Source organism: Coturnix japonica, chromosome 1 (genome assembly GCF_001577835.2).
Source record: "Coturnix japonica isolate 7356 chromosome 1, Coturnix japonica 2.1, whole genome shotgun sequence".
NCBI lineage: Eukaryota > Metazoa > Chordata > Aves > Galliformes > Phasianidae > Coturnix > Coturnix japonica.
Window position 1 is genome coordinate 115,345,571 of NC_029516.1, and position 144,179 is coordinate 115,489,749.

The 144,179-nt window shown below is 37.1% G+C and overlaps 1 protein-coding gene and 1 long non-coding RNA gene across 2 annotated transcripts; one reads left to right on the top strand and one right to left on the bottom strand.

Moving 5' to 3' along the window:
* Positions 1–25,166: 25,166 nt before the first annotated feature.
* On the top strand, positions 25,167–78,137 carry PRKX (protein kinase X-linked). Its single transcript, XM_015848788.2, has 9 exons — positions 25,167–25,373; positions 51,781–51,949; positions 55,990–56,253; positions 61,367–61,486; positions 67,239–67,334; positions 69,990–70,047; positions 70,870–70,947; positions 73,748–73,896; positions 74,405–78,137. Exons 1-8 carry the CDS (start codon positions 25,187–25,189, stop codon positions 73,871–73,873), a joined length of 1,098 nt encoding a protein of 365 aa, XP_015704274.1. The 5' UTR covers positions 25,167–25,186; the 3' UTR covers positions 73,874–73,896; positions 74,405–78,137.
* A 24,339-nt stretch (positions 78,138–102,476) lies between these two features.
* LOC107306156 lies at positions 102,477–106,062 on the bottom strand. The gene is made up of 2 exons (XR_001552026.2): positions 105,933–106,062; positions 102,477–102,591 (listed from the first exon to the last, which is right to left on the bottom strand). It is a non-coding gene; the product is annotated as an uncharacterized LOC107306156 (long non-coding RNA).
* Positions 106,063–144,179: the final 38,117 nt, after the last annotated feature.

Sequence of the window (144,179 nt, forward strand, 5' to 3'; positions counted from 1 at the left end):
TCTTCCTTTTTGCTTTCACTTTTACTTTTCTTACATCAAAAAACCTGCAGTGATAGTAGTCCTCAGGATCAGAAAGAAGACAAGGGAGGTGTATTCTCAGTCATTTCCCGCTGGACAAAGAAGTGATCCAACTGACAAAAGGCATGCAGACAACTGGTTTGCAGTTTACTCAAGGCAAAGAATTAAAGAAACTAAGTCAAGTCCATCTGTCCTTCTTGTTTCTATAGCTCTTTCATTTAAAAGCAAAACAAACAAAAAAAAACCTTCTAGCCAAACGAGGTCGACAGACTACTGAGGCTGCCTATTATTTCCTCTTTCATCTTAATTATTTTACATTTGTTTAATTAATTTTGAGAATATTAACCTTAGCTTTAATGTTAAGGATACTAGTTCTTTGTAATCAGATTAAGTAATTCCAAGGTCTTTCATGTGCTTTCTGCTTCTCCTTTCAAGGGCTTTCATAACTACTTGCTTCTATTTATATTTCTCCTACCACAAAGCCAGTGTCACTGAAAGACTTCTGCTTTTGCTTGTAAGATCTGCTATTTTTGGAAAGGTGCTTGGCAGCATTTGTGCAGACTAATTACTTTCATTTCTTTCATCTTGTTTTCTGTTTTCCGTCTCTTTTATTTTGCATTAACCCCTGACTGCTAACACTGTCTGGGCAGCACTCTAGGGGAACCATGCTGCCATGGTGCTGACAGCTCCTTAACAGCAGGCAGAGACATGGGAGTATTCCAGTGTGACAGGCTGCAGAAAGCATCCCTACTTTCTTGATAGAGTCACATGCAGAGATAAGCCTTGATGGGTAACATGTTTTCCTTTTGCACTGTTTGTTTCAGCCCAGTTGAGCAATGGCAGCAGGGAGACATTTTTCTCCTAGTACTCATCAAGATGTAATAACAGGGTTCCTATTGTCAGAGAGACAAGCCTTGCTTTTGTTGGCACTGATAAGGGTTTTAATGTAAACACCAGCCTTGAAAGACAACATACTTGTAGTTAAGAGAATACAAAAATGCCTAATAATAACACAGCTTATTTCTGACTTCCGACACGTGGTTCTGAGATTGGCAGCCTTTCCTGTTTTGAATCACAAGCCTAACACCATACCCTAAGTTACAGCTACACAATAAAAGACATAGAGGTCAGAATACAAGATGTTTTTATCCTCATGAATCTTGTTTGAGGCCCAAACTGACAACAGCCAGAGCCTACTCACAAAGAAAAGGATGAGAAAACAAAGGTCAGGATCCTGGCTCTATCTGCCCCTTTCTTGGACAGAAGAACCTCAAAAAGCTTAGCAAGAGTGACACTGACATGTGGTATGCACCAAAACACAGTGCCTTCTGTTCTTTGGTATTAGCTATCAGAGTAGATTTTACTTTGCTCCAGGTCTACAGGTGCACAAAACACTTCAGGAGCAGCTGGTGCAAAATAACTCCTAGCCTAGGACATGCTGTCCTTATTCTGCTTGCAGACAACAGATCTCAAGACAAGATTTGGCACGCTGGAAGTATTTTCTAACTATTAAATATTGTTTAATATTCTAAGTCTACCTATTAAATCTTTCTACAAACTACGTAATTTCAGATGTAGTTAGAGTGAAAAGTATGGAAGGAATTAAAATGAAGCCACCTGGTATTTGGCCACTGCTATAGTTCTGACTCAGTGGAACAAGATTATATCATAGTAAAATGCAAACTTCAGAGAGAAAAAATAAACACCTTTAAAATTTCAAGCTTTTTACATCTAACACTAGTGATTTAAATCTCTGACAAGGTAACAAAGCCTAACACCCACCACTGAGGTCACAGGACCTACACCAAGCACTGGTTTTGCTGATTTGGTTCCAAAGCACAGTCCACGTGTAATGAGGTCTTTCAGGGCATTATGTAGTTTACTTTTAAAAGTCACTAGTTGCCTGAGAACAATTAGCCAGAAGATTCGTAATCTCATTTGAAACTAGGGAGACCTGTCATAGCGTCATTAATTTTTGCAGTGCCCACATAAAGCCAAGGGAAATAGATATAGCCCATACATTTTGCCTAAGTCTTATTGTCTGGGAATGTGAATAATATGATTGTGAATCTGGGCACTTTGCTGTATTATGTCAGATTTTTTTTTAATTTTTTTTTTAACTGTCATATAATTATCTTCCAAATTCATGATTTATTTTTTTTATATGCCTCTAGTCACAGTACTTTAAAACATAAAATGCATGGGTAATCAATGTAAGGACGTCTCTCTGAGTTTACAGACTGGAACATTGGCTTGAAATGGGATAAACTGCCTTGTACTTTCCAGCGGGATGCTATTGCTAAAGTCTAACAATAGCTTTATTCTCTTAACATCAGTTACTTTGCTACTGATTTTTGTGCTAGATCATTCACACTGAATGGACATAAGGCTTCTAGCAAATGGTAGATGGGCACAGTTAAAGACGTTCACATATTTTCTCTGCACATTTAAAGTCATTCTGTAACAGCACATTCAGGGAATGAAAAAATAAGTTCCTTCCAATACAAAACACTCCCTTGATACCAAAAACCAAACATCCTTTTATACTGTATAAGGTGCCTGAGGACCCAATTATTCCTTGTCTGACTTCCAACCTTCAGCTTTCTTTCAGCTTCTTGCATGCCTCGTGTTGCTGTGTTTCATATAAATTATATGTAATACGAATGTAATACTGGAAAAACAAATGTATATTCAATACAGCTGTGCACAGAATTGTAAATACAGAAGAAAGGACATCAAGTGATGCAGATGCACATTTTAATGCCCATCACTCATTTCAAATCTAATGTCTGTAAGTCACCATATGTACATTATATTAAAATCATCAGTGATACCCATGGACAGATACTGATCAAGATACAAGATCCAAGAAGTTATTGCTTGGTCTATAAAGACACATCTAAATTGCCTTCAACTATCTAGCAAATACCGCAACATGCCATGCATGTACGACTGTCACCTTTCTGTCTTCTGTCAATTTTATGAGCAAGCTTTTGTCAAGAATAGTTAATATTTTGCTGTACAATGTGCTACTGTACCTGTGGGAGAAACAAGCCAGAAATATTTTTATTTACTAAAAATATATGCTGCCTTTTTTCAGATCACTTGTTTTCATTTGGTTAGTATAACGGGAAGAGGGGAAAAAGGAGAGAGCTAGTAAATGTAGAATAAACCACATCATGCTCTCTCTGAAAGCAGATCACTACTAAGACATTCTTAGTAGTGATAATCAGCAAGTTAGCTTCTCTCTGCTTGTCTGTCTCCTGTTCAGCTGAGCTGTGTTTTGTTGACACAATAGTTCCAGCCAGCTTCTTTTTTATCTTTTTTCTATGAAGCATATCTACCAGCAGGAGAATTATTCTGTCACAATTTAATAATTCATTTTTTTGCAGTGTCCACAGTGTTTGCATGTACCTATTTTTATAACACGAGTGAAATTGCATTACACTCTGATTATTTCTGAACATTTGCCCTGACACATCTTTTGCAATTTTAATTTTTGTGGAGGATGAGGTGAACAAAGTAGTTCATGAGCTAGATATAGCCTCTCCTAAATGAAGGAGTAACTTGCGGTAGCAGCAAAATTCATTGAATTAGAATTACAGAATGGTTTGAGTTGGGAGGGACCATTAAGTGTCATCTAGTTCCAACCTTTGTCTCTGACATTCAGGTGAAAAAGGGGGAGCATGGGCCTTGGAGAGAATGACTTTACATGTCTTCTAGAGATTATAGAGACCAGTTAGTCCTTTTTTCTAAATGGCATTTCTCATGTACAGTGCTGCAAGCACATGTGTAATGACAGCTTATCCAACACTTATATAAAGGAAACATGTAGGAAAAGACAAGTGTGCACCTTGCTAATTTTGAGGCCTTCATACACTGAGGCAGAGTCTTTCAAACTATTTGCCCCTTTTTCTCTTCATGAGACACATTCATCTTTTACTAGGTTTCTTTCATTTTTCTTTACTCATCTATATTCTTGCATTCTACTTGATCTAACATTTTATAGAATTTTTCATTCTATTTCCACTAATTCTTCCTTCAGTTAACTTTTTATTTTTTCAAACCAGGGTGGAGGATAGGAGGGGGGTTGAAATCGTGATCAGTTATTTTCCCTAAATGTCAAAATAGTTTGCTTCACACTCCCATGATGTTTGAGGCAGAGATGATCAAAAATTCTATTTTGCTTTCATGAGCCATTTAAAAGATTTTTAAAATCTTACCACTATTCATCTAGATATAATCAAGACATACATCCCAAGTGTGGTTAGAAAAAACTATGATGAGAGCAATAAAGCTGCAAGATCAATAGTAAGCAGTCAGCAAGGCAAAATGGCTCTGCCAGACAAGTGTTTACAGCTTTCTTGAAAAGGCTGGTTTGGAATAATGAGAACAAACGTAGCTAAGAACATCTAAATACCTGGAAGAATTCAGTGGACAAAATAAAGCTCCCAGAAATCAGGAAGTGACTAAATTAGGGTCACCTATGACACCTCACTTCACACTCCCACTATGTCATCTGCATTAGCGTGGATGCTACTTATTACTTGTTCACGCTAACTGAAGTGCACAGAGTAGATGGTGTTTATTCAATAGGAAGTGAGACACTAATTTTTCAAAGCCTCCAGCTGCAGTGAAAATAGACTAAAGGTACTGTGATTATAATCGTCTTCATTATAAGAGTGGGCCTATAGAAATAGTTTCTGCATGTGATCATGCAAATAATGGTAATAATGTATCATAAGATATATGCCTCTTAATTTTGAGTGCTTGGAAACATGCTATTTCCTTAACAGGATCTTTCCTGTATATGTTTTCTAAAATGCAAAATGAAGTAAAATCGAATAGACCAGAAACCATTGTTTCATGCCAATGGTTTGGACAGGTCATCTGTATAATGGGGAGCTACAACAGTTTTGCTGACACTCAAAGAGTGCTTGCTTCAACTCTAATTCCTGAATAGGAACACATGACTGTGGTCCCAGAGCCTTTTGTAATCTTTACCTATTCTTTTCCATCTCCTCCAGTTTCTTCTGTAACAGGCTTTTCCCTATTATTTTTCCCATTGCACTTGACTGCGCAATAACTGTACTCCCTTGGCAAGCTTCCTACTCCTCCAGTTTTTTTCCATCTTGTCTCAATACTTATCACTCTTTAGTGACAAGTAGATTTGTTGCTGGTGATCCTAGCCTCTAGGCTCAGGCTCAACCCTTCCTTATCCATGTTCTCCTGAATTGTGCATCACAGCCTTCTCCTTCTCTTCCAACGGACAGTTCAGGACTTAGAACCTCTGTTTGAGGCAGGCACTCAGACATTTTCATCTCTCCTCCAACTCATGACATCATGCTTTGAAGCTAGATTCCTGAGGCTACCCATTTAATCAGTGCTGAGCAGGGAAAAATGATCCCCTGGTTTAGACAAGAGGTCTATTTTAGAAGCATATCTCTCTTCAAAGACTCCAGTAATTTGTAATTTTCAAGCATACTTCAGGTAGTACATACATAATCTGTAGTGCCTGGACACTCACAGCAATCATGGGACATAACAGAAGCTAATGGGAAACCTATTCTTAGATAGGTATTTAAATGTGATCATTCAAAACACCATAGTGTAAGAGTGCATAAATATACCTCTACTTGCAATAAAGGCAGTCTCAGTGTAAAACTATCATTTCTCTGTCTATTCAGAGTGAGCCAAGAATTTGTGTGGCTTTACACTTTGCAGTTTCAGTGATGTAATGCTTACTTGCTGTTATGGTATGTACTTTTCGTCATAGTAAGTGCTGTTATTAAAAATGTGTTTGGGTGATACTTATTTTTTCTAGTTATATCTCATAGTCAGACAACATCACTGCAGGCTGAATTTCAGAAGTGCAAAAACTGCTTGTAGAAAATTCCTCTGTAGCAGTTCTGACCCTCTCTAAAAATAGATGGTGATTTGAATGGGCTATTAAAACGTTGTATTAATTATAACACTGGTGGCCTCCATTATACAAGGCTAGTTCTTGAGTGATAGCTTCTGTATAATTCATGACTGACATTGCCTTGATAGGGAGACGTAAGTACAATTTTCTTCTTGCATTTTAAAAATTTAACTAAGGAAGGTTCTAGTGCTCAAATTTTCCTGTCATTTTCCGTAGAGTCGGTCTCTCTTCAATATTTAATGTGGGTAATTTTTTAATTTAGAACATTATCTGATAATGAAAAATACATTTTCATTTGAATTTATTCATTTATTTATGTTAATTTCTGCATTTATTCCAATTTAAGTAAGATTTAAGTAAGATTGATAATGTCACTCAAAAGAATAAGAGTTTATTGGAACGAGTCAGTTATAATGAAAATTTATAATTTTAATCAGAAAGAAAGCACTCGAGTGGGAACTATTTTTAAAAAAATTGTTAGCATTAAACTGAACTTCCATAATTTCTTATAACAATGAAAATTTTCAAATAAGATGATGCAGTTGAGCTATGTGATTGCACACTCAAGAGAACTTTCTGTCTAGTTTCAGGTAGTTGTACGCTAAATCCTGTGACCTAAGGATCCTGTATAAAGGCTGACCAGAGGTAAGGAGGCATACAGCTCACTCATGCATTCATTCCACCTTTATGTTTTCATGCACTGAACCAAATCCCAGTTCCCATTCCCTGATCTGCAGAATCTAAACTTTATATCAGTTTGTAGCTCCTCTTCTAGTCACATCCAGTTAATTCAGGAAGTAGGCTCTCCAGGGTCACAGGTGGAAATGTCAGACCAGCATTAGAACAGTTACCAAGTCTATCTTTCTCTACTGAGACAAACTCAACTATCCTTAATATATATTCACCTCATCTCTCTTTCAAATCTTCCAGTGACAGAAATACTATTTTTACCCTAGGCAGCTCATTCCAGTTATTAGCTATTCATGTATTTGGGACAGTATATTTTCAGTTTATCTTAAATCACTTTTGTTGCAAATTCAGCCAGTTTTGACCTCCATGGAAATTATTCATGTGGTTTCCATTGGACATGAAAAATAACTGATTTCTACATAACAGTCTTTGTACGCTGTGTGCATTAATATTTATATACTTGTCTGTTAGCAGTCTTATTAATCTAGACTAAGTTAACTTAGCTCTTTCAAACTGCACTCAGAGATCATTTTGGCAACATCTTTTAGCATTTTTAGCTCTATTCTGAACTTAGTCTTCCTTGTCTACATCTTTTACAGAGAGTAACTCCTAAAATTAGATGCATCACTTGAGCCAAGGCCTCAATAGACACGGAAAAAGCACAATAATTACTACCTGTGTAATGTATAACATAGATGCTAATATCCCCCTAGAATGAAATTTGCATTTTTTAACCACATCACACTGTTGATTTACATTTATTATTTAGCTGTATGCTAGATCCCCCAAATACTTTTCTATAGGTCTTCTGCTGAAGAACTGAATCCCCATTTTGTATTTGTGCAATATATATATTTTTGCACTATTTTTTTAATCTCCAAAAGCACATTTATGGGATTTCATTTTACTGATTTCAGATAATTTCTCTAATTTATTCTATTCACTCAATTCTCACTTTGTAAAAAATACAAATATTTTGCTGCTGTAGCTCTAATTTAATCTCTTTTGAGCTACAGCTTTCTACATTGCTTGTTATCCTTTCATTTTGTCTTCCCAAGAGACTCTAACAACTAGATCTTTGAATGTGTTGTCTCTTAATTTGCTAATTTATTTATTGAAATATACATCTGTCAGTCTTTTCCTACTTTTCCATCCATTCATTTTCTTCTCTTCCTAGAATCCCAGATATATTATGATCATTTACACGAACATGCCTCCTATGTTTTCAAGTGTCACTGTCTGAATAGTTTGAATCTCACTTAAAACAGATAGTACTATCCATTTCACAGAATCACAGATTATGATCATTATTCAAATAAAAATATTATGTGCATATGACAAGTTGCTATTTCTTTTTTGAAAAGCAAAATTCGTCTTCCAAAGACAAACTTCATTAAAACCACCTATTGCAGCTTTGCTATTTGGATACATTATATAGCTACATAAAAATAGCCTGATCCACCTACACCTTCTGTTTGGCAGTTTATAGTAAATCCCTAGCATTATATTAACCTTATTCTTTTCTCCTTTCATCTTCATCCAACTATCCAAGCACACTGCCTCCTTCTGAACTTCAGAGTAGGTATGTGTACATTCTTAATTCACAGAGACACTGCTCCCTGTATTTTTCGTTCAGCATGGGCAGGGTTTTACCCTATATTTAAACTAGACTTGAGCACTATAACTATTTCACATAAATGCTGACATATCCTGAAGCCTCAAAACTCACTTGGATACTTTTTGGAGTAAACAAAAGATGGGCCACTGTAGTGACCTGCTAATCTACCAGCTTAAGAACAATGTAGACTTGACGCACATGTAAGGAGAAATTGGATGCATAGGGATCAAAATGTATGAATGTAAAAAGGCAGTATTGTATTAATGGACAAAATGTCACACAACATAGCTACACAAGAAAACAAGACAAATCATCAGCAGTCCTATAATTGCAATGTAAATTAAGATGAATAATAGCAGAAATACTCATCCCATGCTCTTCTAATCAACAAATAGTAGATTACAGGGTAATTAGTAGAGATTTTCTATATGGTCATTATGCTCTAGATTATACAGTGACTAATTATAGTAGCAATCTGAAGGCATGTTAATAACAACAGAATCATCTGACAAAAAGCACTAAAGCTACTAAAGGTGTAGCATGTCCATGAATTGTATACGTGACCAAACATGTATAGAAATGCAATAAAATATTTTCATTAATTTATCAGTTTCTCCAAAATGATGAAAAATAAGACATCTAAGTAATATTTTTGAAAAATATAGATCATAATAGAAGAAGATAATACTAGCAAGTTATTGAATGACCATCTGCATAAGTTTCCACTTCATTTCCAAGATGATTGAGAAAAAAAAAAAAAAATTGAAACATTAAGCACTGAAACATTGGATATTCGTGATCCCTAATTAATTCCAGCGAGTAACGTATAGGACAATTTTTGTCTTTTCAAAAGAGAGCAGATCCCTAAGAATTTAAAAACAAAATGCTTTCTTCCTGAAAACGTAAACATAAAGTGTATGAGATTTACAACACCAAATAAAACTGGGTCTCTGTGTTAACACATGGACAACAGTAGTATGATTTTCTGAAGTGGAAGTTATGCAGAAAATGTCTCAGATGAAACTTTCAGATACTGAACATTAATGGAACTCAGCCCTTAGTTTAAGAGCCAAATGTGAGCTTACACTCTTCAATTTAGACAGCCATTAAAACAGTCTTCCAAAGAAATAACCATAAAGCACTATGGGATCATTATTGTAGTGGTTGTTGAAAAATGATAATTTATTTCCTGAGAAAAACAGAAGAATGGGTTATTTCCTGAGTAAGAGAAAACATGTGAACAGGCACTGCTACATCCACCATCTAGCAGTCTGCTTTCTACTGCTATCCAAAACAATAGCAATTATCTTTAAAATTGATACAGACAGTAAAATGGTCATGAAAAGAGAGAAGAGGAGGTTGTGGAACAGAGTATGTACTCAGCTAAATGTACTTAGAAGAATGGAAAAGTTAAATGCTACTAAAATGGAATAAAGCGTGGGAGAAAAAACATCTCATGAGAACTAATATGGAAAGATTGTGGACCATATTCCTGTAGCTGCCTAAACCAGCTTGACTTTTATGTTCTAGCTGTAAATGCTTCACAAACAGGATCAAAAGACTTGTTCTCAGGTGAACAATTTGACATAGCATGCTTCATTCTCATATTAATAAAGACCTGGGAATGTGCTAGAGAAAGCAAACCATCCACTTCTGCTTAGCCATATGGAAGATGCCTCAGGAGCTCTTTCTTCGAAAAAAAAGACACAATTCCATTTATCAATCAGCAATTCTCATAAACTGTGAAGAACATTTAGAGACATGCAACATTTGATCTATGAATCTTCCATTATTCAAGGGAACAACTGTTTCCAAAACCATAGAACTGACTGATTTCTTGAGGAGACTTGCAGAGAAGGACTTAGGGGTTGTGGTTAAGGAAAAACCAAATGTGAGCCAGCAGTGTGCACTTGCAGCCTGGAAGGCAAATGGTATCCTGGGCTACATCAAAAGAAGGGCAGGCAGCAGGGAGACTTCTTTACAGAGAGTGAGGTGCTGGAACAGGCTGCTCAGAGAGGCTGGGGATGCCCTGTTCCTGGAGGTGTTTAAGGCCAGGGTGGATGGGGTCCTGGGCAATCATATCTAGTACTAGATCCAGCAGCTGGCAGCCCTGCTTGTGGCACAGAGAATGGAACCTGATGATCCTTGAGGTTTCTTCCAACCCAAACTATTCTATGATTCTGTGATTTTATGATTCTATACAGTTCTTCCCCTACAGCAAAGAAGACTGACCTGGTTGCCCCTCTGGGGCATTCAGCATTCTTAAGCAGTTATAGGAATGTTGTGGACCTAGAATTCACAGAGAATAAGAAATGATTATTGAATAGCCCATTTTCTGGAGCTAGTGATACAGAGATAAAAAATAGAGGGTTGTCCTCAACCTCAAGAATATTGCCAAGCCTGAGGCTATTTCTTTTTATTTTGTGATAATATTTTACACCTCCTCCGTCAAGCTTTTCTCCAGGGCCTTTTGCCAGACAAAGCTTAGCTGTGAAATGATTTCAGAATTTCTGTGAAGAGCACAGCAAGGCCAGCAGTGGAAATGGGGAAATGAATACTCTGGATTGCAAGACTCAATTAAAGCAGCAGTCTCTATAATGACTTGTATGGCTTATACAGTTCTCAGTCAGCAAGTTTTTCCTCTTCAGCTGATTTTTTTTTCCCACATGTAATCTGCACTATTGTTATTAAAAAAAAGAAAAAGAAAAAGAAAAAGAAAAAGAAAAAGAAAAAGAAAAAGAAAAAGAAAAAGAAAAAGAAAAAGAAAAAGAAAAAGAAAAAGAAAAACCAGCACAACATTCCCATACTAAGGCCACAGTTAGAGTTAGTATATTCACCTGGCATAAACCAGAAGCAGCACTGCTGCATTAGCCATCTGTGCACCAGAGTTAAAAAAGCCCTAATCAGATGGGTACTTGCCTGACTGCACTATCTCTAGAATACAGATTGAAGATAAATACTGACTCTGATCTACCTTCCCTTTCTTCCACGATGAAATCAAATTATTTTCCCAAATTTTGCCAAGTTTTTGTTGTTGTTGTTGTTGTTGTTTTGTTTGTTTGTTTGTTTGTTTTTGAGGGAAAACCAGTTGCAAATATTTACTCTGTTCTTACGGGAAAGTTCTGCCAAATGGATTAAAAAACAAAACAAAACAAAAAAACATGAGTTCAGCTGGTAATATAAATATACATGAAATAATGACAAGGAAAAAGAAGAACAAGAACAATAGTAAAGGAAATCCAATAAATATTAATATTCCTACAAAAAAACAAAAAAACAAAAAAACAAAAAAAAAAAACACCAAAAAACCTTGAATCGTTGGGATCAATACATTTTTAAAGACACATACAAGATTGAACAGCTGCTATAGAAACTGAAATAAATCTAAAACTGCAAACACCGAAACAGTCATGAGGAAGAACGAGCAAAATATTCCAGAAACAGTTACATGTTCTACAGAAGTGAAAATTAATAGGATAGAGAACTGTTCATAGGCACCCAAACAACAAAAAGTAGACAGAGATTCAAAGAAGACTGTATTCCAGAACTATAAAGGGTATAAAATAGAAAGAGAATTCACAGAAATAAACATGCATTTCTGGGAAGAACAAAAGCTAACACAGGCAAATTTAGATGTATTTTAGAGAAGAGCAGGACTTAACCTTCAGACTTACAACCGTGCAAGACTGCACAAATTTTATAACATAAATGCTGAGATCCAGTTAGAGAAGAAAGGAAAAACAAAAACAAAAACAAAAAACAACTGTTAGGAAAAAAAGAGATGTGAAATAATGGAAACAGTATTAAAAAAAAAAAGGCAAAATTTAGAAAACATAGGAGCACTTTGATATTAACTGTTGATGCACTCTTATGGGGACCTGTCCAATATTTGTGGCAATATATCTCAGAGGAAGATAGTAAATAATTAGGAATGATAAAAGGAAGTCAAAATTGGCAGGATCTTGGGATGAACTTGGCTCTGATGAGTGATTGCCGTAATAAGGTCACAATAAAACAGACATAGGAATGTCAATTATTTTTTAACTATATGAAGATGGATCCTTCCCAAATTCTTGTGAGGATAAGGCCAAAAAATAAAAAAGAAAAAAGAAGAAGAAAGACAACAAGAGATATCTATGGACTGTGAATGCAGTCCAAAGTATTTTTAAAGTCACTTTAGACAGGCTTCACTATCTTTGTGTCTTTTCTGACTATTCTCATTAATACTGATGAATCAGATTATGTCTACAGTAAAATAAAAAATTACAAAAGTAAAGGTAGATAACCAAAAGTAACATCTTTTTCTAAGAATGACGGTCTCATAAAATCATTTTGATGATAGCTAGATTCACCACAAAATGTGTGTGAATCCATTCTTTAGTGAAGCACTGGGAAAATAGTTTGACAAAAACACATCAGCATTTTGCATGGTTTTCTTCAGCTGCAGCACCTTTATATATAGGGTCACACTCATCCCCTCTTCCTGACTGCCTTATTCATGTCATTGTTCTTTGGCATTACATTAATTTGTGAACAACTGTTTTCCAGGATAAAGTACCTGAGGAAGAAAATTTCACCCAAAATCTCTGATGAATCTTAAGAATTCACTGAGAATTTCAGCCACTTCATCAAACCAGCTTGATATATTAGTTTCAGAAAAACAAGGTCAAGTATCCCACTAGTTCTGTGTTTTTGTTGTTTTTTTTTCTTTTTAAAGAAAAAATATTGAAGATTAAAATAAATGTTATTACTTACATGCATGAACTTTATTAGATATTTTATGAGAGCTACTCTGAAAGTGAAGTGTGCTATTTTAAAGTGCTGTGTCAGAGGCAGATGGTGGTGGTACAGCAGTAGAGGTTGAACCTTCCCACCAATTTTCCATTTCATTTTGTTTCCATGCAACAGATGACAACAGAGGGGCACTGTGACAAAATGGTGTCTGACAGGGAAATGCATATGAAGCAAAGGTGTGAAACTGAATTTCCAGCATGTGGAAAATATGTCACCTGTTGATATTCTTTGACAATTACTGAACACTGACGCAGACTAAACAGTGGATGTTAGTACACTGATGCAGTGGGTGGTGTGTTTCAGTAGTATGCCCTGGTGCATATCTTTGCAAGCATGGCATGCAGGCTCTTTTTCATTGCTAGCAAAAATGCATACTTAATAGTGGTGATTTTGTTGGGAAATAGTGTTTTGTAGCTGAGATTTTGCTCTATAAAAAAGTGTTATCATGCTCTTTTTACCTCTTGTAGTTTCCATGGAAATAAATACAAAGCATTACTTTTGGAGTGACCTTTGTGTATGCAGCCCAAGACAATTCCTGTTCACTCAGTGCAGCCCAGGCAAGCCAAAAGGTTGGACATCCATGGACAAGAGGAATGGCTTTAAACACTAAAAGAGGGGAAAATTAGATCAGATGTCAAGAAGTAATTCTTTACAAAGAGTCCCTGGCACAGGCTGCAGAGAAAGACTGTGGAGCACCTGGAGGTGTTCAAAGCCAGGTTGGATGGGGCTCTGAGTAGCTTGATCTGGTAGGCAGCAGCCCTGCCCATGGCAGGAAGGGTTGGAACTAAATGGTCTTTGAGGTCTCTTTCAATCTAAGCCATTCTACAGTTTTGTAGCAGGAAGTTTCAAGAGGCTCTGGAGCTCATAACATTTGCCCCATTTTAAAATACTTTCCTTAAACCTTACCAGGCCCACTTCAGAGAAATTATTCTCCCTTCCTTGAATGATTGGCATTGCTTCCTCAGAAACGCTTTTCAAAACAGCAGACTTTCATACAAGGAGTAACCTTTTCAGGATATTTTTATAATTGCACTTTTATTTTCAGATAGTAAATGCATAATCATTTCTAATGATAACTCGTGTTTTTTCTTCAATACGGAGAATATATATATATGTACATATAGAATATGTTCTTTAGGTAGTAACAACATGCATAGATTATTAGCAAATTTCCTTTGCCTTAGCAATAGAGATTTAAATGAGTCAATGATGTATCATTATCTAGTCTTTTATCTGTGAAATACATTGTAGGTTTCAGATGACAAGAAATGACTATGTATTTTCAGCAGATGTATAAAAAGAAGAAAGAAAACTTCTAATCTTGTATTTCCTTTGAATAAGTAGTTACTCTTTAATATTTTTCCTTCTCTGTGAATTTAAAATTTAGTGTAAAGAAAAAAAATGGAACAGAAAAAAAATTGGGTAGTAAAGATACACTTGAATGTGACTTTTCCAGCAAAACTACGAGTGCACTTTTTCCCTCTATCAAATCATTATCCTGTCAGAAACCATCAGTGTGGTATTTTATAAAATGTGCTTTTCTGTGCGCTTATTTCATGCTTGTGGATTAGCAGAAAACAATTTCACACCCAGTGAAATTAGTGTTACATGTAATAAGAACATGTAGTTTCAAGCTTCGTTCTGCTGAATCAGCCTGATTTGTTAAAAACACTTCTTACAGAACTTTGCCTGTAATGTACTGGTTCAGTGAGATCAAAGGTAATTTTTTCTCATCTTCTTTCACTGTACTCACACATCAATGGGAAAAACTGTTCCAATTGTAAGAGTTTCAACATAATAAATCACTTACTGTTTAGTATATGCTCAGTTTTTTGTTAGTCAACAAAGTACTTAAATATTGATTTCATTCCTACAGATTTCAAATCATAAATAGGTTCAAACTTAAACATATACATATCTGCTTTCATGAAATAAAGCCCAACTGAGAAATATATTTTGTGTTAGATCTATCCAAAAAAATCCTTCAAACTGTAATCTGGTTGCATTAAAATTCATTAAAGATTCTATCCTGCTGAATATAGCTGAGTATAGCTGGAAACATTAAATTGTTTGCAACCTTCACAACCTTTCCTAAAGCTTCATGTCAAAAAACTTTAGGTATCAGATTCATCATATTATGTTCATCCTATCCTCACTGACTTTAAGAAATAAACTATGCTGAAATCAAGACTGATGTGAAGTATTTATAATAGTGCAAAATGGACACTAGTAATGCTTTTCATTGCTCCTCATTGAGCTGTCTCAGAATAACATCACTAATTATTCTCGTATCTCTTCTCAAATGCCCAAATCATCCTTCTGCTAACTTTATTTTTTCATCAAATATTAATAGCAAAATAATTTAGGTAGAACAGCAAACTATGTTGCTGAAGTTATTGAATATTTATAGGAAAAAGACCTATCAGTTGTCAGATAAAAGTTATTCTGTCTCTCAGAGTAGAATAGGACACTGAGTAACTCTGAAGGAATGTTTGATATCTCCATCTTCCACCGTTGCTTTTTAAATCTCTTATCTGAAAAACTTTCATAACATGATTTCCATACCTCAAACTTTTGATTTTCTAACTCCTGAAAACCTGCCTGCATTTATTTTGCTAAGATCAACATTCATCTTATCTGACATCGTTTGGGGGCATATGCTGGCACAGTCAGGTACTATCATCTATCACTGACAAAAAAAAACCCAAGATGGTCAGCAAACTGTCCAGCTGATTTGGGCTTTTCAGCATAAGGAGCATGTGCTCATTCAGAAACAGGTGACTGGAAAACATCTCATCAGGTATTAATGCTCTCAAACTCTTCTCTTTTAGGGAAGTACTTCACTCTTTTCATCAGTGTTTCTTCATGAAATCTCCATATCTCCTTACTGGCATTTTTTTTTCTGAATGATAGTAATTTTCTTCTTTTTGATATTCCCCAAGTTCTAGCTGTCAAATTCAGATTCTAAAACAACAACAACCCAACCTGTACTAATACTTGTGATTATTCCTTCCCAGGTGCAAGACTCTACACTTGCTTTTGTTAAACCTCATCTGGTTTCTTCCTGCTTAGCTCTCCAGTCTGTTCAGGTCTTGCTGAACAGCTTCACAGCCTTCTGGTGTGTCCGCCACTTCTCCCAGCTTTGTATCATCAGTGTACTTACTGAGGATGGACTCTGTCCCCTCATCTTTCTCAGCTTCGTTATCAGGATGTCATGAGAGACAGTATCAAAAGCTTTTCTGAACTCAAGGTAGTCAACACCCACTGCTCTCTCCTCATCAACCTAGCTGGTGATGCCATCATAGAAGGCTAGGAGGTTGGTCGAGTACAATTTTCCCTTGGCATATTGTTCATTTTCTAGTAATTACTTTTTCAGCTCTGTAACTCTCATTGGGAGATATGAACCTTGTTCTATGCAAAGAGACTGCCTGACTCTCTGTGAAAGGGTGTGTAAAAACAGAAGCAGGTAAGAAACCTGCAGTATATAAACATTAGGTGAACACCTTTTCATAATGTGAAAGCATCACCACTGATAAAATGGTTAAGACAGTAAAGTACCTGAGGAATAACAGTCACAAAAAAAAGGAGTAACCAAAGATCAAAACATTCTGCCTGTCCTACAGGATCTGTATGGCTTCCATGGAGCAAAGAGGGCTTCCATGGTACACAGAGAGAAGACAAAGAAGGAAAATAGAACAGTTCTAATGTCCATGAATGTCAAGAGCCATCTGTGGCATTTCAATCTGTTTCAAGAACTGCCTATGATAATGGTGAAGAATAGACTTGGTTTATTTCAGTGATAATGCTTCAAACTGAATTCCAAGTTACAACCACCAAAGTAACTTTAACACAAAGTTGTAATTTATAGGTAGATATCACAGTAAATACAATTAAACACATAAAACATTTCAGAAGTTTACTAAAAATAGAGAGACACTTCATAAATAAAGATCCTTTCTTGTCTTTTGTTGGTGAAACTAAAAAAATCACTTCTTATTTTACAAATTCATATTATCTACTCATCTTTGTCAACAAAAGCAAAAACAAACAAAAAATGCCAAATATGGATTATATTTGGTGCAAAGCCCCAGTCATTACAATTTCTCTGTGGCTTTGAGGGGGGGGGGGGGCAGGTGGATGAAGAAAAAAAGTCATGGCAAAAAAAGATAAATATGTTGAGAAACTTTCCAGAACACTAGGAATAAGTCTTGAAAAACTGAATTTCTTAACAATAATATGATGCTTCTCTGCCTCATGATGGAAATGGTCTGATTTCTAGACATACTAAACTCAAAGCTAGTAGAAAATACTAACACTTATTTTTAGCTGCCTTATAGCATGTTTTCTACCTAAATGATTTTTTCCTCTACTTCAAGCCATTGTGTCATTTATTCTTCTTGGACATGTAGAGAACTGCACTGACAGTGCACCAGTTGAATGTAGTTAACTATCTTCAGAAAGGTTGGTAGCTTCAATGCCAGATGACAGATTTTACGTTCAATTAAATAATCCTAATTTCATCTATCTAAAGTTTGTAAAATTGTATCATCTAAAACCTAGTAAGCAGAATGGCTGTGCGCATCTTGGCTTTCTTAAAGTCCATGACCTTAGCAGAGCTATGACCCAGCGATCCACTCCAGATGTCCAGACAAATGATCCATTGCTTTTCAACAATCACGAAGAGTGGAAAGAAGATCAGCTCAAAGGGCAGAAATCAGTTGCTAAAGATAGCATAGGAGTTAGGTAATTAGATATTTTGCAAGATTGATGAGCTACTGGTTGACTTTTATGCTGCTGAACTCATCTGTGTTACTGTTTTGCCTTGCACAATGTTCATTGTGTTATGCTTTTGCCATGTTGACTGTTTTGCAGATTTACTATGAAAAATGAGATACAGGTGAAAATTCACTATACAGTGAAAATGCACTATAAAGCCCTGGAGAGTAAATTATCTTTCTTCAGGAGTGAATATGTGTATGCTTGGAGATAGTCTAAGGTTTGCTCAAATCTGTAACAATCACATTAACTTAACTGTTCTAAAAAGCCACAATGTTATTATTTTATTTTTTTTTAAGTTCAGTGGGCAAGATGCCTGAGTAGAATGCATTTCTATTTTATATTTAAAAACAGATTCTCAGTTCCATTGCTTGCATAGTTCTATGTTTTTTGTTTTATGTTCCCATTCATAAAATCACCAAACTGTGAATGGAAACCCAGCTGTAGCCACTAAAACACTGCATCTTGTTGGTTAATTCCATTGGTTTTACTAGAATTTAGGCAACTGCTTAAAATGCATAGAGATTAGGTTGGCACTTAGAGTATTTTACTTAATGAATCTACAATGACTCATGCAGTGAACAGTTCATGAACTGGAATGTAAACAGAAGACTGAATCACAGTTATATCACTCTGTATTTGTTTGGTAATATATATATTTGACCAGCAGAAAAAGAGCTGGAAAATACCATATATGTTTTATTTCATACAAAAGATTACAACAATGAATTTTAAGTAATCTAAAATCTACTGCTTCACTTTCAGCGGTAATCAGTTTGTAAGAGTATAAGCAGAAATATTTCTGAAGGTCTTTCTATCTGTTTTAGCTCATGCTTCTGTAAGGAAAATAACTGATAATGAAGATAAATTTATAAATCAGACCGGTTTTGAATGTTAAAGCAGTGTGGCATTACAGAATGAATTTACAGAATTTACATTGTATTGTTTTTAATTAAATTAATGAATTACAGAATACGAGAGAACGGGTTGAGAAGAGAATATGTTACTTTGTGGCAGAAGAGAGCAGTTGTGGGCAATAAAGATTATGTTTAATGATTATTCCTGCTAGATTCAACTTGTCCTTTTCATAATTCCATTCCATTTTTAAAGATAACAGCTTTTATGCATGCAAGAATTTTGCTCTCAAAATAATAGCAAGATTTTTTTTTTACCATTCCATTAAAATATGGATATATATATATTTGTAGCATGTCTACATAGAATTTGTTAGATTGTAGCTGACTTTAATTTAACTTAAAAGACACAGTGCTAACCTATTGTCTGGGGCTGCCCTGGGTGAAATCTGACTCTGTTTCCTCATTCAGCTGGGCAGATGCATCCAGAACACAAGAACTTCTGCTAACCTAAATGAGGTGCCCATCTCTTTTCCCTGTTTTTTTGTTTTTTTTGTTGTTTTTTTTTTTTTTGGCAGCCTCAGTGGCACTGTGAAGTGAATAATTCACCCAAAAGACTGAGTGAAGATCTACCTAAATGCCATTCATGGGCAATGCTAACTTTAGCTGCAGCTGTGTACATCCACAGAGCATTCAAAGCGCTGAATTTCTTTTTTGAGGGGCAATGGAAGGGATACAAGGACATAAGCAGAAGAAAGCACGCCGCAATAAAACCCGAAGCAGCCTGATGGAAATGAAGCCCTTTTTAAATTCCCCAGAGCTCACCATGTGCCCTAACAGCCTGTGCATGGCAATAATCTGACTAAAACCCTAGCAACCTTGTAAGTAAATGCCCAAACTAATTCCTGAACTGGCTCACCAGGGAGCTGCTGGAATGCTAAGTGCACACACCAGGGTGTAGGTGGGGCTGATGATCTGAGAGAGGGAGGAGGACAAAATCCTGGCAGCCTGGATTAGATCAGCTCAGCAAGAACCACACCTTTACAAACCTGATGCCAGTGTAAATTGTGACAAGTGGAGAATCTGACAGTAAATCAAAGAAGATACAATGGATTCCCACACCTACTTGTCTTTCTCACTTTGATGCTTGTGATTAGAAGCAAATTCCTTTTCCTCACACAAGCCTTCGTAATCATGGATATGAGAGGACCAAACTGTTTTTTAAAAGAGCTGAATTGAAAGATTTAGTCTGTCCATGCACTAGTTGTATGCATGTGCCCTTAGAAGAGAAAATATTAGACTTTAGAAGTCCTCTAACTATTTTGTCTCATATAAAGATAAAAAAAGTCCTGGCTCAAAAAGTTTGCATCTATCTAATTGAGGACTCCTTGATGGCTTAGTTCCCTAAGGCAGGTACCAAAAGGTGCGTTTTATTGTTCTGCCTGACAACTAATGTGTTATAAAGTTCACGTAATGCTTGTCTTGCTATAAAATTTTGATAAAGCTCACTCTAGCCAATCATTTGTGGAACGTAATGATTCATACAGTAATCTTTGCAGGACCTTGTTGAAGTTTGTGAAAACACACCACAGTAATATACCATAAAATGTATAAATAAATGCAACTAGTACTACATTTCATTTCTAAGGCTTCAACAGCAATCTGAAAAGGAATGATTGTGAAGTAGAGGTGCAGAACATGTCCTGCAATTGCCTCTGTTAATTTGAGGGAAGGAGGGTGGAATAAGAACTCCTTTCATACCATTAAGATCAAAACTGCCACATAACTACTTACTTGGGGAAAAGAATGAAGAAAAAAAGACATCCTGGTACACTGCTGTTCTATTCTGCCTTCCATCTAAAGAAAATATCCCCTTCTGCTTTTGAGAGCTTATCCAGTGCCCTGGTATTTCAGTGTCACTTACAACATAAAACAGTATTCGTCCAACACCTTTGTTTCTGAAAAGGTGATCACAGCTTCATTTGGCGAGGGAAGCTGTTTTGCATGTACATGAGATATGCATTGAGAATATTTAGCATAAACAGTTCTTCAGCAAACACAGGCAAAGCAACATCTAGTTTCCAGATCTCAATCTGGTTTCAGCAGAAGATAGGCACAAACTTGCTCAGGCTGGGCATAAGTCTAGACACCCTAATAAGAACACTTCTGTCTTACAGCTGGAGAAGCTGAAGCATTCCCAAAGCCAGGAATCACTTCAGTGAGATGCTACAAAATCACAGTTTGGGATGTTGGCAGCTGCGTGGTGGGTTTTTAGTTTTTTGGTGGGGCTTTTTTGTGCTTCAATTCTCATTTGGATCAAGACATGATATTCATAACCTTTAAACACTTTAAAGAAAATTAAACGTAATCATATTAAAATACAGGTATGATAGCTGCCGTATGAATCCATAGATATATTTGCATAATATGTGATTGTTCATTATACAAATGCTCTTATTTCCATACATTGAAGGAACTTCTTCAGATGGGCAGTACAATTTCCCCCTTTCTTTGTCACAGGCAGGGATTTCTTGTATGAAATTCCTGCTTGTTTACTTCACAGAACTTGCCTGATCATGAGCTTCTTTAGCAAAACAAAACAAATGAAAAACACATAGCAGTACTAATTACCTTTACCAGCTATTCTTCTTCCTCAGATCAGTCCCACGCTTTTAGGCACTGTACATAATGTGACAAGAGAAGAAGATGCAGAACTATTTATTAATAATAGCAATCAGTGAAGAACTTATTCACTTCCTCCCTGCAGGTTTGGGCAGGTCTCTAACAAACTTGCTGTAGTTATTTCACTGTGATGGTGATGCTAAAGATATGCTTTAATAAGATTTGTAAGGAAAATTATGAATTTATGGGGAGGAAAAAGCATGCTTTCAGGTGGGCAAACACAAAGTCTCTCAAACCACAGGAGAGCCTCTTTTGTCTGCAGTCATGGAGACATTTAAATGACTGATTCTCTTCACAGAGAACCACAAGACCGAGAGTCCGGTGCTTAAATCACATCCATTTGTTTGATATGCATATCACAATGTCTTCTCTAAATGACAGTACAATGAGCTCTGTTATGAATTTTTATATCGTCAGGCAGAAAGCCTGGAATCCTTTCCATTAATTTCCTGGGATCCTTTCCAAAGGTTTCCCAAAAAGGAAAAAAATAAAAATAAAAAAGAAATGGGAAGTAGGTTTGTAGTTTATCACCCACAGAATCACTGTCTGGACAGCGTGGATCTGTGCGTAGAAAGCTGAAGTCTAACAAACGTATGTACGAGAAAGGGAACATGCATTTGTGTTCATGGAGGAACACAATTAACACCTGGAACTGCAACTTCCTTAACAGTTGTGAACTTAGTCTCCCCAAGATCCCGAACTTATAAAGGAATATAAGTAAATGAACACTTTGTACAATGGAAATGGAAGGAAAAAAGAAAAAAAGAAAAAAAAAAAAAAGAAAAAAAAAGACTATCACTCAAAATCACAAGTGTGGAATGGAAACATAAGACATGAAACTGAGCTTTACGCTAGAAGAACCTGGCTGAAGGCATCTACCACATGTGAGAGAAAAGTGGAAAAGATGAGTACTGTGCACTATCTATAAGGTAATTTTCCTATAAGGGAAAATTGAAGATTATTCAAGAAACACCTGTGAGCAAATGTTCACACATTAAGTTGAAACAGTAGCAAAAGTGAAAGACAAAAGGAGAACAGGGCTGCAGACCCTGCAGTCAAATTGGGCAAGAAACTAAGCTTAGTATCTGCTGCTGTTACCCAGTGAGCAGCTCTACTTCTACCTGTAATTCATGAAGTTATGAGTTTTGATTCTCAGTTTCTTTTAATTTAGAAAGAACAGCATTTTATTTCCCTGAAATACTGTACTAATTGGTAGCTGCAAGATAAATTCTAAGTAGGTTATACAGAGGTGGTAAAGCACAGTAATAATATGTTGACATTAAATATAAACATTGCAATTAGATTGCTACAACTACAGCTAGCAAATGCTTTGGATACCAGGCTAGCAAAGCAGCAAGCACAAGGCTGTTTCATCATAAGGAAATGGACACTGAATTCAATGGAGCTAACACCGTTCACAGACCTCACTGAATTCCAGCCTTTTTGAATGGGTCTCACCATATAAACTACACGACAAGCCACAGAACACTGAAGTATAGAAGGAAATTTTAAAAGAAGTTTTAAGTTCTTTAAGAAATTTAATCACTAAAGTTCATATCGTGAACAGGAACATGACTTCAAATTTACCCTCTACAAGGTATTTTCTGTCTTCCTTAACACCTGAGCAGTGAACAATTTCTCTGTTTTCAGGACAAAACTGGTTTCAGGCAGATCATCTCCAGCAGACTGAACTTACGGTAGCCTTTCTTGGTCATAATTTGCTCATACATTTTTCTATATTTATATGCACATTCAGATTTCTTCAGTGGATGAGTATTTATTTTTCAAGCAGTTATCAAGATGTTTCCATTCTTGTCAAGAGAGGCTTGTTGGCTTGTTCAGCTTTTGTCCAAACTAAATTTACCGTCCACCAGAACATTTATAATTTGCAGTTTAAGAAATCTTTCATGGAAATCACAGAATATCCCAACTTGGAGGGGATCCATGATGGCCATCAAGTCCAACTCCTGAAATACATCCATCCTGTTATTGAAATATTTTGTTCAAGGTATGAATCACGGTAATTTCTTGTATACAAAACTTATGATACATAATGCAAAATGAAATTAAATAAAACAGTAAATAGAAGAGTAACACATTTCAAAAAGCACAGTAAGGAAATCTGAAATTTTATAGCAAAAATTATGTCATCATCCTTGACTGATGATTCGTTTCACAGGCTGGCAGGAAGCAGGGATGACCTTGCATTTTTCCAAATTAGTCATAACCCCCACGTCAACAAGGCGAAAGATAAAAATAGATAATACATTCTGTGAGTGTCACAACTATGAACAAGACCACAGGGATCTTTTAAAATTCAAGAGCGATCCATAAGTTTGTAATTTAAATCATTGAACAGAACCTTACAATTGCTTAGGTTGGAGGGCCCTTAAAGACCATTGAGTTCCAACTACACTGACATGAGCAGGTTTGCCAGCCACCTCTTGTCTAGCATCTCAGCACCCTGTGAGTAAAAAACTTCTTGTTAACATCTAACCTCAAGCACCCCTCTTTTAGTTCAAAGCCATTCCCCCTTGTCCTATCACTATCAGACCGTGTAAAAATCCATCCCCTCCTGACTGCAAGGTCCTTTCAAGTAATGGAAGGCCACAATAAGGTCTCCCTGGAGTCTTCTCCAATAATAACAGTTTCTATTGTGACACTCATTTTTGTATGTGCACATATTTATTTCTCAGTATCATTGAATGTGCTCCACACCAAAGTCAGCAGAGCATGCACTTGCATGCAACACAAAGGAAGTGCAAAATGCCACTTCTGTAACCTTACACTCAGCTTTACACCCGCTCCACTCACTGGAGCAAAGGCTAGGAGCTTTAACTAGTATAGAATGGGGCCAGAACAAGACATGGAAAAAATTAGGAATTCCTCCCCCGTTTTGACATGAACTCTTCCCAGTGACTTGGCTCATACACCAGTTTTCCCCAGCTTTCAGTATAATCATCAGCAGCTCCTTGGCCAGAGCTACTCAGTGCTGCACAAAGGGCCCTTCCAACTAGCACAGTGTGGACATACCCCATCACCTCATCATGTACTGCAGCAGGGAACTCTAGGGCTGTCTTCAGCCATACCTCTACCCATTTGAAAACAGGCTACAATCATGCATAGCCTTCTGACATGCTTGGGTGGGGAGTGCTTGAGGTTCTCCAGCTCACTCGGGACTGACAAAGCCTTCCCGCAGCTCGAAGGCAGGTGGGCCAGGAAGCCTCCGTGCCACCCGCAGCGGGCACCGCCGCTCCTCTCAAACTTTTCGAGAGGACGAGGAGGGAAGAGAGGGGACAGCAGCTCTGAGGGGGCTCGTGGACGGCAGTAGCGCCACTCGGGTCTGGAAAGACGGAGCGCAGAGCGCCTGAGTTCCGCGACACGCAGCCGGGCGACGCCTCCCCAGGGCCGCGCCCGCGGCGAGGGCCGAGCTCCGCGCTCCCGCCGAGCACCGGGGCCGCGCTTGCCCCCGCCCCGCCACCCTGTGCGGGCCCGTGCCGCAGCGGTGGCGGGCAGACCCCGCCCCTCCGCCCGGCGTGTCGCTCGGCGCGGCACGGCACAGCACAGCGCAGCGCAGCCAGGCTCGGCCCGCCCGGGCTCTCTCTCTCTCCATTGTCTGCCTGCGCGGCTGTTCCTGCTGCGGGTCGCGGGCGTCGCGGCGGCTCGTGATGCTGAAGGGCTCCGCGTTCCCTCCGAGGCAGTGGCAGCGGGCTCAGGCTCGAGCTCCGGGGCGCAGCCACCCCGCCGCCTGCTGAAGACTGAAACTTTGCGTCCCCGCCGCTCCCTCTCGTCCGCCTCCGCCCCGCCGCCCTCCATGCGCTGAGCGGCTCCATGGACGCCTTCAGCGCCGCCAAGGCCAAAATGGGGGCGAAGAGCGGCGGCGAGGCGGCGGCGGCGGCGGGGTTGGCCGCTCCTCAGCCCGCCGCCACGGCCCCCAGCCCCTCCGGCCCCGGCTCGCCCTCGGCGCCCGAGCCCGCCGCCTACAAGCTGGAGGACCTGGAGACGCTGGCCACCGTGGGTGAGTACGGAGGCTGCGGGAGCGGGGAGGAACAAAGAGCCGCCCAGGTGCTCCCGGCGGGCGCGGCCCCCGCTCCGTCCCCTTCCCGTTGTCGCCGCGCTCCTCGTTTCTGCCCGCGGCCGTGCGGGGCGGGAGTTTGGGCCGTTAACGGGCGACAGGTGCCGCTGGGGCAGCCCCCTCCTCGCACACACACACACACATACACACACACACACACGTCCGCGGCGGGCGTTGTGCCGCCTGCCATGGTGCTACGGGCGCTGGGTGCGAGGTGCGGTTCGGCGCCGCAGCCGAGGAGCGCGCCGCACGGCTCGGCCGTCTGTGGGCAGCGCGGCCGCCCTCCGGTACAGAGCTGCTTCGGCTGGTTTAGCTGCATTCGGGTGCATCGGGACAGAAATTCACCATTTAAATGCAGTCGTAGGACCGGTGAGAGATCAAAAAAAAAAAGTTAGCTGAATGCGTTTAAGTGTATTTCAAAGCCCCAGCGTTCTGAATGCTGATGCGGAGGTGTTTTGCCCTAGAGCTGAATGTTGGTGAAAGGCAGTGTTACATCCCACATCTGCCACACTCAAAAAGGCTCCTGTGATCAACGGCACTGAGGTGTAAATGCACGCACTTAATAACCTGACACATCCACCAGCAGTGGTGATGTGCGCTGTGTTCATGTCAGTGTAACATCTGCCCTCTGTGCAACATACAGCTGGTTTTGTGTGTGGTTTGAACATCTCGAGGTTCAAGAGTACGGAAGTTGGATGTTTTTCATTAGAGATCTCTGGAGGGATTTTTGGATAGGTGTATTTGACTTTCACTTCATCTCTCTTCAGTCACTAAGGTGGATTGAAACCCTTTCTTAGTGCAATTCGTGGTTTGAAAAGGTCTTTAAGAGTGGAGTTGGAAAGGCCTAGGAGTGTGGTGCTTGGTGAAGACAACACTACCTTCTCTTGAAGTATGTTGTTTTATGAGATAATATTTCCACGTTGAAATGTCAACAGGGATTTTATTGAGACGTTAATTGAGATTCCTAAGAGTCTGCCAGAAAGGTTTGTGATGCTTTCCCTCTGCCAGGAGTGGTTCGTCTCGTTTTTTACATCACGGCTGGTTGCTGTGGATACAGTTGTCATCACCAAGTGTTATGACTTCATGTGGAGCACAGTCTGTGGGGAGACATTAATTTCTGAAGAATGCAGTAGTCACAGGAATGTTGCTGAGGCCTATGAAGAAATTGACGTTGGTTGCTCCAAAAGTAATGCCTCCTGTTTGTTTCCAAGGAAGCTACAACAGATATGAAGAGCACAGAAACACTGCTTAATAGAGCAAATTCTCAGCCACAAAACACTACTTTTTAACATGCTTGCCACCTTTAGCTGTGCATTTTTGCCAGCAGTGAGCAAGAGCCTGCGTGCTGATCTTGTAAAAATCTGCACCAGAAGAAGTAACCTACTGCCATCCCTGCTGAAATGCACCACCCATTGCCTCTCTGTGCTTGCATCTACTGTTTGGTTTCCCATAAACGTTCAGCAAGCATTGAGGAATGTCAGTGTGTGCCATATTTTTGACATGAAGGACTGCCCCTCTGCTGCCATCTGTTGTGTGACAGCAAGATGCAACAGGATCTAGGTAGGAAGGTTCAACCTCTGCTCCCCTACCACTAATACCCACCTCTGATGCTGTGGGCCAGCATAATAAAATAAGAGGCATTACTTTCAGAGCATAGAAATAATCCTGATGATGATGTTTTAAAGACAAAACACAAGATGTGATGTGTTATGTCACAGATATATGCATGAGAATTTACTTCAAACAAGCTGAGCCGGTCTATTTTCAGTTGCTTTTGAAGTAGACTTAAGAGATGTCTGCATTCCTCATTACAATGCTGTGAGCAGGGAAGGGATCTCGCTTCTGACCAGGAAGCAACTGGCAGCCTCAAAGTGATACTGAAAGTGAACACAACTGTACCAGCCTCCAAGTGGCAGAGTTTGTAACCTTGAAGATGTGGTTCCCTCCTGAAATGGCTGTGGTGCTGCTGAGGTGAGGGTCAGCAGTTCAGTGTGCTGCAAGTGATGAAAGGTGTATTGCAGCCTGAGAAGCACGTTTTTGCTTGGCTTATTTTGTTTTGTTTTGGGGTTGTTTTATTTTATTTTAGTTTAATAATTTAAATATAGTTTAAGTTTATGTCACATGTACTGAATGAGCACATCTAATCTTTTTGTTCGTGGTTGACCTAGTCTGTACTCCTTTTATTTGATCTCCTTGCAGAAGTACAGGAGATGAAGGTACTGTCATCGGTTGTACTGCAGCAGCCCAGAGCCTTGTGTGCAGCTTGACTGCTGTGAGAAGAACAGCCACTGTCTTTTGACTGTGTGCTCAAAAGCTGTGTGGTCTCTGTCTGAGATATTTGGAGATAGCTATGGCATGAAGGGGAACACCCAGAAATTACAGGAGGTGAAGTTCTGGTATCTTTTCTACAAGGATCACTGTTGCTTGTAGACATACGCAGGGTTAGAAGGGCAGCCTTGGAGACTATCTGCAGGAAAGCGATAATCTGGAGGTAAGCTCCATGCTCCTACCTCTGTGTGCGAGCAGGACATAAGCTAAAAAATTACTGTCTGTGAGAGCATGGTCATCCTTGGGATTGGGCACCTCCTCTTGGAGGATGAAATAAAGTTCTTAATAAAAGCAAGAAGTGTTTGGAAGCGGTACTTTGCTTTGAAGGTAACAGCTGCTGGCTTTAATATCCTCTGTAGGTTGAGAGGATTACTGTCTCTACTAATGTGACCACTCAGTGCAGGCTAGCTTAGAACTGCTACTCTCTGACTTCTCTTGGAAGTTAGATCTGGTTTAGCAGAGAACTGCTTATGAGAGAAGAAAGGGAGGAAAAAGACATTGTTTTACACGGTGATTGGTGAGGGGCATTTGTCTTCCTCTGAACATCCCAGGGCTTTGATATTTGTAGGCTCTCTGGTAAAACATGGAGAGCAGAGACTAGAGTATGCTTTCTGGGGCACTACACTGGAACTTGGCCTACAAGGTAGTTCTGAGTTTGGGGCAGGCACCAGGAGTGGGGTGCAGACTGGTTTCTGGCGCTAAGAACAGGAAGAACATTTCTTTAAGGTTACTTCCTGAGAGGTTGAAGTTGTGGCTTTAAGCTTTCAGGTACATTATTGTTTTGTTAGTTGATTGTTCTTTTTGTTTTACTACCCATCTTACCTAAGAAGGTACGTGCTCTGCCTCCGGAGCTAACGAAGGTGCCTTTTTTCCACTTTTGTTTTTTAATTGATTTTCTTTACAGTAGAGGTTAAGCCACATATGTTTGCTTAGTATGTTCAGAAACTGCCTCTCAGACTAGAATGAAATATTTGTGAATCAGTTGAGTTTAAATGATAAATACTCATCTGTGCCAAGGCTGTGGTAGTACTATGCTGCACAGAAGCAAAAATGTAGATGTCATAGCTACGTTCACTGAAACTTAACAGCTAAAAGTTCACGGCCCAGCCATGCCTAAGTTATCAGTTTCAAAACATTTGTAGGTCTGGGCTGTGAAAAAGAGACTGTGAACAGTGAGTGAATCATCCTGCTGGGCTGGGCTTTTAACAAGGGCACCCTTCTTGTTCCTGGTGTTGGTGTCTGCAGCTGGACACCTTACACGTACTGTGGTGATACTATATTTTTAGTTATGCCTTAGTGGATAAATAACATAGATAAACTAGAGGAATAAGTACAAGTGATAGAGGCTTACAAGCTATTTCTTTACTTTCAAGTAAGTGAAAGCAAGAGAAGAAATCTTACGTTCCCAAATTAAATGTAGGTTAGTGCAGGAGCAGCAGGCAGCTTTGGATGGAGGAGGGTGACAAACTTATTCTTGCCCTCTCCCCTGCGAGATAAGTTTCCTGCCCAATTTTGAAGTGCAGTGAATTCCAAGGCATGCATTTTAAATGCAAATCAGGTTTTGTAAATCTATTAAATTGATTGAAACATTTTAATACTAACATCTCCATTTTAAAAGATTCTTTTAAACGACTGTTCCCATGATGTGCTTTAAATGAAGCAAATGCAGAATAAAAAATTGGGCAAACCAGTATTGCAATTTTTCTGAGCATGGGAAAATTTTAAAAAGTACATGGGAAAAGTGAGACGCAACATATTTTTAAATACTTAATTTCAATGTGTTCACAGACAAAATATGTTAGCCAAATCTATTTTAAATGACTTTATACCGTAGGGACAGTAGGTACAGAACTGCAGTCTAATGCTGAGAGAAGGAAGGAACCTGCTCGTGTATAGGATGTTACAGGACTGTTTTCCTTCTGTGTAGTCTAAATGAAATCTTCTACACAAGGATAAGGTTTTTCTTATATCTCTTCTGTTTCTGACTAAGCCTTGCTAAGCCTTGGTTTTGGTTTTGCTGCTAAGAGCAGCTGTTTTGAATAGTGTTCAGGGAGGTGTGAGAGCATTTTTTTCCTGTTCTGTCACCTTTACTTGATATTGCGATGATAAACAATAATCACTTATTTTACTTGGCAGCATCCTTAAATACCACAAGTTTTGAAGGAAAACATGGTCTGAATGTTGTGACTGTAATGGTGACCTGAATTCACCATTGCATTTGTACATCCTTGAGACTTTAGTCATCTAGCTAAATTAGTTGGATTTTATTTTCACTCTTCTGTGGAATGTCTTGCTTCATTTTTCCCTTCCACAACATCATACTTGTCCAAAAATAAACCTTTAGTACCGTTTTAGCTGATCTAGGGCGAGAATGACCAGGTGTGACTCAGCTTTCTTCTCTTGCTTGTTTGAGCACTGCGGTACTTATTGTGGAATCAGCGGCAACGGGTCCTTCTGCATGAGGTTATTGTTCTTATTTTAGTCTGGAAAACATAATTTGAAACAAGTGCTGTCTTCTGTCTTTCAAAAAGGAAGGTCAGAAAAAGGAAAAGTATATGAAACAAGTCTGAGCACGTGAAATCTGAAAGTTCACATTTCTGCTTTTCTGTCGTTCAGTTTTAAAGTCAGTGTGGAGGTAAATGGCTTACTTAGTATTTGCCTATCACCTATTAAGTCTACAGCTACGTTTTCGTATGTAGTTAACTGCAGAAAGAAATTAGAGATTCTTTCTCTGATGCTGAGAACTTTGTACATTTTAGAATAGGCTTTGACTCTCAAATGTATTTCTTGAAGATAAATAAGTCCTCTGAGTAGCTCAGAGAGACACAGAAGTGCCTTCTGTGATGCAAATCATCTGGAATCAAACTAGTTCTGATATTTCAGAAATAAGAAGCATGCAAAACTCCTCTCCCACAAAATCATGAGCAACTAACACCACACCTTCTCCACAGAAAGTCTCTGCTTAAACAAAACCTAATGTCCCAAGTGAAGATATCATTGAAAAATTCTACCATCTAAAGTATCGTATACCAACCCAAGCTTGAACAGATAGAAAATGTGAACAGAAATAGATAATTATTTATTTACATACTTAGTTTTGAAATACATAATTTGTTAGGATCCTTACTGCTTGATTCAGCTTTCTGTGTTTAGATTCCAGAGTTTGCCTGTCTGAGCTTTTGGTAGTGGACAGCAATAGTAACTATTTGAATATTCAAGAGGTAAATATCAAAAGGAATAAAAGGGTGTTGGAGTTTATGTGCTCCTTCTGTTTGTTGTGAGGAGTGTAGACACACAAACAAATTCACGGAATGAGTTTTCCTGAAGTGGGAGATGAGAACTTCTTGTTTACCTTGCAAGGACTTGTCTGGGCATAAGCTGTACTTAACTAAATTAGTTTAGGTTAAACAGTACAACTCCTTTACTGTTGATACTTTCTAATGTAAAACATCTTTAGCATTAGCTTAAGGAGTAGTTTAAAATACATCGCCTTGGTAAAGTATAATATATATCCTTCCATTCTACAAAGTTTTGGTGCTGTTTCAACAACTTTGGTGAGTTGGTAAGTAAGATTTTGCTGAATGCTATGTTTTGCATGCATCTGGGATATTCTGGTGATAGGGAATGGCACATTTCTTTTCGAGCTTTTTTTTCATATAGGGACTTTAAATGTATGACTGCTGAGGAAATACCTGTAAGGCAGGTAAATTGTAAAAGTAGTTAATAAAGCAGTATATTGGAATGCGAGTGAAATGTTACAGGACAGAAAAATATTTTCAGAACACTTGGGTCATCCCACCACTCTCTTTGTTTGGATTTCTGTAGTCTTGCTTTGTTAAGTTTTGTAAAAGAAATGTTCAAATCTTTGCCCGTTGTTTTATGTTACTTGTTTTACTTTGGGTAGCTATAATATACTCGAAGGGATTTGAATTAATTTCAGTTGTGATGGTAAGTCTAAGTTGGCAAATTCAAGACTTGCTTCTTAAGAGATTTCAGGGGACAGTGCTTGAGAAGATGTTACTTCTGAAGCAGTGAATGGTGCCAGCCTGAAAGGAGCGGAGTGTAAGATAGAAACAGGATTTCTGTGAGCAGTTTTGCCTGACACCCACTGGTAATCTCAAAAGATAAAATTTCTTAGCCTAATACTGTTTTATCATTTTGGAAAGCTTATTTAAACAGGAATGAAACGTCTTGTTCTACTCTGAGGAACACTCTGAAAATGCTAAAAGAGCAGTCTCATGGGGATTAACTTAAGCTCCCTTCTTGTTTTTATGCAGTTTAAGGGCCCCAGTCTTAGTGAACTCTGAATAATTTGTGTTTACAGTTCAATTTAAGCTGGTTAACTATATCCATGTAAATACCTAAGCTCTTTCACTGAAAGGCAGAGAGATGGCTGAAGTTGGGGGAATACTGCTGAAGCCATAAGTCCTTACATACTCGTTTTATTCTGAATATGCTCATCATAACATACCTAAATTGTACATACAATATACTATTAGAGTTCTCTTTTATAGGCATCCCTAAGCTAGGCTTTAACTGTTTGTCTCTAGGTGACTCAACTGTGAGATAAAATGTATTTATGTTTGTTATAATGAAAACAAAATGTTACACTTGGCCCTGGGGTTGACTGCTCCTGTGATCATTGGAACTACTCTTTACATTCCTCTTTATGACCCTGTACTGCATTGGAAAGCACAGCAATGACAGCAGAGTGGCAGGATCCTAGGTATGTGAGGATCTGCTCAAATGCAACAGCTGTGGGCACAGAAACAAAGGAAAGAAACTGCTTACCTTCAGAAGGCCTCATGTAAAGAGGAATCTCTAGCAAGATACCCTTGACTCCACTGCCAGCCCTTCATTGAGGTCTTAGAGCAGATCTTGGCACCATCCCCATCAGTCACTCAGGGGCATTGCATGCACATGAGCAAGTGCTCATTGGGTTGGCCCTGCCTTCTCACCAGGTGCTCAATCACTGGTTCAGTCCATGACTTTGCATTTCTGCTCCAGACCCCCAACTTTATAGGTCTTTTGGGGAGCAGGGAAGTTCAACTACATCTCTGAACTAATTTGAATATGGTTTTCTAATTGTTAGACTCTGCTTACTGTTAACTGTTTGTTTAACATAAAAATAAAAGAAGAGAGGTTGTATGGTTTTATTTGGTTTGCAGTGTGTGTTGTAGCCCTAACCCCAATAGTTTGTAGGGTCTAGAAGTAAATATTTATATATATAAAACCTTTGTATTTTGTGTCTTTTCTGGATATTCAGTGTGAAGATCACCTGTAGCTTTATCGGCTTATAAAACTTAAAAATATATGTGTATATGTAGTTAAATTTATATAGAGTTATAAAACAAGCTCTTTAATCCTGTAGTTTGAGGTAGAAAGGATGAGAATATGAGAAAGTCTTTTGCTTGGTTTTTATCAGAGTGTAGTTACATAGGACTTCTACGTGGTTACCTTTTAACATTTTGAAATTCCTTATTTATACAGAGCATTAACATAGTATCTACAGCATGCTGTTGTGCTTACTTAATGTATCTTTAACTTGATTCAAGGATGCATTCTGATCTGATTTTTTCATAAAGATCACATTAACTTCTATTCAGCTCTACTGCGCAACTTGCAAGATTTCAGGAGGTATAATCTATGTATTCATTGACTACATTGGAAAGGCAACCCTAGGCAGAAGAGCTGTATCACTTTAGAAGTTACAGATTGTGATTTATACTTGTATTTGCTTTCCATGTGTATACCTCATGTTATTCTATTTGTGCATTTAAAAAAAAAAAACAAAAAAACAAAAAAACCAATAAAGCTATTAAAGCATTATATTTTTACTTGGAAAATGAAAGAGGAAAATGTGGTACTGCTAAGTTTTTTCCTTTGGTTTTCTATGATACTTTCAAAGGAGGCAAAGCTTTGTTACAGAATCATCAGAAGTGCCCATTTTGGGTTCCCACTATTGCAGTAATTGAGTTTTGGAGTGGTTGCTCATTATGACATGCCTTCTTATACAGAGTTCTTGACATTTGCTTAAATGTTGTTCTGATTGTACTGGGGACTGAGCAATCTGAAATGTTTAAGGTAATGACACAGCCATTACTAGAAAAGGTTCAGGGAGCTCCCTGGATTAAAGCAGAATATCTGGTTTGTATTTCATTTCATGTCTCTCATGTAGTACTCCAGTCAGTAAATTGAACGCTTCAGGATATTTTAGGGAGACAGACTCTTCAAAAACAGGCTAAACTGGGTGTAAGATTTTTACCTTGCTGATCTACTAATTAGGATGAACTGCAATAGTTATATGGGTGGCAAGTTTACAAATTAAGAGGTTGGATGCTGTCTGTATTTATGTAAAACTTGTCAGTACTGTAATAGCAGACTCTACCATCTCCCCCCAAATTGATGACAGACTTGTAGCCTCAACCCCTTCCCTCCAGCTTGGTAATGGCTCCTTGTAGCTCCTTGTGTGCAACAGATGATAGCCTGTACAGTTCTAATTCTGCAGAGCTTGCCAGAAATAACTTCGGAGTATGCATTTTAAAATTTTAGATTGTTTTCAGAACGATTAATGGGTAACTCCTTCTGTGTCCCTGGGGAATTTAACAAACAATGAGGACAGCTGCTGGTCAGCTGGGATTCTAAACTGGGATTCTTGTCATGTCTTTCATGAAAACGTGTCAAGTCGCATTTCAGCATCCTGAATTTGTGTCCTGTTGCCACTAAACTCTTTGTGATTTTTTGCGAATTTCGAAGGCTTCTGAAGACTTCTGCTGTATATTGTTGTCATACTCAGAAGTGGTAGATACAGAAGCTACACTGAATCAACAACACTGTTCTTTCTTCCTTTATTTTATTTTATTTTATTTTATTTTATTTTATTTTATTTTATTTTATTTTATTTAGTCTTACCAACATACTTTAAGCCACTTACAATAAATTAGCATTAGCAACTATAAAATTTTCTCATTCCTGAATCTCTTTTGAAATAATGGAATATAATCACTTTGAAAATATTCCATAAGTTTCCTAGAATTGCAGCTAATTTCTTATAGTTGCTTTTAAAAACTCCGTGCACCTCTTCTAACAATTTCACCATGAGTAGCAATGATTCCTTGGATCTCTTTCTTGAATTTTTTCCTCGTTTCCTGTTAGGTTTTGTTACTTCCTTGTTTAGAAATGCAGCTGGGAAGAAGCTTTGTGAGAGGCAGCATGTCCCACAAGACAGAGCCATTAGAGGCAAAGCAAAGTAATTGGAATTGTAAAGAAGTGGAGGGGAAAAAAAAACACAACATAAAAAGGAACAACTCCAAGGTTAATGCAAAATATTTTAAATGAAATGAAAATACATTTCTTCCGGGGGAGAAAATATATTTAAGTTTTTGAATGTGTGTTGTGAACATTCTGTCTTTCATCAGTGGAAGAGTAGAAAGAAACTGGGGCATATCCATTCTTGACACATTACAGCCAATGAAAACTTTCGCTTTTATGTTTTAAGCAATCAAACTAGGCAACACTGTCCATGACAGGAGGTTGGAGCTCCATGATCTTAAAGATCCCTTCCACTGTAAGCTACTCTATGATATTATTAAACTGTATCTTCATTCTAAATGTTGAAATCGAAAGAGTTCCTAGAATTGTTTTGACTCTTGTTGTCTGTAACACTTAATTTAAACTAGAAGATTCTTTTGTTGGAGATGGCGATGACTGCTTTCAGTGCTGCTTACTTGGTAGGCAGGCCTACAATTTTCAGTGCTTCTGCAACAGTCAATTGTGATTTAGGCAGTGTGCAGCATTGTTGCTTGATTTGAGGTACTCCTGGGAAAACAGCTCTCTGGAAATATGTGATAGGACAATTTGAGAGTATCATGTGCATTTTGTGGAGTAGCAGCATTGCAGCGTCTGAAATCTGAAAGCTATTTTGAAATGGTGTCTTCCCCTGCACCCCGAAGTAGTGTAGCGTGACATAATTTTGCAAGCAGGAGTTGATCATGAGATATGCGAGTGGCTGGGTTATAATTCCATAAATGCTCAACTTGACTGATATCCATGTTAAATTGAGAAACTTAGCAATTTTTGTTGTTGTTGTTATTTTAAATATTCTTTTAGTATGAAGTATGTATGAATTATATGCAGGTGATGTGACTTATTAGTGAATGCTTTACTTTTTGGGAGGAGACTGATTTATATGGTATTACTAAGTAGAGAAACGATATTGTGCAGTGGGAAACTTGGAAGCTGACTGGCTGTGTTTCTAATTAGCCAGTTCCTGAACAACCTTGTTTTTTTCTGATGTCTTCAACTAAACACATCCAGCTTTAAATCAGGAACTGGTTGCACAGTCCTTAATCTTAGAGTCTGCCTGTTTCACCTTGCTTTTATGATTTCCATAGGACACATTCCTTGGTGATAAAGCCTGCTATATAAATAATTTTCTCTTTGAGTCTTGATCTTAAATGTTTACTTGCAAATGAAGTGCTTTGAAATAATATGTGTGGAGACAATGATTCATTCCTCTATATAATTTTAAATAACTATTTCAAAATTTGTTGGCTTTTTTTTTTTTTTGCCTGGTTGTTATTTATATTTTAATAGAGGCTGCTTAGTGAAAAGAGAACTACTGAAGAGAATGGATTGTTGGAAAAGTCTGGCAGGCAGAAACAGTGGTGAATGCTAAGATAAAGCTATACCTTTGTTTGAGAATGTTGTAGTGGTGAATTCATTGATATCCTGAAGTTGGTCACTCCTACCTACAAGTATTGCCAGTTTATAAAATACATTGAAAAACTTCTCTTTAATCTTCACATGTTTCAGCATTTAAAGAATTTGTAGGAGGGATAAATGTTTTCGCTTGCAGTTGAATGTAACAGAAATCCAGATAATCCCAGGCTAATTGCATTTTCTTGCATAATTGTATTTCATTTTTGATAGAGAAACTCCGAGCAGTGTTATTTGAGAACAAACATTACTGTTACCTGACCTCCCTTGTTCCTACAAAATACAGTGCTTGAAATAAATTAAACAGTGATTTCAGTAATGGAAAAGGGAAAAAAAAACATAGAGGTACTGGAACATTTGAGGGGGATGTCAGAAGAGCAGAGGTATTGAAGAAACAACAGAAAAAGTTTTGTTTTCTTTTTAGTTTGTTTTCATTTGAGATCCTTCTGTAGCACAGTTGCTTAGTTGCATGAGCAAGTCAGATCCTTTCCTGTGAAAACTTCTGAATAATTTATCATGCAGGACTTATTTAATTTTAAATAGTAAGGAGCTGACTAAAAATAACAGTATAGAGAAAATAGGGACTTTTAAGCATTGGTGCTACTTAGTAGGATTACCACAGATACACAAACAACTGATAACATTTAATTTTTATATCATGATGATATTAGTAATTTGTGCAGCTTTCTTCTCATGCTTCATGAGTACTTCATTTCAGATTGTACAATGCCAGTTTTCCATCAGTGGTGCAGGAGGAACTCTTACTATGAAATAATAATTTCTTCAGTCTCTGTCCTGTCTTCTGAGACTGTTAATTGTTCCACAGCATTGTGAAATGGTGGTGACAGTCCTGAAGAAGAGTGTTATGTAGTGGAGAAACTGCTCTATCAAATAGTGCTACCGTGTTCTTTAGGTCTGTTGTAGTTTCCATGGAAAGAAATAGAAGACATTGATTCCAGAGTGACCTGTGAATAACTGGTGCTTGTGCACTCTTTCTTTTAAGTGTAGTTCCTGAATTATGTACTATATTAAAATGCTTATTCTTTAAAATGAAGAACTGAAAATACATTTCTATTGAGAAATGTGCTATTGTCAACTGTAATTGCAAATGAATGTCTTAGTAAACACCAGTGCTACAGTTCTTGAGAAGTAGTCTGCAAGGGTATGTCAAGTATTATTGCCTTGAGAACTACAACTCATGAATTTGATTAGCTGCAATTTAGTCTGTCCTATCAAAACAGTGCTGAATTTACTGCTTGCTCTCTCTACTGCAGACTGTGATGCTCCTTTTAGATTTGTCAATGTATGTTCAAGTAACTTATTAGTTTTTATAGGACAAGAGAATGAGGGTGAGAACTGAGAAGCAGACATGGCAGTAAACAACAAAATAAATTAACCTGTGCTTGGATTAATGAGTGTACATTAAAAAGTTTCATGTATGAAGATGATGTTCATAGGAAAACAGTGAGAAATAACTGAAAATCTTGAGGAAAAATTTCTTATGTCAATACAAAAGCTTTATTTCAAGTATTGGACTGTGAATGAATGTGACTGTTTTGGTGACTGGAAAGTGAGAGCAAGGAAAAAGGGTCTCTCTGTGGTGGCTAGATGATAAATGTAACTGATAGAACTGGAAACTGTGTTTCTATTAATATGATTTATCTAATAATAGTGTTCATATTACTACTATCAGATAATATGGTTGATATCCTTTCTGATCAGGCAGAACATTATGAGTTAAGTTCCTGGAAATAACTCTGTGGCCTGGGGCAGAGACTGACTGGAACATCTCAAATGTTGATAATTGGTTTCCATGCTGTACTTTAAGTGTTAGATTTTGTCTGGAGTGGAGATTTTTGAGAAAGGTACCACTAATCGTGAACTGCTTATGTGCAGATCTCAGCACTGTGACTTCAGTCATTTCTGCTTTTCTGATGCTTTTGTCTGTTACAGATAAGGAGAGGGGACTTCTGTTTTGGTTTGTTTTCCATTTGGGGCATGGTTTCAGATTAGCCAGTCCACTTAGGATAGTGAATTGTCCATGTGTATTAAGTCAATGTGTTTGTCCAAGCAGTTATCATAAACTGCAGTTTTTATCACCTCAATTTATTATTTCTTTTCCCTTATGTTTATGTATGCCACTATATTGCTTTGTACATAGTTGCCAGCAGGTTAGTGGCTGAATCCTGTCCATCACCAAGATGAGTTTCTGCAGATTGAGGTGGGTCATTACATGTCACTGAAAGATGTGAGGATGAAATTTCATCAGCTTAAACTCACTGCATGTGAAAGGAATTAAATGGTCTTTTCTTCTCAGTGCAGTGAAATACTGAATTTGTTTGGCAGAACTCAGAAGTGCTTCAGGTTTTATGTCCATTGGTCACTTTTAAAGAAGGGTTTGTGTCAAGGTACATGCTTTTGTGGGATTCCACTAGAGAGGGATTTTCTGATTCCCTTTTATTTCTGGTGTTGTTCAAAGTCTAAAATATGGACTTATTCTCTTTTATTTTTTATTTTTTTTAATGGAACCAGTCCTTGAACAGAGAGATGATATTTAAGAAAAGCCTAGTTCTTTGTAACATGGAAAACATAGACAAATTTGAACAAAACTGTAATTAGAAATTACACTTGATCTACATTATGAGAAATTATATGCAATTTAAAGAAGCAAGTACTGTGCTGTTAGTGGGATTTAGTAGTGTTCTGTAACAGCTGTAATAGAGGTAAATGGGAACATTCTCACACTGCACATGCTGTTATATATGGGGTAGGTTGGTCATTATATGCATAGATCACCCTAAAAGTAATGCCTCCTGTTTATTTCTGCAGAAACTACAACAGGTGGAAGGAATACAATAGAGTTGCTTGTTAGAGAAAATTGTCAGCTACAAAACACTCTTTTTCAACCCAGAAAAAATGTTGTCTCCAAAATGGTGTCACTACCATTACATGTGCATTTTTACCAGCGACAAACAAGAGCCAGTAGTAGGTTGTTGATTTGTGGGGTTACTTGATAGATACTCAGATGTCTATCATTAAAGCAAATTTGCATTGGAGAGAGACAAAAACAAAAAACAAATAACCCAAACAATAACAAAAACTGAAATCAGAGGGAAAGAAATACATGATAAGGCTGATGTAGGCAATTAGCTTCTAACTGTGGAAAGCTGGCACACTGGCTCTTTTTCCTATTTAGAAAATATATGGTAAAAACAAGGAAAAAAATCTCTCTACTTTGTGTGGCTGAACTGATGTCAGAAAGCAGAAACTTTAAATGAGGTTAGGTTTATGTCTTTGCATTATGTAGGAAATTACATAGTGGTCCATACAATCCCAAGTAAAAGGATAGATTTAAGCCAGCAGTCCTTTTCACTGTATTGAAGTATTTACAGTAAAGAAGACTGTTAAATTAACATTAGTGTGTCTTTAGTAGTGTTTTGCATTAATACTAAGAATATTTACACTTCATTTTTATCAATAATAATAGTTTCTAGAGCCTTCACAGATATTTTCTTCTGAAAATTTTAAATGCTTTGAGAATGGATTTCTGAGGTTGGGATTTTGAAACTTAATATTTGTATTAGTGCATTTGTTCCAGTTCTGTATCAGATAGAACTTCTTTTGGATATTCTAGATTTATTTCCTCTTTCTTGCATAATAGCTCTTTATATGGAGAATATTAAGTTCATTCTAGTGCCAAACAACAGTGATTTCATCTCCTTGCTTTGGACAATGTTACATTATTTTCTGTATGGTATAGTATGAGTGAATGTGGAAAGGTAATGACCATGTGAAGTAAACTCTAGACGCCTAATGCATCTTTCTGTAGTCTCTCAGGAGTATCAGTTGATACTGTCTTAGGAATATAAACAAAGCCTTCCCTTTGAGGAATACTTTGTTCCACTTGCAAATTGTTGGTTATCTTATTAACCCTTACCTCAAAATAAATCAGTGAGTATTCCAGACAGAATACTGAAATAGTCTTTTAGGACTTATTGACTCACTACTTGATTTATTGTGTAAAACTTAATTTACGGAAAATGAAATATGCAGTCCCACTCACCCAATGTACTGATGATAGCTTATGGATAATAGATCATTTTGGTCATCTCCAGAAGGGCATTTGTTCGCTGCAGTTACAACACTAAGTCCTTTGTGAGTATGATAGTATGAACATGTGATTGTATGAATATCTTCAGTATATCCTATTCAGAATAAAGATTGAGCTAAAGTTTTTTGAAAAGTGCTTAGTTGCATCAGAAATCCTTTTCTATTTTTCTCTGCATAAAAGCTGAAGTGGTACCTTTGGAGTCTTCCATGCTACCTAAGCTTCAATAGCTGATATAAAATTGTAGACTATCTGTAAATAAAGGTTTACAAATTACGCACAATTCTGAGGCATGACTTTGCTGTTATTAATTGTAAAAACTCTTTCTTGTGTTTAATGTCTACTTATTAACAACAGTCACAGAATCACAGAATGACCCAGGTTGGAAGGGACCTCAAGGATCATGTAGTTCCAACCCCCCTGCCTGGCAGGGCCACCAAACATACACATTTACTAGATCAGGTTGCCCAGGGCCCCGTCCAACCTGGTCTTGAACACCTCCAAGGACGGGGCATCCACAACCTCCCTGGGCAGCCTGTTCCAGGGCCTAACCACTCTCCTAGTGAAGAACTTCCCCCTAACATCCAACCTAAATCTTCCCTCTTTTAACTTAAAACCATCCTGCAATGTTATTTAACAAAAAAAAAGAAAAAAAAAAAAAAAAAAGGTAGATGAATGAATTGACATTTTTTCTTTTTAATAGCACATTCATGAAATCGTGGTGTTTGTTTTCCTTTTGATACTGCTGGAGGTTGTAGAATCAGAGAATGGTTTGGGTTGGAAGAGAACTTAAAGTCATCTAGTTTAATCCCATTGGCAGGGACACCTACTAGATCAGCACTCTGGTCATCTTTGTGGCCCTGCTATAGACCCACTTCCAAAGTTCCTTGTGTTTCTTGTGTGCTGTGGGTTCTAGAGCTGAACAGAGGCGGGATCGCATCAGAGCAGAGCAGAAGGGATACAATCACCTCCCTCAATTTGTTAGTTATGCTTTGTTTGAGGCAGCCCAAGGTAAGGTTGGCCTTTTAGGGCTACAAGTGCTCACTGCTTATTTATATTGAATTTCTCATTGCAGTCCTTCTTTGTGTGATTGTGTAGGCATCATTTGGCATAGTTTTGATGACAGATATGAAGAATTTAGTGGGCTGCTAATGTAACGTCTACAATGTGATTGTCAAACCCACATATGTAGAACCATTTCTGGGTCGGCAGAGAAAAAAAGGTACTTTGGGCTCACAGACTGGATACGTGTAACTGCTCAACTCAGTACAGAAGTGCCTTTTTTTGCCCTTTGGGAAGGAGGTTTACCTAGTTTGTCAAAGGCAAGCTTGCTCTGTAATGAGAATTGTTCTGGTAATTCCAGCTCTAGGTGTGAGGAGAATGTTGATCATATGTTTATAAGATGAAGAAAGTCTTATCAGTTTATGTTTATGGTGCAAATGGTCAGTTGCTTCTTCTGCAGGATTAGCCTGCAACTTTACTACTACTACTGTTCCTTTGCTTTGTGGAAAGTCTTTTAATAAGTTCTCACCACGCATAGCAGCAGGGCAAGAGGTGTGACAGCCTTTGAGGACACACTCTTCATACTCTGTGGTGTCCAGCCTCACAGAGATAATATGGGGCTCTGTGTTCCATTGTGGTAAACTCGTATTTTTGAAAGAAGGAAGAACTCCAGCCTTGAACAACTTGTCACTGTGTAGGCTTTGTCTTTAGTATTTTTTGGCATGGTGAATTATCTCTGAGTCAGTGAAATTTAAAAATAATAATAAAAAATAATAATAAAAGAAAAGGTTGATTGTTAATTATATTTTTAAGTGCCAAATGTGGGTACTGGCTGACAGTGAACTTTATTTTTGGTGCTGTTTTGTTACGGTTTTCTTTCTGAATATTAATGTGACTTGACTTCAAGCTGGCCTTTTTACTTAAGTCTCAGGTTCTCAGTCTTGCTTCTGTTTAAACAAATACACTTGCAAGTGTGTTTCTGCACAAAGATCTTCTATGCTTAATTCTGTGGTACCACACAACATAGCATATCCTATTGTATTTTCAACTGTGTATTTCACTATTTAGTTATTTCCAAATGTTTAATGAATTTTAAATAAAATAGACAAATCCGTCTACCGAATTTATTCCTCAATGTTATACTTTAAAAGTGTTCTAGAAATACCACAGTAAATAGTGGGTATTTTTTAAAGTCTTTTAAAATACAGATTTTGTGTACTATGTGAAATGATTTTCTTCTCCTTTAGAACTACTTTGCATGAAGATTGAAGTGAAATGTAATTGAAGTGTCTATTGTAAGAGGTAACAGTTCCTCAGAGGCTTCCGTCCTGTGTTGGTCAAGTACAAAGAATGTGGCTTTCATTACATTCATTTAGCAATAATAAACCTCTGTACTTCTGAAAGATTTTTTCCATTTGATTTTTAGAAGGACACAGTCAAGGATATTAACCCTGATACCTTCTTTGAATTGATGTGGGAATGACTTGCATCAAGTAGTTCTTCTGGGGAGAAAAGCAAAGCGAAAAAAGGAGAGAAAGTTACCTACAAGATCGATTGTGGGATAGACATAAATACACTGATTATGTTAAAAAAAAAAATTAAAAAAAAAAAAATTAAAAATAATAATAAAAATCCTAGAAATCCTAAAAAGGTTGTAGGGGCACATATTTAGAGGCTGAAAAGGAAAGTGGCTAAGCAGGTGTTTAGTACCAGTATTTGGCTTTTCATAATTTAGATGATACTACTGTAAAAATTTGGACATAGGGTGTAAGTCATGTAACTCTGATGTTTATCAGATGCCTTGCAACTTCACTTTCTGTAGAATGAAGTGACTCTTCAAGTCCTTCTTGGCTTACTGTATTCCTAAACCTTTTTTTTTTTCTCTTCTTTTCATCACCAAAATGTTGGTTTTTATGAGGCAAAAACATATTTTGGGGCACAGCTAATTTCTTTAGGTTGGTCAGCTTCAATGGTTTTCACTTTATTGTGGGTACTGTTATTTCTGTACATGAAGTAATTTACCATAAACATATAGAAGCTAATAGGTTCAACTACTGCAATTGACAGAACAAAAGCTACTGGAACAATGTATTAAGTGGCTGAACTGTGCTGTATCTTCTATATAGGTGCTATTTTAAATGTTCAAGACAATGACAGCTCCCATTAGTTAGAAGTGCTTGAAAAAGTCCGTGACCTAGTAAAGAATAAAACATTTCATGTTCATTTTCATGTAAAAACAGCTAAATATCTCCACGAAGAATGTTAGTAAAGCAACTGATCAATCATGTATGTGCTTACAGCTGAAAGAGAATGTGAAGAAGATAATGATGAGAAAACTTCAGTGTCATTTTAGATAAAGATTTGTGTGTGAGAATCTGCAACAAAGCTTTTGTGTGTGTGTGTGATTTTTGTGTGTTCTCATGCAAGCTCTACTCAACATCTCTGTTTTTGCCTTCACTGGGAGGGAAAAAATCACTGGAAAGCAATTCTAATTCATCAGAATAAGTGAAAAACTGAGTATTAATTATACAATAATTCATTCTTTATCATAGAATCATAGAATGGCCTGGCTTGAAAAGGACCACAATGATGATATGGCTTCAACCCCCTGCTATGTGCAGGGTCGCCAATCACCAGACCAGGCTGCCCAGAGCCACATCCAGCCTGGCCTTGAATGCCTCCAGGGATGGGGCATCCACAGCCTCCTTGGGCAACCTGTTCCAGTGCGTCACCACCCTCTGTGTGGAAAACTTCCTCCTCATATCTAACCTAAACCTCTCCTGTCTCTAAGACCATCCCCCCTTGTCTTGTCAGAGGTACATTTGAAGTATTCTTTCTTCACAGTAAAATAGGATTCAGTTCCTTTTGGCTTGAACTACTTCTGGGGCACAAAGTTATTATTAATTAATTAATTTATTTTTTAAATTTAGTACTAATCCCAGTTCAGGGGTAGGAGGTACAAGAGCAGATGCAAAATTTAATATCCAGAGAAAAATTAGGATTAATCATTTTGAGTTATAGTACAAATGTAGTTTGAAACAGTTTAGTAATATCATGAAATCAGAGAGGGCGTCCGGAGGAGGGCTGCAAAGATGGTGAAAGATGTAGAGGGCAAGACATACGAGGAGCGGCTGAGGTCTCTCGGTGTGCTCAGCACAGAGCAGGGGAGGTGAGGAGAGGCCTGATGGCGGCTGCAGCTCCTCACAGGGAGCAGAGGGGCAACCCTGAGCTTTGCTTTGTGTGACAGCGACAGGGCCCGAGGGAACGGCATGGAGCTGTCAGGGGAGGGGCAGCTGGGGGTCAGGGAAAGGGCAGAGGGCATAGAACAGGCTGCACAGGGCAGCGGGCACTGCCTCAAGCTTCCAGAGTTCAAAGGTATGTCTGGACAGTTCTCTCAGTCATAGGGTTTGAATTTGGAGTGGTTCTGAGTGTAGCCAGGAATTGGACTTCATGGTCTTTGTGGGTTCCTTCCAACTAAAAATATTCTTTAATTCTGTTGTGAAATAGCTGGGGCTTATTCACAATGAAGAGAAAGAAGAAATATCCAAAGATTCTGATAATTTAGTTTAAAATCACCCAGATATTTATAGTATTTTCATAGATACCCACCAGATTGTGTACCAATAAATAAATAAATAAACAAATAAGAATTATCTGGAAATAGAAATTAACTTTGGCTGTGGTTGTTCTGTTGAATTGTTCTTAAAATCAAGAATCTGGCTCAGAACTGTTTGGAAAAACAGGAAGCTTGTCTGGTATGTTTTAGTTTGCGTGGTGATTCCTGGTGATTCTTAGTTCAAACATAATTAAGTGGATGATTCATCACCAGGAGTTACAGACATAATTGCTTAATATTCTTCTCTGGCATATCACATTCGTAGGAAATTGAAAATAGGCTAAGCCAAGTTCTGTAATGTTATGTACAGTTTTAGTATTGTGTTGTTCTAGACTCTCTTTGTACATAGAAAGAAGTGACACGTATTCAGGACCTTTGGTATTTGGAAGTAGGAAAGAAGTGGACTGTTATTTTTTCTGGCAGGACCAGCAGGAGCTGTGAATCTTTTGAGTCAAGAGCAAGGCTGTGTTAAGAACATGCATTGGTTTATATTCTACTTGAGATAAAGAACTGATATTGAACTTTGAGTTGAAAGTGGCTTGACAAAGAGATGAATCCAAAATCCAGAGTAGAAAAAAGAAAAGATCGCACTGGAACACCACTTCCAGAGGTATCTCTCGGGCAAGTAGTACTGTATCCTGCAAAAAGTGGTAATTTCATTCGGAATCTAGAGGGCAGTTGTTTTTTTCTGTCTGCTGTCTTAGATTGTTGCTACGTAGAAAACATGCTCATCATCCAAGTAGTTCCTAGTGGAAACTGAGAAACAGTACAGTGAATGAATGAACAAAGTCATAAAACTCTGGCAAAATGCTGTATGAGGCAGTTCGGTCTTATTTTATATGCTATCAAGCTCTTACACCCTTGATAACTGAAGGATATACAAGAGCTATGCAAAATGTGTTGTTTAACAGTCACTTTTTTTTTTTTTAAAAAAAAATAATGTGACATAGAGCAATAGGCACCATACAAAACCTCTACATTTCTTTATTTCTCTGTTGTGTTTTTTAGGTGTAGATCCGAACTCTCTAGGAGGGTGTAGGTATAGAGGTGCTGGTTATGAAGAGCAGCCTTTAGTTGTTTTATGGTACAACATGAAGACTCTGGGCATGTTGAGTCTGCAAACCATTTTGACTTGGTACTGGTCTGTGTGTTGAGGAAACTTGTCTTACTTTGCTTATCTGCAGTAAAAGTCCCACAGCTGCTTGTGTTGTATGATTTTCCCTTCGTTCTCCAAAATATTTCTCTAAAATATTATCTTTGGGTTAGCTTGGGCAGGCTCCTCTTCTTTGCTACATCCCTTCTTCCCCTTCTTTGTCAGGAATAATGAAAGCCCTCTCTGCCTTTTAAGACATGTAATGCTAGGCTGTTAAAGTTCTATCAGAAGAGAAGACCGATTAAGGAGCAGACAGATTCGACACTGTGTATTAAGACTGTAATCTGATACAGTTTGCCTGCTTTATCTCTGAAATTCAGTAGAATTGTCTGCCTTGTTTGTAGCTGCCAACAAAGACTAATACATGGCATGGTATGAAGCGTTTATCGTAACTGTAATAACTGTAAACAACAAATGCATCTGATGGGTTCTGTAGGCATCTGTGGAAATCAGGACTAGCCCCTTTGGGACTCAGAAAACAGCCCTCAGGGCTGTGGAGCTCACTTGACCTAATTTATTCTTTGTTAAACAGATGGTATCTATCTGAGCAGGGCAAACTTATTTTTAAGAAAGAACCTGGGGATTGAAAAAGTGGGAAGTTGGAACAGTTGGGCCTAATTAATGGGGGCAAACAAAGAGGCAAACTGAGCATTAAATCAGTCATACACATCAATAGCAAAATAGTCAGTGCATGACTAGTCACTCTATTATATCAGTTGATCTAAAGTTTCAGGGTTGGTTTTCCAAGCATCAGAAGTACCTGATTGAATCAGAAAAATTCCTACCTTTACTATTGTTTTCTACCACATTTCAAAGAGAGCAAAATCCTGGATGTTCTTTTGGGCAATGTTAGGGAATCCAGCTTGATTTACGTGACTGAGAATGCTCGTTTTGTGTTTGATACCCAGGTCAAGCTGGTCCCCAGCAGTATTTGCCTTCCTCCCTTTTTGTGTGTTTAACAAGAGAAGGTTACTTAATTGAGAAGATTGCTGACATTCCTTCGAGTTCTGCTACCACATCAAATTTGCAAAGAGGACCCAAAAAATTTATTGTTCCTGTTGTAAACAGATTATATTGTGTTAGTGGTTTGCATTTTGTATGCTTGTTCTGTTTATTCCATTCAACCTGAAAATTTTGGAGCTGTGTTGCATAGTACAGATAACATGAGCACCCTACGCTGCTTTTGTTACTGGTTTTGTTACTCTGTTTGCTATGAACCTTCAAGGGGAGATGGGGTCTCATCTAGAATGGTACTATTCGTGAAATTCTCTTGTTTTGAACTTAACATTAAGTAAAAGTCAGTAGAATATTGTCCAAATATGTAAACGCTCTATTTCCTTTCGTAGCTATCACAGAATCACAGAATCACAGAATGACCCAGGTTGGAAGGGACCTCAAGGATCATGTAGTTCCAACCCCCCTGCCTGGCAGGGCCACCAAACATACACCTTTACTAGATCAGGTTGCCCAGGGCCCCGTCCAACCTGGCCTTGAACACCTCCAAGGACGGGGCATCCACAACCTCACTGGCTATATGTAAGGTGTTCAAGGACTGAATATTAAAATGTAATTCCAAGGTGTATTTTCTTACCTATCACAGAGGGTGAAATTTAGTCTGTTTAAATACATGAGCTTTGAGGAGATCAGGACAAAAAAAAAAAATTGCACAAGCATTAACAGAAGTTGTTCCATGACCTTAGTTGTCTCCTTCCTGGAGGGCAAGAGGCCAGTGGTCCTTTGACACAAGACAAGTAACCATGCCTTTTTCTGCTTCATAGAACTTTCTCTTGGTTTTACGGCTGCTGAGCCTCCATTTTACCCGTAGCTGCTTCACTGTTTCAGTTTGTTAGGCTTTTTGCCATGAATGTGCTAGTGGTAGTGTGTAAAAGCAGAAATGAAATTACTGTACATTTATACTGCTCTCATCTTTGGGTTTCTGCAAATTTTCCTGCTCTATGATTCTTATTAATGACACACAGTGGGGTTTTTTGCTTGAAAAAAAAAACAAATAAATATGTAGTTCTGTTTACCATTTTTTTTTTTCTCTTTCTAAGAAGAGGAGTTTGAATGAAAAGCTTAGTGTGTAAGCAGTCCTCAGTTTAAATTGCAGAACATCACTGTTGTTTTTGTTTTTCGTTTGGGTTTTGAGTATGTATATTGTTTGGTAAAAGCTCTGGAAGGATGCTGGTTGTGTCTGGATACTGTCGCTAACAACTGATGTAGGTGTAACATCTCAAAAGATCTGAATGGGAGGAGGTTCATATCTCAAGATATCTAAAAACAGATGTTGGAGGACTTATTGGTCTGTTGAGTTAGAGGGGTTCTGGATTGCCATCCTTATTTCTAAAGTCACATGGAGTCAGGCTAAAGCTGCTTGTAGGAAGTCTGTGTGCAGCCAGTCTAAGAGACTGGTTTGGGTAGTTGTAGGCTCTTGCTCACTTGTGTGGCCTTCTGGTTTACCCCCAGGCTCTTTGGATGAGGTTTTGCCACTCCTCTGTTATTGCATGCCAGGCTTTGCAGCTCCTGGCAGGAAGGCTTTTAGAGAGGCCATTTTTTCCAATGTTAAAGAAGTCTCTTGCAGATCCTGTTGTAAAAGTAGTTGAATGTAGTGTTGATATCAGATATATGACCAATAGTGGAGTGAAAATAAAACATTCTAAAATAAACATTTCTTGGACATACAAGAAGTCATGAAACAGGAGGGCATTAAAAACCTCTGGCTTTCCACCTGAATATGTTTGTGCAAGATGTCTATTGAAACAGGTACCAAAACATGTATGAAAACTGTGTTTTCTCATGCACTAGCTACTGTTGCTTTCATGAGACGGCATTTGGAGTCTTTAATTTTTAAGACAGTTTTTAGTTCTGATGTGTAATATAACTGTAGTTATTCTTGACAATCTTTTTCAAGGTACTTGAAATTGCATTTCAGCTCCTAATTCTGAAATAACCAAAGCTGTTTATTTTCAGGTACACGTCTATTAAAAATGTAAATAATAAGTATTTAAGTCTGGACAGATGGCTGGATGTTCTGTTAGGTTTTTTTTATGGTGTTATTTTTTTTGTTTTGTTTTGTTTCCTGTGTAAGCTCATCCACATGAAAATGAGATTGTTTACAGTTACAGTCATGCAGTGTGACTGCATTGCTAAGGGATTTAATTGCATGATAAATTTTCCAGGGTAACCTGGTGTCTTACTTTGATATAACAGCAAGCATTGTCTGAGACCTGTTTACAATTTCTGTGGTTAAAGAGCTGTAATTGAGGACAGGTGGGAATATGTGTTAGTTAGTTCTTTCTGTTTGGGGTGTTTGCTTTCTGTTTTTGTTTTTCTAAAGAAGCTTTGATTATAATCTTTTGGATGACTGTAATCCTTGGTGGGTTTGTGTAGTGAGAAATTTTATCTTGAGAGCTGTATTGGTAGTGGGATTGCATGCTTTGTGAAACTGAATTGCTGAAGTTGTTAGTTCCTGGTTTGTGACACAAGTATTTTGTTCTGGTTTTACTAAATGCTGTGCTCTTAAAAATACAAGTGACTGAAAATAAATAAATAAATAAATAAATAAATAAATAAATAAATAAATAATAAAGGCTTAAAGGAAGCACACATGATGAAAACAAACACTGGGGGTGGAGAGGAAACAAACCAAAAGTTTCCTGAATTTCCTATGGGCAAAAGCTCTCTCTTTTTTTTTTTATTTCTTTTTCCCCCCTCCCCCCCTTCTCCCCTCCCTTTTTCTTTTTTTACTCTGGTCTCTGTAATGCACATTGTTGGTTTTTTTCTCCCATTCTTACCCTTTCCACATACATATTCATCTTCTTCCCCCACTACACACCATAGGAAGTTTCCTTGTACGATAGGCTGATCATCAACCCACTCTGCAGTCAGATGACGTACCAGCTCATAACTCTGCAACAGGTCACTGGGCTGCCTTGCTACAGTGTGTGTGAGGCAGTAATTGTGAGCAGAAGTACACAATTCTGACAACCTTGGAAGGGACTTCTAAAGAAGGGAGTGGCCCTTTATAAATCGGGACAGTTAGCTTGAATGCCAAATGTCTCTCGTTATGTGGGAAGTACTTCTGTCAGAGAAAAGGATTCAGATGCACTGTTCTAGTGGAACTTCCATGGCACTGTTTAATGAAAATAAAACAATGAGCAACCAGCCACCCAGAGAGCTGAAATGGGAGTTCATCTTGAGATGTGCAACACTGTGCTGCTCACAAATAGAACTGTGGCTAAACAGAATATTTTTAACTCTGCTTTCTCTGAAATAATAAGATCAGTTCTGTATAATTATCTTGAGTGCAAAGCATTTAAAAGGAACTTTAATAATTGCTGTGTTGCCTGATGAGAAATGCATAGTACACTATTGAAAGCAGCATGTTTTCGACTAGCTTTTATTTGCCTTTTATATTTTTTAGAAGGAATTGAGAAGGGAATGCATGAACTATTATTACTTATTACTATTATTACTTATTACTTATTATTTTTTTTTTTTTTAAAAGAGAGGTGTCTGAAATCTGCTAACAGGTAATATAGCAGTGCAGCACTACAACAAGATCTTATTGGTATTTATAAGTGAGCAACTTTTAAGCCTTTTTTCCCATCATGTACTGAATCGTTTCACTGCTCTGTACATATTTAAGGGAATAATCTCCTTACCTGACTACTTGCCAACAGTTGTTTTCAGTCACTGAAGCCTTGGTAGATGAATATTTTTTATTGTTTGTTTTGTTATCTGTTTTGTATATTCTTCTGTGTTTTGAGTTCCTACATTTTAAACTCCAATTTAGTTCTCTGGCTTTAATAAATAAGCTGTGGAAAGTTAAATTGTTATTTTTGTTGAGTAAATGTTAAGTCTGTTACAATTCTTTCTCAGTGGTGATTTTTTCCCTTTATGCAGCATACCGTATATATATGTAATTGATGTTACCTTCCCCTTCCAATCTGAATTAAAATTGATCTCTGACATTTAAGAGAATGTTTCCCTGCCTTCCCTCTGTACATGAGAACAGTTTTGCATGTTTTGTTTCTTTTGGTTGCATTTGAATTTTCTTTATTGCATATCAGGTTTCTTTTTATAGATCTTCTTTTGTTTTTCTCAGGACCAGTTCTCTTATTGGCAAGAAATGCTTCTAGTATTTATCCAAGGAGTGGCAATATGCCAATACTGTTATCTTTATTAAAACATTATCAGTGAAATTTGACAAATCTTTCCCTTACTCTCTCCCCAGAAAATGATATGTGGGAACAGGTAATACAGTGTAATATTGAGAAAAAAAAAAAAAAAAAAAAAAAAAAAAACAATACAAAGAAAGAAAGAGAGATCCTGTGTTTTTAAACCCAGCAAACTGTCTAGGCTTATTTTTTTCTTTTTTTCCCTTCAAAAATTGATTTTTTTTTTTTTTTCTTCAATTTTTCAGGCACTGGTACGTTTGGGCGTGTTCACCTGGTGAAGGAAAAGATGGGAAAGCATTACTTCGCATTGAAAGTAATGAGCATTCCAGATGTCATTCGACTGAAGCAAGAGCAGCACGTGCACAATGAAAAGTCAGTTTTGAAAGAGGTCAATCACCCATTTTTGATCAGACTGTAAGTTGTATTGATTTTCTCACTTTGCAGTTAAGCTAATGCATTTTAAGTTAAGTGTTCCAGTATCTTCTTGCAAGCTCTTATATGTTTAACAAACACTAAATGTTTAATTTCTAAGTAATCTAAAGTAAGACTTCAAACTAAAATACCATGGAAGAATCATGAACATAAACTTGAAGATCACGGTTTTAAATGTTTAAGCAATAATTTATTAGAAGTTTTATTTTTATGCTGTCTCTGTAGTAGTTTCTTTTTTTCAAATTTCAGTAGATTTTCTTAAGGGAGGAAAAAAATATAATTGAAGAAAAAATTGAAGAAATCTTATCAAATTCAGAATTATAATAATTCTTCATGTTAGAATGGTGTGAAAACAACAATTTGTATGTATATATTTACTGTCAGTATATTGTTGAAGATACAGCTAGATTAAACTATAACTTTTGAAAACTTTTCTGAACCTTTTTTGTTGTTGAGGTTGCAGCAGCACTTCATATGTTTTGTTATTCTCTATTTGAGGTGTAATTATGGTACAAGTACAAATTAAACCGTTAATAGAGAGTACTTTTCTTTTTTTGTTAAGGTCTAATAATTTTATTGATCTCTTTTATTAATGAGAGAAAGGAGCACACTTCTCTATTTTAGTCTTTTTTAATTGGATAACTAAACATCTGTTTAATTGTACAGCTAATTTCCATTTCCATTTTCTCATTCGTGGATATAGGGCCATTGGCCAAGATTTATTTTGCATTTATCTGCCTTAAATGCTTTTACTAACATGAAACAACTTTAGGTTTCCTTAATCTCTAAGCAAAGGAAGCGCAGCCTCCTTCAGGGCTGCGAAGGTATGGGAGAGAAAAGGCCCAAAAGCAGGATAATCATGCTCTTGTTGTGTGGAAAAAGCCCTGCAGGAGGAGTCTTTTTTCCCTTGTGTGCTATTGCTTTTTCCAGAACAATGATGTTATTAGTTTCTAGCCAGTGTTCACAAATCCTGCATGTGCGCTAATATTAGGGAAATGAGTTCTAGGGTATGTAGCATTTGATATGCATGTAGGAAAGTGAGTTGGAGAGGCTGAGAATGCATCTGGTTAAACTGGTTAAAGTATGGACAGAACAGGACAAACAGGATGATTTTACATGTTGACTTAAGTACATGTATAAATTCTATTTAAGAAAGGGAGAGGGAAAAATGCTGCATGGCTCTAGCAGCACAGATTTACAAGTGTGGGAACAGGAAAACTTGTGTGAAAAGTCAGACAGGATCATTATGTCCCCACAGAAGCAGTGGTCAGAAATGCAACTGGACAGGATTTGTTGCCTTGTTTCCAAAATGTCAGGTTTTAAAGCTTCAAGAAAGGGATGCAAGTCAAATGAAAGTTTGTGTGCAAGGCAACTGTTTGTTATGCATTTCAGCTCTCTTTTTTTTTTTTTTCCTGTGGGCGTGCTGCGTGTGATGCTACATGAACTGTGCTTTTTTGTTTTGTTTTTTTTTTTGTCTGTGTCCCTTGGCAAAAGAGATTTAAAGCAACCAAGCTGAAATGAGTTAGTTAAAATTTAAGTTATGTTTAAATATTATATTTGTGTGCTTTATGTTAAACAAGCATTCATGGACAGTGAACACTAACTTTTTGACAAACAGGTCTTTTCCCAGCCTTCTGCTTTCTTTCTTGATACATATGTTTCTTCCATTATTTTTTCTTACTATTACTGATCAGAAAAAAGTATAACATTTTTGTATTTTTCTGTGTCAGATCCTTTAAACCATGTTATTTTCATCTATTTATTGTGTTCCCATTTAGTATCACTAACTTAAGTACAGGTAGTATCATCCTCTGGCTACAAATCAAGGTTTATATGCCAGAGCAGCTTTATTCTATATTTTGTAGCACTTTATGATGAGGAATTTTAAAGTAATGTTGTGCATCATCTATTTCTGGCGTTCGTCCTTCCTGTATCTTCTCCTATATAAAAACATCAAGATTTTTCTTTTCCTTTTCCTTTACATTTACAAAAGAACATAAACAGAGAATCTTTATGAGTTTTCCAACAGAGAGCTTAGTTATTTACTATATTCTTAAACTGTTGTTTTGTTATTGTTGTTGTTTTTTTAAAAAAATATTTATGTTCTTGGGAGAGCTGTTCACTGGAGACTCATAGGAAATTTTTACTGATACATTTGAGTGAATTATCATAATTCTGTGGGTTCAGCAGTTTATTTGGTGCTGTGATTTTAACATGAATCTTGACATTTCAAGCAAACTAGAATTAATAAGAATAATCTCTCAGCCCTATCACAGTCTCGTTTTGTTGGTTGCCCACAGTGTCAGTATCAAGAAAGAATATCTTATTGAGGAAAAATCAATCACTCTTTGATTTGGAAGCTTGATTTGCTGTTTGTCTTTCTTATCTTTCTTGCTTATCTGCCTTTGTAGACTTACCAGCTTGATAAGGAATCAACTAATAAAACAAAAAATTCTTGATCTTTAGGATTTTTTGATACTGCAGGAGGAGTTAATATAAGCTGAAGTATCTTTTGTTCTGCCACCAGAGTGCATGGAGATGGTGTTCTTTTTTTGACTGTAGCAGTAATAGGGATATTTGTTTAAGAATAGTAAAATATTCTTCCAGGCATTATCAGATACTGTTTTTCTTTTTAATTAGTGTGTTACAGTTGGATATATTAATCAGTAGGAAAAAAACAAAAAAAAAAACAAAAAAAAACAGCTCAAGGAAATGTGAGACAGAAGATTCCTGTTTTCTGTATGAAAGTATCTCTAAGCCATGTGGAGTTATTCTCTTTATCCTTGACTGTTCTTTACAGCACTTAATGAGTGAATGTATCATGCTATTTCTTAAATAATAAACAAAAATTCTTAAAGACAACTATCTGAGCAAAAAAGGAAGTAGTTCTGAAACATGAAAATGAAAGAATGCTGTATTTTTTTTTTCTATTATTTTTGTAAAAGAAGAGAAAGCATTGTGATCTGATGCTTATTTACTAACTTCATTTGAGGTTGTATGTTTCTATGTAGGAAGGAATAAGGAAAGGGAAGGGGAACACTCTGATGTCCTCAGTGTGAATATTTTGACAAATATGAATTTATGAAAGTAGCTTCTGCTCTTCCCCCCACATTGTTTTAGTGGTATTTGATTAAATAAAATACAACCATGAGAATTGTTGGGTCTTAGCAGACTAGCAGTAATGAGAAATACATTATTAGGTGCTTAGCAGATATCTGTTTTGTAAAAGGCAAAGGAATAAGTTTCCTTTTCTAAATGCTAGCTGAACACATTGTGAACTATCTTTTTTTGCTTTCCATGTTAAGTCTGCTACTTAAACAGCTGTTACATAGTCCTAGATTATTTGGGTTTTAATAGTTGCACAGAAGTAACCATAGGTTGATCTGAAAGTAATGCCACCTATGTATTTCCATGGAAACTGCAACAGATACAGAGAGCACAATAACACTACTTGATAGAGCAAATTCTGATCTACAAAACAGTACTTTTCAGCGTTGTCACTGCCATTAGCTATGCATTTTTGCTGGCGGTGAACAAGAGCCTGCATGTCATGTTCATACAAGTCTGTACTGGCAGAAGTGACCCACTGTTGCTACTGCTGGAATGTACCACCCGCCACCTCACCATGCTCACACAGTTTGGTCTCTATAAACATTCACCAAGCACCGAGGAATGTCAGAGGGTGCCATTTTTTCCACATGGAGGAATTCAGTTCCACACCTTTGCTCAGCTACACTCGCATGTGAGACACCATTTTGTCAGACTGCCTTCCTGCTGCCATCTTTCACACAGCAACAAACTGTAATGGGATATTGGTGGGAAGGTTCAGCCTTTACTGCCATACCAACAGCCACCTCTGATGCTGTAGGCCTACGTAATAAAACAGAAAGCATTACTTTCAGAGCAACCCTTCTATATTATCTACAAACTTTGGGTAATAGGATTCAGTTTACAGAAATTTAATTCTGAAGCAAATTACTGAGATAAACTGTTTATTCGATAAAATGATATTTTTATTACAGATTCTGGACCTACCACGATGAACGTTTTCTATACATGTTAATGGAATATGTACCAGGAGGAGAACTTTTTAGTTACCTGCGCAACATGGGGCGTTTCAACAACAGCACAGGACTGTTTTACTCTACAGAAATTATTTGTGCAATAGAATACCTGCACTCCAAAGAAATCGTTTACAGAGACTTAAAACCTGAAAATATATTACTAGACAAAGAAGGACATATCAAGCTGACTGATTTTGGATTTGCTAAAAAATTGGTGGATAGGTAAGTACATTCTTACTGTTTAACGTACAGAAATTACAATTGGAGAAGCTTGATTTCAGAGATCAGCATTTCACAAATGTGAAGTCACGTAGTATAAAGAAAGTGGGCTTTCTTGAAATCACTATAACACCTTAGGCATAATTAGGAGCACGTGAGCTACTATAGGAAAATATTCTTATATGCCTATGTTTGTTCATTTGGGTTTTCAGTAGTCCTTTTTTAAAAAGAGGCTTCAGTAATGTAAAATGAGGAGAGAGCGTATCTAACAATATGTGTGTCGATATGTTAAATAGGAGATAATCTTCCGAACAAGTTGAATTGCTAAATGCTTTGTAACTGCTGTTTCCTTCTGATTTCTTCTTAAAGAGATTTTTGGTGACGTAGTAATATTTTTAAGCTGGATGCTGTGTTTTCACTACCTTGTTGTTAAAATGAAACTAATATGTAGAGAGCCGGTTCAGCAAAAATAATTTAACTGATTTCTACAGTACTGTAGGCCTTAAATCTGTTTTACTAATGTTATGTAAACATTTTGGCAACACGTAGTTTTCTCCTTTATTTCTGTCTTCTCTCTGTTTGAAGTACTTTTCCAGAATTATGCATGTTCTAGAAGTGTCATTAGATTGAACAGAAGGGAAAAAAACAACTGTCAAGTTAGAAAAATGTATTTATAAGGTTTGATATCATGCCCTATCTCTTTAGAGACCATATCCAGTTGTTCTAGATGAGATAAATGGATGACTCTAGTTGGGTTAGATAGCTACTTGTCTTCTTCACTCACCTATTAGCTGCTACTTTTCCTACAGTTAATGTGGGGGAGCTTTTCCACAGCATATGGGGGAAGTCTAAAGGAATGTTTTGAAATGAAGGAACTGTGAGAGGTGTTAGGAGAAAATTCAGATGGGACAGATTAAATCATGTCACCGTGGTCCAGAAGGTTGCTTCTTGTGTGCTATGTGCTTACGGTGATGTGTTGCCTCAGCAGAGTACAATTCTAGGCAGAAATAAATACAGTTGTTCTGTTCACCCTTGGGATTGAAAGATCTGTTTTATTCAGTTCTTAGTGAGCAAACAGATTTATACATGTTGACATTTAAAAAAAGAAATTAAAAAAAATAAAATTAATGATTTAAATTGGAGGCTCTCTTTGTAAGACATCTTTGTACTAAATTTTATTCCCTCCGTTTTAGATGTAGATGCTGCCACTTAGTGGTTATTCTTAATTTGGATTTCTGTGGCTGGAAGACAGGGCATGAGTAACCATTCGTATAACGTGATAGTTCACTTGAAAGTGTATCTTTTGAACTGAAAAGTTAATCTATGAGTCAATTTATTGCAATACATTTTAGGATGTATTACTGTGCATGTAAATGTATGACAGCTAATAGAAAATACAGAAAACATTTGGAATGAATGCAAAAAAATAGGTAACTCAAGTCTTTGTTTTTTGGGTTTTTTTGGTAACTACATGCTATTCCTCCCACAAAATCATTTTCACAGTATTGTTTTTGTCACTGTAAAAATATGTATTGTTAAAAACAAGAGAAAAAAACAAAAACCAGACCCTAGCTATCCACTAGCTATCCACTAACACACTCCAGTTGGTTGTGGTTATTATGTCTAATAAACTTTTTGTTGCATAGACTATTGTGTGTACTAAACATCTAGACCAATACAAGTAAGTATGTCTATATGTGAAAACTGTGAGTCTGTATATGTATATATTTATCATGAAAATGAAGAGAATTTTTGTTTTTCAAGTACGAGAAGATGTTCCTAGAGGATGGAAGACATGATTTGTGAAATAAATTATAAAATGTCATGTGCACAAGGCCTGAATAGTTACATGTTCTTGATGTATATTACATAAATGATTCTATAATACTTAATTTGAGGTTTTCTGAACACATACTTCTCTCTTCCCACTATGGTGCATGAAGAAGCAAAGTTTTTTTTTTATCTACAGTTAAAAAACAAACAACTGTGAGGCAGAATAAATCACTGTTATTGATATTGTGATTGATATGGGAAAGATTTGAGTTTTATAGTTATTACAATTATAGACCTTTCTTCTTATGGAAAGGGCATACCACTGCTCAGGCATAATATAACAAGTAAACATATTTCTGATTTTTCCCACAATTATTTATGTGTTATATCAGTGAAATGTACAGAAGTTTACAATTTTACATTTTCGTGCACATATTTTACTTAGTTTTTGAAATTTTCAAGTAAAATAATAATTTCCATGTTTGTTTTTAATGGAGTGTTTTTCACTGTTAATTTTATTTTCCTCAGTGTAAATCCCATTTAAAAAAAAAAAATAAAATAGATAATAATAACTTAGGTGGTTAAGTTCAATACACTTCTTCACTCTTCCTTAAAGTGGTTTTGCCTCACAACAGTTCTTCAGAGTGGACTTGAATAGAGAAAACAAAAGGCAAGATGCAGCAAGTCATGTTCTTATGTAATTGTCTTGTGCGTCACTGTAAAACAAGAATATCCTGAAGAACAAACTTTTGAGGGCTGCAAACAAAGCCATCTCCATTGAATTTAACTGTGGAGGAACTTCCAGAAGACAACATGAAAAAGGACGTTACATATCTCTGGATCTCTGGATCCTGTGTGAGAAGCTTGGCAGGGACTGTAGAGATGGAGGCTAAAACACTACAACACTATAAAATAGTACCATCCAGACTTTTAGCTTCTTCAGATGACACTGTTAACAAGTCTGACAGATGCTATTTGATAGCTTATCTTTGTTACAAGCACATAGTGTGATTTCCTAACTTTAAAGTTACGTGTTCAGTATTATCAATTATTTCTTACCTGCATTTCAGCTCTTACCCTGGAAACCCATAGAAACGGAAATTCTGAAGCAACTGGAAGGATCTGGTCCATTCTTATTTTTATGCTCTATAGTTTTCATCCAAAAGGATGGCATCTAGAGTTTCAGATTAAATACTACAAGCAGTGCTCCGAAAGTAGTGCTTCCTGTTTTATTATGTTGACCCACAATGTCAGAGGTGGATGGTGGTGGTATGGCACTAGAGGTTGAACTTTCCCACTAACATTCTGTTACATTTCATTGTCACGTGACAGATGGCAGTTGATGCCAAATGTCATCTGACATTGGAATGTAGATGAAGTAAAGGTGTGGAACTGAATTCTTCCATGCAGGGGAAAACAATAGCACCCATTCATGTTCTTCAGCTTTTGCTGAATGTCAGTGGGGACCAAACAGTGGATGAAAGGACAGTGAGGCAGTGGGTAGTGCGTTCCAGTAGTGGCACTAAGAGTAGTGGGTCACCTCAACTGGTGAAGACTTAAATGAGTGAAACATGCAGGTTCTTGTTCATCACTAGCAAAAATGCAGAGAAAATGGTGGTGACTTCATTGAAAAGTAGTGTTTTGTAGCTTAGAATTTTCTCTGTCAAATAGCATTATTGTGCTTTTTGTATTGGTTGTAGTTCCCATGGAAATAAATAGGAGGCATTACTTTCAGAGCAGCCCACATAGTAATACAAATAATACTTCATACATTTTCCAAAATACAGAATAGTTTCTTACTTGACCAGCAATAGAGTACATTAAGTCATGATCATGTGGTACAAATACACAGCTTGACAAATACACCAATTACTGGCAGCTGTTTACTTGCAAGATAAGCTAAGTCAGCCTAAATAAAAGTTTGTACTCTGGATTGTAATACAGTTTCTTAAATCTTCGGAGAGTGGGTCATGATTTTGTTTTAAATGGTAGGCGTTATCTTGGCAACTGCTAGATGGCAGCAGTGTGTAAATAGTGCTGCACGTAGGAATTTTCTTGGATGTGATTGATTTGGAAATTCAGTTTATATTTTCCAGCAATTTATATTATGTCATCCATTTGTCATCAAAACTGAGGATTTACTCTTACAGAAATGAACATGGCTTCGATAGTATGCACAGTATATTAGTAACATGCTCAATTTAGCCGTGGATTAATTTGCATTTGCTGTTTTAAAAATAGGGCTGAAGAAATTCAACTCCTTGTATCTTGAATTTTTGAAAGTTATGTCTGGTTATACAGCTTGTCTAATCTTAATTCTTAATATTTTAGGAATAGTATATATATATTTTTAAAGCTCCAGTTAAAGTAGTTCTGCAATCTTAGAAAAGCGTTTTATTTAACCATCTAAAAATCAAAAGATAAAATAAAAACACTGATAGTCTGAGATGCCATTATACAATTTTTGAATGTTTCCTTATGGTTGTGAAGAAGGTTGTTAAGTAGAAAAATGGAAGGAAAGGAAAAATGGGAAGGTGAAAGATGTATATATTGCTTTTTAAAGGTGATTGCTAATCATATTAATGCATTCATTTCTGGTTTCATTGCTTTCCTTGGAGAAAACTCATACTGCATTCACAAAACCATCAGAAGTTTTTCTTTCTGTAGGTTGTGTTTCAAAATACGTTGTCATGTGAAACCAGGCAAATTCTGCACAAGTGTTTGTACAAATACAAGTGCGTACGTAGATTGCTCTGAAAGTAATGATTTTTATTTATTTCCATGGAATTTGCAACAACTACGAAGAGCACAGTAGCACTATTTGATAGAACAAATTCTCAGCTACAGAACAGTTTTTCACTGTAGTCACCACCATTAGCTATGCATTTTTGCCAGTGTTGAACAACAGCTTGTATGCCACGCTCGTAAAAATCTGCATGGCCATCTGGAATGTGAGTTGTCTTTCACACTGCTGCTGCCACTGCTGGGCCTGTCAAATGTGTGTAGCTTACAGGGTGAAAACTACTGTGAATGATTTCAAAGCAACACATAGTCTAATGGGTTTGGTACTGTGCTAGCAGCCAGAAGGCTGAGTGTACTGGTGTCTCCTGCAGTCAAGAAGTTTCTTAATATCTATATTTTTCTCTGTATACCTGGATTATGTTACAGCAGTCTTCTGAGATATGTAGAGGTCTTGCTTTTCTTTTATTCCTGTATATGATAAATAATGTAGACTCATCTTGAACATTTCCTGTTTTGTTGTTTGTTTGTTTTTTTCCATACTTTTAGTTCCAATTCAGTTTAATTTTATTATTGTATTTTATGTTTTCTGTTTTCCTCCCAGAACATGGACACTTTGTGGCACTCCTGAATACCTTGCACCAGAAGTCATACAAAGCAAAGGTCATGGGAGAGCTGTGGATTGGTGGGCCCTGGGAATTCTTATATTTGAGATGTTGTCAGGGTAAGTGTTAGTGGTTAATATACCACAGTAACATTACGTCAAATATAAGGTTATGATTCTTTGCTGATTCTGTTTGTGATACTCTGAAGATCAAATTTGGATAAAATTTGTTATTACCAGTTTTCATTTTTTGTCTTTAAAGAAAACAATTATGGTGCTATATTAAAAGCAAGCAAACAGAAAAGTACCGTTATTGGCAGGATACTTGGGGGGAGAAGCTAAAAAAGGTAATTTCCTTTTAGAAAGCTTAAGTACTTTTAATCAGTGGCTTTTTTTTTTTTTTTTTTTTTCCTAATCTCTCGTGGACAAGAGTTATGTTAAAATTGACATTTTTATATGCAAAACCATGTAAAGATGAAGATGATGAATACTGGTTTTCTTTGAAACTTCTGTAACCAGTTTCTAGCAAAGCAAAATAACAGTTGCAGTGAGAACTTCAGTTTGTTAATAGATAGGAAGCAGGAAGACGTGTCAGTGCAATTTGCGTTAGTACTGAGCTTTGGTTTTCTTTAAACCAAAGCAAATGGGGAAAAGGTTAAATAGTCTATTTTGATTATCAGTTTTCTCAAATGTTATTTCTGGTGTTTTGAAATTTGCTTGATAGCATTATTCACAGAAGACAAAAAATTTACATGAGATTTTTTTGGCATTAGTATAAGTAACTGTTTCTCACTCTTAAGTATTAGGTAGATAAAAGTAATTGCCTGACTTTGCTCTGATTTAAAAAAATATTCATTTATATTTTCAGTAAAATAAGTAACAGGGTTAGAAAGAAAGTGAAATTGTGCACGTGTGTCAAACAAAACATCCAAATGCTTTTTCTCACTCTAAATATATATGTATATTATATATATATATTTATTTTTTTTAAAATCACATTTGTCATTGTTACTGCCATAGAGTAAGTACAGATGAAAGCAATGTTTTCATAGCTTCCTAAGAAAGATTGTATTTCAATAAGTGTTTGCTAGTGTCAAGAGTATCAGTCCCAGTGTGCTCAGTGCCTTCTCACAGGTTGAGCTTACATCAGGTTGTCATTATGACTTTTTGTTCTGAATCTTTGACCCCATAGAGAAAAGTAAGAACAAAAACTTCCTTCCCTGAATTTGTTCTTCCTTTTCTGTGATGTGCCATCAGCACAGAGCTGTGGTGCTTGAACAAAAAAATTGACTGTGTGAGAGAACATCAGTGGCTCATCATTTCTTCATTGCTTCAGTATACAGCAAAAGCTTGGTGTGAGTGAGCCTACCTAACACTATCCAAACTGTGTCTGAGGACAGTGCTGCAGCTCACTGCTTGGTTTCTTAAAGTCCTGAAGATTCAAATATGCACTTGCTGTGAATCTTAAGGCAGAAAAAGCATAGAAATGTACTGTTTCCTACTGACACGGGCGAGTTCAGCTGACTCATCTAACAAAAAGTATTTTATATAAGTTGATCGGCATAGAGGCCAAGCTTCACCTTTCTTCCATGGATACCTGTATGGGTGGGATTCACTTCTTGTTTCTTAGAGGGATGAATGAAAGGAACAAGATTCCAAGCAGCCCTTTTGCTGCTAATCTTAGTCCTAGACAGCATGAGGATATAAGTGCCTGGGGCAATAACATTAGCTCAGATGTTACAATCTCTCAATGGTTGTATGAGTGATTCAACTTCCTGCCACAGGATTTGGTGGGGGACCCCTCAATATCAACTTTTCTGTGCTGCCTACTGAGTCCCACTGAAAGTGCAAATCTGGCAGTTCTCTCTCTCTCTCTTTTTTTTTTTTTTTTAACTCAGGTTGATAGGATTTTCTCTACTAGTATAGTAGCATAGTAGTGGGAATGGTTTCTAAAGTTAACATACTGAATGCAGTTGATATTCAAGGAAGATCTCATCTGTGGACTCAGTGAGATCTTGAGATTCAAGAACACTGAACTATGACTGCTGCATGTTCTGCTGAAATATAATGGGTGTATATTTAACATAATGGGAGCAGCTGCAGTCATTTCTAGCTGTAGGATTTTCTGTGACCTGATATTGTCTGATGAGATCTCAGTTCCCCCAAGCTTAATAGGAACATTTCAGCTATTGAGACTCTTAACTAATAGAGATAAATGATGCATTTTCTAAAAGACAACAGAGGTCTTGCATTGTCTGATTGACAGAGCAGCTGCCATCTGCAAGTGGTTTTGTAACGGTCTTTCTTTTACTACAGTATTTCTGATTTAATAAAAGTACTTGTGTTTATATGCTCTCCAGAATGATGTATATATGCATCATTTCTTTAGTGGTTGTTTGGGGTCTCAGTCCTCATCTGGTTGATTTAAAATTCTGATGTTTTGTGGGCAAGGGGTTGAGGGGAGCAGAGACTGTGTTGTCCATCTTTTCTTTAAGAGGAAATGTTATCACCGAATGCTTTAAGCATTTTATCAGCTTTTCACTATTGTTGGCCGTAGCAATGTTTTAAAGCACTTTCCCTCATCCACTCAAGAAATGGCTTGATACTTAGTATTAAGACTTTTAATGCAAAAACAGTCATGAGTAGTTTTGTTTTGTTTAACCCCTTAAAAATTCAAGGAAGAATTAAGAAGCAGGACAGTTATTTGAAAGTGAACAAAAATTGACTTCATGACCAAGTTACTATTTGCAAATAAATGGCTTGTGACATTTGGTAGTTATTTCCTGGAGTTACTCTCTGGACCCCAAAAGCAATTGAAAAGAATAGGGAGATGTGTGTGTTAGGAAATGATCTCTCTAAAAACAAACAAAATAAACCACACTTTCCTGTTCTTCAGTGTCTTATTTCACTAACTCAGTCCCTGGAGGCTCATGGAATTCAGGTTCTGCACACTCTAAGATTAGGGCAAAGTCCCGTTTAGGATTGTGATAATAAAATATGGGAAGGAGAAAGAAGAGGGTGAGGCGAAATCTTTACAAATCAGATTATTAACGTCAGAGGTTTTTTTAGTTAATCTGAACAATCTAAACAAAGTGTCGATAGAAGAAAATAGAAGTTAGGAGATTTATGTATGTTGAGTGATAGTGTTCTCTTAAAATCTACCACAAAGGAAAATATTCTTGTTATTTAATGTATTACTTGTATTAGATGATTGTAGTACTGTCATCAGAAATACAACTAACAGAATTTTCTCAATTAGTGAGAACTTTGGGGTTTGTTTGTTTTTTTATTGTTCTGTTTTGGTAGTCACGTGACATAAAATCATACAATCTTTTGAGTTGTAGCAGTCTTTAAAAGTCACCTAGTCCAAGTCCCCTGCAATGAGCAGGGACACCACAGCTAGACAAGGCTGCTCAAAACCTTGTTCAGCCTGACCTTGAATGTCTGCCGGGATGGAATGTCCACCACCACTCCGGACAACCTGTTCCTCTGCTTCACTACCATTATAATAAAAAACTATTCCTTATATCCAGTCTACATCTCCCCTCTTTTAGTTTTAAGCCATTTTCCTTTGCCCTATCACAACAGAACCTTTCATACTTGATCTATCTTTTATGGTTAGATAATGATTTCTGCCTACAGTTTCTTCTTTCAGACTTGTTTTTCCCTTGAGGTTTTGCAACACCCCTTCTTCAGTGTTAAAACGATCTGTTATTTTTGAGACCAGTGTCAATGCCATTGTTACGCATCAGTTAGCAAAAGGAATGGCTTGCAGCTGTTGTCCTCTTTACAGAGAATTTTTAGCTTTTTTTTCAGTAGGTGGAAAAAAGGCAGCTGTTTATATTTGCCTTCTGGTGTGAAGACGGTTTGAAGCTCAAGGGGTTTTCTGTTGATTTATAAGGTAGCTTCCAGCACAATACTTGTGCTGTTGTGTTAAAATTCCATGCTACGTGTTGCAGATTGACCAGTTGTGTGTAGTATCAAAGTCAAGTTATTTGGTTTTTGAGTAAGAAAAGTTTTCACCTCAAATCTCATACTGCAGTACAGTTCCAATACACTTTAGGCAATATTGCCCTTAATTTTTTATATAGCCAAATGTAATTTAAAAGAGTAATTGAAAGATAACATAGTAATTTAGAATTTTTTAATTAGGAAAGCACAAAGCAAACTTAACAGGCACAGATATATAGAAACATATACAAGGTCCTCCTTCTTTTTAGCACCTCAGCAGCATACAGAACATTTGGAGATGAAGGAAAAAAATATCCTGTATTACATATCAATCTGCTTACTGCAGCAGGCACCTTCATGCTAAGTAGTTCAAAGGTCAAATTCTGATTGCTTTTTATAATTCATTAACACACAATAACAGATAGAAAATAGTAAGTTGAATCTACTATTTGTTGCTTTGCTTTGGAGAATGTGAAGGACATTACACAAGTGAAAAAGTTTATATGATAGTGTCTGGTTTGCAGAAATGTTACATGTTTTAAATATGTCCATTTTTCTTCTTTTCTATCAAAGTAGTAATTCATAAAAATGTAAATATTCTTCCTGATATACATATGTTCATCGGTTTCAATAGTGAGAATGTTCAGTTTTTCATAATAAAAGCAAATAGTTTGTTCCTTCAAAGATCAGAAAATTATAACCTTTTTTCCCCATGGGGGGAGGGGAATAATTGTAGTCATATAGGGAAGAATTTGGTTGTGTACGTGACTGAATTTTACGTTATTGAAAAGGAAATGCTAACTCATTTCACTTTTAGCTAAATAATAAAACATTTAGTACTTCTGAAAATATATACACAGAGGAAATAAAGTGTGGTACTTGTTGAGGACTAATCTGCATTGAGTAATGTAAAATTAAAGAAAGCCTTGAGATTAAGAAATGTTTTTGCCCTTGTTTCTGCTACCGGTGACTTCTAAAACTATCAGCACTGTATTTGTATTGTGTACACGTGCATGCAGTTTAAGTCTGTTAGAAAGTAATTACAAAGTGTTAGAAAAATGTGAAAATGTTTTAAGAGTTGAGGCTGTTGTAACAACGTTTGGGATTTTGAATACCACCTGTATTAATTATATCCAGTTTCTGTTTTGTGAAGGTTTTGAGGTAGAAGCACAAGAAGGGGGTGTTGTGTTACAGAAGTCAAGGTAGAACAGATTAGTGAATGGTTATTCCATTCCCCTAAATATTTCCTGTGGTAGTTTCTAAAAAGATGACTCTGAAAACCTCTTGGCACTTGGTGAAAGCTGAATGTGCCTGTTGTATGGAAGTTACCTACATTCCGAGCCTCTTACACTAATTGGGGTCTGACATATCCTGGTAAGAAAAGCACAGCAGAAGATTTTCTCAAATCTCACCGTAGATGTAAGACTGGAAGCGGTCTCTCTGATAGCTCACAACTTTTTTGAGAATTCTGTAGAAAATGAGTGTATAATTTTAATATTATCTTGATTTTCTCATCATCCCAGGGAGATTAAATCAGTGCTTTATCTGTCCCAATGAAAAGACAGCTGCACTTCAAGAGACTTTTGGGTTCTGAACAGTCTGAACAACTTGTCTCCTTCAGACCTTCTCTAACAAAGCCTGTACTTACACTAAAGAAGTACAATAAACTGAACTGGACAACATGTTTATATGTAGGGCCTTTGACAGTTCGGATGGAAGCTAGTCAGTGGTTACAGGACAAAATTTTTTGGAATGGCAGTCTCAATATGGCTTGATAATTTATTTACCAAATTAGTATTCGATTGATGATGTCCTAACAAAACGAACCATGTAATCAGTTTGGGGAGATTACTATAAATTCATAATATTTGCACGATCCTTTTCTTTTCCTAACCTCCCTAAATTTTTTGTGTTAAAATAGGTTTCCTCCATTTTTTGATGACAATCCATTTGGTATATACCAGAAGATTCTTGCTGGCAAAATAGATTTCCCACGGCACTTGGATTTATATGTAAAGTAAGTCTGTGATTCTCAACCAAGTCTTTCATATTCTAATTTCCTTCTCAGCTTTCTTTCTGAAAAGATCTTCATAGAAGATTCTGATTTTCTGAAATACTAAGTTGGGAGGTATTTTAGATTACCTGTACTCTCACACTCAAAGTAAAATTTTATGTCTGATAGACTGTAGGCAGGAGATACAGTTGTTATATACTGTCTGCCTCTCATACTTTTCTGCATATATTGGAATATTGAATGCCTTCCTGCATTAAGTAAAGCTTATTGTTGCTAGCATTGTGTGAGAGAGGTAGAAAAGAGAACCATGAGGAGATACTTCAGCATGGATAAAAATTAGGAGGGCACCTGATGCTGTAAGTTTCCTAGTTATGTTATTAAGCATGTATGTGCAGGTTTTGCTCTTCAGTCTAGACATGAATTGCAGCATACATTAATCAGTGTACTTGCTGATACACCTTTTTGCCAGTTTTTGTTATCCAGATGTTCTTTCAGCTTGTGCTTGGCAGTTCATTCTCATTACATTCCTGCCTTTAAGGGGTCTTCTGGGATTCTGGTTTGGACTTTCTTCCTTTCACACTTTGGTTTTGAGTGATCTCATCCATTGACTTCACCTGCTTTCCTGCACCAAACTGTTAGCATAATTTATGTGTCTTGTTGCAGCAACTTCCCTTTTTTTAAAAAAATAATAATAATACGCAGAACAGGTAGACTCACATCTTTGCACTGTTTTTTTTTTTTTTTTAAACACACTTGCTAAAATTGTTTCATTCTAGTAAGACAGGCTGCTTTCTTACTTACATCCTTTTCACTTTCGTTATCTTCTTCTTCCTAGCAGCTGGTATCTCAGCAAGAATGAGGACTGTCTTGCATCCTATCTGACACATTCATGCTATACTCAAAGTATTGATGTTATACAGTGTTTGCAACAATTGTATTACAAGACTTTTCTCTTAGGCAGCAAAACTTTTCTTGCAACAACAATTTTGGAAAATGCCAAATGAAACATCAGTGCTACAGGAAATCTGGAAAGGCCTTGATGTAAAATCTCATTCTCTTTGTTCATACAGCAGCATATCAACTGATTCAAATTTTATCATTTCTAAATTGTTCTTGAGAAACGGTAAAGTAAAGAAACACTCAGCTGTCACTTGATTAAAATTAATAGGCACTTGTTCTATTGAATGCAGTATTTGTTTATTTTTTGTTACAATGCACATCACTAAGTTTAGCCATGTTATTCTAATACCAGTTTTTGAAGCTAACGAAGAATGATCCTTTGAATGTTTTCTAGTTATACTGGAAGAGCAATCTCCATGATTTCACTTTGGCCGTATATCCTGTGTCTCTTGTTTTATTTTTCTGGATTTCTTTTAAGTTCTACTCAGTTTATAGCCACTTTTGGAGCCTTCTCTGTGAAAAACTGGAAGGAAATATTTCACTGAAGGTCACTGTAAAAGGAGTCAGTTGCTTTATTTAATCTAATCCGAACAATGACTGTCTGAAACTATCATGAGAGTTTAAAAAAAAAAAAAAAAAAGATTTCTGCTTTGACTTCTTTATTCTCCTTTTATCTGGCAATTGAGTATTTTTCCAGTTTAGTTTCAGAAGTGTATCCTGCCAAATACAACAGCTCTTGAAACAGTTCAGCACATTCACTGTGAGTTCATGTATTCTTTCTGCATCCACTTTTGTGATTCCTAGGATACATGACACAATATTGTTTTTGTATTGGGACAGTAGGATTTTGAACCAAGGGCGGAAAGAGACAGGTATGCCACGTTTGCCTCTTCTTTTTTCCTTTTTCTTTTTTTTTCCTGTAAATCAGCTTGCTTAACCTTCTGCAAGGTTGAAGAGTCTAAATTGCCCGTATTCTCTAGATCTTCAGCATTCAGTTTAATATTGGAACTTTCAAGTCTGTTGAGGCTGTAGAAACAAGAGAGGTGGCTAAATTGTTCTTACCTTTGATTGGAAGTTTGTGAAAGCAGAATGGTATTGTGCTTTACTACGTAGCACAGTAATAATTGAGATACAAATTAACTGCTTCAAATATATGAAGCCAGATTTTCTCCCAGATCATAAGTAATCAAGTGAACTCAATGAATTATGCTCATTTAGTTTTATGTTGTTTGGCACTTAAAAAGCACTTTGCTCTTAAAACACAACTCTTTTGTGTCTCTATATATATTGTCATCTTTTAGAAGTTTGATGTAGCTTCATGGAGAGTTGCTCAGTGATCTTGACTCTCAGAGGAAGATTTTCAGTGAAATAAAAGCTTATAGATCTTACTAATTTTATAAAGATGAGTAGTTCTTCCATGTTTTCCCAGAATATTCAGCTGTCATAGAATTTAAATTTGAATGGATGAAGTTTGGGGTGTGACTTTATCTGTATTTTAAGTATAAATTAGGTTTGTGTTCTGCCAAATAGATTTGTGATCAATTTTGATATTCAGAATGCCCAGACAAGTACAGCAATGCAAAGAAAGATAGTAACACTTGGACTCTTTACTCTCCTGAAGTGCAAAATAAATGAATGGATAAATTATACACAGTATTAACTAGCCAAAGTGATGTATGCTTATATTCTACAGCACTTGTACGGCAGTCAAATATATATTGCTTCTGCTGAACAGAGAACACATATTCTTTATTGCAGAGACCTTATTAAGAAGCTACTTGTGGTTGACAGGACAAGGCGATTAGGAAATATGAAGGTCAGTATAAAATGATAGATGTAATGCACAAGGTAAAAGAATTCTACAGAAAAGACTTAAGAATAGTTTTGAGTTTTATAACCATGAGTTTGAGTTACATTTTTCCAAATGTGACTTTTGTTGTACTGTTCTAAATAAAAAGTTCAATTCTGTATTTCTGGAAGTTATACTCAAATTGCTATCCCCCTCTTCTGAAAAGTAAAAAAACAAAGAAAAAGACGGGTTTTTTTTCTTAATGTATATAATTGAAACCAAGCCAGCCAAGGGAAAGTAATCACTACAAAGTAATAATACCTTTAGCCCTACATCTGAAATGAAAAAATAAAGATAAGTGGTTTTATATATGTAAATATTTTATAACAGTATTTAGGACTTCTTGTTGTCAGTACTAATCATTTGTAACATTTGATAGAAGTAGTTCCTAGTACTTTTTTCTACTTTTTCTACTTTTCTAATTTTTTTATTAGTGTGAGAATTAGAATGCAGGTCTGAATAAGACTCATTCTTTAAAACTCCAGAGTAAACTGAAGTAAATAAAACTGCAGTGGATGGCATTGTGGAATATTTTAATTTTCATCTTCCTTGTGTAAGAAGAATGCTAAAAATAAATAAATTGGACCATCCTGCTGGAACTCAGGATCTGCTGGGGAAATAACACCTGTAAATTTATTCTGTAGAATCTTTTATTGATTATCTCCTGAAAAAACAATATAAGGTTAAATAGACCACTAGGTTTTTGTATGGCATAGTTCTTAGAATGAAATACGTGTCTTGGCATTCATATCATTTAGTAAATGTTTTGCTTTTCTTTGTTTTTTAAAGAATGGAGCAGATGATGTGAAGAGACATCGATGGTTCAGGTCTATAGAATGGGATGCTGTACCTCAAAGGAGACTAAAGGTACTTTCTGAAAAATACTGGATAGGACATGCCAGTGAGAAAATATTGTTCATTTGAAATGTTCTCTTCATTTCAAACTGTAGAATTTTTTTTTTTTTTTTTTTTTTTTTTGTGTGTGTGTTTTCATATGTGTATAAGTATGTGAGTATTTGTATTTATCAATAATTATACTTTCCCTTTTGCACTGCAAAGTTAATTTATTTGAATGTCTATTCACATTTTTTATGCAATACCCTTATGGATAGTCAATTTAAAAAAAGCCTACTTTGTTTTGCCCAAGTCAGGTGATTAGCATTACATACAGTAAGCTTCAGTTTTCATTTATAGGTCTTTGTAAGAAACTACTATTGTAGAATTGAAAGAGCATTGGTGTGGGGTTGTTTTTGTTTCCATTTTTTTCATCCCCTTGTCTTTGTGGGAATTTTCTCTCTGGGCTTTAGTTTTTTTCTGCCAAGTTCAACTCAGGTAAATGCTTTAATAAAATGTAAAGCATATGGGACTAGGAGGAAGAGGAAAGGTGAGAGAAGGATTTATGAATGTAATTCTAACACAAGTTTTAACAGCACTGAATTAGAATTCAGTATTATATAAGGGCAGATGTTTGCAAAAGCTATCAACAGCGTAAAATGCTTTTTAAAGAACTCTGGAAGTAAACCTTTTCTCAAAGTTCAAACTGGAACAGTTTCTCACAGAAGTGATTTTCGATAACATAGATTGCCATCTGCAGTTAGTCAAGTACTAATTAGATGTTTGGATTTACTTTTATTTGCATGCCTTTTTACAGTGAATTTCTAACTAGATAATTTGGGGAAAATACATAAGAAGTGAAAATGCTCATGAGGTATTTTTGCTAACAACATCCTAACGTAATGCTGTAGGCAGTTTTTTCCTCTATTTTATGTTGGAATTACAACACCCAATTGACAGTTTATCTAGAGGTGTTATAACAAAGGCACTGTAAATTCTTGTCATGCAAAAATCACAGATTGGAATATAACAATTCACCTCTGGTTTACAATGATCTGTATCACTGATTTACTAAATAAATAGCAAATAGTATTTAACAAGAGAATGTTAGTCTCAGATCCAACCACCCTTCAAGCAATATTTTTATTAATAAAAGCATTCAGGTGATGATTGCATTGAACTTTAGAAAATGAGAATGAGATGCTACTTAATTATTCTTCAGATCAAAGTCATAAATTGGGTCAGTAATTTGCTTTGTGACTTTGCTTCTAAAAATAACTATTTTTATAATGTTAGTCTTTTATATACTGATGAAGAGGTGGAAAACATGACATAATACATATGTTTTCCCTCTAAAAAGTATGAGTTATTCTGTTGTACAAGTGGAGCATTGAATCACACTCCTGAAATGATTTTAAATGTCAATGTTTTGCAAATAACATTAACTGCTGGAAGAGAGAACATACTTTTATTGCTGTTAATTCCTCTCTCTGCCTCTCTGTTACTTAACAAAACTTGTTTCCCTGGTAGTTTGCTTCCAGGGAAGCAGGACTATCAGGCATCCCCTCTCGTGGAGCAAATAGTTTGATTTTTCTTGATAGGCCTTGAGGCTCTTTCACCTTTTGAAAGCAAGATGAGAATAAAGTAGGTTTTGGGCCAGGCTGCATCTTCCCTTGACTTTAGCAGTAGCATTTTGTCAGTCTTCAGTCAGTTTGGGTAGCTGTCACTGCATAGGAGTTTTTGAAAGTACATTTTCAAATTGTTTTTGGGAACATTGGAGGATTGAGATTATGAAAGTCTATGACTTGGAGTGCTGTCCTATATACCTGTGTCCCCCACACACAGTTCTCCAAAACTGCATTAAACATTAAAGCACAGAAGCTGAGCATCTGGTACAAAGCAGACTGTGGCCATCTTAAGAATCTGTACAGTATTCTGTGACATATTGACAAAACAAGGCTTTATTTTTGATTGAAGTGTGGAGATACTGTCTATAAGAACTTTTCTTTCCAGCTGGAAACTTGCTAATGCCATTTTTCAAAGCCTAAAATTTCAGGTTAGATCTCAAAATCAATGGAAACCTTTATCAGGGAATGGAGAACAACATTGCGCTTTGTAGTTCTTCTTGTGCTGTAAGTTACTTTGGCCAGTTTGGTGTCCTTTAGGTTTTCTCAAACTAGAGCAGTATGTTTGGTATGCTGATAATTAAGGTCTCTATGTCACTGAGAAGGGGACAGAAATGAGTAAGGAAATTTTTTTTGTTGTTTTTTTTTTTTTACCTGTAACTGATTGTTTCAGAAAGATGGTTTGTCATATTCCTGTGCCCAGAAGGGCAGAATAATCTCAGCACTGAACAGAAAATAGGGGGGAAAAAAACTGTGAACTGGAAACCCAAAGGATCTTCTGAGAAAAGAGGTAGAAAACAAATATTTCTCATTGGACTTCCAATTTCCATAAGGCATAGTATGTAGTGTGAGGCACATACAAATTAGTCATTTCAGCATCTTTCAAGTGCAACCAATCTGTTCTGAAAGCAATTAAGGCTTTTTTTTTTTTTTTTTTTTTTTCCCCCCTTCAATTACAAAGCAATTATTTGCACTGCTATCATGGCTTTATCTTATTTGAGACGGACCTGATGGTGATTATGCAGCTGCTTGCCAGTTAGCCGAAGTGTGAAGGATGAGGAGAGTGGCAGAGTACTCTGTTACAGAACGTGCTTGGAAGTTTAACTGAAATAATCTTTTGAAATAATTAACTTCCATTTGCAAAGTAGCCGATGGAAAGAAGCAGGTTGATAAACCATACTACCTTTTTTTGTGTTTACTCTCACTAGCCTCCTATAGTGCCGAAAGTATCCAATGATGGAGATACTTCCAATTTTGAAGCTTATCCTGAAGATGACTGGAACAAAATGCCTCCAGTACCCCCTAAGGATCTAGAAATTTTCAAGAACTTCTGAATGCAACATCTACACTGGACAAGGTATGTTAACAGGCCAGGAATCCTCTTCAAAAAATTGCACGTCGGTAATTTAGAGCCTTGTGCAGAAACCACATTTTCCAGTTCATAATAGTGATTAATTCTTCCATGAAGCTCTTAGAACCAACATGAATTGACCACAGCAATATATGGTATAAAATAAAATTGAAATAATGTACTTTACAGCAGGCTTACTGAATGATAGAGATATGCCACAGTCTTCATTCTATAGTGATACTTACCCACATGTATTTTAATATTTCCATTTAACTTTTTAAATTGAGAGTGAAAAGCAAATATGTAGATTGATCTGACAAATAACAACATTCATTTCTTAATTCCAAGAATTTTGTATTAAGAGCAAATGCTTTAGTTTGAACAAGATTGTCAGTTTAATTCAAAGTATTCAAAGAATTATGTTTTAGAACTGTGAAAGACTGAAAACTGACATTGAAATAACATGTTCTGCATTGTGTTTTTTAATTCTTTTTTCATTGTTTTTTTGCCTTAGAAACTGGAAAGGAATTGAAGAGCAAGTCTGAAGAAAAATTAAATTAGTATATAAATGAAGACTTTCCTTGTGGATGAGAACTATAGTGCATTCAGATATGCAAATAAGAATATAATGAATATCTAAGGAGTTGGAGGCAGGCAAGAATCAGTTTTAGATGTAAACATTTGACATTGGTTTAGTAAGTTGTAATATTGAGTCTACTCCGAAGTAGACTTGAGTAAAGTGATATATTTTAGGATTTTTTTTTTAACTTATGGTTAGTTAAGTTCCCTGCTATTCCCAGATCCTTTTTGCATAATTAACTCATAGATTTAATTTTATAAGTTTATACTAAACTTGTGTAATTAAAAGCACAAATTAGTATATATGTATATAATGAATACAATACAACTAAAGCACAGGAACTGTGCAAAGATGTAAATTTTTGTACTTTGCAGAGTCTATGATTTTTATTTTTCAAATAATGTTTTTCAAGAAGTTCTCTAGGGATAAAAAAAGTTGAAAGGATAAATGAGTTTTTCATCATCTTATATACATTTTATAATTCTTTGTAAAAATAAAAAATAATTAAGTTTTAAATAAGATTTGTACCTAAAATTTCCAATGCCTCATACTTGCAACCATAGTACTTGAAAGCAGAAAGACAAGGGCATGTTTTATTGTTGATTAAGATGCATTTTAATTGTTAATTTATGAAATTCTGTTACACTTTTGTCTCTACAAACCAGGATATTGAGTGATGATGTGCTGTCTGAAATGTGATTCCTCTTGTGACAACTCTCTGTAAACACTCAGTTCAGTGCATACTGGTATAAGGGCTATAACTGGCTCTTACAGGAGTTGTTCTCTCTATTAAGCTTGCTATCTTCTCTAAATTTAAAGCATGAGCCACAACGGCCTTTTTTTCATTATTGGCATAGTTGTGGTGGAATATTTGGCACTTCTGAATATCAGAGGGAACACTAAATTTATGTTAGAACATTATTTTACTGCTCCTGCTTTTGGATGTAGCCTGAAGTCTCCACTGCCAGGAATTCTGTATGTACAGTGTTCGAGCCTTAGATGAGAGGAATTTCTTGTAAACTGTATAACAGCTTTCTGACATCTTAAATACACTGAATTTAGGAAGTATTTCCAGTACTGTTTCATTATAAGTAGCACCAAGTATCAGTACGTGCATATCTATTTATCTTCATATATGAGTACACTGTATACAATTCAGGATTGTTTTTAGTCTTTTCCATGTTTCATATTGTGATATTTGTTTTGATGTAGGGGAAATTAAGTGCTTTGATTTCAAAAAGTAAATACCTTTTGGTTTTAGATAACTTTTAGGGAAACCATGATAGAACTTGTTGAAGTTGTACCACTATGAAGGATGGCTCTATATAAAACGATCTCTGTAGATCTTATAGACTGTTTTCCCTATAAAGAATTCTCCACATTTTTGTTAATCTAAAATGCCATTTAAAAAAAAAAAAAAAAAAAAAAAGGAGGCCAATGATCATTTTTCTGAACTAAATTCTGTGTGCTTATTATACAGGCATTCCAGTAATTGCAAATTAAATTACTAATGTTGTAATTTTATGACAGATATACAGCTGGTCTCTCCTGGTGGAAAAATTACTTCAATTCTCTTTTGTTTAGCTCTAAATAATGCAGAGATGTAGTAAAATAGTAGATGTACTTTGAAAGCTTGCAACTTCTAGTTTATTAAATCTGTGTATTTATAAAACAGATTAATTCTTAGAGACTGTATAACTTTTTGCAGAAATACAGTATATAATAAAGTTACCCTTCTTCAAAGAGGTAGTTCTGGAATATTAGAAATATTGAAAAGTGCTTCAAGTTGATTACCCCAGCTGAAAATCAGTGAAAACGATATAGGAATATATAATAAGGAGTAAATCCAGGGAACATTATCCTTTTAACACAGTAAAAATACCGCATTCTCTTGAAAAATGAGTCTAGTCTTCTTCATTGTATCCATAGAGTTAGTTATTCCAAATCAGTTTGAGAAACTGAAGTACATAAAAGAGCTTACTTTGTCTAAGAGGAGAGGGAACAGTTTATTTTTTAATGTGAAAGTGTTTTTTGGTACCAGAAGTACTACAGAAAAAGCATGGTTTTGTGTTTTTTTTTCCTTTCAAATTTATAAAGATTTAAACAGTGCAGTTTTTAACTGAATAAATGGAGTTAGAAGTTGCATTTGACTGATTCGCTATATTCATGGTCAGAAGTTTTGAAAGGTTGAACAGAAAATTGTGGATTTTCTTTCTAACCCATTTTTACTCACATACCCATTGCTGGCAGTGGATGCACTGGCACTCAACTATGATAGAGACTAAAGAAGTGAATACAGCTTTCTTTATAGTGCTAACCCATGGACTTCACATTGTTTCCAGGGCCATGTGTACTTAAAACTAACTATTGACCTCGTCAACATGCTTTCTAGTACAAAGCTACCTTCAAAAATTTTTAAATTAAAATCCTTAATAAGACACCTTTTTGAAACATTATTATAAATGATCAGTTATTTTCTCTACAGTCTTCAACTTACCGAAATGTTATTTTACATACCCATTTTATTTATTTGAGCAAGTGAGTTGGTTTTATTTTAAGTCTTTGCTGGGACTTCATGGACCACTAACAAACACAGTTCTGTCTGAGTGCTCAAGCAGATGTTTCCAGATACACACTGCTCTAAGGACTCTGGATTTATTTTATTCTTCCTTAAGCAAGCTAGAAGACTTTTTTTTTTTTTTTTTTCCTCCTCCCTCTATTCTGAAGTTCATTTTATTATGGTTGCTTTTGTTAAGATATATTTTTGCATATAGACTGTTGCGTAAGGACTGTTTTCTTGCAAGAGCCCATAGGCCTTTCATATTCTGCTTTAGCAAACAAGAATGTTAAACATTAAAAAACAATCTTATTTTTGAGTTTTATATATATATATTTTTAATTGCCCAAATTAAGGTTTTAAAGTGATAAACATGCATTGTAAACTTGATTGCCTTGTAACCAAATAATAAAAATGCTTCATGACTTAAGTGGAGAACATGCTGTAGATTTTCCTGTAAATTAGCTTGATCAATGAATATGTGTGCTACTGAGCTTTAACTAATGTGATCTTCCACTGTAAAAAAAAAATAAAAATAAAAAAAAAATCATTGTTAATTGATCAAAATATAGGTACTGAACTATGTTTAAATAGATCAACAGGGATTTTGCAGGTTTGAAAGCAATTAAGATATGGCTGTTTCTCGGCCCATCTGCTTGCCATTCAGAAGAGTTGTGATGCAGTGCTTCCTATGCTATGGAGTTATTTTTCAGCTTTCAATGACTGTAGCATGATTCCTTTTGTACTGTACTGTGTACAGACTTCCCATGTTTTGCACTTTTCTATGGCAAACCTAACTAACTGCTTTATAAATACTCTGTTGTGTAGTAGGTAGTGATAGTAAAAGCAGGCATTTGTGTAGTACATAACCAGTTTGAACTGCTAGATTTGCGAGGTTAACTTGGACTAATGCTGTATGTTGCTGGTTGCTTGTTGTAGCTCACATGTATAAGTACTGTTCAAAGTTACAAAGTCAGCCCTCATTGCACAATGAAAATCACTGTGATCTGTACATAAACCCTAGTAAAATTTTATTGCTGCTTAATTTATGTAATATCTGTCAAATCTGGATTCATTTAATAAACCTTTATAACTTTTTGAATGTTTAAACCTAGTTTGCTTCTATTTATGGTGGGAGGTGGTACAGGTTTTCATCCAAAAAAATGATGAAGGAGAGAGGAATTGGAAAACAACCATTCCTTCTTCTCAGGAGTAAAGTCTTAACAGAATATGACAGAAGTGGTGGAAAATATTTCATGTGGCATGGAAGTAGTACCAAGGAGTGCATTTTCCAATTCATTTCAGGTAGTACTGATACTGAAAGCTGTTGACTTGAACTTTTCATTAAACTTTGATTATATGGCCCTAAATTATTTGACATTTTCACAATTTAATGACCTAAACACCATTTGGAACATTTATTTCAATCTTTGCTGTCATTTTGCTCAGCACCAAAGAATATTCTTAAAATGTCAAGCATACCTAACTGAACCTTTTCTTCATCTTCCATCGAGAACTTCAACCTTGCTTTTACTAGAAATCATTTAGCCATTGGTTGTAAATTACTTATCCAGTGTCAGTTGCATTTTATTTCTTACCCACATGTAAGTTAACCTTGCAGAGGTAATTATGTAGGCATAGGACTGACTGACTGGATATGATATGAAATACTGGAGGGTTTGTTTTTTAGCACAGTTCTGTGCTTTTTTTTTCATACCTGGCTTAAATCTAAACGCTGTACATTGACATTTTTCACTCAGAAAGCACTATGTTGTGCTTTAAAAAACAGCTAATCAAAAGTGAAGGAACACTGTAGTAAGCCCTGGCAAACTTTTAGTCATGTCTTTGACATGAATCAAAATAACTGCTCACTTAGAGCATACATGCTTGGTAACACTGAAGAATTTAGTGTTTGCGAAGAATTCAGTTTGGCACCTTGTTCTTACCTAAAGCTTTTTGTTATGTGACAGAGGTTTTTGTTCATTTTCACATACTTAAGTACTGAATATTTTTTGGCTTCACATGTAACTCAGAATCTTCTCCAACAAAGGTCATCTAAAATATGATTTTTCACTAATGCAGAGCAGATAGGTTTAACTGATCTGTAACTGTCTCTGTGGATCATACTCACATAAGTAATGGTCACGGCCCCTAAATGTGTCTCATGTACATGGTTCATTCAGCTTTCACTTTTTTTTTAAAAAAGAAATTGAAACAGTTTGACAAAAATCTGCCTTTCTGTGACCTCCTAAATAATAGTTGCACTACTAAATGCAATATAATATTATTGTATATTATTATAATATTAATAAGAAATGATTGTAAGCACTTGCCACTTTTGCAACTCTGAATATTGCCCTATGCTTTGTAAATCTGCATATATTCAGATACCAGACTGTTTCCTCTAGGAACTCTTTATTGGCTACAGCCTTCAGGCCACTTTTCACTGGGACAGTAAATGCATGTCCATTTGGAAGCTTAGCCTTCCTTTGGATTACTTCCATCTACCCTCCAAAGATGTGCCAGATGTGACTGTAAGTCAAGCTTTGAAATTACCTGTTAAACAAGGAATAGATAATAGAGTTTTATCAAGACGAGTTTTTTTTTTGTGTTTTCAGCCTATCCAGGAAAATTAGAAACTCTTGACAGCAAAAGAAGCCCACAATAAACCAGCAGCAACTACAGTGGAAAGTCAACTTGCAAGTTATTTAACAAAATTTATGTGATTGGACTGGGAATGCAGAATTCTATACTTAAAAGTTGCATTCATAGAATCACTAAGGTTGGAAAATACCTAAAAGATCATCTGGTCCAACCGTTCACCTATTACCAATAGTTCCCACTAAACCATGTCCCTCAACACAACATCCAGTTGTTCCTTGAATACCTGCAGGGTCGGTGACTCTACCACCCCCCTGGGCAGACTGGAATGTAGATGATATCTTTATTACAGCAATACACTACATGTACTTTACTGTTGTTTGACTGGAAAGATTGGGAATGAGTGCTACGATACAGGAGTTCTTTTCCCAATAAAAGAAATAGAACAATATTTGCATATTTTTTACTGTATTTTCTTTAATTTGTTTTAAAAGAAATAAAATCTTGAGCTAGTGCAACAACAGTTTTATCTGGCTGCTGAGAGAGTCAGGTAGATGGGTCCAGGTTGTCCTCAGTCCTTGCTCAACCCAGACATGCCCCTCCCCCAGCTGCAAATGCACCTCATCCTCACTCATCCTCACTCCTGGGGCATTTTGGGAGTCTCCCAGTCCCACAGGCTCCCTGCTAACCCTATAGCACACCCTGACATCCTTAAACCCCCTACTTCCCCTGTTTTATCCCTCCTCCCACACCTCCACCTGTGTTGTGGTCCAGCCCCAACACACTCTAGCCCTGGGTACCCAGCATGGAATGAAAGAAGTAAAAGAGAAGCAGCCTGGATCCCTCTCTATTACTTATTTGTAGCCATGCTAACACTGCCAGTAGATGTTAATATAACAGTGCTCCTACTATTACAGTGTACAATTAACAAACGTACAGTTAGCAGAGCAGTGTGATTAGGATGATACTTTAAAGGTTTATAGTTTGAGAGATTATCATGGTGGAATAAAAAGAAAACTTACCTGTGTCCTATGCTCACAGTAGAAAACTCCAGATGAAGCAAGCTCCAAAAAGAAATCATTCTCCATTTGCAGTCAGCCCTTAAATGGAGGCTCTAGGAGACGAGCTGCCAGGCTCCACCCCTTCCAGTCACACAGCTGAACTGCCTTCACCAGTGCTCCCATGGCTGACTCAGTGCTTACCTCAGGTGATCAGTGGTTCAGGCCGTGACTCAGCAGTTCCCATACACATGACAAATGTCAAAAAGAAAAGAAAAAAAAAACACCTCTCCCCGTCTTTACTCCTTTTTATAATACAATTCTTATCAGCTGCTCTCTTAAAAATATGATGTAAGTCACTTGAATTAAAAAACAGATTTCTCAAGTGTGCCATATATCAGGTTTGAGATCCCTGCTCTGCTCAGACTCTTATCGTAAGCCTTCTTGCTATGCAGGGTAGGGCCTGTTCTCTTTCAGCTGCTTTAAGTGTGTGATCAACAACTTAGCAAAGAGTAACACTGAACCTTAGAAAAACTCAGCTTTTCTAGGGCAACACTCTTAAAGTCCATTTTGTTTTTCTCCAGAAGTTGACTATTAGCTCAGTTTTTTATGTAGGATACTGAGAAAAGATTCTTAGCTATTCAGTGCTTAAGTGTTTCAAGTTGTGTGTAATACACAACACTTTCTCTGACTTAGAATTTATTTCTCAATAAAGAAGAAATTCATACTTAATTTAGGAACCTCTTCTAATATAGATGTTTGTTTAACCACTATAGGGTTATTTGATTGTGTTGATAGAGTAAGACCTTCACAAGTGGTGTACTTTTCATTTTTACTGATGTGAAGAGGGGTTTTTTTAGAGATTTATCAGCACTTCTCAACATTCTATTCTTGTTTTTTGGTCGATGTTTTACCCATTTTAGGATGTATTTTGAGGAAAAAACTTTAAAAAATGCTGATAAGTATTTACTCTTGAGTCAATAAAGAGAAGTATTAAATATTTTGTTTCCTTGTTGTAAGTTAAATGGTGGGGGAAAAGCTTTACATCTGCATAGCTGAGCTGAAGTTCCAACAACTGAGAGTAGCTGAAGAAGTCCTGTTCTCTCTTATGAGTACTTCCCCCTGGAAAGCATTACTATTGCTAAACAATGCAAAGCAACACAAAATTCAAAGAGCACTTTGAACCCATTTTAAAATCTAGAGAGGACTGTGCCTGGTTTAATTCACAGCAAAACCTTGCTTGATTCAAGAACGAAGTTTTGGTCATGGATCACTTATGTGAGCGTTGTTAGAGTGTGGGTCTGTTGTTTCATTGTCTGGCCGATGTGGAATCCTTTTAGACAAGAAACCAGTAGTGGAGTGACCATTACTCTTCAGACCAGTTTTCCTGTTAACCCCTGATTTTGAGATAACTGATTTTTGGGGTTCTGAATGTGCGTGTGCAAAATCTGTTTTAAGACCCTGCAGATTGTTCCAGTGATTAACTACTTAAGATTTTATTTATGCAGCTGGTGATGGTTAACATGAAAAATATGACATGCTTGAAATTAATGCATTAATTTGTTTAACACATTGTAATGCTTTAATACATTGACTTGGCAAGTGAATAAGGAAAATCTATGAATTCAAGAAGATATTAAAAAATACCAAGCCTTTTCATATAAAATATATTGTCTGAATAAACAGGTATCAGGAAGGTGGGCTGTTTAAAATGCTTCACTTTGGGGATTAAATCTGGCAACTAATGAATAAGAGGAATAAAAAGAGAGGAAGTTGGAAACTATTCCTCTCTCCCACCCGCATGTCAAAACTTATGAAACAGAAAAGCTCCAGCTACATCACCAGCTAAAATCTAACAGTGAAGCTGACATATCTATGGGACATTTCTCAAATCAGGTCATGGTGAATTGTTGTAGGTTGTCCTCTGCTCTGTATTAGGGGTGCTTTCAGTAAAATAGCATTGTGACATGCTGGGGGTTCCATTTTTCCCTTTCCTCAGGTTGAGGGTCACTTACCTCCTGAAATCAAACTGTGGATTGTTGTCATTCACCAGAACTCTAAATAGTCTGTGTATTGTATCAATATCCAAGTCTTTGAAAGAAGTGTAAAAGCCTCTTTTATTCCCCTTAAAAACATCCTGTTTACCTGGATGGAAAACAATAATAGTAATTGGTGCAATAAAAATGCATAGAAGAAGAAATATATCTTGTGGTATCCTTAGCTTCTATACAATGAGCAGAGGACACTTCATGGCACTCGAAATAACTTAGTCAATATATTCTAAATCTCTTTGGTTGATCTTAGATTGGCATAAGCTTAAGGGCTAAAAAAAGGAAAAGCTTCAGGAAGATAAAAACGGTCACTTTTAGAGTGTGTTATTAAGTGCCAGGTTTTTTTTCTCTGTACAGGGGTCCATAGCTTATGATGTATTGGAAGGAAAAATAAAACCTTGAAAATCAAGTTGGAGTTACAACGTTTCCATATATTGCCAAAAGTTGTCACATTTACTGGCTAATTCACTTTAAAGACATCCATAGCTGTATTTTCCTGTATTGTTTTGGAAGCATTTTCTTCATATTCACGTCTGTTTCCTTGCTGAGGGTGACATTCAGTGGAGTTCACCTCTATTTATTTTATGTGAGACATCTCTGATCCTGTTTTTTGTCAAGGTGTTATGGGGGATAGCAACAATAAATTACAGTCTGAAACAATGCATTCTTGTGACGCATAAAAACACTAAATCAGAAATAGACCAAAGTATTCTAAAAGAAAGAGAGAGAAAAAATCCTATCTTGCTAATGTCTTTAAAATAATTTTCACTAACATGTTTTAACTAAAACTCTTTAAAATAAAGTTTTAGGTTACAATACTAAAGTTCTAAAAGACAATTTCTTCTATTACTGTCCTTTGTTTCATTTCCCAGTCTCTCTTACTTTGCAGGTTTAAAATACCAGGAAGTCAGTAAGAGGATTTGGGAGTAATTGTGTGTGGGGGAGGGAGGGAGGCTGAGAAAGAAAAAAAGATCTCTGAGTAAGAGAATAATTGAAAAAAATACATGCTCCGAACTTGTCTAACAGAAATGTTTCACGCTATCACCATGGATTTCTTTTTCTCAAACTGAAAAAGGGACTTCAAAAAAATGTAAAATCTTCAGTGCCCCTTTCCTTTGACACTGTCTCCCCTATACAGAATAAAGAATAAAACCAAATCCAACTGAAAACACCGCCACCCATGAAGTAGTTGATGTGAGGCAGATGCAGTCTTCTATGGCTGGAGAGAGTCCTTGAAACTAAAGAATAGCAGTGTCTCGGGAATGGGAGAGGGAGTATTTCCTTGGTTTTGAAAGTTTTCTACACAGTTCTCATGCTTGGTATCTTATGTGACACCAGAGGGACTCAGAGTTTCAAAGATCCAATTAAGTTAATTAATTTGGGTGGGAAAAAAAAAAAACTTGGGAAAAGTTCTGCTTAAAAGTTTCAGAACAATGATTTGCATTCATCTCTAATGACATTTTTGGAACCATCTCTGGAAGTTAAGCAAATAAAATACGCAAAACTTTTGTTTTAGTTTAAAATCAAACTAATTAAAATCTAAAAATAAATTATTTATTGAATAAAGTTTTCCAAACAGCCAAGAAACTAATGTATTCCTTATTCTCTCAACTTTAACTTCAGAATTTCAGCAGAGTTAAACAACAGAGCTAAGGAACTTGCTCAGCTCCTCATCCTCTCAAAAGATGTGTTCAGCCTCTCTATACCTCATGGAGGCATGAAGCCATGCAGTGGACCATGCCGTAATACTAATTGCTGCATGTTGGTTTTGTATGTCACACAGCTTACTATAGGAGAAGTGTTACTTCATCCAGTTCCATGTGTCAAACCAAGTTTCCAGCAGCTCAGAAACCTTTTTTAAGCAGCCATGTTATTCAGCCTCCTTCTTTCAGGTCTGGAAAGGTGGCACAGCCCTTGGCTTTAGGGGGTGCTGACATCAGGGACCCAGCTCTGTGTGAACCAAGGGGCAGAAAATGGGTGTACACTGAGTACAAAGAATACCGACTGCTGCTTAGAGGACGTCTGCTAGTTAAAGAAGTTTCCCAAGAAACTTTCCACCTTTTTTTTTTTTTCTTTGATGGTAACATGACAGCCAGGCAGATAGTGAAGTTATATAATGTGGTGCTTGCATTTCTGCCAGCTGTGACTTCCTGGATGATTCATAAGTCCAAAGGAGCTTCTGTACAGTTAATTGGAGTGAAGACAGAGAGCACGTCACCACCAAAATGCCCTTCCAGGAACCATGAGTGCAAGCAGGACTGCTCTCAACACACCGGCCAACTCTTTCATCACAAGCACACGGGAATAGGAGCACAGTGGGACCTCTTGGAAAATAAAAGTTAACTCTGGCATAAGAGGCAATCAAAGGCAAAGGCTGCAGCAGCCATGCGGTCGTTGCTTGGGTTGTGTCACAGAGCTGTGCAATAGGGCTGAGGACATGCATATCTCCGCACCCACCCAGCTTTGTTCCAGCAGCCTATGGCTCATGCAAGGCTCCTCGTGTAAACAGCATAATTTGCTTTGATACTTCGGCTTTTACTAAAACAGAGAGTGCATCTTTCCTTTGCAACTGAAAACTGCGCCATGGGAATTGGTCTGGAATATATTTAATTGGAAACAGAGGAAGATTAATGCCCCTTCCAAGTAATGCCTTTCTTGTGATATGCTCTTTGTTTCTTTAACAACCTGTTTATGTACGTACAGTTACAACTCCATCTATTTATTTTTTAATCCCCCTCTTCTGAAATGCCATGTAAAGAAAAAGAAAAACATTCCAGACAGATTCGAGGAATGTGTGACCACCGTTAATTAACAGAACCTGAATTGTTCTTGGACTTTTGGTGACTGCAGAATAAAGGGAGAATTGTTCTCATACTAAAACAAATAAATTAATAAATAAAGTAAAATAACCACAGAAGTGCTATACAGAATATTCCAGAATGGTTGTGTTTATTTTCAAACAATGGAAAATAGTTCAATTGTTTCAGCCAGGCTTAGTTCCAAACCCTTCTAAATTTAGAGTATAAGAATTAATCTTGAAAAGAAGGACAGGAAAATGAAATGGTCTTCCTCACTCATTTCCTATTTTAATTGATGAGAATCTGCGTTCCTCCTTGAATAACTTGGCAAACATTAGTCCCCAATGAATAGACTTTTTAGTCAGGGATCACGGAATATCCTCTTCTCAGATGAAAGCCATGAATTTATAATCCACTGTGTGCTGTAAAAAAACAACCAAACAAACAAAAACTGCACCTCTTTAAAAATGAACTACACCTTTAAAAATGAACGACAGTGCTACTAAAAACACTTTAATGGCTTGGGGAAGATTGGCTGGAAAAATGACCATTAGAAAAGGACCTGAGGTGTTGATCAACAACCATCTGGATGGAAGCCAGCCACCAAGGAGCCTGATGGCATAGAATCACAGAATCATAGAACAGCTTGGGTTGGAAGGGACCTTGAGGATCACCAAGCTCCAAACCCCCACTCTGCTGCACATAGGGCCATCCAGGCCTGCATCTGAAATAGCCTGCAGAACTAGGCCAGCGGAACTAGGGAAGTGAATTTCCCTGTGTAATCACCACTAATGAGACTGCACCTTGGGTACTGTGTTCAGTTTTGGGCCCCTCACTATAAGAAGGTCATTGTGGCTTGAGCCTGTGCAGAGAAGAGCAATGAAGCTGGTGAAGGGACTAGAAAATAAAACTTCTGAGGAGCAGCTGAGGGAACTGAAGTTGTTTAGTCTGGAGAAGAGGCTGAGTGTAAACCTCATTGCTTTCTACAGCTGCCTGACAGGAGTTTGTAGTGCAGAGACTGTTGGTCTGTTTTCTCAGGTGACAGGACAATGATAGGACATGAAATGGTCCCAAGCTGTACCAGGGATGTAGCTTTTGGAGTCAACTTACTTCTTAAAATTCTGTAATAATTTTATCTCTGCCAGCACTAACAAAGCTTATCCTGCTTTCAGCATCCTTGGACATGGACAAGGACTGGAGGTGTGCCAGTGAAACGGGAATGGGGCAAAGCAGATCTCTTTCATACATCACAGTGCTGGGAGGAACACAGGGGGGTGTTGAACCTGTAGGTGGCACAGAGCAGTGCTTCTTTGCTAAGTACCTCCTAGCCACCTGCACACAGCCTGGAAACGTGGTTTAGGAGGTGTCTCTGGTGAAACACTGCTGCATGGCACTGTGTGGGTTGAGAACCAAACAGCTGCACAACTCTGCTGCCTCTCAGTGCAGTTTCTGTAACAGTAGCAGAAATCTGGGAGCCAAAGTAAGGAGTGGTCTTATTCCATTTTTCCATTTTTCTTTCAGTCTGTAAGCATGGTCCAAGGGAAAAAATATATATATATATTAAAAAAGAACTTGTGGGGTAGAGCTTGTGGTCTGGGGTTTGCACAGAGATGTTAAATAGCAGCTAGAGAGAGAATGCAGAGCTCTGACAGCTCGTGGGGGGAAGAGACCAGATCTGACAGAGCACCGGGGTAGGAATGGGAATCTGTCACCAAGCCAGAAAGAATTAAAAAGGAATGAGGCAAAAGGACTTGAATTGAGAGCTTTAGTTTGCCTCCTCTCAGATGGAACAGAAACCTCCTTAGGAAGGAAAATCTTTTAGAAAATATTTTTAGCATGTTGCACCCGAGACTAGGCCTGTCTGAATGGTGCAGGTATGTCTGCTGTGGTGCCCCTGTTCCTGGAGGGAGCTGGGGATGGGGGCAGGCACTGCTCACCTTGCATCTACAGGCAGCACTGCTCCCTGCCTTGCAGGAACTCTTCCTCTCAGAAGGGAGTTGCTGCTGAGCCTCCCAGTCCTCATGCAGCCGCAACACAGTTGTGTCTACTAAGCACCCATGTGAGTAACCTGTCCCCTGCACTTCCATGTTTACAGGTCCTTGGGGGAGGCCTCTATGTGCAGGATGTACCAGCATGAGTTTCTTTCCTTGCTCTCCCAACCTTTTTAGGCTTTTTCCAAACTACAGGCAAACAACTGTGAGCTGGGTGTGAACCCTTTACTCCAGGTAATTGGCTGCAAGGTCCCTAAGCTCTTTCATGACAGTGGTGATCTGTCAGCATTTACATGCAGTGCGGTCATGGTTCAGCTGCACAGCACAGCAGCGCTGCAAGTGATAGAAATGAGGCTGAGCCAAACTTCTATATTGTTGCGTTCTCCAGCTCTGGGGTTTGCACTTTGTGTTGTGCTACAAAGACTATGGCCAACCTCCCTTCCTTGCCAGGAAAGCTAAGCGCAACTCCCTTACCCATCACAAAATTCAAATCACATTTCTGGACCATGAGCTGGACTACTGGCCCCTGTCCCAACTGCTCTATGGGGAAGCATATCACAGCCTTGAAAACTGCCCTAAACGTGCCATAGGGTAAGAAAGAGAGCAAAATGGCTTTTGACTGTCCTCAGTGCTCACAATGGGGAAATGGAAGTGCCAGAGCAGTCCTGAGCTCCTGCTGGTGCCTGGGTGAAAGGCAGCACAACCCTCCTCCCACTCCTCAAATATCTGCTCAACTGATTTTGGGCTGATTTTCCTCTAGAAGGGGAAAATTAGGGGGTGGAAGCTGAGATCATTTTCTGATAAAGCAGAAACATCTGTTAACCTTGAGTGCTGTCATGTCTGCATCCAGCAGCCAAAAAAACTCAATTTCTGTTCCACATTATTACTGGGTGACACTTTGATCAGCAGGAAAAGTCTAAGGAAACCAGATTTATGGAGAGCAGAGCTTTGCTGGTGCGAATCAGAAGGGTGGCTGCTCTCACCCTGCCCTGAGGTCCCTAGGAAGGCAGCTCCACTGCTCTGACTGGTTGGTGAATTAGCTGTGCGTAGTGAATACTGCAAGAAGGGCTTCCTATTCAGAGGGACTGAAACAGAGCTAGTTAAGGACTAACAGTCTTAAAGCTTGCTCTGATATTTAATTTTTCATTTCTCTGTTCCTGAATCTTACCTCTGAATATGGTGAATACCACCATAGTATTCTTTTTTTCTGATATTTTTATTCTTCCCTGATTATCTCTTATCAGAAATGTTTGTAACTGCTAATTGTTTGTATAGCCTCAGGTTACCACAAAAACATTGAATAATTTATTTAGCTCAAATTCTCGATACCGTGTTCTGAATAGACAAGTTCACTTTGCAGTGCGATCTCTGATATCTAACAGATCAACGATGATGTCAGTAGGATTTTTTACCAAATATTACTATGGCCGTACAGTTGTTACTCCTTCAAGGTCCTTTAAATATATCTCAACAGCAAAGCGAACAGCTGTGGTTTTGGGAATGCAGAATGCAGTTATTCAAGAGGTTTACTGAATTTGGAAGCTTTCCTTGCGATTTACTGTAATTATATGGCTGCAAGAGGTGCTGTTAAACATTTTAAAGGTCAATGAGAGAGAATTTAATTATATCATGATGACAGTTCTTTGCTTTCATCGCATGAAATATTACGTGTTAAAATCCTTGGACTGATTACTAGAAAATCAAGATTAATGTCTTTGTACACTGCTAAGAGAGTGAAATGTGGGCACTGTTAGCAAAAAAAAAAAATAAATAAATGTGAACTCTGATAAAGTAGACGACTGTAATTCTTTTGTAGGATGGGCTATGATAACAGAGTAGACATTTTGGCTTTTTTAATGAAAAAAACCTTATGACATAAAACAATGCTCAGATGTTCAATCGCTCAAGGGTGACATCATGCAGGCACTAGCTGCCTCCATGCATCCCAGCCTTATATATGATATGCAGGACTCACTGTGGAGAGAGTAGCTGAAAACAGCTGTTTTGCCTCAAGTATTGCAGATATCAGCTTTTCAAAACAATCTGCTGGTGAGCAGGAAACGTGTTGTGACTAAGTCATTTTTAGTGAATGTTTCATCTATTTGACTCATTTTCAAAGCTCTGCTTTCTCCAGGATTTGCTAATGTAAGAGCCATGAAAGACAGCTAATATTAATGTTGTTTGCATTATGGATCGTTGTTGCTTCGTCTCTAACACATGATTTTACAGTCTGTATGTGTATGTTTATCTGTTTTGTACTGTGTTCAGTGCAGATGGGTTGACTCTGTGACAAAGACCCTTGGATATGTCATGCAAACAATTAATAACAGAGCCACCCACACAGAAATTTCGGTGTCACATATGTTACAAATGGCTGTCCGAAGGGAAAACTGATGAGCAGAGGATAAAACAACTTCCTGATTGTCACTCAAGTGAATGTTTAAATTAAATCCTGACCTCCAAAGCCTTTTTCTTCTCTTACTGATTTCTTGTTAAGACCATATGGCACAGGAGCATGGTAGGGAAAAAGGCACCATGTAGCTTATGTGTTAAAATGAAACACAGAAGATAGAGGTGAGTCACCAAAGACTTCACAGTTCACGGAATTCTCAACAATATTCCAGGAACACGTTTATGATGGTTTAGAACAACGCATTGTGACATTCTTTCACCTTTATCAAAGGCCATATTTGGAAACCAGATGTAGGGATATATTTCAGCTAGTTCTTCAGTAGTGAAGACAAATTCATTGCACGTACAGACTCTGAAAACATAGCATAATGGCACGAGGTAGACACCCTGGTCTCCCCTCTCACTTGCAAAAGAGCAAACAAAAACTTGTATTATTTTCTGATTTTCTCTCGACTGCGTAGAGATATTATCAAAAACATCATTGTCTGAATTTTATGCAAATATGAATGGGTTTTTTTAGCAATGAAGATGTTAGACAATTTTAGATCGCTTAGGATCATTTCCCAGATTTTTAGCATGCATTTGCCATTGTGTTTTAAATATATTGATTAGTGAGTACTTCCTCATCTCCCCACGGTATTTCACTCCTTACAATATTTTCTACAAGCCACATGGTGAAAATGTTTATCATTTTGGGGAAATAATGAAACTGACCTTCCTTGATTTCCTTGTGTACTGCTGCCAAAGACTATAAAAATAATGATGATAAATAAAAACTCAGAATTTCTTAGCCAAGATTCTATTGTGAAAATGGATCAAATTCCTTGGAGATTATGTTCAGCTGTGTAATTGCTTTACTAAACTATGAAACAGACCAGGTGGCTGGGAACAGAAATAGTTCCACTTGCCTCATTTGGGTGTGTGTTTATACAGTGAAATACTCTTGATTTGTATATAAAAATTGTACAAGAGGTGAAAGACAATCCAGAGTCAATGTATGAGAGTACGAAACTGCAGCACCATGAAGCAGAGTAAGAGAGGGACTTTTTAAAGAAATGTGAATCTCTAAAACACCCTCCAAGAATATCAAATTGCTGCAGTAGCTATCTCCATTTCCATGTTTGCCTCCTAAAAATTGCTATTCGGTCATTACAATCAATATACCAATTAATATACCTACACAGACCTCTCTCTTTTCTGGTATTTATGTGCCAAACCTAATTAGCTGCTCCCCTGGAAACTGCAGAGGAAGAAAATGGAAGCAACCCTTTAGTGACCTATCAGATTTCACTGAAACTGCTCTGCGGATTAAGCAGAGACTGCAAAAAAAAAAAAAAAAAAAAAAAAAAAAGACTGGAAAAATCTGAGGTAATATGGGCTACGTATGGGCTGTTGCACCAATAATTGGTATTTCACTGTCTAGCTGATTTGCTTAGCTTCTGAGAAGATGAAAGCATTTCTGATATTAACATCTGACTTGATAACACCAGCCTTGATGTGTTCTGCTATTGCCTTGGTTTCACAGTAAATATGTAGGTGGTGAGTGGGCATTTCCAGTCAGCAGAGTCTATGTGCTGTGTTTAGCAATATCCCTGTAAAAACAACCAAGCCAGACTTCCCAGCAGCTATCTTTCTCTTATGCTGAAAGCAAGAATGACAAAACACATTTCTGTACCCTGGGCATGATTTTAGGGACTTTATTTTTAAGTATTACACACCTTGGTTTCCTTTCAACCCACCTACTCCATTCAAAAAACACTATATTCATAATTAAATCATTAAACAAAGCCTCAGGTGGTGACCAGTCTTGAAATATATATCTATCATAGTCCCAGTAAGGCTCTATGTGGCCTTTGCTACTTCAAAAGCAGCCTAATCTCTCCTCTTTTTCCCCATCTTATTCATGACTTGTAGCTCTCCTTTCACTCACAGGAGGTGAGAACATAACTCACCTCCTGTTACTTTCTCTCTAAAGCTTTTACATGATTTTGATGAGTTATAGTTTTGAATCCAAACCAAATGTCTGTCTCAAGGGAATTATAGCTGCTCTTGAATAGATTTTGATTGTTAACCTCTGGATACACTCCTAGGTTTTGTTTGGCTTTGAAACAAGCAGAAATAAACAGCGCACACCCACCCCAAAACTCTCCATTGCTTTGGTGTAGCCAGTTAGGCTGGAAGGAGCCCAAGAAAACAGTCCACATTTACAACATCTGCAGCTTCAGTCTGCAACAGTGTACAGTAACAGGTAACAAAAATTAAGAAGATATTTTTTTTTACTGATGATAATATGAAAGATTATGTGAAGTCTGAAAATTGGGGGGAGGATCTGTTGTGATTGGAACTTTTTTTCAGTCAGTGAATGCTGGTTGAAAAGAGTATTATATATAGATGAGTCAGGACATCTCTTTACTTGTACAGTCATGCTGCACGCGACTCATTTTCTTGTGTTAAATCTAATTTAAAATGTGACAACCTCCCCTATTAGGACAGGCTGAGATAGTTGGGGCTCTTCAGTCTGAAGAAGAGAAAGCTCCAAGGAGACCTTACAGCGGTCTTCCAGTACCTGAAGGGGGCCTACAGGAAAGCTGGGGAGGGACTTTTTATAAGGGTAAATGGCAACAGGATGAGGGAAAATGGCATTAAACTGGAAGAGGGTAGATTTAGACTAGATGTTAGGGATAAATTCTTTACTGTGAGTCACTGGAACAAGTTGCTCAGATGTGCAATGCTGTGGGGGCTGTGGATGCCCCCTCCCTAGAGGCATTTAAAGCCAGGCTGGATGGGGCTTTGAGCAACCTGATCTAGTGGGACATGTCTCTGCCTATAGCAGGGGTGTAGAAATTAGGTGATCTTAAAGATCCCTTCAAACTCAAGTCATTATATGATTTTTGACATGTTTTTTTTTCTACTTTCTTACACTGCCTGTTCTTACTCAGAGTTGATGTTACTGTGAGGAGGTATTTTTTTTTTTATTTTCCAGTGTTTGCTTTCTTGATTCTATCCTATTACTCTGAATTGACTCCTTCATGTTTAAAAACTTCTCTTCTTCCTACTTCCAGCTGTATACAGGCAATCATGTTTCCCTGTAGTCAGGCCTTTATCAACTTGCACATACTGTAAACGTTACTGCCTTCCAGAGCTTGTGTGCAGGACAACTGGCCTCATGACCATGAGATGTTCTGTAAAAAGCCAGTCAGTCACACACATCAGTGACCTGGGAGCATACATCAGTGGTGCTGAAGGGTTCTCCAGTAGGGGGTTGGCCCAAAGACATTTGTCTGGCAGGAAGTGCAGCATAGGCATAGAGAAAGTGAGATTTCATTCCTATGTAGCACCCAGGAAAGAGACTGGGTAGGGGATACAGGGAACTGAGCCACAGCTTTTCATTTATCAGATGCCTATTTCTATCAATTCACGGGCTGTGTGCTGTTTGAGAATCTGCTCCAGGAGGCCCTCCTTCCTAACAGCAGAAAGTGGAACGAAGGTGATAAATTCTCAGCTCATTATTTCCCAACACACCTCCTCCTCTTCCTTCCCTGACCATTTTCCTCATCTTTTGACCAAGAGTCAGTGACAGTGTGTGACAATGACCTGTGGGACCAAGAAGTGATTCCCCCAACCAACAGGGAAGAAACAGGCAATATGGAAGGAAGGACTGAGAGGAAAGATGGTGTTTGGATAAGGTAATTATTATATCTACTAAATAAAATAATAAATGCATCCACTAAAACTTATAAGGATTCCTCATATGTAATCCAGAGGGAGGTAGAATATGCTTTACTACTTTATTCTTCTGAAGGGATTAAAAGAACAGATCTTTTTCATCTCATTAAGTGTAGTTCTTTTTAAGCCAACTTCCATCTCTATACCATGAAGGAATTTACGTCAGTATAATGTGCAACTTTCAAATCTCTCCTTCAGCTGCCACCTTAGCTCACAGGAATACAACTTCCTCTGCCAAACCAGAGTATGTGCGTCTAGTCTATAAATGATTCAACAGGAATCAGTATATTTCTAATAATTCCTTTCAAGGGACTGCTTCTATAAATCTGTTCTGAGTATTTAGACTGCATAAGTCTGTGCTTAAAGCAGTGGCTCCTAGCTTTCCTAATATTGCACTGATGAGAAAATTCATCCAAATCATGCAGTATCCTGTTTGATTTCTTTTTTGCCTGTCAAGATTTGAACCAACATCACCTCCTGTCCAGTGGGTATGCCACTGAGGAAAGTCTTTTTCTCAGTAATCAGTTTTACTTACAAAACATATAAAATACTTGAATACTGAAGCAAATAGGGAATGGAACCTATTGTCTGCTTTTATGGAAGAAGCCTGATCCTCAAGGTTGTCATTCCTTATTACTTCCCAAATAATGGGAACCACTAGGTTGTTAGATGTGATTAATATTATTTTTTTCATTTTGCCCCTAATGGTTTGTTTTAGGCAGCTAATTCCAAAAGAGCACTCCCAAAAATAGCTGGGACAAACACTGATGTTTTGAGACAACAGCATGCCCCACCAACATGGGTCAACTATTTAGTGTTGGGAATTACTACTAGGTCGCTCGGGAGCTGTACAGATCTCTTGCTTGGGTGGTGTGCATTTCATATGAACAACTGCAGACTTTGCCAATTTGATACTAAAAGTAAATGCACAACTGTTCTTATGCCTCCCAGTTGAATGTTCTAGACGTTATACTACATAGTCATGCTTTCACTGCCTCTCTCCATGCTCCTCTTGCAATGAGCTTTAAGTCATCTTTAACAATAGCTTGAGTGGGAAATGCGAGGAGAGTTTCCTTCCAAGTTTCATGGCCACTTTGGGTCTGAAACTCTGCAGGAGACTCTCAGTGCTCCCATACTGAGGGATTAATTCTGTCCAGACATGTATTCAGCAAAAAAACTTTGTCTTTATATCCTCCATGGGCTGTTTTTAATGAAAAATTACCTTGCATTCTCCTTTAACAAAGGCTTCTGGTTTTTAAGGAGTAAAAAATAATAAAAGTCATTTATGTATCAAAAAAACAGGACTAAAACCTTAGCATTTTCCTGTGAATGCCTTTCTACTGACAGGATTGGCGTTCTCCACTTATTTTGCTTGTGTTATGGAGGGAGGCCTCAGTGCTTTGCTCTCTGTTGTCACTTTGACTGGGATGCAAAGAACAGAAGTCTGTGTGAACACCAATATTGGACACTCCTGTCAAGGAGCTTTGTTCACATTGGAGAAAAATTTAATCTGATTTGTATCAACTCCAAGTTTGTACCTGGGAATATAAACAATTTAAGTTCTATATCTCTGTTTTTTATTTACTAATACAAATGTGTCAAGCATGAAAGTGACTAAGATAAAATACAACTTCAGAGTTTTCTTCATTTAAGTTTTGAGAGTTGTTTGTTTTATATATAAGCAATATAACTGTCCAGTTGTCCTATATTTGAGATCATCATGTCACTTGAGTGAGGATCATGCCTTCTTATTGTTTTCTGGCATGTGAGAAGATGGTAGCATATTTTGCATATTTTTAGGGAGTATTTATGGAAAAGGGATAAATTAAGAAACAAAGGAAAAGAAAAAATTAAAAACACAGGAGAAAAGGTCTATCTAGATGCCATTATGTCATTGTGTCATTGTGTTAAAAACTCTCCCATTCATGGCATCTTCCTCTATCTGACTGTTTTTCCACCATAACACTGACTAAAAGGAAAATAAATTGTAACCACTTGCATTGTTTTGAAACCTGGAATTTAAGTTAGAAAAATAGTGTGGGATCACAATGGAAATTACAAAAGAAACTGAAGTCTCAGTAGAACTGATCTATCACCTACTCCTCTACCAATAAAATTAAGCCTTGAATGTACTTACTGCTATAGGCTAAAGGCTTAAAATCCTCCTTTTTGATACAGAAAATTTCTTTTTGAATGGTTAGAAAAATATTGAGCTGGAATTAATTGGGGAGGTTTTGTTGTATTGGAGAGAATAATGGCAACCATATCCATTTCTATCCTAACGATAGGATTGAAATGCGCTGAGGGTGGAGGAAATGTCTGGAAACTGTTCAGTGTAGCCTGTACATTTTTTTTTAACTTTTTTTTTTTTTTTCATTTCAACTGAAGTCTGAGCTCTTCAGTCATGAATGAGAACAATAGTGGCTTTTAAAGAATGTAATTGGGAAGGTTGGCTTTTACTGGCAGTTTGTGCAAGGTCTGTGCTTCCAGCATGCTGTCAGATGCAAGCCTGGAGTGACTGAGGAGCTGGACCAGCTTTCTGGTGTTGCGTAAATGCAGATTTGGTCTTCCAGTGCGCAGACTGTGAGAGTGGCATCAGCCCAGCAATAATCAAAGACAGACAGGAAAGAAAGAGAAGGGAGTCTCCTCAAAAAAGAGCACCATAAAAACTGAATTATAAACCAGAATACACAGATTCCACTTGGTAACATGGAAAAGCCCAGTGTTTTTCTGTTGTTACATTAAGGTTTTAACTAAACATAAGTTCAGGCTGTAAACTGTAGGGCAACCACATCTGGATGGTTTCTTGACCCTTGATGATTAAAGGTGTGGCTTTCCCTAGGTTGCACAAGGAAAGTTTGGTATATTATTTTCTCTCAGCTGATTTGGAGCTTCTATAAAACAAAGGATTAAAAAGAAATCTCCAGCAATTCACTGACTATTGCTGAGCAAATACAAGGTTGTATCTATTATGTCGTTTAATGTCCTTCTTAATGGAAAATCACAAAGATGTAGGAACGAATAAATAGTTTCCATAATAGGGAAGAAAAAAGCATTGGCCCAGCCAAAGATTATTCAAGTCCACCATAGTAATGTTCTGAAGAAAGAAGCCTGGCAGGCAGAATTGGTAGCATTTCATTATTATTTTCATTCTCATCACCCCTCAATGAAACCCCATTGTGCTAGACTTGCCCGGGCAGTCCCAGAGTGCTCGTGACTTATTCTACACAAACTTCTTTTCCAAAGGCAGTGTTAAAAATGTGAAATGCAAATTAAGCACTACCAGACTTCTCTATGTCTGCTTCGTTTTTGTTGTTGTCATCGTTATTTTCATTTTGGTTTGTTTTGAAGGAAATCTCACTTGTGATGAATAGACAGTGTAATAGCAGGTATTGCGATTCTTTTGTTGTGGATATCTAGAATCCTAATATGCAGGAAAAAACTTGTCAGAGGAGAAACAAAACAGTAATATGTGATTATACTTCAACTGGTAAACAGTACAGCCTTGTAAATCTTTTCATTAATTCTTAAGATGGAAAAGCTCACAAAAGTTTAAATCCTGTTGCAAACCATGGTTTTTTTCCTTGCAGTGCAGCTACCAATACTGATGAGACCCTACTCTGCTATGCTCTATACAAAAAGTAGAAACAGCCTAGAGAGCTCACAGCATGCGTTCATAATGCACAGATGAGCAAGTCATGTAGAGGGAGTGCATAAATATGGAACAACTAATGGCGAAAACAAATGGATTACACAGAAAAAGCCAATTCTCTACAAGCATGATATTTGAGTCCTTGCCTGTCATTATCTATTACTGATAGACTCAGTCACGGGTTACAGAGCAGTGATTTGTTTTGACGTTTTTATAATTTGATTCCTGATGTTTGTCTGATCTTGGCTGAATGGTAGCCAAATACGTAATGCATAATATCTCTAAAAGCTTGGTCGAGATATTGGGAATAAGCTGCACACAGGGCACATAATTTACAGTAAGATGACTTTTATTATTGACTTCATTAGAACTCCTGCACCTGTGGTACAGTGACCAAGTAGGATTATTTAACTCATTCCACGTTGAAGCTGTGGAAGAGAAGCAAACTGCAGCAGAGTCCTTGGCTGCAGAGACTGCCTAGGTACTTGCACACCCTTCAGAAAATCTAGGTCTAGATCATACTTAGGGCTGCCAGTTGTAGTACGTGACAAAGTAGTAATTGTAGTTTAGTCAAACCTATGACAGTGCTACACCAATTACTTGTCACTCATAGTACTTCACCAGGTTTCTCTAAATTTGGCCACTAAATAGTCATGCAAAGGTGCAATATTCTTTTAGAGACTCTCCTCTCTTTTTAAACCCGCTGAATTAGAGAAAAATGTTCACAGATTTTTTGACCATTTGAATTTTAGAGCTCACAAAGCCATCTGCATCTCACAATCCCCAACCACTTCAAAATATCTGTTAATTGCAGTACTGTATACTTTTTTTCGACAAAACGTGTGCTGAGCAATCTTCATTTAGTTTCTATTTCTCTGTGTAAGTTGCTGACTATGATGATTTGCTTTACACGGTTACGGTTAGTACACATCTACACAAGTCCCACCTAATTCACAGAATAAAGATTTACCAAATGAAGATTTGGCAATACAGAAATACAGAAATAAGCACATGCTTATAAATAAATAAATAAATAAATAAATAAATAAATAAATAAATAGATAAATGAAACAGTTGTTGAGAAAATTTGAGAAAGAAAGAGATTATGGAATGCCAAAACAAACAAAAAATAAAGGATAAGGAGTGAGTAGCAAATCAGATGAAGTTTAAGTAGGCTTTATCTTTTGGTAATATTAACAATACGGACGTGACCTGATTTACTGTGTCTTTACTCAAGGACTGCTGAGGATACTGAAGAAAAAAAAAAATGAGCATCAATCCTTTTTGTTCAATTCCCTTCTGAATTGCTCTGAAAAAAAATTTTTTCTTTGTCTTGCCGTGCCCCCCCTCATCTCACCTCATCTCTGAGGCTGTGACCTCATTGCCATGCTTTGTAGTTGTTGTCCCCTGATGCCAGTGGTCTCATGGACATTTTTATGTACCTCTCTATATAAATCAAACTCTTTGAAAGTGGTGCGTACCTATATCTAGGATGAGGATAAGGTTCCTGCCTATACACAGGAACTGTGAAGAACTGTCTGATACCTATGTACTAATCAAGAAAGTAAAACTGTTTTTGTTCTTAAATGAGTCTTATGGTTTTTTTATTGCGTCTGAAAGATGTAAGCAGTTCAACATTTTTGCTTGTTTTAACAGAAATCAGAAAAACTCTCGTTGCATTTAAAAATATAAATAAATTCAAATAGCTTAAACTCTATCCTCTGTGTCTAGAGTTAAGAATGCTATGTAATGCATTAAAAATGAAAACCTTTTCCCAACAGAGATCAATATTTTATATGAACATTAAAATAGGTGTGGTTTTACTGCTTTCCACTTCTTTAGTAATACAATAGATTCACAAGCATCACAGAGAAGGGTAAGTCAGCATGATGTCTGCTTTACATCGCTGAATAGCTACCAAGAATAGTAGTGAATGTGATCTCAGTGGATTCATTATAAAGAACATTCTAATTAATTTTTCCTCTTGAATAGCTGGTTGGCTGATGAACATGGCTACATAAAGGGGAAAGCTAGGGAAATTAATGCGTAATGGTGTCTGTTGTTAGGATATTGTTGCTAACAATATATTATTCCTTTTTTATATGGGGCCTCCTGTAAAACTATATTACAGTTGAATGCAATGTACTACTTTACGTTCTGATGTCCCTTCCATGAAACTTGGGAATTGAGAGAGTAAAAGAGGCCTTCTAATAAATAACCAATGGAGTGAAAACATTTATATTCCTCAAAATCCATCTGCCCTGCTGCATTAATTCTCCTCTTTTACTTGTGGCCATCTTTCTTGGAAAGTATTTTTCATTTCCTAACTGTCTCAGCTGTCTTAGTTTCAAAGAAAAAAAACTAATAGCTTTCCTTCTTTTGAATCCAGTTAGGAAAGCAATTAAAATGTCTCAGAAATCAAATAGTTGTGCTGCATGAGTAAGAGATGGGGAAGAATGCTGCCTTACAAAAAAAAAATAAAAATTTTGAAGACTATTTTCAAATTGCCCAAGATCTGTTCATTGACTAAGTTGTTTGCTATTCTAAGTGTTTTGTACCTCACTGAAGACAGCAAAGTGCTCCCAGCTTAATTCACTCAAAATCAACCCTTGATGAAACCTACATTTCTAAAGATGGAAATAAAGAACTCAGACAAGGCTGACTGAACTTCAAAGTTTTCTTAGGCCTTCTGAGGAAGTCAGAAGGATTTTATCTTTAAGCCCATGTTTATTGGGAAGATCATATTCAAGTCTTCGTTATCTAAGTTTGATCAATATGGGTTTTGGATTATCCATTAAGACACTTTTTACTTCATTTGCTGATAGAAAGCTCTCCTGTGACATGGATTCCCCGACTGACACCATCTCCAGCTCAGAGCATATTCATGCAACCACTGATGCAACTATCCATCTCATAGAATAGTTTTCTAAACTAGTTTTCATTTGTTTTATGTTCTTTTTGGTTTTGTATTATTCAGGTTACCCGCAGCAACTGGATATTAGGACATTTGAGTGGACAGACCCTAGCAATCCTGTTTCTACCTTAGTTTCTCCTGAGAAAACAGTCTTCCTACGGTACAGGCAGAACAACATTCCTCCCAAATGTACTTGACCACTGCCAGATCTATAGGCATATATCAGGTATAATAAACATAGAGGAGATTTTCACACAAATACAGAAAGACTAGGGCTTTTCAATGCAAAGCTGCACCACAGTTTTAGCTGCTCTTATGTGTGTGGTGAGGGTCTAAAAGAATCTATACTGCATACACAGTTTACTGAATATACTGAATATATTGAGTATACAGTTTGTATACTTCAGGAAAAACTCGTTTTCTATTCCAGGTTCAGAAAAGTGTGTGGATAGACAGACTTCCTACAGACACACATCTACTGCTTGTTGGTTTCCATGCAATTGGTTTTCTCTGGTTGTTTTTTACGCCTTGAACAAATAAATCTTCCACTGAAAAATGATAGTATTAACCTCTTTTATTATGAAATTGTCTTCTTCTGTCTTAAATACGGACTGTCTTTTGTTCCTTTTCTCACACCCTGTAAATTCATGACTTTGTGAACTGTTTACACATCTTCGTTTCAGTGTTTTGTTGATTAGTAGGATTATATGGGCCAATTTACATAAGAAATAAATAAAAGCTCTTGGAGACAGAAAGACATTATTCTCAACAGGCTAATATTGTCAACTCACTGACATCTGTTAACTCCATAAAAGAAAACCTGCAGGAATTACAAGATGAAACATATTGACTGGCCTATGCCAATGGATAGCCAAGATTATCAAATGAGTATTATTATTATTTTTCAATGTAGGAAACTGCATTATCAGTTTATAGCTCATTTATGTGCTTTTGCACTCTTCTTGGATTAAGGAATTATAACTGCATGTTCCAACAACTCTTTGTTTTAGTACAATCAAGGCATTAAATACGCTTTAATAAAATAAAATAAAATAAAATAAAATAAAATAAAATAAAATAAAATAAAATAAAATAAAATAAAATAAAATAAAAGGGGGNGGGGGGGAAGAATACAAAGAATTAAAAGGGAAAAAGAAAGCTTTCATCCAGATGTGGAAGAATGTCCCCAGATGTGAGCTGCCAGACAGTTTATGGGGTGTTATTGTGGGTTAAGCTTTTTATGACAATGTTAGTGATTTCCAGGAAACCGGGACTATTGAAGAGATAACTATAAAAGGAAGCCTTTGACATATGAAAGCGGTCAAATGTGATATCAACCAAATAATCCTCTTTCTGTAGTCTTTTCATAGGAAATGTCACAAGTCATTTCACTAGGAAGGGCCTCAATCGGCTATCAGTGCAGCTGAAATGCTAATACACCAAAATTTTCTTTGCAAACGACATCTCTTTCAAGGAATAAGAATTCATGAAGACTGAAATTTTGTAATAGATGAATTAAATACCACAGAAATCTCCCCAGAAAACTGAGAGGTATCAAATTAACTACAGATGTTAATATATTTAACAGAAACCACAATAGTAGGAAACAGATTTTTAATTAGGTTTTCTGAGATTATTTCTAATTATTTTGTTACATATTTCTGAAAACTGTTGATAGAAGTCCGTGTAAGAACATAGTATGACCAAGTACCAGACAGAACCTGAGACCTGAGAGTAAATGGACGAAGAAAATGGATGTCATGAACTTATTTTGTGCTGTTTGGCAAGTGAGCCTTGGCTGTGTGGTCAGTGAATTGACAGATACAGATGGAGGCAGCCAATAAAAGAACAGAACATTTAAAACATCAAGGAACTTAGTTAAATTCAAGTACATAAACTGCAGATTTTCTACGTTTATTGAAACTGGTGAAGTTTCTTGACGAGCACAGTGAACGTAGTTAAAACGTATGTGTTGTCTTTTGAAAAGATGTTAAAAAACCAAACTGAAGCTTCTGGAAAAACAGTCAGCAGCTGGTTTGATCTTAAAGTGGACAGTATAAATTTTCCTGGAAACTCTAGGCATGTTGATAAATTATCTGTCTGGAAAAGATATCACCACTGATTCTTATAAAAAATCAATCACTCTTTTTGTTACACAGGTTTGGATATTTTCACATGAAATGGTTCTTATGTGCAGAAATGGCAACACCCACACAACCAAGTTTTGCCAAGTGGGTTGAGCCTCAGAAGTATGGGAACTCCTGTCCACATACATAGCTGATATATGAGAATCATATGCTTACACCTCTTACAAAAACATGGAGAATTTATTCAGGCCATTTTTCTTAGAGATTCTGTCTTGTTCCAGCAGTTCTCTGAGTCAGTAACATTCTGCTACACCTTCAGGGATCTGGAATTTGTCTGGAGAGAGAAAGCCAAGACAGAAATGATTGCCTTATTGCACCATGAGTACTGTGCCAAAATATTATCAGATGCATCACATCTTCTAACAGTTTTCATCCACAAATTCTAAATGACCAAAGGAACATTTTCTGTTACTTGTTTGCTTGTTTCCTTTACAGTTTAATATTTTTTATTTTATTTTTTTCCCTTTATTTCCTATCTTTCTAATAACTAATGATACTGGGCTGTTTACATATCTACTGAAAAGACAGAAAATTAACAAGTTTTCAAATTCCAAATTTATGCAATTGTACCAGTAATTTTAAAACGGTGATCTGCAAATGTAAGAAGATATAAAGTGGCGGCGTCTTCTTCCTACTTGGCTAGGATTCAAGCTTAGGATTCTTGAGTTCACCTGTAGTAAGTGAAGACATCACTAACACCCAAAACATGGCAAGGAGTTGAATGACTTAGACAGCTTTGTACTGAGAAGAAACCTCTGGAAATGTTTTCATATGGATTTGGCATCTATATGAAAACAAAAAGGATAAAACAAAAATCCAGCTAGAACTAAGCTTCAATATATTTTGATCTATAATTATGCTTTCAACTCAGGCTTATTTCCATGACAAAGTGATGCCATGAACTATACTTAAAATAAATAAATAAATAAAATTAAAAATTGATCTATTTAAAGATTTACTTTGAAAAAAAGAGAGGTCAGAATATAGAACTATGAGATTTTTTTTCTTTCTGGAATAAACTGTAGTTATAGTATTTTATTTTCTATATTACCAGGAAGGAAGGAAGGAAGGAAGGAAGGAAGGAAGGAAGGAAGGAAGGAAGGAAGGGAGGGAGGGAAGGAGCAATGGAAAGTGAGAAAGAGAGAAAGAGAAAAAAAAAGAAAGAAAGAAAGAAAAGAAAGAAAGAAAGAAAATGAAAGAAAGAAAGAAAGAAAGAAAGAAAGAAAGAAAGAAAGAAAGAAAGAAAGAAAGAAAGAAAGAAAGAAAGAAAGAAAGAAAGAAAGAAAGAAAGAAAGAAAGAGAAAGAGGGAAAAAAGTTCTTATACAAGAGAATGTATTTTTATGACAAATGCTGTCTTATTACTAAATTTCTGAATAGAATCTTTCTAGATATGAACGGGAGAAATATGGAAACTCAGAAACTCTTTGAGACCTTGCTACTGTAAGACACTGAAGAAAAGAAACAAATGCCAGACGCCAGCAGTCACATTGTTTTTTTCCAGTACTCCTCTCCTTCAGCTATGGGACCAAACCCAAATCTGTTAAAGAAATCATTCAGTAAACACCCTTCACAGTGAACAGCAGGGTTACTTTCAAGACTGCATCTTGTGTTAGAATTAAGCAGTTAAATAAATTTCTAAAAGTGGCATGAATCATGAATTGAAGGTATCTTCCTTCTCTGTTAATGACCAGTTGACTCACTGATTTATTGTTCAATCTGGATTCAGGTTTGGACTGAGTTGCAGCAGTGGTGGTTGTTCATTTATGTTGCTTTTTTGTTCCTCTTATTTTTCTGATCATGTCTTGTCCCTTCCTCTCCCTACTGTGGCCACAAGAAAGCAGTTAATTGGTTTGAAGAGATTACTTGACTTAATTGGTCCTTTGTTTGTTTGTTTGTATTTGTTCTAAGTCTTGCTTTATTTATGAGCTTTTTACTTTTTACCTTCTACTTCAGAATTCTTTTCACTTTACCTGCTGGAATTTGTTTACAATTACTTATTTCTTCATCACTTGGAATAAATACAATTACTGGCTTCTTACAAACTTCAGGTTTCTCTGAAGCCTGTTATTTAACTATGGTTTGGAACAAGAGAACCCAGCAGAGGTCTGCCTTGTTGGCAGGGACCTGACAGAACACTATTTTGTAAAATGATCTTCTGCATAAAACTACATGCTGTTCCAGCTGGCTTTTCTGACTGTGTCTATATGGAAAGGTGAAGGAGAGGGTCTTAGAACAGGCGTGCAGTTTCCAAGCCTTGCACATACTACTGGTGAGCATTTGGCTGTGCCTGCGTCTCAGTTTCCCTGCTACTCTTCCTATCTGCCAATGATTATTTTAGATCATTCCCATGTCTCTACAGAACTCATGAATTATACAGAGCGCATTTAAAGCACTGAGAGAAGCTGAGGAGTTGCTAGCTTTGAAGAAGCTGGGCAATATGAAATGGTTATATGCAGTAGGAGTACCTAATCTTGCTGAAGAAGGCAGAGGGCCCTCAGTATCACCTGAAGTTCTCTCCAGCACAGCATATTATTATTATTTCATGATATGTCTGGCTGTCTGGCGGCATGCTAAAAGTATTGGAGTCTGGCTTCTGGAAGGGGGACAAAGTGCTCTTTTAGTGCAGTCTGCAAATTCACAAAGTGGCTCTTGATGAACCTGGATTAAATTTGACACAAAACTGTAAACAGACTCAAGGAATTTTAGTTTCCTACAGATCAGGGTATCTGTCAGGAAAAGGCAGAGCTGTATGTTGTACAGACTCATGAGTTAGGCTGGAACATACCCAGGCAGCACCTGGGGGAGAATTAACCTAGAGAAAAATCAGAAAGATCATTTCACTTCATCAATATAACCGCCTATTTTCAAATGCCTGCTGTGCTGCTATAGGACCATATGACATATTTGGTACTTAGAGAACGTGCAATAACTGACTTAAGAGGAATAATGAGATTACCCTTTAAAAGCGTGGATGTGAAACATACATATTTTTAACAACAATAAAAAAATAATAAAAGTCTTTTTTTTTTTTTTTTAAGAATAAACTTATCTTAATTGTTCTCCATCTTCTCAGTGACAATAATAATAATAATAATAACTGTAAAAGGTTATAACTGCTGTGTGGAGTTGCTATGTTATAGAACCATAGAATCATAAAATGGCTTGGGTTGAAAGGGATTTCAAGGATCATAAAGTTCCAACACCCCTGCTGCAGGCAGACCAGTAATCTCCACATATAATACTAGACCATGCTGCCAAAGGCCCCATCCAACCTGGCCTTGAACACCTCCAGGGATGGGGCATCCACAGCCTCCCTGGGCAGCCTGTGCCAGCACCTCACCACTCTCTTGGTAAAGAAATGTCATCCAAAAAAAAAGCATATGGTGGCTAATTTGCATGACGATTAACATAGTATTAAAACTGATATGTTTTGAACAATCAAGCTCCATACTAAAGCAGGTGTACCTAATCTATCAGCATAACTGAAGCCCTAACTGTACATGTTCCGTATTGCAGAGGTAGACTCTGGATTATTGTAATTATATATGTTTACAAATATGCACACACATGCACATAAATATTTGCCTGTCTGAAAATGTAGTCTGTGTACTTACCAAATTGGATTCTGTGGATTTCACTGCCTTTAAACTGAGATCTTCAGCTGAGAAGTACTGCATACTAAGAATAGTTTGCTATAGACGTTTCTTGCCTTTGACAGCAGCTGCTGTCATGTCAACAACCAGATTGTTTTCATAGAATCATAGAATCATAGTATCATAGAACCGCCTGGGTTGAAAAGGACTACAATGATCATCCAGTTTAATCCCGTGCTATGTGCAGGGTCACCAACCATCAGACCAGACTGCCCAGAGCCACATACAGGCTGGCCTTGAATGCCTCAAGAGATAAGGCATCCACAACCTCCTTGGGGAGCCTGTTACAGCACATCACTGCACTCTATGTGAATTCAGAACCAGTGAAGATGACAAAGTGCAGCGTGAGTACATTTTGCTGCTTTGGTAAAGGCAGTATGTGTTGCACATATAGGAATGGGCTCTATGAGATTTTGCTTGCACTCTGACTTACACTGAATGATAGTGATTATAAATTTCTTCTCACTGTATTACAAATGAATTAACTCTGCAGATTCAGTGCTAGCTGGGTGGGCCATTACACACAGATACCTGAGGCAATGCACTTCTGTTAAAAGTAGTGGAAATTGCATTGTCTTAGAAATTTACCTGGCTCCAATTCTCTTAAAATGCCTGGTAAGGATTTATACCCATCTGCTGCACTGTAATACAGTACAGGTGTTAATGATACTTGGAGAAAATGACAAAGAATTAGCTAATAGAAAATCCCTCTAGAGATGTTTCAAATAAGCATTTTGGACAGCTATTCATTTGATTCTCCGTTAATGTACACCTGGAATAGCCATTACACTGCTTAGCAGGAAGTTCACTGTTCTCCTGTCATGATTTATTGGTGTCTGACACCTCCTGCTTGTTCATTTTATGTCATAGTTCCATAAAATGGAAAGCGGTGAAGGACAGGCCTTTGTGTTTTCATTTGCTAACACTGAAGACTTTACTGTATTTCGAAGGGGGAAAAAAAATCACATAACACAAAAGAAAAACCTCCAATTGAATAGATATAAGCCCTCTCAACCTGAGTTGAGATGGTTATTAAACACACACACACACACACACACACACACACACACATATATATATATGTATATGTATATATGTATATATATGTGTATATATATTTCCTGTTTTTAAACCACTGTTTCTGTATTTTTAGATGTGGGACAAACAATTTGTACAGAGGTCATATTGTGGAAGTCTGGTCTAATAAAAAAAGTAGTAATTTATCTTTCTAACATCTACACTTTTGAAACCTAAAACTGCAGTGGAAAATTATTTGCATGAAAGCCTCCAGATTCAAAGGTCTGTGTTACTGGTAACAGCAGACACTTTCTAGTGGACAACAACAGCCACACCCGGACACTTTGGAGCAAGCTATTTTTTCAGATTTAGCTCACTAAAAATGATTGAATTTCCATTCAGGGATGCCAGAAACACTTTCCATGTCTCCTAAATACTGTAAGAGAGCAGTTTTGAGTTATGTGTCTCAGTACACAGAAGAAACATGCTTACCCACAAAGTTTCTGAATCTTAGCTTTTACTATGTTAATTTGTCTTTTATTGGAAGGTACTTGGTTCTAAGCAATTCTCAGTGTGAGTTTCATGAAAGGTGTATTCAAGGCCTGTTTTGTTGCCTTCCTTAAATAAGTTTGGATGCCAGCTGTGGAACTGTTTCTGCAAATAGTTCTAAGTATCCACTGCAGGGTACATGGTGAGGTTTTTGAACAAATGGTGATTATCATTTCAAAATTGTTGCATAATTTTTGGACTTTCCTCTTGGTGAGGTGGAGAGTGACATAAATGGATGTGTACATCACAAAGCAGTTATGAACAGACTTCTGACATTTCTTTCCTCTATACAGTGGAGACGTTCACTTACTCATGTGGGTGGGGGGTGGGACAGAGTGCAAGCAGGATATGGCAGGAGGTGGGGGATAGGGGGATAAATGCCATGTGATGTTCAAGCCCACCATACAGCACTGGGACATCCCTTCTGCTCTTGGAACGTGGCACTGCCATGGCCACCAATAGGCTTCCAGGCACTGTCTGAGCATTCTTGAAGTAAAGCACTACAACAGATGTGCATCTGCTGTGAATGTCATGGCACTAACATATTTGGGATTGCCAGGAGCTCAGACTGCAGCAAAAATACAGTAAAGACGTGCCACTTAGAAAGCACCAACAAGTAACATTCCAACATCCTCTCTGCAAATGAGATTTGCAGTGGAATAAACTCATTTCCTTGTCTATTGTTGCACAATTATTTTTAAAGCATTAAATACCATTTCAATCCTTCTATTGCGAAATTAAATTTTTAGTAATTTCCATGTTGTCACTGTCAGTTGTGTTAACTATTACTGGAACTAGCAAGATAACCAAAGATGATTTTAATAGATAAACATTCAGTAAGAAAGAATTTCTGATGTCACAAAACCCTTTAAGATAGAGTCAGTATATAGACAAAACATGGAGCTTTCTTAATGTAGCAAATGGCTTGTAAAGTGTTACAACTGTCAGTTCAGGACATATCACAGTATCTTTACAGCAGCAACTGTTTTTTCTTCTAGCTGCAGGAATCAATAAGGAATCTCTTTTAAGGCCTAGGAAGCTAAACAATATTTTCAAGTTGTTATTTGCAATATTTTTCAACTGAAGGATTTATTTTGGACAAACAAATGCTCCCGTGGTTCAGCCAACTCCCTTTTTTTTTTTCACTGTCCCACTCTCCAAAATTATAATGATCATAGAATTCAGTTATGTTGTATATTATCTTCTTGGGAAACAGGAGCTGCTAAAACAAAAATAATTGTCACTCACCCTGAAGAAAAGACCTTGCAGGGCAACATGCTTGTGTATGTTCTTTCTGTGGGTACTGCTGATGCATGAAATATTCAGCACTGAGAAGCAGTGGAAATGAAGTTGGCCTTCTGCCACATCTTATATCTTTGTTGTTACTCTCCAGCAGGAGACCTCCACCTAACATCATGGTGCAAAGGGCTCTGCCAGGCATCTTTGATTCTGAAGTCCACATCTACCCAGCATGGACTTGGACAGAGCTATGCTGTGATATATGGAGATATATAGGTTAAGCCATGTGACAATAACCATGACAGATATCTATCTCAAAGTGCACAAAATGCAAAAGATGTTCCTCAGCCAGAGTCATGTAACTTTTGTGGTAATATGACTGCAAGAGAGAATCTGTCCTGAAATTTCCATAAGTATACAGTGCTGGGTACCAAAACAGCTAAGGGTTGAGAATACAAATTATTGTAGCCATTGTGTTTGAGACAGATACCTTCGTCTAAGTCAATGCTCTGTAACAAGTCTGAGGATGGTGTAAAATCTTATTGAGTCTGCCAAGAAAGATTAAAGAAAGCTTTTCATGATTCCATCTTATCAAATTAGAAAAGAAAGAATAACTTATACCCAGAAGAGAACAGAACAACTTCGTTTCAGATGAACTGTTTGTTTTTCATTAGCAAAAGAAAGATTCCACATTGACACATCAATAAAATATTAATAATTTCTTTTCAACCTACCAAGGTGTCAACTGCACAGAAGTGAAGATTTTTTTTGGAATTCATTAATATGTACATAGATTAACTGGCTCTGCAGTCTACTCCTGTAGGCTCAAATCATGTTTGCTGATGAATAATGAAAATTGCTGAAGAATAGTCAAAGTAACTGAATGCTTGCAGTGATGGACTGTCCAGCTTGTCCCCAAGAACAACTCTCTAGCTGATCGGGTGGATGCTTCCCTGTCACCCATTTTCCTCTGACGATGACTGATCATTCCTGGAGTGTCTGTCTTCACTACAAATCTCCTACAGCTGTCTTAGATTGGCCACTATCGGGAGGGTTATTTATATACAATCAACACTAAAAATGTTACTGGTGCTGTAATTCTGTGCACTTTCACCTAGTTGTGTTACAGAGCTGCTAGGGCTTTGGAAGTGCATGAATATCGTGCCCTAATTTCACAGTGGTCCACAGGAGCTATGGCAGTCAGTATTACTACGGCTTTGTTTCTGACACTAGTTCTGGCATTTGAAGTGAATTTCTGCAATAGGATGAGTAGCACTCCCACAGCACAAGAGATTAAAGGGATTTTGATCCATCATGGAGGCTGAGAGTTAGTAGTCCAAATCTTTTCAGGCAGAGAAGGAAGGTGATCCATTGGTCCTACCTTCTTCTGTGACTTCCTACGATTACCAAAGAGGTCACCTTGTCTCCACCTGCAATAAGATGTAAAAGAAGGAAATTATATGCAAAGAAAGAGATCCTGCTGGATTTTCTATAACATCCATTTAGGTGAATCTACTCTGTAAAGAAAACTCATTCTGTTTCATGCAAGCAAGGTAAAACAACACCTAGTCTATGTAACCTGGCACAATAAACAATACTCTTCTACTGTTCAATAGCATAGGACGCAGGGGACTATGTCCCTGTCCACAGGACTGTAATGAACCTTAAGAACTGCAAGGATGGAACTGATAGCTTTCACAGGCATTATGCAGGTGATGGAAGAGACCTCTGGGAAAAAAATCCCTGAGGATTTAAACTTTGGATCTGGGGGCACAGCACCCACCATCATTTTTTTCTATTCAACACTTATTATTTATATTGCAGTGATCTAAAATGAAGGAATATCACAAGGTCATTTGGAGTGCAGATGCTCTGGAGCTAACGTTGGATCAGAATCCTTATCTTTTTATAAGGATTGTTATGTACGGGAGTTGGATTCAAGCCTATCCCTGATTTATATGTACTTAACGTAGCTAAATCTCTATCTAGATAACCATATTTTTGGCATCTTTCCTTGGAGAAGATTAACAATGTCTGGCACTTAAGTGCAGTTACACATATACAGAGCTAATAAATATGTCATTTAACATAAAGTATTATTTTAGTGGGTTTTTTTGTTTTTTTGTTTGGTTTTTTTTTTAATATGGCTGCTGCTTTATTTTGTCTGAAGACAGGAGCCACTAGAGGCCACCATACACCTCAGGAAAGGGAGGTTTCCCATGGGAAAAGTTAAAACCCCTTGCACTTGAACATAAATGACATCACCTTTCTCATTAAATTTGTTTGTAAATTAGCAAAGAAATCTTTGCTTGCAGTTTGGTTTTCATTTCTATCTCATTTATCTCCAGTGACCCAGTTGTGCCTAAGTTCATGGTAAGGAGTTTCTAAAACACTTGCTATGGACCTCACTTCAGTAAAGCTGTATCCTCTGTGAGTTATTCCTGGATAAAATCAACTGTGCTCAACATTACTTTTTAAAATTGTGAAAACAGCAAAGTAGCCTGCTTTGTGTTTTCAAACAGCAGCTTCCTAAGGGAAGGACTTATAATTTTAATAAAAATTTTCTTATGGTAAAGCTATAATTGTAGTTATGGTGCTTTGCTATCGCTGCTTTCCTTGCAGCTCACGCTTCAAATCGTTAGGATTTTCATGGAAAATATTCTGTTCAGCCTCTCATACATACAACACACACAGTTTCTGCAGGAATTACAGTTAAAATAACATTTAGAAAAGTTATCTTCTTTCTCTGGCAGGGGCTACATATACATAATTTTCTACCTACACCACTTTTCCTTATCCACACATAAATCCCAAATGAATAGTAATTGAAAACACAGAGCATCCTGTATGATTGAGCCCTTTGTTAGAGTTAGAAACAAGAAAACCTTTAATCCTAAGTGGAAGGGATTTGTTTTAACCAGCAGGCCATTTAGATTTGTAAGACACATAAATATATCTAGTTGGATCCTTGGGCAGATGTTCAATCCCTAAGCATATTGATGATGCATTTTCAGTGAACCTAGCAAAACTCTTTCTATCAGTGCCCATTATCTAGCCAGTAAGAGTAATTTATGGTTATCTTTGGATTTACTGAAGGATTTTATGTGAGAATTTTAACACTAAATTTGATGAATTTCTAGTATTTAGCTACTGGAACTCAGATTCCAGCCTTTTCTTTTTTCTTTTTCTTTTTAACCCCATTTCCATTCTGGATACTCTGTATAGAACACTGGGTGTTTTCTTCATTAAAATGCTTAAACTTAGAGCAAATTTTTAGATGGATTATAGATATCAATACTTAACAGTTTATGTTTGGCATTTTTTGATGTCATAATGAAACTCCTATTAAAACATGAACAAATAATGCACATTTTTATTTATTCAGCATAAGAAAAAATAGTTCTGAAGCTGAAAGTATCCTTTATTCTTGTTATGTTTGGTTTGCTGTGTTTAACCAGATGAATAGTGCAACTTCACAGAACTGAACAGACTTCAGCTGCTATTGCCTTTCTGGAGCAGCTTTGATTCAAAGAGGAGCTTATTGAGGGGGTCTAATTGAGTTCCCGTTCTGCTATGACTCACACTTGCAGCTTCTATCTGTTTCAAACTGGGGCTGCCACTTTGACAGTGTGAGACAAATCATAGAATCTAAGAATCACAGAATTGTGGAATGGTTTGGGTTGGAAGGGACCTCAAGGATCATGAAGTTCCAACACCCCTGCCACATGCAGGGCCACCAACCTCCAGATCTGGTACTAGATCAGACTGCCCAGGGCCCCATCCAAACTGGGCTCAAACACCTCCAGGGACAGGGCATCCGCAGCTTCTCTGGGCAAAAAAGAGTGCTTTGGATTTTTTTTAATATTCATTGTCTTTTGTTCATTTATTGTCTTTGAGAATACTTTAAAGCACAAAGCTATTGGGAAATTTAAACTCTGATTGAGGAGTGAATCGAAGGGTGACTACCTCAGTCTTTGTTAAACCACAGATGGTTTTCTCTGCAATGCAGTCCCCTCATGACCATAATGGTACTTGCATGTAAAATTCAGTGCTCAAATGTATTCAAAACAGTCTGCATTTAGGACAAGTGGGTGAGTCTCAAGAGGGAGAGAGATCAGATGTTGTTCTTGCATGTTCTTTATTTTCTGAAAAGTCAGAACCTCAGTGTAAGACGATAGCATAAAAGTAGGAACTGTTAAACTGTTGCCAACTGTAATGCCTCCAGACAATTGCAGGCTGGTGAATTCCGGGACAAGATATTGGTCAAAACATAGATCTTAAAGGGAGTACCCAAGGCATCTGTGATTTGTTACAGAGGAAAGCCTGGTCTTTGCTGGGATAGTACCACCTATTAGAAAAGTTGCCCTGGATTTTTTAACGATCTCCTGGAAACACAGCATCAAATTATTGAGAATGTTCAGCAGTATTTAATGATTGTACACTTTTAGGAGCTAAAGTTTGCTTACATGTCAGAAAAAGAAAGAATATACATGAGGGAAAGGATAGGGGGAATGTCTGTTATTCCATTCATATATGGGGAGTGGTGTTCTCATTCCTCTCTCTCAAGCACACTGCATACTAGAAATGCTGCTGCCTGAGCTGAATGTTTCCCCCAATTACTAAACCATAAAAGATAAGCAGACATGCATTACTGTCACAATGGTGCCAAGTTTCAGGCTGAGTAGTATCTCACTGTTCTTTGGGGATACTGCCTTGAGCAACAATTATGACTCATTTTACACCTTCATCAGAAGAAAAATGCTATTAATGTATGGCCTACTGGGAGGCAAGTGCCAATGGAACCAAGACACAGCAGCCCCTTCTAAGGCTGGTTTTGACTGTTTGTTCAATTGCAGACGTTAATGTTTTCTGTGAAAATAACTTTTGTTATAAATCCATATCCAACTTTTATTTGACGAATGATGTAATGATGTGTTTTGAACTTCACCTTTTCAGGAGCAGGATTAACATCATTTTCCATTCTTGTGATTTAGATTTGGTAAATGCGGTTTTCATTCTTGTTTCATACAAGTGCTTACTCACCCAAATACGTCATTTTCTGAAGACTAAAATTACTACAGACTTTGGTGACTTTCCAGCAACAAGTTTTCTTCTGGGAATAAGTTAGGAAGACAGAAGACCTCATTTCTGACCTCTGACATTACTACAGCTCTGAATCTCTTACAATATTGTCGTACTTCATTCATAGTATTTGTATTTTAAAATAATGTATAAATTTGGAAAGTTTTGAAGAGTTATAAAATTAAACTTGAATCTGAAGTTAAGACAATGTTTTCTTATTGCTGTTTTAAATCATAGTATCATAGTATCATAGTCTCATGCGAGTTGGAAGGGACCTTAGAGATCATCGAGTCCAACCCCCTGGGATTTGAGCCTCTGTGCTGCAGAGTGGCACTTCTACCACTTGCGCCACAGGGGGGATTCAATATCTAAGGAACAAAAAGAAACATTAGTTGCATATGATTTTAAAGTTAAAGATCCCTGCCACTCCCTAGAAAAGGAAAAACCTGAAACTTTGCTTCCCCCTATATCTGTGGAGTTTTGTTGTTGTTGTTGTTGTTGTTTGCTGTTGCTGTGTTTTTCTTTCTTTGTTGTTGTTCTTCGTCATTGCAGACTGTTTTTTTCTTTTTTTTTTTTTTTAGAAGACCTTTCCATCTGGATATCCCATTCTCTTAACTGCCCTTTAAACATCCCTTTCTGCTTTTGTGTCTTCTTGTCTTTTGGAACTCTGTAACATCTTTTTTTTTTTCTTTTTTTTTTTTTTTTTTCCTACTCTTTCTCATTCCAAAAAATTGCATGTATTTGTTGTAATGATGGATGCAGTGTTTTACAACCATGTCCCTTGTGCCCAGTGCTCATAACTCAGTACAATGTTTCACCTCACACCAACTTCCCTCCCTCCTTTCCTTCCCTTCTGTCAGACTGTTCCTGATGGCCAAGATGACCCTCTGACCCACATGCAACAAGCTGTTACTCCATTTTTCACAGTCCTAGCAAAACATTCCATTTTTGTAATTCTCAGAGGAAGCAATGAGTTATAATAATGGAGGGAAGGGAGAAAAAGCTGCCATTTGTTTCCACCTCTGGATGTTTTGGTTGCACAGAGGATGGTTATGGTATTATTAGGAAAGGATGTTGTACTATTCTTAGATCTCAAAACAGGAGAAAACTAAACAATTTCCATTTTTGTTTCTGTGTCTACAGATACAGGAGACTATCTGTCTCATTCCTCTGGGCATGGAAACTGGTTAATAAGACACATTTTCATTTGAGGATTAAGGTGGAGCTTTGGATAAGAATAAAAATGCACACTAGTCTCTTCTGAGGCTCATTTACCTGTATCACTTGCAATTACATATTAAAGGGTCTCACAGTAAGCACAGCAGCCGGCTGGAGCCAGCAGACCCAGTGGGTGCACAGACCACTCAGCTGCTACCAAGAGACTAATGGGTGCTATGGTTGCTTGCACAGATCTGAGCTCCTCAGCTCCTTGGGATATCTCTGTATTTCACCGTTAATGAGCACAGAGGACCATAATGATTTGGTAATTCAGTTTTAGGCCAACGTGGGTATACCTTTATAGCAGTGAAAGCAAAGGGTAACTGAATAGCAGATGCAGCTACATGGTATGTGCTGCAGGTTAATGCCAACGTGATGCCCTGCAGTCACAGTTAGCCATAGCATTTCATCTCTAGCACACTAACATGGATGAACAACATTCTTCACGGTTTAATACTGGATCTATTTGAGGATGAGCCCCTGAAAGGTGACTATTTTGTTTTATACTAGTAGAGCAGATGTATCTGAAATGTAGATCAGTTCCTAATATTTTATAAGGTAAAAAGTTCAGACTTTTTCTCCCTTTTTCTGCCTCGCATAGATCAAAATTTAATTCATCAGTTACAAATCATCAAGGACAGACTTGAAGCCAGGTTTATTTGACTGCTGTCAAAGATATATGCTGTTACTTACACCTACTGTACTGCTAATGGCATACCCCATGCATAGGAATCTGCTGACAAAGGATCGGCAGCTGGGAACAATCAGATACCACTGTCACATCCAAGCAGCTGTAACACTACCTTTCCCTGGAGAAACAGGTACTGTGGTGTTATTTGATTCAGGAAGCCAACACTGCTTTGACTGGTTCTGCATAACAAAGAAATAAATTGTAAGGTTCTTTCAAACGTCTCTGAGAAAGAAGTTATCAGATAGACCAGAAAAGATAAAATATCTTAATACAAAAGGAAGGAAGTGAGACAAAGTAATGAAGCAAAGACCTTCCAAACTTTTTCTACTATACTTATCTACGTGTTTTTTCTCAATTCTAGACTATTTCCTAGAAAAAGTCACCTGCAAGTACATTTGGCCAGCCAAATTTAAAGTCATTGTGGTTATGGTGCTTGTTTGAAACATTTGCTTTACACTGATATGGTAGCTTATGCCATAAAGAACCATTTAAAATTAGTACTAAGATTTTATATATGAAGAAATCATTGTATAAATAAAATTACAAAGTATAGACTTAAGGAAATAGGTCTTGACGTCTCAAAATGAAAATGAATGCTGTTGCTTTGAAGCATGCTAAATTAACAAAATTCTGCTACTGAACACCATGTTCTTGATTAAGTCTTGAGATGACACAATCTTCTTATTCTTTTTGGAAAGGATTGTGGTTTCTATCCATAGTAGCTGGGTAACAGGATGAATTTTGTCAGGCTATTTACATTTATTAGGGCAGAAGGTATTCACTTTTTCTAGATTTTTTTTCTACCATACAATCTCTGAATCAAAGAATCATAAAATATCCCAAGTAGGAAGGGATCCATAAGGATCACTGAGTCCAATTCCTGGCTCCACATAGAACCACTCAAAATCAAGCCCTGTCTGTGAGCATTGCCCAAATGCTTCTTGAGCTCTGCCAGCCCAGGGCCATGATCACTGCCCTGGGGACCCTGTTTCAGGGCCCAGCCACCAACCTATGGTGAAGAACCTTTTCCTAACCCCCAGTCTAACCCTCCTCTGACACAGCTCCTTGCCATTCCCTTGGGCTCTGTTGCTGTCACCAGAGAGCAGAGCACTGCCCATCCACTCCCCTCATGAGGAGCTGCAGGTTGCCATGAGGCCTCCTCTCCTCTTCTCTGGACTGAACAGAGGGACCTCAGCTATTCCTCTTACATATTGCCCTCTAGACCTTTCACCATCTTCCTTCTTTGGACATTCTCTTATAATTTTGTGTCCTTTTTGTACTGTGGTCCCCAAAACTGCACATAGTACCAAAGGTGAGGCTGCACGAGTGCAGCATAGAGCAAGACATCCAGTTGACCAGCTGACAGTGCCATGCTTCATGCATCCCAGGATATGGTTGGCCTTCCTGGCTGCCTGGGCTCACTGCTGATTCGTGCTCAACATGCTGTCAGCCAAGATGCCCAAATCTCCTTCAGCAAGCCTTTTTTACTGAATCTCTTTCCCTAGTCTGTACTTATAACCAGGGTTGTCCCTTCCCAGGTGCAAAATCCAGAACTTGCTCTTGTTGAACTTCATGTATTTGGCGATTGCTTTGTTCTCTGATTTGTCTAGCTTTCTCTCCAAGGCTAATGTGAACATAATGGAGTGACATGAAACATTCTTCTTCAGTTAAGTTTAGCAAGTGGTTGAGCCAAACTGCTTAAAGATTAAACAAAAGGGTGTCCCCACCATTATTCTTAGTCTGGAGATTATTTTATGCTAATAAATTCCATACACTGCATGTTGTGTCTAACCAGGGTTTGCTTTCCCTGGGTTGTAGTATCATTTTGTAGCAAAGTAGCACCTGCTACTGACATCAAGATGAGGTTGTGCACATCACTTAAAAATACGTATATGTGTATGCAAACTACACAAATAAGACCACAATCTACCTGAAACAGTACTGAAGCAATAAAATGCAGGTAACACATGAGTGAAATGTTTAGATCTTAAAAAATATTATATTTTTCTCTGTATGTAAAACATTCGTATGCTTGGCAAGTGCTTTAGTAATACTACACTTGTTGCCCTTGTTCCGATACCTACATGGTTATGTATTTTCCAAATGAAATGTGCTTCTTAAGACAGTTGTGCCAATGTTCAGCTTCTTCTTCAAATTTATTGGACTATACATATTGTGCGTGAAAATTCATTCTTTAAGGATTACATTGTGTTGGCCAGAAACTGAGCTATTTCCAGTACATTTGAGGACTTTCCACAACTGGAAAACTAACTCTGGGTGTGAGATAAACAGAGAGAAAGAAGGCTTATAGCTGTTAACATTTCCACTAATAGGACTGACAGCTGGAAGTAAATGTGCCTGCAACAGCAAAGAGCACTGCATAACACTGCATAACACATTCAAAATTAGCTATTTATTTTTTACATATAGCAGATTTATGGCACATACTGGACAACAGACCAATGCATGCGCAACAGATATAAACCCTCTTATCATAACTGGAGAAACACTTCAAAAGTCCCAAGATGCCACAAGTCACCAGGCTAAATGCACAGGGAAAAAGAAAGGTGATATAGAAAACAAAGTAATATAGCATGATTTTCTGTTTTCCAGATATGCTTCTGATCTCCTAGCCCATCTGGTGTAGTAATGTCTCTATGGTGAACTCATCCAAATGAATATAACTTAATTGCTACTAATTTGTTATTTGGCTTTGCTAATTGGTCTAATAAAAACAATAATGTTATATTCTCATACCTTCAGTTCTTTTATTAGAAAAAGGGTCGTTATTCTAGTTTTACATATGGACAACCAGACAGAAGGAAGTCCAAAAGTTGGGGCATTAGTATAACTTCCATTTCAGTTGTGCACCCCCACTGATTTGATGAGAACAAATGACGCCAGAAATAAACCCCATAGTATATAATACATACATAAATTTCTACAAAACAGCCTTTCCAAGAGAACTGAAGAAAACTGTAAATTGAGATGCAATGTGATTGTGTTGTCTGATGGTTCAAATTCTTGAGAAGACTTTGTTCTATGTCCCATCTATTTAGACTTTGGGCACTACGTGTTGAGACAGAAAATAAAAATAAAACTTATTCCTTGGACACCTAACATAAAAATCACCTGAAATTATTAAGTGTCTTCCTCTTTGGCTTACCTTTTCCCTTGTAGCTGTATTTCTGCTGCTGCAGCTGCTCAGGACTGCCTCAGCCCTAGCACTCAGGTGCATTCCCTCTGCCCCATGCTGGGATCAGGGGGTCTGACAGAGCAGCCCCTGACCTTTGCATGCTTAGCAGCTCAAGCACTCAGCCAAGAAAGCCAAGCCCTGGGATCTGGTCAGTGAACCCAGTACAGTTTCTATTCACTTCTTTTGTTTTCAACTCATGTCTGGTTTCTGTCTTTGTTCCCAGAACCATTCACACATTTTTACATTGAGTAGACGTTGAAATAAAACAAATTACTTTCTTCCATTTTATGACCCCACTGAATTAGATCCCAATGATTAAGTCTCCCTTCCTAGAAGAAGCAAAATGTGCATTTGTCACTTCTTTGGCTGAGGATGGGATTGAATTCTGGCCCCCTACTTTCTAAATATATATACCCACTAAGAGGATACATTAAGGGTGGAGGGCACCACTTTCTATTGCTTTACCATCAGTATCTAAGGAAAAGAGTGCACTGGCTCTTTCAAAGAACATTTTATTGTGTCTGCACTCAGATCCTGAATAGGAATAACCTCTCCCAGTTCCTGAGTCTTACATCCCAGCAATGAAAAAGGATCTCCTTTCAGTCCCAACTTCTGCACAGCACTTTTAAAGAGGTGTAGGTAGTCCTTTCTCCACCTTTTTTTTTTTTTTTTTTATACTGTGATGCTTGTACAACCTGAATCCTCAAAGTTTAATTCTGGGCTGTCTGTTCACATTGCTGATAAGCCAATTAAAAGCCAGGTTGGTAAGAATGGGTAAACATAGAAAAAAGGTGGACAGTGTGATCTGACTGGTCAGGGGGGGGGTGACTCTAAGGCAAGAAGGGCACTACAGAGCTGAAGAGCTCAAGTATTGCTGCCAAGTGTTGGAAGAAGATGCTGGCAAGAATTAAAACACTTGGATTTAATTAGATGAAAGTGAGCCATAAAGAGTGTTTGTTTGATCTTGACTATTATCCCAGCATTATAGAAATACAGAGCTAGACAAGACTTCCAGACACTGTATGGTAATTCTAATTTATCATTCATACCCATTAGAAGAGTCAGTACACATGCTTTTCTGGTTTGCTTTTGAAGATATACAATAATAGAAACAACACATCCATCTCACACATTTCATTCTTTTTATCCTTCCTTATTTCTAGGAATTTCTTCCTATCAGTTAACCTGAATCTCTTTGTAGCTGAAATCCCTGACACATTGCTTTTGTCTGTGAACCCAGAAAACAGATTTTTTCTTATTTCTTCATGCAGTAATATGAAACAGTTCTTGCTTTCTTGGAGACTGTTATGATATCTTTCCTCAGTTTTCTGTTCTGTAGTCAAAACAAGCCAAACTTTGGGTAGTAAATCAGATCAGACTCTCAGATCAGTCTCTTTGGTGTTGTGTCTAAAGCTGACATGTTTTTGTAGCTAAGGCTGTCCTAATACTGAATTGACTGAATGATTACTTCACATTTCTTATTTTTGTTTATGTATTTCAATATGCTGTTTGTCTTTCTTACAAGATTCTTTTCATAAAGAACTGCAAATGGCTTGTTTCACAGCTTATGTTTCTGCAGCTGCTGATTTTCACAAGTGTAAAAGCTTTGTTTGTTTGCTTGTTTGTTACTTTTCCTTTCTTATTATGTTCTTTTTTAGTCTGCCCTATCATCAATTTATTATCTCACTCTCTCAGAATTGTCTGTAAATTTTGCAAGTCTTTTTTTCTATCATCATCTATGTCTCCATAAAAATATCAAGCAGTTCTAGAACAAGAAGTAAACCACTACGAATTTCGTAACCTTCCATTTTGCTAGCCTGGAAGTTACAGATACATACTAATGACAAAATGACAACTAGGAATGATAGCCTGAACTCTAAAAGTTAGGAGGCTTGAGAAATATTGCATTCCTAGGAAAAATGCAATTTCTGTAAGGTCAAACTTCACATAAAACTGCTGAAGTTGGTGAAGAATCTCTGAGGAATTCCTGTCTGACCTTAAATTAATGAGAACCATGTTAACTGTGGTGATTTGACAGACTGAATTTTCACAGATCAGATAGTAATTGGAATTAAAGATACAAAACTGTAGAAAATGTTCTGGAAGATGCAGACTTAAGCACATGCAAAGCTTATATCAGTCTGCATTAGCCTGCAGTAATCACTTAAATCATGAAAACATTGGAAGGAAAGCAAGAGGTGTGTACATATTGCAAGGTGGAACAGAAATCTGGAAGATGTGTGCTGTAAAACTCACTCAAAAGAAACAGCAAAAGCAAGGTGTACAAAATAAATAAATAAATAAATAAATAATAATACAAAGATAAAGGCTCAAAAGCTGCCCAGAATTTGGAAAATATAAGAACAGTGAGAAAGCAACTTCAGAAAAGTTTAGCACCAAGAATAAGAGAAGCAGAAGCAGGAAAATGTGAATTAAATATATGACCAGAGTGTTTAAGGGACAATTCAGAATGGAACAAAGAAAAAGTACACAGAATCTGAATGTCATCATCACATCTTTCTTCAGTGACCTAAAAATTAATTTTATCTTCTAAGCTAGATGCTCAGTCACCACCTACAAGCAGTGGTAAGAAACAGATATGTGCACTAAAAAAGAAAAGATTACTTAATCCTGAAGGATGGAAAATAGGCAATTGTGGAGCAGGTTGAAATGGGACCCAGTAAGATACATACAATGGAGAAGGTGAATAAGAAAAAAATATTTTTTCTAGCAAATATCTATGACAGAATTTGGAATCCAGTGCAGAAACAGATGAGCAGTGCAACCATCTTCCACATACTTAACTGCAGGAAAAGCAGAAGTGGAACTGTGATTTGTAATTACAAGATTTTCAGTTGTGGAGGAAGTTTTAACATATATCTATCCCTTAACACACAAGCAGGAGGTTGTTAAACTGAGGTGGCCAGATGGAGAGCAGGTAGAAGGCAGGAGATAGAGAAGGCTGATCCTTCTTTTAGGATTTCATGCGTCACATTGGGTTTTCACACAAACAAGCTATGCTCTGTTGTGAATCCTCAGATATCCAGTTGACGTCTTATGCTAGCTGAATTAGGCTAATAACTTCAAAAGGTGAATCAATACCTTACGTTTTTCTGAGTACAAGACAGCCGGAGTCTCCTTTTCTGGAGTTATTCAAAACCTGTCTGGCTGTCTATCTGTGTGACCTGCTGTAGGGAGCCTGCTTTAGCAGGGCATTGGACTTGGTGATCTCTGGAGATCCCTTCCAACCTCTACAATTCTTTGATTCTGTGTGTTCAGGGTATTTTCAGTACTACTCTGCATAAAATCTGTCTAAAGCATCAAGCTGACAAGCCTGTAAAGCTGTAGGCTTGGTTTAGTTGTGATTGGACTTGATGATCTTGAAGGTCTTTTCCAACCTAGCAATGATATGATTCTATGATTCTAGGTCCAATGATGCCATTAATAATGCTGTGGAAATTATAGTATTTCATTCCACAAGTTACTTTTCTGCTTAGTACCAATATTCATCAATTTTATCATATGTGAAAGGTTCTGTCTCTATGTAAGTGAAATAAGGCTGCTTTTTTTTTAAACACAGAAAATATTTGTTCATTTCCAATACATTATTCTGGCGATTTCCTTTGTAAAATACCAAACAAGTCAAAACAAATACAAGAAAATCATTGGGATGTTGTTCTAGGCCAATAAAAAGAAATACACTTGGAAGCAGTTGGCATGCTGTTATGTGACATTTCTTATTGGAGGAGGAGGCTGAAGCAAAGAAAATTAGTTGGTCTTATTCCTACTTTTCAATGGATGAAGCCAATATTGTTTACACAGTATCTTTACTGGCAGGAAGGCAGCAGTCATTTTTTTTTATTTTTTTTTTGAATCATACACGAAAACTTGCAAGAATTTGAAGCACTTATAGTTCATATATATAGGACTTATGTGCATGTACTTACACATGGTCTGGAAATCAACTTTTAACAATGAGATGTTAAGTCCCCATAGTATGATGAGTGGAATTCATAGCACTGCTCAGTCTAAAAATATTTCTGTTATTTTTTTGGAAGTCTAGCAACAGAAATGCATCCAAGATACTCTGTACTACTGGAAAATGAAATACAGTTTTGCTTTGTGTTTATTTAAAAAAATAAATACATATAATGAAGTATTATTGGACTCTGCTGACAGGTTTGGGGAAAAGATGTTAAAAAGTTAAATTGCATGAAATTTAGCTAAGCAGTAACTAAATGAAAAGTGAAAATAGAATGCAAATTAACTATGCCCTAAAATGCCCTGTGATTATGGGAACAATCACAGCTTGCTCAGGAAGGATTTCAAAGCTCTCTTTTATAAATCTCTTCATAAACATGTACAGATCAGTGCAGTGACAGAGGTCAAACAGACCAAACGTGTTTTATTATTGCATAGTGAGTCACATTTACCTCTGCAAACACTTATCCAATGGGTATACATGGAACAGTCTTGACTGTTAATACATAGCCAAGTGTGCTTGGCCTCATGGAAAACAATCACTAGCTAAGCTGCAAACTATAAAGAAGTAAAACCTACTGTTTACTGACCTTGCTTCAGCACTGTGCTTCCACTTTGTCAATCTTGGCTACCATTACATATCAGGACCTCAGCACTGACCAGTGAAATCTGCGTTCCATTATCTGTTTCATGATAACTCTAATACTCAGTTTCACTGGATATTCCTTGTCTACCAGTGAATTACTTCAAGCAGTAACCGTGAGATAAATCACAGAATCATAAAATGGCTTGGGTTGGAAGGGACATTAAATACCATCCAGGACTGCCACCCCCCAGCTCAGACTGCCCATGGCCCCATTCAACCTGGCCCTGAGCACCTGCAGGGATGGAGCACCACAGCTTCACTGGGCTGTGCCAGGGCTTCACTATCCTTTGAGGTGACAGTAATGAATAATACATAATTTATTCATCTTTATTATTGCAACTTTTAATCAGCAAGTGAAAAAAAAAAAAAGTTTTTTCCTTGTATTTTATTATTGTTGTTTGTTTTTTTGTTTGTTGTTGTTTGAGTTTGTTTGTTTTATTTTTTTTCTTGTAAAATGTGTTGTGCATTTCTGATATTTCCCCAGAACAAAAAATGGAAAGTTTTGATGCAGATCCATGATTTTACTTATTCATGGTTATATTACTCTGATAGAAAAGGCCTTGAAATCCTTACTTATTTATTTAACTACTGTGTTTCTTTTCCAGAATAATGCACAGACTGCACAGACGATCTTCTTTGTAGGATACCTGAAGAACGTGTTGGTAACTTGGTCACTAGATATGTCCTAGAAGTCAAAATTAATTTAAATACTATGTTGAATCCCAAGGACTTGAAGGTACATGCAAATATTTATCAAAGATCTCTGATATTTCAAAGGTAATTACATTTAATCAGAACAGCTGATTTGAGCACCTATATTTCAGCAATATAGAGGAAACAACTGACTGCACCTACAAAAACAAATGTAATGAAGTGAATTTGTATCCTTGGAAACTGGCATAAAACAACTGATACTTTATAGAGCTTGGATGGAAAAGATTGCATAATAAATGGAAATCTGTTTGCTATAACTTATCTCTGAAAACATCTGGTATTTCTTATTAAATGTGACTAGTGGTACTTTGAAATACACAAGACACTTTCATCAAATTATCATTGTTTAAGTTGCTAACTCTAATGCTAAATACGTGACTGAACCAAGACAGATTTCCTTCAGTAGTAGTTATTGTCTGTATTTAGTGTTTGTCATTCTGATGATCAAAAAGGCCAGTGGTATTTCAGGATAGCTACATCAAACCTGGCATAGGTTCATCCTCAAGTTATGCTACAAAGAAGCTGCTTGAGAAGACAGGATTCATTCTTACCGACCCTGGACTGCTGACAACCTTTGTTACTGAAGTCCTCCAAGCCAGCCTCCATCCACTGCAGGCTGATGATCAGAGGTTCAGCTTAGCAGCATATTGGAAGGTGCTGAGGAGGACTTGCTGCCTCCTGGACTGAAAAAATGTTGCACCTCATAATGTTCCAGTCTACAATATCAGGGTAAGAGTTACAAATGAGGCAGAATGAGACCAGAAGGGGACTTCCCTCCTTTAGATTGTTTGCCTTTGTAGAAATGAGATGTCTTCTCTATCCACAGTTTCTCAAAGATGTCTTGGAGGCGATTTCCACTCATATTTCCCTTCCACATGCAGCTTCATGAATAATAACGCTTTTCCTCAAACTGAAATCTAGATGAAAGTCTATTGTGAAACTAACAAAACAGTCCTGTCCAATATGGCTCATTAACAGCTACAAGTGTGCATTGAAGTTTGTTTTTCCTTTTTTACAAACTTAAGTCCAATGAAATAGAACTCTCATCACTCATCTGAAGTTTGAAACTAACTGCTAATATAAGTTACAGCTACCATCTGATTTTCTGCATAATGCCTTGGAAATGGTGCGCTCTCATTCTGGCATCCTAGCCTGCAGCTGTCTCAAAACCATCAGAAACTGTATGGTAAGGGCCTAGTGTACCCACTTGGCTTTTATGGGATCAATAACAGCTACACAGCATGCTGAAAGAAGGTTGCCATGTGTCTAATGGAAGCTGACAAGTGATCAGTTGTCAGATTTCATTCTTTTCTCCTTACAGCTCTTGATAACAGCTGCACAAATCAGTTACTTAGATAATCTTGCTATCCAGAATCATGAAGGATGGTAAATGCATTATCTCAGTCAAGAGCTGCCCTTTGCTTTCTCAGTTTCTAAAAAGTCAGCATACATGCCAGGTTCCCAGGCTAGACACCTTTCATGAATATGTAAGCTTTCTGCTGCTAGGACTTCGTGAGCTATTTGGTGTCCAATAATCTCAACTGCATTTCCAGGCTCATAAAAAATTTCAACATTACCAAAGATCTGTGACTGGTATATATTTGTCTTAGGTTTTGATCAGACAAAATTTGGTCCAGATCTTACATTAGATCAATACTGGTACATTCATACAATGTTCATCAGCTCAAGTCTGCAAATCATTATTTCTGATCTTTCTTTCAGCATTCCCTAATCTGAAATTCTAACAAATCCTGTTGAAAAATCAGCTGACCTGAAGCTGAAGCCTGGTCATCACACACGGGGAGCCTGGGCTTTGGTCATTGGTCATGTCAGTAAAACACACCAAGTAAATGACAATACCTGACCCCGAGTGCTATTATTTGGCATAATATATAAACAGTGTAATAAATAAGAATGTGCAAGAAGAGACAAAGAAAGAAATTATAAGAAAGCTCTGATAATAGCTATTTGGTTTTTGTGTTCTTTTTAGTACAAACAAAGAAAAAAAAAGTATCAAATTCTTAATCACAGTGACTGAAAAATAAGCTTTGAATGTTGTCAAAAGACACCGAACTTCTCTGTCTAGTAATTCTTCTTTCAGATGAATACTGCACTTGTTTTACTTTGTTTTTATTTAATATTCTTTTGCAGTTAATGTTCTTCCAGCAGCTGATTGTCAAACACCAAATTGGCCTCTCAATCAAAACCAAACCAAACCAAACCAAACAAACACCTAATTAGCCAAATATTCTGCTTTCCACTCTAACAAGGGCACCACAGACATCACATGGTATTGCTCAGAAATTTATCTTAATTCATATTATTGAAAAGTACAGCCAGAGGACTGGTTTGTATTTCATTGAATCCATCATTTTCTACTTATTTTTGAAGGATCATTCTAACTTGCGTAAGTAGTGAATACCTCTGTCACTTCAGATGGAATGCTGAAAATCTGTTTTTTTCTTTTATTTTTTTTCCTTTTTTTCTTTCTTTTTTTTTTTAATAAGCAATTAATGCTGTATTTACCATTCTTCAAGATGAAATTATTTAAATAATAATATTTTATGACTGCCAATTACTTGTAAATACATTGCTAGATCAAGATGAATGGCTGCTCTACCGAAGAAGACTGAAGTTGTACTTAATGCTATTTTAAGATAAAGTTATACATTCATCAAATACTGAACAATATCAGCAATTTCTACTTCTGTTCTGCTTTTATCCTTTCACCTTCACAATGTTACTAAAAATTCATAAAAGGGAAAAAGTACTTTCAAGGAATACTTTTCCATTAATGACATGTTGGATTAGATCCTATGATAACACTTCCATCCTGTGAAATGTCCAGGACTTAAAAGCAATAACAGACAGTAACTTCTGAAAATTCATAGAATGATAGAGTTCAAGATCAAAAAGTGGTTTTTGTGGACACTAAATATGATATCTGCGCTACTGGAACTAAGACTAATAACATCTTTTGGAGTAATGAATATTGCAGACAAAAATAATGGATAAGTGAAGAAAATATAGAGCATCTCACAAAGAAATAAAAAAATTAAACCATTTGGTTTTCCAAAGGGTGAGACAGTAAAAGGAGAAAAAACATGGCTTTTATTCACACAGATTCATATTTTGTCTAATTTTATTTACGTAATTATCCATAGGTATCTGGGATCCAGTGTAATAATTTTTCCACTGAATATTTCAGGCACTAAATCAAGTCATTATACAATGAACACATTCTTTTTTAGTTATTTTTATACCGTTTCTCAAAAGTCCTCACCCGAATACCTATACAGCTTGCTGAACTGCAGCCTGGTAAATGTTATGATATAACAAAGATAGAAAGATCTGTGTCAAAAAAACTGCACTGTTTGCTGATTTGCAGGCACTGTGTTTTGATGTTGACTTGGTTACAGTGTGTTGACTCATGTCTCAATTCTTCAAAACCTTATATGGTCAAATATTACTGCATACAAACCATTAAAAAGAAAAGGTTGATGTGCTTTGCTGAAGACATGGAACAATGAAAAAAATACTGTTTCTTCCTTCTTCCTTGATTTCCCACTAGGAACTGAGGAGCAATACAACAGAGATGCATCTTTAAAGTTCTTTAAATTTAAAGTTTGAAGTTGCTTTGGTGGTACTTTGGTTCATACAGAAGATGCTATAAGCCAGCTGTACTTAGGAGAGAAAAATCTTCAAGGCCGGAAATGACAGAGCTCATTTAATCCTGGATGCTGAACAGCTGAGGAGGAGGATCTCAAAACTAAACTAGGACACTGAGAACTGAGATGCAGCTTGCACAGAGTATTATGAAAGCACATGGGAGAAATATTCATAATTTGTTGTGCCAACAACTGTTTGGTTATGGACAGCTGATACAGAAGAGGAAAAATAAAACAGCAATCAGCATTTCAGAAATGTGTCAAATTTAATTCTTCATCGTTTCCAAGGCTGCATCTCAAGATGGAGTTAAGATTTAAATATTAAGGTTGTGTAACATTCTTGGATTTCTTTTTTTTTTTACACAGATCACAATGGAAAAGGGGAGTTGAGATCTGCACATATCCTTACATTATGGAAGAACTCAGGAATTAATCCTGGTAGGTTCTTATCTGAAATACAGTATGCTCTTTCTTATTCTGTATCCTGGGACACTGCCGCTCCTGGACAAGTAAGTGGTCAGAATGGAAGGAGAGTGGGGTGAATATATTTGAGCCCCAATCAACAGAAGTGTTTCCAAATCCATCTGGGATTTAGGCATCCACCTGAAGTGAATGAAACACCATGGTGCCTTAATATTATCAGCTTTTCATTGTCAACAGGCAACACATTTTGCTCCTGGATAATCTATGCCTCCTGGATAATCTATGCCTCATACCCATGTTGGCTAGCCAAAGTCTGTCAAGATTGATCATATCAGGCATAATGACTTTTTTATGTGCATATTTGGCCACTGAGTCCCAAACAATGCACAGCCAAAGATATGCAACACAAACCTAATAAGCCCTGCTGAGCTTCTCCCAGCCTTCATAGAATGCAGTGTGAGTACAATATAGAACAAACTGAGCAGAATTCTGGTGGAGCTCACTCAGATCCAGAGCAGTAGCATTACTCAGTCTGTCCTACTTCATTTTAGTTTAATGAAGAGCAGACAATGGGAGCCAGAGATCTGATGGCCTTGGCACTGTGAGGCACAATGCACTATGGACATCCTGGAAGTTTCATCTCCCAAGTCCTGTTTCAAGCATGTTCTGATGACTGCATGTCAGGAAACCTGGGTGTGTACTATACCTCTGTGTTCCCCCATTGCCTTGGTACAGTTATCCAGTTCTGCACAAAAAGATCTCTTCTGCCTCAGAGCCCTACTCCAGGTGCCCAGGGACCTGCAGGTAAGCCCTGTGTGGATCTGAAAATGGACAACTTGTCCTGCAGTGTCTGAAATATACCACAAGTATCTGAACTACTGAGAAAAGAAAATCAAATTTAAATTTGTTTCAGTGAGACGAGACATCCTATGGGCAAATGGAGGTACTGAAAAATAACCCATGAAAATCATATTTGTTGCAGGGCAGGTAATGAACAGTTCTTTCCAAAGCAGCAAGTGGAAGCTTTCCATCTACCCACCATATACAAACAGACATTGTCAAATTTTGCTTTAAAGCAGAAATGGGAATGTACCCTTCCAAGTTGAGAGAAGTGGCAGTGCGGTTCAAAACCATCCCTGCTTCTTCCATATGATTACTACATATTAGAATATTTTATCAAAGTCTGTGGAGAATGAAGTTTGAGTCTGTTTTTCTTCATTTGGCTTGAGAGTGTTTTTCAGATGGTGATCAAAACAACCCGTATCCTGCCCCTGTGGAAAATACATTTATACTTAAGATATGCAAAACAGGATATGACAAAATTCTGGAGCAAAAGTACAGCGCTGCTGATACATGAGGTTCTGGTATAAATCATTCCCCAGCTCTGGGATTCATGTTGGAAACTGCTCAGATAGATGATCTGATGCTTCTAAAGTCTAAAAGAATAATTATAAATGAGGACAAAAAGGCACTGATTTGCAGTAAAAAATGAAGTCATATATTAAAAGTACTTGAAGTAGTCAAGTACTCATCAGGATCTGTAATTGCAACATATAATCTACCCTGGGATCATCTCCAGCAAGTAAAATAATTATAATATGCAGCCATTTAATTAGAGCTTTCCAATTTGGCCATTTATTAAAAACTTCTAGTTAATAAGCTACAACACCAATTTGCATTCCATCTTACACACTTCAGCAGCTGCTTTTTGCTACCTTCTCACAGTCACAGTCTCGTGCGGGTTGGAAGGGACCTTAGAGATCATCGAGTCCAACCCCCGGGATTCGAGCCTCCTGTGTAGCAGAGCGGCACTTCTACCACTTGCGCCACAGGGGGGATTCGAACCCGGGCCTCCGGTGTTGCAATGCAGCATTCCTACCACTGCGCCACCAGAGGCGCAGCGGAGGGAAGCATTTTTAGCAAGTCTAAATTTAAACAAGTGACATAGATTAATCAAAATAAAGCATTATTCAAATGTCATAAACTGTTTCTAACACCAAGTAAGCTTGTTTTATGTTTTTATACTTTTTATACATATATATAAATTCTTATCATACTTTTGTCTATAGCCCTTAACTGTATCATACTAAAGCAACAATAAAGCCAGGTTTTCACCTTCTATGAAATGAAGCTTTAACACTAGACTGAACTTGGAGGATGCACTTGTTCCCAAATATTCGTCTTTTCAAACTACATTCTGACTAGGAAAAGATTATGTTTCCAACTTGAAACAAAGACAAGTTAACTACAGTGAAAAAAACATAGGACCCAAGAGCTATGCTGTTTCATGACTCCTGTTTTAATTTCTTGGCTCTGTGCTGATACCTGAAAACTGGTAGTGGTTTAGGCTTTATGACCAGCACCTGAGATATAATTATGGCAATGTGAAGGGCTTGGCATCTGCTGACTGCTGGTTGAGAAGCACCATTGGATGCTGAGTGTTGATTTTTGGTTACTGCAGGCACCATTCCCAACTTGTGGCACAGGCTGTAACCACCCACTAAGAGTGGATGACCCCATCTGTTATAGTCATTAAATGAGACAGACATTCTTTTAAATTCATCTGTTTCAGTAGAAAACAAATGTTTACACTAAATAGTCTGCAAGGAGCTTGGTAATCCAGAATCATTGCCTTTTTTCACTGCAGCAATTCCAGCTTCAATTGTCTGCCTCCTGACATGTTGCCTGTACAGATCTGGACATCAGTCTTATCACACCGTAGCAACTTATTTTATGAATTGCAGTAAGTTTTAAGTTGTGCATTAGTGCTAAATGCTTAGAACAATTGTCACTTTGTTCAGAAGGACAACTCAAGTACCTGAAGTTCTGTTTAGGCTCCAGCATTCTTTGTCAAATCAATCATTTAGTGTAAGTTCTTAGCAAGAATCAAATTTCTTCCTTTCCAACAGAATGCAGAACAGTAATGATTAAACAAAATCTCTTAATATATATATAAAAACATAAAATGTAAGGTAGAAGAAGCATACAAAATCTTTTAGTTAAAAAAGCTATAAAAACTTGCCTAGATGTGCAGTCCCAAAAATGTTCTGAAGTTTTAAAATCCACAATATGTAATGATTTCAAATAATGCAAGACAAGCACAAGAACTTGAGAACAGATCATAGGATCACCAAGGTTGGAAAAGACCTTTAAGATCATCCAGTTCAACTGCCCACCAATCACCAATGGTTCTCTAAATCATGTCCCTCAATACAACATCTAAACATTCTTTGAACACCTCCAGGGTTGGTGATTCCACCACCTCCCTGAGCAGCCCATTCCAGCTCCTGACCACTCTTTCAGAGAAGTATAATTTCCTAACGTCCAACCCAAATCTACCCTCATGTAACTTGAGTTACAAGTGTATCACCAGTTACATGAGAGAAGCCAACTTCCAGCTCACTACAACTTCTCTTCAGGTATAGAGAGCAGTAAGGTCTCCCTTGAGTTGCCCCTTCTCCAGGCTGAACAATCCCAGCTCCCTCAGCCACTCATCATAAGGCCAGTACTCCAGACCCCTCACCAGCTTTGTTGCCCATCTCTGAACACGCTCCAGGAACTCAATATCTTTCTTTTGGTGAAGAACCCAAAACAGAACACAATACTTGAGATGTGGCCTCACCAGAGCTGAGTACAGAAAGACAATCACTTCCCTGCTCCTCTTGGCAACATTATTTCTGATACAAGCCAGGATGCCATTTGCCTTATTGGTCACCTGGGCCCATGGCTGGCTCATGTTCAGAGGAGCAATAACCTCAGGTCGATTTCTTCCACACAGTCTTCCAGACACTGCTCCAAGGCTCTAGCACTGCCTGGGGTTGCTGTGGCCAAAGTGCAGGACCCAGTACTTGGTCTTGCTAATCCTCATCCTATTAGCTTCAGCCCAGCAACCCAACCTGTCCAGATCCCTCTAAAGGGCTTTCTTATCTCCAAACAGGTAGACAGTTTCATCTCCCAACTTGGTGTCATCTGCAGACTTACTAAAGGTGTACTCAATGCCCTCATTCAGGTCATTAATAAAGACAATGAACAGGACAGGCTCCCACTCACGTCCAGTTGCCAGCTAGATTTAACTCAATTCACCACACTCTCTGGGCCAGTTCATGCAGCCAATTTTTTATCTAGCAAAGAGCATACATATCCAAGCCATGGGCTGCCAGCTTCTCCAGGAGAGCACTGTGGGAGACAGTATCAAAGGTTTGTTAAAGTCAAGGTAGACTATGTCAACAACTTTTCCCGCATCCACTAGGCAGGTCACTAAATCATAGGAGATCAAGTTGGCCAATCAGGACCTGCCATTCTTGAACCCAGGCCTGATCCCCAGAGTATCACACACACACTGCATGATTTCCCTCAAAACAACCTGCTCAGCCTTATCCTTAGTGGTCACGTTCCTAGCCACAGACAGTAAGACATGGAAATACTCCTTGGTCTTCCTCTTACTGTTAACATATTTGTAAGCAAGTTTCTCATTATCTTTTACCACAGCAGCCACCTTGAGTTCAAGCTGGGCTTTTGCCTTTTGAATTGGAAATGCTAAGTCACAGCTTGAAACAGTGATTGAGCACCTGGCAGGAAGTCAGGGCCAACCTAGGGAGCTCTGGTGAGTGGAATGTATGGAGCCAGCATCCACCCCTTCTGAGACCCCATTTAAGTGTTGACAGTGGAAGCAAGGGTGTCTTGTTGGAGATCCATCAAATTACAGTGTTATGTCTTTCTAATTTTCTATCTTGTTCCTAGCAACTTCTTTGTATGCTCCCTGAGTTGCCTGTCTCTTCTTCTATAGGAGGTAAGTTCTCTTTTTCTCCTGGAGTTTTAGTTCTTTGTTCATCTACTTCAGTCTTCTTCCCTGCTGGAACATCTTGTGATTCAGTGGGGAAAGCCTGCTCCTGCATAATTAAGACTTCCTAAGGAGTAGTCAGCCTTCCTGGATTCCTTTACTCTCCTAGGCTGAATCCCAAGGGACTTTCTCTACTAGTCTCCTGAACAATTCAAAGTCTATTTTCCAAAATAGCAGTTATGCTGTCCCCTCTCTTGATTCTATTGAGTATTGAGAACTCTACTGTTTTGTGATCGCGATGTCTAAGATAGCTTCTGATCTCCACATCTCCCATCAGGCCTTCTCGTTTTTGGTATAGCAGGTCTAGTAGAGCATCTCCCTTGGTGAATTCTCTGGAATGTTATTTTCTATAAGCTCTAGAAACCTCTTAAACTGCTTCTTCTGTGCTTTGTTGTATTCTCAGCACAGATGGGGTAATTCAGCTTTCCCCTGCTGAGGACAAGGGCTGGAGATCATGCAACTTCTGCCAGCTGTTCACAGAAATGCCTTGTCTGTCTCTTCATCCCGATTAGGTTGTCTTTAACAGACCCCCACCTGGATGTTCGCCCTGTTGGTCTTCTCCTGGATCCTTACCCACTCAGATTCAACGTTATTCTCCTCAGCCACATCAGTGACATCAAAACACTCTCTGACATAGAGAGCCCTGCTATCACTTCTCTTTTCTTGCTTGTCCTTTTTGAAGAGCTTGTTGCCATCCATTGCAGCACTCCTCTCATGGTGGTGATTCTACCATGTTTATATACTGACAACTAAATCATAGTCTGCCAGCTGAACAGTGGCTTCCAGCTCCTCCTGTTCGTTGCCTTTGTGTAGGGGTACTTCAGCTGATCCACTTGCCTCACCTCTACTCCCATTATCATTCCTCTAGGCTCATCTCTAGCAATCCTTGTTTTATTCCCTTTCCCCTTCATATCTATTTTAAAGCCCACTCCACAAGCCCTTCCAGCTCCTGGGCTATGATCTGTTTCCCCCTTTGAGACAGGTGGAGACCCATTAGCAGACTTCAGGCTGAATACTGAGTAAACTGCCCCATGATCAAAGAACCCAAAATTCTTGCATTTGCACCAGCCTCTCAGCTATGTGTTTATAAGATGGGTTTTTATGATTCTCTCAGTGTCCTTCCTTGCCAGTTAAAGAACAGAGGAAAGCATTACCTGTATGCCTACTCTATTAACTAACTAACTGCCCAGTCCCCTGAGATCATTTTTGATAATCCTTAGGCTTCTATCAGTGACCTTATCACTGTGGGCCAGAACTATTAATAAAGCATGAAAATCAGGGAGGAGGATCAGAGTAAGGGCATTTTCTAGAAATATCTCTGACCCGGGCCCCAAGGAGGCAGCACACTTCCCTGTGGGTTGGGTAAGGAAAACATGTAGAGCCTTCCATTCCTCTCAGAAGGGAGTTGCCTATGACAATCACCCTTCTTTCCTTCTTGGTGGAGGCAGTCTTGAGGTGTGGAGTTGACCACCTCACCCTAGACAACCTTGCAGGTAGATTTTAATAAAGAAACTATGTCCACAACCAGAATTGTCAAAGGCAGGCAGTTCCATATGTTCAGCTTGTAGGACAGAAACTTTGCTGTTGTGGGTGACTTACCGTTCCCCTCTGTCTTTGTATGGATGTGTGTTGGGTTGACAAAGAAAAGCTGTCTCAGATCTAATTTTTTTTCCTTTGCACAAGACATTAGATGCATACTATTCTATGATCTCTGCAGATTTTATTGACAAAAACGTCTCAAAATATTTTGGGAGAGAAGCAAGCAGCAACTGAGTTAATTTACTCACTGAAGTGATTTAGTCTCCAGCACAAACTCTTCCATATGGTCTTTAATATATGAAATCCCAACTAAGCCAGTTTACAGAAGCAGTGGAAATGAGATTACTAAATTCAGCATGTTGGTCTAAGATGGAGGGAAGCTTGTACTTAAATGAGGACCTTTCAAAAACTAAGATTCCATACAGTGAGACCACATAGCTTTATTATCCCTCTTTCTTGAGCAAGCGAGGGTCTTCAAAACTTTTTCTGCCAGGTTCATCACTTTAAATTTAGGAAAACTAAGCTTAGGTGAGGCTAAGTGGCTTTTCCATACTTTGCTTTTAAAGTGTATATTCCCATCCTTCTCCACAGAATATATTCAGACCACAGGATCATTTGAGTTAGAAGAGACTTTTGAAAGTCATCATTGAAAGTATGACAAGGTTTTTCTGATTGTTGTCTTTGAGGATCACCTTCAGATCAGCAACCTGCAGGAACCTAAAGCTTTATTTTCTGTTTCATTTAGTAAATATTCTGGTACAGGGTAGTCGCTGTTAAAAAGGTGTCATTATTAGATCCTGTTTCATCCCTTACAACTTGCTTTTTTTAGTGCTTATTAAATTGAAATCTCACTTCCTCAATGAAAAGCACCTTAATAGATCTTCCTTTCAAAATAAAATGAGAAGACAACAGGCAGAAATTACTAACTGGAACTAAAATAGATCTCCAGAAGGTCTCTGGTGTGAGCAGAATGAGTCTTAGATGGAGTAATGGCCTCTTCAGAAACCTTGTTTATTTTACTGTATCTTTTGGTAGGATATTGTCTATATTATCCCAAGCAACATGGTGGATTTTCCATCACCCGAGATTACATTTCACTGCCTTTCTTGCAAGCTGTTGTCAGACACAAATAGTTGTATGTGACTGAAAGAAGACAGCAAGTATCTCAAATTAAGTCGCACTGATCAGTTTAATTATAGAGTCATAGAATGACTTGGATTGGAGGGGACTTCGATGATCATTGTGTTCCAGCCTCCCTGCCATAGGCAAGATTGTCAGCCACTAGATCAAGTCACTAGGTCAGGTTGTCCCTGTCCCTGGCCTTGAACACCTCCAGGGACAGAGCATCCACAGCCTCTCTGGGCAGCTTTTTTCCAGCACTTCACCAGTCTTTCTCAGTAAAAAATTCTAAATCTTCCTTTCTCTTGTTTAAAACCACTTGCCCTTGTCATGTTGCTATCTACCCATGTCAAAACTTTATTTCCCATGTGTTTATAAACTCACTTTATATATTGGAAGGGCAATATTTAATGATAATGTTTTAATGAGACATTAATGACATTTTATGACTTTGTGTGAGTCTATGAAAGTGACTCAAAATTGGCAGAGTTCTAATTATATTTTTTTGCCTAAAATTTTGAACACTTATTAACATTTGAATACCCGTCTTAATTTCTGTGAACTTCTCTAGAGCTGTTTGGACAAACATTGAAACGTTTTCTTTTGTATCTGGACTTACAGATTCTCCATTACGTTTGTCTTCCCTTGGAAGAAGGTGTAACCTACAAGTATTTTTTCTAACAGAAGATAATAATAATACTAATGATAAAGAACAATTTTTTTTTTTTTCCCCCTGTGCTCATCTGTAACTCATTACTATTGTAGCTACTGAATTAACAAGTTTAAAAATAAAAACAGGAAAAACCAGTCCCAGCAAATGCACTTTTGGGGCTATGCCTAGATAATCACAAATTCTGCCAAGAGAAAGTAGAATATTTTGTTTTCAGCACAGCCAACACAGTTATATAAGGTAGCTTCATTTTCATGGTGAATGATTTCAAAACAGTGTCTACTTTAAGACAGCAGAATGAGAACTCACAAGGTATTTAATAGAGGAAAGCAACAGCTTTCATGAAAAACTCTGTCATAGCTTCATGATGGATCTCAGCTGTATTTTTCCATGACGCCTCCATGTCCAGAAATAACAGATCTGAAAGGAGAACACAATGTGTGAGGTAGAACTTATGATTGCAAGAGAATTTTTGCGTTAAATTTTAATGCCTTTTCTACATTAATAATTGAAATGCACAGTACGTTCAAAGTGTCTAAATTTTTTGTTCCTAGATTCAAACAATTGAAAAATAGTGACTGTTACAAAGCATATATGGATGTAATAGATCAGTGGAGATTTTTGGAGATGTCATACCTAAAAGACTTTTTACTTGAGAATGTTATTCAAACAGAATTAGTGTTTCTCGCACACACACAAAAAGCCATCACAAAACATGTTCAGGTGATGCTTAGTTTTAAAGCTCAGTGAAATATTTTTCAATTGTCAGTATGTCTGACTTAGACTCTCAGGAACACTGTCCTGGTTTCATCTAAGATGGTTAATTTTCTTTCTATCAGCTGTTGTGGTGTAGTGTTTTGAGTATAGGATGAGAATAATGTTGATAACACACTGATGTTTTTAGTTCTTGCTGAGAGGTAATTAAACTGTGTCTAGGACTTCTGCCAGTGAGAAGACTGTGTAAAATCAGGACATCTGACCCAAACTGATTAAGATGATATTCCACATAATGTCGTGCTAAGCAACAAAAATTTGAGGTGTCTGGGCTTGGGATCTGCCACTGCTTGAGAACTAGCTTGGCGTTGGTCAGCAGGTGGTGGGCAATTGCACTGTGCACCACTTGGTTGTTTTTTTTCTTACTAAACTGTCTTTGTCTCAATGTACAAGTTCTCACAGTTTTACCTTGTTCTCTTGCCCATCACACAGCAGAGGGAAGTGAGCAAATGGCTGTTTGGTGCTGAGTTAGCTACTGGCGTTAAACTACAATGAACACCTTTAGTGTATTAAAACTGTTGCATAGAGTATTCTTCTAAAAATTTTACTCAACAGTATGTTCCTCTTAAAAAGAAATTTAGGTGTGTTTTTTTGTTTTGCTTTGGTTTAGGTTTGTTTGGTTTTTTTTTTGATTGGTTGTTTTTTTCCCTTCACTTTAAATACAGAAAAACCACAGAATTGCAGGGGTTGGAAGGGACCTTGAGAGATCATCAAGTCCAACCCTCTTGCTAAAGCAGGTAGCCAACAATAGGTTGCACAGGTGGGCGTTTAGATGGGTCTTGAATATTTCCAGAGAAGGAGGATCCACAACCACTTATGAAAACCTATTCCAGTGTTCTGTCATTCTTACCAGAAAGAAGTTCTTAAGTATGTAAATATTTCTAAATAATATTTAGGAAATTTTAATACGTGAGGATGGTGAGGAAAGGTTGAACTTTGTCAGTCAGCAAATAATCATCATAGTTGAATCATAATATAAAATTTGGCAGCTTTCCCTAAACAAAGGAAAGGAAAGGAAATAGGTAAAAGAAAACAATAAAGGCAGAAAATTTGACACTGACTTCACTCATCTGAGTTAGTAAAGATGTTACATTCCTCAAACGATTCTCCAAAAATACTAAAAATGTAGAAATACATCTCTGCAAATACAGCTGTACTTCCATGATATAAATATCTTGATTATTTTTTTCATAAGAGAAAGTTGGAGTAGCACACATATATACAAATATCACTCATTTCTCTGATTTCTGTAGTTGTAGAAATATCTCTAAAATCAGACCTATGATAGCTGTAAAGCATCTTACAATCATGCATGGGTTAGTGGTTACTGATGAGTTGCACACTTGTATTTTTAGGAGGATGTTCAAATGTTACTAGCAGAATTTTATAATTACTGGTTGTTCTTTTCTTCATTTTCCAGATCTGAGGAAAAACAAAATAAAACCAACAAGCTAAGAGATAGGGCATCTGAGTGTTTAGCATGTGGATCAAATTAAATCATTTTTTCTTCTTGTTGAAATTCCAGAGCAAATAAGAAAACTTCAATTTCTTAAAACCTCTTCTTATGGCATTCCAGAATGGGATTCCATTGAACTGCCACATCCTTAATAATCTAATACTGAGGCATGTAGTTTGGACAACACGGATGTCAATTAAATAAGTAAATTGTATGTATCTCTACAAAAAAAACATGCAACTTTTGCAACATGTCTTTTTGTGGCAAGTTGCTTCTAACCAAAGCCCTCATCTTCATGGTTAGATTTTACCAAAATAAAATTTTATCCCTGTACTCAATCTTCCTTTCATTAAAAAGCACGCATTTTCTCCATTTTCAGTTTTACTATCTGGCTTTTAACTACAATTTCAGAAGTGACTATTTTCCTCTTTGATGCTGATTTATACATACATACTAGATCTATTCTTGAACTTATGACTCATGCTACAAGGGCTGCAATCAAAGTGAATAACGGACAAATATGAATAAAGTGAAATAAATGCTTATTCCTTACAGTAAAATATTACTAGTTAACAAGACCTAATTTCCAGTCACCATTCATTGATGCTATTTCTGGGGAAAAAATATCCGTCAAGCTACTGAGATGCTTGACTTCAAATGTCAGCTAAATCTTCAACTGTCTGAGCCCTGAGAGCTAATTTCTAGAGTTTATAATTACCATCTAATCTCCAGTCAAATCAGATTGTCCAGTGTCATTAGAATCAATAGTTGCTCGTATTACTATTATTTGCATGTGTAACACAACTGTAAAAGTTCAGTTGGTGTTTCTTTCCTGTCATAGAAACAAAAAAGAAATGAAAATATTTAATAATGTTTCTTCAACATACAAAATAGTAATTCTCTGTTTCTGTGGGCTTTTTGTTTGTTTGTTTATTTTTGTGGGTTTTTTTTTTCCCTCTTTTCTCTAGAAGCCTTCCTTTAGAAGTCTTATGAGGTCCTGGTGATCTTTGGTTCCTCAGCTTAGAAGACTGTAAGCATGTAGGCATTACTTAGTGGCTCTGTATGCTAAGAAGATTGTGTCAGCAGCTAATATAAAGGCACTTCTCGTTGCCCTCCATACATGAGTTTTTCCCTCATAGCTCAGTATTATAGAAGGACTCAGAATGCAACAGAGGCAAGTCCATGAGCAAAAGGGGAAGATACGTTTTATCTGTTTCCGTTTTTGTGCTGCCATGCCTTCACAAAATGCCACCTAGCATGTCTGCAGAGGCAGAAATTGACAGTGGTGCTATCCAACATTTCTTAACTTAGGCGCATGTTTAAACTCATTTACATACTTTTTGCATTACAATCTTTATTGTACTTCATTGTAAATACACTTCATAAGCCAATATGTCACTATGAAACTGAACATACAGAACGAAGTCTCTTTTTGCTAGCTGCCTTTTCTTAACTGAAGTTCATACAAAATTATCATTTCATGTACAGCCAAAATATTTCTATATGTCTGAATTCTCAATGGTAAAATTAATCAACTTTCATTTTTTTCTAGCACAGTTAATTTAGTTTCAGGAAGTGTTCAGAGGAGTCATTAAATAAATACAGAAAGTACTTCTATTTAGAGAATTTATACTCAACACATGCTTATTGAAACTTTCATCACCTTTTTTTTTTTTTTTTTCATGCAAGTCTGGATACTCAGTGTTCTAACTCATTTCTTTTTCTCTCCTCTCCTCTCCTCTTTCATTTATTTATTTATTTTTTTTAAGGGATTTCCTATAATTGTATTCATTCACCTTTTTCTATAATTATTTTCATTTGCAACAATCAAAAGGTGCTATGATGGTTTTTCATTCTTCAAAAATAAAAAAAAAATTAAAATTCTGCATTTAATACTGTAAGGAAGACACACGAAATTTTTCTAACTATAGAATTGTGTGTATATGAGTATTATATGTGTGATGGTGTGTAAGTGGAAGAGCATATCCACTTGTGTAATTAGTCAGGCAACAGTTTAATTTTCTATTTGGAACAGGAATGTTTCACTAAACTTCCCAAAATAGCAATTGGAAACTATAAGAAAATTATGCAAATAAGAAAGAATTAAATAACTTAATTATAGTGTTTTGTACTTTGTTCCATATTCTCTTGTGTAGTAGAGCATAGCATTTGGCAAGCTAATTTGAAAAAAAGTTTAAAAATTGTTGTTTTTTTTTTAAAAAGAAAAAAAAAAGAAGGAAAAAAAAACCCAGACAACTATTCTAATCATTGAAATCTGCATTTGAACTTAATCAACTTTGAACTTAAACTCTTTATCAATGGTGTTGACAATTCACCCTCAGCAATTTGGAAAGTTTGTGGATGGCAAATAGTGTCATTGTACCTGGATAATATAAACAAGGAAGAATGGGCCATGCTTAACATCTAGAATTAAACCAAAGGAAAAATAAACAGCACAAAAACAAACACCTCAGCAGCTAACACCAATATGTGCACTTCAGGATTAAATATGAAAACTATAATACCAAGTTTGTGTTTAGCAGCTACACATATTTAGTGGAAACAACAGCAGCAGTACTGAGAGAATAAAAGCATCAAACACAGAAAAAGCTGTAGGAACACATGCACTGTTCAAATAGCATTTATGGTGCTAGTATAAATAACAAGCTTGAAGATATTATCAGCAACTTTCCCACTTTAATTGGTCCATCTTCCCTTTGAGAAGATGCAAATGTTTAACTACTTTCCAATTAAGCCCAGGATCTTACTGAAAAAAATACAGCTGGAGAGTCTGGTGTGTAACAATAACAATTAAATAGATTTAACAATCCTGTGGCTTCAGAAGACCAAAAATGCTAATGAAGTAGTGTTTAGCATTCAGACCATTAAAAAGAAACTGAAAGAAGTAGCTGCGGTAATTAAATCTTTGCAGCATTTACTGGCACAATTACAAATAGTAGAAATGGGAGGTCAAAATATACCAACAGATACAGCACTGAGAAACAGCAAATGGAAGCTGGCACTACTAAGCAACCAAAACAAGAAAGAAAGCTCATAGGAAGAAAAATGGTCTTCCTGTGGAAAATAAAACAATGTGAAATTGTAGAAAATAAGAGGTCTTGTAAATCTGTGGAACTGAAATACAAAAACACCATAGAGTGGTCTAAAAAAAGGTTTTAAGGAACAACTAGTAAATTGAAAAAAAAATTATCATAAATCTTCAGATACTTCAGGGGCCATTCCACCAATGAAATTGTAGGGATAGTTGGGACAAAAATTCACAGACAAATCCTCATACTCCTACATACATAAAACTGTCAGTTGCAGTCACTGTACAAAGCAGCTAGACTGCCATTTTCTCCAGTGTTTTCATCTACATGGTAAAGATGACTGTACTTTTATAATATATGTGGCAAATATAAGAATTCAGCACAGAGTGTTTGAATTACTTGATGGGCGTCCAACATTTCAGCTTGCCTGGGACACAGTTTGTGAATAGGAATTATCTTGGGCTGCATACACATAGGTTACTTGGAAAGTAATGCCTCCTATTTCTTTCCATGGAAATTACAATAGACATAAAGAGCACCGTAATGTTGTTTGATAAAGCAAATTCTCAGCTGCCAAACACTAGTTTTCAACAGTCACCACCATTAGCATTGCATTTTCACCAGTGTTGAACAAGAGTCTCCATGTTGCATTTATAAAAATCTGTGCCAGCAGAAGTGACCCACTATTGCCTCTGCTGAAAAATGCCCCCCACTACCTCACTGTGATCATATCCACTGTTTGGTCTCAATCAGTGTTCAGCAAGGATTTATGAATGTCCACAGTTGCCATTTTTTCTGCATGGAGGAATTAAGTGACACTCCTTTGGCCCATCTGTATTTCCATGCCAGATGCCATTTTGTTAGACTTCCCCTTCACTGCCATCAGTCACACAGGAGCAAAATGTAATGAAGTATTGGTGTGAAGATACAACCTCTACTGCCATACCATCAACATCCAACTTTGATGTTGTGTGCCAACATATAGGAGGCATTACTTCTGAAGCAGCACTTACATTTCTTAGAAGGAAATCAGTATCCTTCATTTCAAAGTATATCATAGAAAAAAACAATTACGTAGCACTCCTAAGAGACTAATTTTTAACTCCTACTTCAGTTACAATAATTATCCTGAATACTCTCTATTTTTTGCAGACCTCAGTACAATACAATACAATACAACACAATACAATACAATTGTGGTAGCAATGGTAATGGGAAGACAGTTGGACTAGATGATCTTGTAGGTCCTTTCCAACCTTGCGATTCTATGGTTCTGTGATACATGAACCAAAAAATGGAAAGAAATCCTAAAGCTGCACTATTGATTATTTCATAGTTAAAAGGATGAGTCTATACAGCATATTTAATATTAAATATCAGGACTGTTCTACAAGATTATTTTCCATTTATTGATTAAAATCCCTAAAAATGAAAAACTCCAGCTTTTTACAGCACCAATGGGAAAAATGCCAGGAGGGAGCTATGAGAGCCATCATGCTTCTGTTTATGATTTATTGATGTTCAACATTTTTCTGTAACCACAGACTGACTTTTGTTTATACTTCTTAGAAATTTGATATTACAGTAACTTCAGTCATCTGTCATATCAATATTCCTTCTCCATTCCCTTTGGTTATAAAGCTGGAACTAAAGAAGCCTGGACCTCCCGTATTTCTTTTACATATTTGTCACATACTTTATTCTGTATTTTATTCAGTTTATTTTCTCATTATGTTGAATCTTCCTCCTCTAAAGAAGCTGTACTATTCTGCCCTCAACAGAAATTTGAAGAGCTAGCTATGTCAAATAACTAATTTTGTGGTTAAGATTCCCTGTGGCATATATAGAACTGAGGTTTCTGTCTCTGTTTTGAATTCGGAAATTTAAAGAGGGCCTCCTGCACCTCACACACTTGCCTCTGTCACTGATCTATTCACTATTTTAAGGACTTAGCATATTTTCAAGTAAAACACTTCAATGATCCCAAAGCTCACTCAAATGTAGACCATGAAGATACCTGTAACTGGTGAAAACTTCCACAACAAAAGAAAATGTTTTCCTCTATAGTTTAAGCAAATATTGTGCTGGGAAATTAATAACTCATGCGTTCTTGCTTTTTGCAGCAACAATATTGCTTTTGTTTTCTTTTCTTTCCATTATTAAGTACTTATCTTCTGGTCCAGATACAAGAGGAAAAATTTCAAGAGCAGCTGTGGAAAGTCCATTCTAGCAACAGCTGGATTATGGAAGGAATGAGGGGATAAAATGACCACCTCTATTGAGTCCAAGTATACTCCCCTGGTATGTTTTAATGCTAAAGTTTAATTTAATAAAGT

What these genes read in the sequence shown, in the direction of transcription:
- PRKX (XM_015848788.2), top strand. Translation starts at nt 25,187, where the DNA reads ATGGACGCCTTCAGCGCCGCCAAGGCCAAAATGGGGGCGAAGAGCGGC. An exon ending in ATATTTGAGATGTTGTCAGG is followed by an intron (nt 61,487 to 67,238) that starts GTAAGTGTTAGT and finishes GTGTTAAAATAG; the next exon opens with GTTTCCTCCATTTTTTGATG. An exon ending in GGCGATTAGGAAATATGAAG is followed by an intron (nt 70,048 to 70,869) that starts GTCAGTATAAAA and finishes TGTTTTTTAAAG; the next exon opens with AATGGAGCAGATGATGTGAA.